General features: G+C 38.7%; 3 protein-coding genes across 4 annotated transcripts; 1 reads left to right on the top strand and 2 right to left on the bottom strand.

Annotated features, from left to right (window-relative positions):
* Nucleotides 1-29,311: 29,311 nt before the first annotated feature.
* Nucleotides 29,312-84,735, top strand: ITGA2 (integrin subunit alpha 2). The gene is made up of 30 exons (XM_070934558.1): nt 29,312-29,375; nt 30,114-30,237; nt 35,373-35,473; nt 36,317-36,408; nt 42,014-42,128; nt 46,647-46,774; nt 48,264-48,412; nt 48,988-49,138; nt 50,916-51,081; nt 53,438-53,511; nt 54,669-54,804; nt 55,553-55,698; nt 55,915-56,058; nt 56,802-57,005; nt 57,422-57,558; nt 59,346-59,485; nt 61,333-61,484; nt 63,667-63,777; nt 65,570-65,649; nt 66,383-66,530; nt 67,536-67,628; nt 69,281-69,357; nt 69,907-69,990; nt 71,494-71,596; nt 71,958-72,068; nt 73,779-73,883; nt 74,833-74,946; nt 77,570-77,659; nt 82,159-82,275; nt 84,578-84,735. The coding sequence occupies exons 1-30, from the start codon at nt 29,312-29,314 to the stop codon at nt 84,665-84,667; spliced, it is 3,546 nt and encodes a 1,181-aa protein (XP_070790659.1). The 3' UTR covers nt 84,668-84,735.
* A 2,754-nt stretch (nt 84,736-87,489) lies between these two features.
* LOC139313323 (molybdopterin synthase catalytic subunit-like) lies at nt 87,490-96,735 on the bottom strand. The gene is made up of 5 exons (XM_070938884.1): nt 96,651-96,735; nt 95,257-95,384; nt 93,781-93,934; nt 91,818-91,941; nt 87,490-89,676 (listed from the first exon to the last, which is right to left on the bottom strand). The coding sequence occupies exons 2-5, from the start codon at nt 95,375-95,377 to the stop codon at nt 89,608-89,610; spliced, it is 468 nt and encodes a 155-aa protein (XP_070794985.1). The 5' UTR covers nt 95,378-95,384; nt 96,651-96,735; the 3' UTR covers nt 87,490-89,607.
* MOCS2 (molybdenum cofactor synthesis 2) lies at nt 96,673-102,000 on the bottom strand. Of its 2 annotated transcripts, none has more exons than XM_070938886.1 (3): nt 101,777-102,000; nt 98,160-98,281; nt 96,673-96,799 (listed from the first exon to the last, which is right to left on the bottom strand). In XM_070938886.1, the coding sequence occupies exons 1-3, from the start codon at nt 101,786-101,788 to the stop codon at nt 96,673-96,675; spliced, it is 261 nt and encodes an 86-aa protein (XP_070794987.1). In that variant the 5' UTR covers nt 101,789-102,000. The 2 variants fall into 2 exon arrangements, with proteins under 2 accessions (XP_070794987.1, XP_070794986.1); XM_070938885.1 differs by lacking the exon at nt 101,777-102,000 and adding an exon at nt 100,159-100,256.
* Between the last annotated feature and the right edge of the window lie 42,179 nt (nt 102,001-144,179).

The raw sequence follows: 144,179 nt of genomic DNA, 5'->3' as shown, positions 1-144,179 counted from the left end.
CCCCACTTGTGTCACTTTTTGTGTTCTATAAACTGTTTTGTCATGCACTTGTCATTTCAAGAGCAGCATGTTGATAAATGCATATTTTTAAAATAGAAGTTTATTATTCATTTCACTATCTAATTTTCTTTTCATGTGGAATGTTTCACCAATGTCTCTATAGGTATTCTCCCCACACACATCAAGGATCTCTGGGGATACAATATTTAGTTTTGAACTGGGATTCTAAATTTTCTTCTGATGTATTAAGAACTAATTTGCAGTGGCAAATGATGGGAATCCATTTTGGCCCATTACCGACAGTCAAACCGGGAAACTCTGTTGGACATAGAAGTATCTACAAGGCATAGCTTTAAAAAATCAAGATGGTGGATATAATACAACCAAAGCTCCATTATTATTATTTTTTGCATATAAACAGATGGACTTTCCTTGCAGCTGCCAACTTGACTTTTAACCATAGTCTGTCTACACCCTTGATCTGCTTTGATTCCAAGAAATTTCACCAAAATCATCATCTTCTTGTGTATTTAAAAAAAGGAGTCCTCATCAAATAGTTTGAAAAAAAAAAGGTGAAATACCATTTTATATGGAGCTTTAAAAAATTCTGTCCATTATATCATGTTGAGGTAAAGGCCTGACTCATGCCTTGCAGCATCTATTGAAGTAACATGTCATATATTCATTTCTATTTTTTCTGTAAAGATTATTTGTGTGTGGGAGATTATGTAAAAGTTTATGTGTATATGTGTGTATAATTACACAATCTTGTCTGAAATTGTGAATAAAGCTCTTTGCTTAGTCATTATGATTTAGCAGACACTACATTAAAATTTACAACTTGAGATCTATGAATAATTATGATTGTAGGTGACCAATATTTGAAAAAGTCCCTCAGGATAGGCTGATTAAACACTTACTACTTTCTGTTAATTCTGTCCATGTATGGATAGAATCACGAAAAAGCCTTAATCTCCTTCCTTTACAGTTTGAAATCTTATATTAGACTGAGATTTGTATGTTTATGAGAGTTATTCATCTTCTTCTATGCTAAATAAAGAATAAATGAACTGTGATTTAACTTTACTGACAAATTAGCAAGGCTCTCGTGGAATGGCAAGCTATAATGTGGTTTGTTTTTTGCTGGTGAGCCCACAAACAGATATCACTCTATGTCATGGTATCGCAGTTTGTTAAAAGGGACTGCAACAAGCCGGACTAAGTTTTGCAGGAAAAGTAATCACAGCTTGTTGCCTAATTCATGGTTTGTTTCCTTTCTGTACTTATTATCTGCTTCTTCCTTGCACATAGTTGGCTAGAGCAATGATCACCAACCTTTTGGACCTCAGGGACCACTAAATTCATAATTTTAAATCCCACGGACCACTAATATGATCTGCCTAATAACCTGCTGGGTGGGCGTGGCTAGGTGGTCATGTGACTGGGTGGGTGTGGTCAATTCAATGTCACTCACCTCAAGGGATGCCTCGCCGGCCTCTACTTGCCCCTCCCCACTCAGTCACTTCTCGCTTCCCCACCCGGGCTCCTTAGGGAAGCGCGGAGTGACTGGGTGGGGAGCAGTTGTTGGAACTAAGCAGTTGTTGGAATTAAATAGCCACCACGAGAAAGAGTTGACAAAACAGCTCAGTTCAAATTGGATCTGACTGAGAAGGAGGCTCAGCAGAAGCACCTCATTGAGAACTTTTGAGAACGAAGGGGCAGACACTCTGCAGCAACACAAACATTCATTGCATGTATTCAGCTCAGGGGCCGTAGTTTGAGGACCCCAATTTAGTACAATATAAAAAATGCAAATAATTTTTCTGTGGACCATCAAAATTTTCTCGCAGACCACCAGTGGTCCACGGACTACCAGTTAGTGATTGCTGATCTAGTCCAACCCCCTGCTCAAGCTAGAGGCCCTATACCAGTGATGGCTAACCTTTTTGTCATTGCATGCCAAAAGTGGATGAGTACGGGGGGGTTGCGCAGGTGCCCACACCCATAATACTATGTGCCCCCGCCCCCCACGCATGCACACACGATGCCCCTGCGCTCCCCCCGCTTTTGGCACATGATGGCACAGTGGGCCCGGTTTTTGCCCTGTTTGGCCTGTTTGCAGAATTCCAGTCCACCTGGAAGTCGGCAAATGGACCTTTTCCGGCCTCCGGAAGGGGGCAGGCTGTTTTTGCCCTCTCCAGGCTCCTAGAAAGACTCTGGAGCCTGGGGAGAGCAAAAAACAGGCCTTTGGGTCCCACCGGAAGTCGGCGAATGGGCTATTTCCAGCCTCCCTAGGGCCTCTGGGGTGGGTGGGGAAGGCCGTTTTCGCCCTCCCCAGGCTTCTAGAAAGCCTCTGGAACATGAAAAATGGGCCTTGCCCACCCCCCCAAGGCCCTACGGAGGCTGGAAACAGACTATTTCCCTACTTCTGGTGGGCCCAGAAGGCCTGAAAGTCAGCACGCGCCGGAGCTGAGCTCGCGTGCCCACTGATATGGCTCCGTGTGCCACCTGTGGCACATGTGTCATAGGTTCGCCATAAGAGCCCTATACCATTTCAGACAAATGGTTGTCCTATCTTTTCTTAAAAACCTCCATTGATGGAGCATCCATAACCTTTTAAGGCAAAGTATTTCACAGATTAATTGTTCTAATTGACAGAACATGTCTCTTTATTTCTAGCTTCGTAAGTATAAGAACTGTTATCCACTATCTGTAAAAACAAAGAGAAATAAATACTAAGCTATAACGTTGGTATTCATATAAGATATCTCTTTAAAAGAGAGAGAGAGAGAGACTAGCAAGGAAAAGAACATATTTCTGTATACTTGTAGTTTGATTTGATTTGCCTGTACACAGTTCTTACTATTTTACTATTAAACACACCGTATATGTGCATCTCTTTAAAAAGATTTGCAGCAGATTTCACACATTGTGGTAAAAGACGGGGTTTTAAAATTATGGCTTTTTGAAAAAGCCATGGAGGTCTAGCTTGCACACAACATTAATCTGTAAGCCACAATTGTACCCACACAGTGGCTGGGTTTATATTGTGCTAAGCTAAAACCAAACAAATGATATGATGCCTTAGCATAATGTTAAACTTGGCAAGTGTTTACCTACCACAGCCATACATGATGTTTTCCCCTTACTGTTTAGAAAAGCAGAAAAAAAACTGCTGCTTCTCAAGGAGGAAATCTTCCAACAATAACTACATTGTTGAAATGTCATCACCTCTCCGGTGAATCCTAAGAACCATAGAATGAATTTGGCTCATTTATTTCTAATTTCCACAACTCCAACTTCTGTCTCCCCTGTAGCTCTTCTAAATGACTCAGAGGTTTCTCCCACGCTGCTAACAACCATTCTGAGGAATGCAGGAAATACAACATCTTGTGTAAATGCAATATAGCGCACAAATAGATTAGCAATCTGACATATACACAGGGGTTGGCTTTATCAGATGAGAAATTATGACCGGCACATCCTGTCCCTTCAGGATACACAATTCTCTAATCATTAATTAGTAAGCAGGAGCATTCTTCAAAGTTTATATAAACTATTGAGTGGTCATAATAACAAATACAACTTTTTCAGAAACTTCATGATGTCAGCGAGAAAATAAATGTATGCCCACAAACTTATTCCAATGTGGTAACACAAACAATGCAGAATTCTCAAACAAGAACCACCATATAAAGAAATTGCTTTCATTATATTTTAGACTTCCTTTCCACCCAACACTCCACCCCACAGTTCATGAATAGGTAGCAAGAAATACTCTCAGTCATCATATGAACAAGCACTTTCAATGTTTATTTAAGGAAATGTCACATATCACTTTAACTTGACATGCCTTATTTATTTTTGTACTGCCTACAAATTAGACTAAATTTAATACAATTTATATAAAGAAGGCTTGGAGGAGCACCTAGCCAATCTCAGCTGGTCCTTTAAAATTAATAGTCTAATTCCTGTTTAAGATCAAATAATTAAAACTTACTTTTTGTCCTATGGTCCCATTGAGTTTTGTCCCAATTCTGCCTATTTTTTTTTAAAGAATGTCACTCCAGTGTATTATTTTAAAAAAAAAAAAATTCCGTTCTCAGTCTTGAAAAAACTGCATGGCTCTGGTATAGATAGTAGGCATGCCTGGAGTTTTGTATGCGTTTTATGGTAAAGAATTGAAAGCTGATAAAAATGTAGTAAAATGCAGTAAAAATGACCTGGAAACATGCAATAATCAAGAACCTAAGGTGAATGTGGAAATATATGGGGAATTATAAAGCTTGACTTCATAAAGCATTTTACAAAGCCATAAATAAGATTTTAAAAAATCTCAGTAGAAACAAGTAGAAATGAGCCAAGAGCCTCAATAGAAATAAGCAAAAAAATACCAGAAGGAAATTTATATAATAAAGACTATGTAGGCATAATACTCTATGGAGATGACCTTGCAGAAGCTATTCAGAAACATTACAAAACCAAAATGTACAGACACGTGCACTTACAGTAGCCCAAGGAAGTGGGAAAGTACTAAGAGACTCAGACTATTAGCCCAAGGAAGTGGAAAAGTATTAAAAACAGACTCAGACAATTTCCTGGAATATAAGAGAACTAGGTCTAAGACAGGGGTTTACAACCTTAAACACTCAGAGCCATTTGGACCCGTTTCCCACAGAAAATAAAACATGGGGAGCCAATAATTTAACAACCAGTGTGACTGGGTGGCCATGGCCAACTTGATATCACCCACCCAGTCACATGATCCCCCCAGCCACACCTACCCTGCTGGTCATTAGGGCAGAGAACCGATTGTTAAATTATTTGCCACACCCGGCCCTGCCTCAACCCTCTCCTCCCAGCCACCTCTTGCCACACCCAGCCTTGGGTGTGTTTTTCACCTTTCTCTCTCTCCCCTCTCCCTCTGTGTCTGTGTCTCTCTCTCTCCATGTCTCTTCTCTCTCTCCCTCTCTCTCTGATTTTGATTCTCTGGTGCTTCATCTCTAGCTGGGTCTTGCTGCCCAATAGACAGCAGCAGGAAATGGCAGGAGGCTACTTCTGGCCTTTGTTGGTGCTGGACATGCCTCGGTTGCTCAGGGAGATGCATAACTTGCTCTCTGCCCCGAGACACTGGCCTCACGCCACGGCTAACACTGCTGCTGTTGCCAGGGACGAATGGGACAGGGTCGCATTGTGGCTCCGTGTCGTAATGGGCTCTAGGAGGAGGAGGGGACTTTGTCTCCCCCATTGTGAAGTGCACTAAATTTCACTGTGCTGTGCAAGGCGCTGTGAGAGCAGCGGGCAGGCTATGGAGGCAACAGCCGCGGCATTGCCCGCGGCTGGGTTGGGCCAGTGTCTCAGGGTGGAGAGCAGGTCACAAATCTCCCTGAGCAACCGAGGCATGCCCAGCATTAACAAGGGCTGGAAGAAGCACCCACAAAACCCAGCAAGAGATGAGGCGCCAGAGAACCAGCCCTGGCTGCTTCTCTCCGCAGCAGAGGGATGAAAGGAGGGAACTACAGCAGAGGGATAAAAGAACCACATGCAGTCCCGGAGCCACGGGTTGCCGACCCCTGGTCTAAGAGAACTGGGAATTTTACCTTGAGAAAGAAAGATTCATAGAGTGCTTCTTTGAGAGCTTCTTCGAGCTTGGAATTGGAGCTATTGAATCCAGGTTGCAGAATTCCATAAGCCCATTAGAAGGCAGCAAAGAGACCATTTACAACAGGGGTGTCAAACTCAAGGCCAGGGCCAGGTGCGGCCCAGAGGGAGCTTAGATCTGGCCCACAGGGCCACCCTAGAAACAGCAAAGGACCGGTCCGTGGTGCCTCTGCCAGCAAAAACGGAGCTCGGGAGGGCCACATGCAGCCCCCCCTGAGCTCCGTTTTCTCTGGCAGAGGGTGGCAGGCCGTTGTAGCTGAAAATGGAGCTCTGTAGCCAGTTTTCACTGGCAGAGTTCTTTGGCAACCCCCGACACAAGTGACGTCAAGCTGGCAACGTCCACCCCGGCCCCCGACATCAAACACAATCCTGATGTGGCCCTCAATGAAATTGAATTTGACACCTCTGATTTACAAGGTAATTTTTATGCCAGATAGTGTAAAATAGTTCTATTGAATAGCTGTCACACAGAATAATATCAATGTATGTTCTCTATAGTTTCAAAATGAAGGGACAGAATAAGAATCTCAAGTATAAGAAGGGAGGCCTCTAATAGTATGAACTGTCTGAAGGGAAACAACTTACCTCCCTGGAGCTCCCTAATGAATGAGCTTCACTTCAAAGCCTATTATTAAGAATATCTTGAAGCAGAGATGGGGTGCTTTGATTTGGATTATTCATCTGAACACTTCATTGGCCAAAATTCTTCCCAATTCTAGAGTTGTATGAAATCTTTGTACACATAACTGACGTAAGGAGGATAGTTCTAGGAAAGGAAGAAACAGTGATGCAACATTCAGGGGTTTTTTTTCTTCTTTTTTTGCAGTTGGGAGTGTTTTTCTTCCCTTCTAGCTCTAGACAGGATGTAATCACAGTGTAGTGAGAAGTCTATGTACCTTAGATATTTTAAAACTCAAAGAAAGGGACATTTCCTACTTATTAATCCATTTATTATATCTATTTCCTGCCTTGATCAAGAGATCAAGATGTCCTTCTTTCTTTGTCTTCTCAAGAATTGTGAAATAACCAAGGCTACTCAGACTTGGTCAGAGGAAAATTAGGTAGTATCAGCATAGATATAAAAGAATACATAAGTTAATGAGTTACTTCTGGGAAGTGTTTGAGTAAAGCAAGTCATACATGTCAGAGTAGTCACAAATCTATGAGTTATGAAAGGACAAGTCTCCACTTATTGTTTATGACATTTAACAATGTTTTCTTGGTAACTAAGGAAGAGATGGGGAAAAATAAATTTTATTGGAAAACTTACTTTATTGTGCCTCCAAAGATCAACAAATAAAATATAGAGTTGGTCTGGTGTCTGCATACATACATACATACATATACATACATACATACACACACATACACATATACAGTATTTGAGTGGGATATATAGCCTGACTTAGTTTTTTGAGTCAGATAATATCAGCTAGGTTCTGTCAACAGCTGAGAAAAAAACCCCCACACGTTTGTTATATAGTATATATGCCAAATATCCAGAAAATTGGGGGGGGGGGAATGGGAAATGACATTAGGAAAAAGTGAACTCCCATTTTTTGAGCTGAGTTGCCAGTGGGACACATCCACACAATCATTTCAACCACAGCTCAGAAATGATTTGATACTGCCTTTTTTCAGGGTGCTTTTGACTTCCAAATCTAGGGAGGATTTCATGGTGGTCTTCTTTCCCAGCACAAAGGGGAATCAGCAGTGGCTTCTGATCCAGAAAAAGACCAACAAGCGCCTTCATACATGCTCATACGTGCTTGAGTCACTCTGTCTGGATGAATGGTGACTCCTACTAATTAAACCGCTAAAATACTTCTCTTCCAAATATTCTTAAATCACAACATGTAACTTGCCTTAGGTGCCAGTGCCACATAGTGGCAACAAAAACCACCACCAAACCTTTCTCTCCCCTTTCGGAGCGAGTCTTTATACATCACACACCCGTCCCTTCCCCTCTTAAAAGAGCCCTTGATAGACCCACGGAGGATGAGAAGAGACAGAGCATCTCTGAAGGGGGAAGTTGTGTTCCGTTCCCCGCATCTCTTGTACTTCTCTCTTCTTATTTTGGCCCTCATCCGAAATTAGCAGGAAGCGGGCAAGAGGCCAGAAAGCTCCTTTTGTTGCACGTAGCGTCTTAAACACAGGAGCGGAAGAGTTTTTAATTTGTGGAGGCGGCAAGGGAGGAAAGAGGAGGTGGGGTTTAACTTCGGCGAGCGGGGAGGAGGAGGAGGAGGAGGGCCGGAGCAGCTCGCCGGTTCCGAGGGGACCCTCGGGGGCGCTTGCAAGAGCGCGCCAGGTGGGCGGAGCTGCTCTCCAAGGACTTGAGCGCTTTTTGCCCGGCGCCCGCCGTCTCTGATTCAGTCACGGCTCCTTCTTGGAAACAATGGGTGATGCGAGGCGACTACTGGGCTGCCTGGCTTTGCTGAGCCTCCTCGGTTTAAGTAAGTTGCGGCGTTCTTTCATTCGGGAGGCGGGAGGGGGAAGGTGGGCAGAGAAAGGCACCGCGTCCCTGTTTCGGCTGCGGGGGGATTCCAGAATGGGAATCTCCTTCTCCATCCAATCGCACGCAGACTTGAGGGTCTCTCTTCTTCTGAAAAGTTTGCCCCCCCCCCCCACTCCCAGCCCTCCTGGGGGAAGCGGCGTTTCCGAATTACCGCTTTTAATTGTCACACGCTCCCTTCCCTTTTGGAGCAGGCTGGAACAGGTGCCGTCTAAACCCGGTGGAAGTTTTAGCGGGCTTGGATTCCTCCCTCGTTAAGTTAAAGCGTGGTTGAACGCCCTTGGATCTTTCTGAGGACAAGGAGGGTGCGTTCTAGGTTGAAATCAATGGGACGGAGCTTTTTTTTTCTTTTCTTTTTTTTTTTGAGGGAGGGGGAACCACCTCCGAGCTGGGTGACTCTCTTTTTATGTTTGCGTATTATTGGCCGCGTTTCCAAAGACTTCGGTTGGAGAAAAGTGCTCTACTACACTGTTGAACATAATAGTCCCTGGTAGGCGGCAGGATGAGTAGTCGCGATGAACGAGAGCTTCCTCGACTACTTTAGTGCTTGCTGTGTTGGATTCCAGGAGTAGGGCACTCAAGCTCCGGAAAACGAGGTGGAAACTTGTGATGAGTTGATGCTGAGCTGATGCTGATCAGGCAGAATTTAGGTTTATTTATAACAGGATTATAACAGTAACTGAGTTGGAAGAGACCTTGAAGGTCATCTAGTCCAACTGCCGGGATTCGAACCGCTGAACTGTGGACATTTCTGATCGACAAGCTCAGCATCTTAGCCACTGAGCCACCTAGCCAGGCTTGAGCCACCTTCACAGGGTTGTTGTGAAAATAAATTATAAATGCTGCTTTTATGCTTTTACTATATTATATTGTACGCAGTCCAGAGGTCCTCTAAGAGGGAGATAGGAGATTATTATCAAATTATTGATAATAATTTTCTTATTATCAATAGCAATAACATTTAGACTAGGGGTGGGTTCTAAAATGTTTTACTACCTAACGGTTCTGTGGGCATGGCTTATTTTCTGGGCACGGCTTGATGGTCATGTGACAATTCTTTAGGATTTAGCAGAGGTACTGGTCTACCAGGCTTTTAACTGCAGAGCTGTACCCGGCTACTCATTTGTTTTTGGAGGCAGTGGTCTACCCATTTATTTTTGCAGGCATCGGTCTACTCATTTGTTTTCTTTTAACACTGATCAGCTGTAGGGTGGCCCTTTGAAGCCCCACCGCAAGCGTCTAAACAGTTTTTTCCCCTCTAACCGATCAGCTGGGACTCAGGAGGCAGCAATAGATTGGGGGTGGGGCCAAATAAAAGGTAAGAATAATGCAGGGGGCCGGGGGGGGGCAGAACCGGTTCGGTGATGTCATATCGTCACCACTACCGGCTCGGCGGAACCGGGAGGAACCCACCACTGATTTAGACTTATATACCGCTTTTACAGCCCTCTCTAAGCGGTTTACAGAGTCAGCATATTGCCCCCAACAATCTGGATCCTCATTTTTCCGACCTCGGAAGGATGGAAGGCTGAGTCAATCTTGAGCCTGGTGAGATTCGAATGTCAAACTGCAGGCAGCCGGCAGCCAGCAGAAGTAGCCTGCAGTACTGCGTTCTAACCACTGCACCACCGCGGCTCTTAAGCAGTAATAATAAGTAAATAAACAAATGTAAGGCGAAGGCCTGCAGGTCCCCTTAAGCATTTAGGAAGCATATATGTAAATAAATATCACATAGGACTAATAGGGGTAGTCCTTGAGTTATGACCTCAATTAAGCCCAAAATTTATGTTACTGAAATATTTGTTAAGTGAATGTTGCCCCATTTTACAACCTTTCTTGCCACAGTTGTTAAGTGAATGATTGCAGTTGTTAGTCACACCTTTAAGTTAAGTGACTATGGCTTCCCCATTGACTTTGCTTGTCTAAAGGTCGCAAAAGCTGATCACATGACCTCAGGACATGCAACTGTCATATATATGAATCAGTTGCCAAACATGGACTTTGATCATGTGACCATGGGGATGCTGCAACAGTTGTGTGAAAAAAGATCATAAGTCACTTTTTTCCGTGCCGTTATAACTTTGAATGGTCACTAAATGAACTGTTGTAAGTTGAGGACTACCTGTATTTCTCTTTTCAGATCACTTTAGCTATAAATCTTTTTGGTGTATGGTTTCAAGTCAACATTGACTTTTAGAGACTGTCTGGACTAGTCCCTGTAGTTTTTGTGGCAAGAATTCAGAAGTGATTTGCCATTGCCATTTTCCTAGGGTTGACAGAATGACTGGCTCGAGATCATCCAGCTGGCTTTGTGCCTAAGGCAGGATCAGAACTCATTGTCTCCCAGTTTCTCGCTTGATGCCACTACCCCAAATTGTATCTGTGTAATCCAGACTTAGAATATTTTATTTCAGTAATTCTTATACCCCTACTTTAAAATAAATTAATATTATCCTCCTGATATCACCAATCTATATGAGTTGTTTCACATATCATGCTTGGTTTTAATTTCCTTAATAATGATTTATTATATGAACTAATAAATGCTTGCATACTGTGACATCATCCATTCTTTACAAATGCAATGCAGGGTTCATATAACATAATAAACCACATTATGGCTTATTGTGTTGGATGAACCCAGACACTGTGATTTTTGAGAAGTAAGATTGCTTGAATTCAGTGTACTAGCTTCCAAATAAATGAATACAGGATAGTAATCGTTGCTGAGTTATACCTAAATAGAGTACTGCAGTTCAAAACTGAGATGAGATGTTATCTGAAGACTTCGGGGTGAGGCTGAATCTGCTCTTACTTCCAGATTGCAGAAATCATTTTCTTTAGTCTAATTTACATTTATAGTTTATACATTAAATCCATGCCAGAATCTATAGAACAGAGCATCTTTTCTTCACCAGAGTTGGTTACTTGATTTTGGAAATTAGATGGTGCTCAACAAGAAGCAATGGGTGGAAACTAATCAAGGAGAGAAGCAACTTAGAACTAAGGAGAAATTTCCTGACAGTTAGAACAATTAATAAGTGGAACAACTTGCCTGCAGAAGTTGTGAATGCTCCAACACTGGAAATTTTTAAGAAGATGTTGGATAACCATTTGTCTGAAGTAGTGTAGGGTTTCCTGCCTGGGCAGGGGGTTGGACTAGAAGACCTCCAAGGTCCCTTCCAACTCTGTTATTCTATTTCTCTTTCTTTTATTAGCAAAAGCCAGTAGAGATGAAATACATTCATATTAAGTGAATGTGAACTGTGGATATATGAACTCTGTTGAATACTTGGATGGGTTAAGACTCTTTGCAGCCATTTTTTGTCATAATATTTTCACCCTAACATTCCAGAGTGTAAAAATCAGCCTGTTATTTCATCTGAGCTGGTTATTAAGCTGGACGGCATACAAAAACATTTATACCTGTGAGAAGTTTCAACTTGTTCCTAACTAAGGGAAACATTGCAGAATGTTAACAGCGCTCGAGGGACGAAACCAGATACAGAGACAATAACCTTTTGCAAGAATTGTGCATGCAAAGTGTCCTGTATTCTGTGCTCTCTTCTGAAAGAACGAATTTTCAGAGCGTGGAACATTCTCTCTGCATTTTTATTTAATCTGTCTTTTATCCTGCTGGTGAAAGTGACTGGGGTTTAAACAAAGGCCCTGGGTTCTAAAAGGCACTTGGCTAGAGTGACAGGGTTATGCCAACGATGTTAAAACACATAATAGATGGAATTTAGAACGTGAAACTGAGTGCCTCGTTGGTGAAAGCCTGTAGCAAAATAAATGCTTGTACTCGTGATTTAATGACTTAAATTACTGATTATGTTGAATTTAAACTTTCTGAAATGGGAAAAATGCTTAAAGAATGGCTTAGGCATTAATGTTAAGCTATGTTTGCTTATGCCATGGTTTGTGGGATTGCGGGAAGTGGATTGCAGGAAGCCACTCCCTCCCAGAAGAATGAAATATTTTAGAAATATTAAAAAGTCAGAATATTATATTTCCCTAAAGGAGAAATAGAGAAACATGCTCTTGGAGACAGAAAGCAGTGCCCAAGTCTTTCTTAATAGCCCTCAGCAGATGTCAGCACTTAAGTCAGAGATCTTCAAACTTGGCAGCTTTAAAACTTGTGGACTTCAACTTTTAGGAGTTGAAGTCCACAAGTCTTAAAGCTGCCAAGTTTGAAGACCTCTGACTTAAGAGATAAAGAGATAGCTAGCTCTATTCATAGGCAGAAATTCCCTGCAGCAAGGTCTTAACAAAGATAGAATTAGCCCTCAGCCACAATAGCAATTACCCAACAAGCCCCTTCATTGCATCAACCAAACTTCAACCAAGCTTAGCTCAGACAGACTCCTAGGATTTGTACATGGCACCGTGGGAGTCTGACAACAGCCAATAGAATACATGTTCTTGCACAGGAACAGGAAGTTCAAGTGCAAAGAAGGTATAAAAATCCCTCACTTTCAACTCCATGTTTGGCCAGATTCAAGGAATGAATTTTGCTACTTCAAAAGCTAAGCACAGTGGACTGAAGATTTATTTGCAATTATTCTGAATGGTATCAGGGCTGCAAAAGAGATGTTGCTGTAATTTAACTTGGGGGATATGGTTTAAAGTTTTATCCATTAGTTGCAGTCCCTGCTATGAGTTTTCTCCTGTTCCAACAGCAAAAAAAAGGGTACACAGTTTGTTTTCCTCCAATAGCCCCACCTGCACCTGGTGTGAGTCAGCAGTTATATTCAAAACGTGTGTAGGCTAACTTTGAAGAGTGGGTGGGACTGCATAAATTTTCTTCTCTCTGAAATAATGCCAAAGCATTAAACGTATAAAAAATAATATGGGAAAAACAAGACCATTAAATCATTTTAAGAGCAAATCTTTGCTATTGAATTTTCAATTGTGTCAAGAAAGATGCAGTAATTTCTGGGAAGGAGAATGCCTTATTCATGACTTAAATTACTGATTATGTGAAATTTCAACTTTCTAAAAGTTGAATAGGAAAAGTTAGTCAAATTAGCGGCTCTAATAGCTAAATAGAGAGGTATTAACTATTTTTAAATACCTGTTATTTCAAAGGATTTCCCATTTCCTAATTCCAACTTCTTGAAATTTAAATGTATCAGGCATTAGAACATTTGTATGACACATAAAACTTGATTAAGTTTTTTGTGGCTCAGTTTAGTTTTTAACAACATCATAGTTAAGAATAAGTTAAGAGTACCGTCTTTTTGTATCTTCTTATAGTATGGTACAGTACTATAAACATGAGGAAAAAGGAAAACAAATCCCAAAATTAAGCCAGTTGTTTAAGCAGTAAACACTGCAGTTTAAAATCACCTTGAAGGTGATAGATTGAATGCAGAGCTTGTATTAACTATTGTTGATGTTAGATATACACTGTCTTCAAGGATAAAAGAACTTTGAAAATACTGTTTGTCTCTTGACTATCTCCTGTCATTGATAGCATACTTTGCATTGACCAAGAGTAGACAGAAAGGAACATTTAAATCTCTTCATCAGAAACAAATAGCATATAAAGAGTATATCAACAGTATTTCAGCCGCCAGAGCCCGAAGACATTGCAACTAGCAAATAACCCACCAATCACTGTAGGAAAATTTGAAGACCAACAGGATTTCTCATTCAGGATGCCCTCAGGAAACTTTCTTGTCCTCTGTTTTTCCCCTTCGTTTGAAAGTTTTTCCTCGCCTATTAATTGGGAGCAAAATACATGTGTTATCCACTAGAGAGCTTGTATTTGTCGTAAGTTTTGATATCAGGGCTCAAAAAAAGGACAAAGTAATGTCAGGGTATTTTACCTCCAAGACATTCAATTATAGACAGGGTGGATAAAAATCAATGATTTTTTTAAAAAAATAAAAAAAAATAGATTTTTTTGATTTAAATCGGATTTTTTTGATTTAAATCAGATTTTTATCAAATTTATTTTAATAAAAAACTTTTGGGGTAAAAATATATCGTAAGATAGTTTTCTATTTAAGATACATAAATAATTTATTTTATTCAGCATGAAATGGAGCTTAGTTATGTAGCATGAGGCTGTACATTCTGCAACACTGGAACTATCGGTGAGTCAACAGTGGGTCAAAGGAGTAGCAGAGATGACAGTTGCTCTTTAAAAATTATGATTTAAATCGAGTTGATTTAAATCAAGCCTTTTTCCTAGTGATTTAAATCATGATTTAAATTGTGATTTAAATCATGATTTAAATTGTGATTTAAATCAACTCGATTTAAATCAAATCCACCCTGATTATAGATGCTGTTGTTAATCAGCTTTATTAGAATAACAAAACTTTGCCAGCATTATCCATAGAAAGATTGCTGAATTCACATAGATCAAAAGTTTCAGGCTATCTCAGAAATTAACAAACACAATAGGGTTTTAAGCCGTTATAATTGCTAATTAATGAGATACTTGTGATCTGTTTCATATTTAAGTTGCACCTGCATAGCCACCCTTTCTCTCCCACCTCCCTATTTGTTTTCCAATCCATTAGTTTAATTACTCTGTGCATTTGAAAAGTGAACTACAATTCATAAAAACGTACGCTTTTTAATAAAATATGTTTAAAAAGGTGCTACTCAACTCTTCTTAAGTTTCCCCTGCCACCCTCTGGGTCAGGGTACTGCAAGGACTTTGGTTCCTGGTGATATAAAGCTGGGTGTTGCTTTTTGTTTTGTCTTCTCATGATGGTCCATCTGCCCCTTTTTTGTTTGATAGGTTCTCTGCTGATTGGGCAAGGGGATTTGAATCACTTCCTTTGAGATCCAAATGGCCATTGAATTATGAGTGAATATGGCACAATTAGTATTAGAAGTTGTATTTATAAAGGAGATTTATTTTACAGAGGTAATTGAATACTGTAGAAAGGAAAAGAACAATATATATATATATATATATATATATATATATATATATATATATATATATATATATATATATATATTGTATATTCACCATACAGCCCTCTACTTTCAAATTCCTAAAATAATTCACGTAGAACTCCCAACTTCTGCTAGATTAACAAAATGTTTAAGAACACTGTGAATATAATTCAGATTGGGGACACTGAAGTCAATGGATGTGTTTGTGAGTTTACATCATTTTTCAGGAAGACTTTGCTAAGCCATGCATTCTGCCAAAAGACTGGGGCATTCCTCATTCAGGGCAGTTATTTTCATCTACTCGTTCCAGGTGTTTTTGGGGAAAGCTTTGTGCAGACTTGCCACTATTTCCATGGTTACAATATTGAAAGGCATATGAGACACAAACTGCATGCCAATCAGAATAGTCTGTGAAGCTTTATACCCGAAGCAGAAGTTTGAAAGTTCCAGCAGTTCTTAAACAGAGGCTCTAAGGGGATCTTTTAATAAACTTATTTTATTCTTTATATCTATGCCAATTAAGTTTTAGTAATGTGTTTAAATTGAGTCTTTTCCATGTGGGGAAGAATTAATAATAATAATACTATTAAAGAAATCACAGATTCTGCATCAGAGGTTGATCAAAGCAACATCCACTGTTGCAATAATGAATTGAATGCAGAGGCAGATAATTACCATATTTTTCGGAGTATAAGACGCACTGGAGTATAAGACGCACCTTAGTTTTTGGGGAAGAAAATAAGAAAAAAGCTGATTGGCAGGCGGATCAGCCTCCCAGAATACCCCCAATCAGCTGTTGCCAGAGGTGAATTTTAGCAACAGGTTCCCTGGTTGTGAGCTCTGTGCCTTGCTTTTTTTTTTTGCTTTTTTTTCTGCCTCTGAAACTTCTGAAACAATGTTTCAGAAAAAACTTTTTCCTGCCTCTGAAAGCCTCCAAAACAGCTTCAGAAAAAAAGCCTCTGAAGCTTTGTTTGGGGGCTTCTTTTCTGAAGCTCTGTTTGGGGGCTTTTTTTCTAAGCTCTGTTTGGGGGCTTTGTTTCTGAAGCTTCATGTCTGATGCTTTTTTCAGCCTCTGAAACCTCCTTTTGAGAAGCTGGGCAGGGCTACATTCGGACTATAAGATGCACCCAGATTTTCACCCTCTTTTTTTGGGGGAAAAGGTGCGTCTCCAAAAAATACGGTATCTTCTTTAGTGTTTTGCAGTCTTTCCATAGGCAATCTGTCTGAAGAGACACCTGTGATTCTGGTGAGAGGGAGGGGGCGGGGGAAGTGAGTGAATGAGAGTGAGAGTTGTGGAATTAGGAATAGGGAGACCAGTGAACCGGTTGACTTTGGGCCAAACACTCATGACACTTGGCCTATTTGTTTGTTTATTTAAACCCCACATTTAATATTTTTACGAATAGCTTAAGGTGACGAACATATCCAACACATTTTTGTCCTCCTATTTTCCCCACAACAACAAGCCTTTGAAATGAGTTGGGCTGAGAAAGAGTGACTCGCCAAAAAATCCAGTTAGCTTTCATGGTCTCCTGCTTTCTAGCCTGGTTCTTATGTGCAGAAATTTAAAAACAATAACAACTGTCTACCAACCAACTTTGGACTTGGTAGATTTACAGTGAATAGGTCTTCATTCTGCAATAAATGGATTCAGTCTGATCATATGAATAAATAATGCATGTTATGGTCATGGATCCAGGATAAAAGGAGGTTACAAGTAGTTTTAAGTTTAGTTTAAATTAACTCCCACTCTAATTGTGCTGCAGAATTGGGCACAGAGAGGCAGCCATAGAATGGAAAATAGAGAGGAAATAGTAGGACAACACAGAGAGGAAATTGTACAGTTCTGCACTATTGGCCATGGTCCCATCCTCTGCCATTATGCAGCCTCAACAGCTGTACCCTGCGGAAATTTGACCCTTAATTGTAAGAAGGTCACCCTTCCTAGAAAGCATAATTAGGATTGTAGCATTGCCTTAATTTTTTAAGGCAAACACTTAAGAACAGTGTTCTGCCCATATTTCTGTTCTTGGCATTCACAAAGTTTTGTTTCTAAAAATGCAGCAAGAAGCATTCCAGATTTGGCGCTTGTTTCAGCACTCTTCCTGACCTACCAGTACAGAAGCCTCCTTTGTGAACAGAATAAATACAGATAATATGTTCAAAATACTCTTGGGTTTGGCAAGTACCATCAGAATGTGCACATTTAGAAAACAGTCATTTTTAGTACCCACGGTTAGTTAATGATTCCAGAGGTAGTATTGAGTGGCGTTTTACTTGCGTGGCCCCAGAGTGTCATCTGATCATCTGTGACATTGTGGCAAATAAATTTGCCCTTAATTGTTGTGGCAGTCAGATCAATTTAGAAGAAGAAATCCAATTTGAAAAAAAAAACAATACCGTGCTATATTTGTGGAAGGAATGGAACAAGGATTGTTCTTCATTGATCAGTTTGCTTGCTCCTCTTCACTGTTGCGGATATAAATAGGGGTGTGGAGAACAGGGGAAGCAGACTTAGAAATAGATGTTTCCTGTATTGGGTGACACCAGATAAGTGTTAAAACACTCTTCCCTTCTCCATCCCTTGCAAATTAATAATAAAGGAAACTTTAGCAAACTAGTCCATTAGATTTTTTTTGGCTCTTTTATTAGTTAGATTTATATCCTGCTTTCCTTCAGAGCTCACAGTTGCACACAGAGTACTTTTTCCCCACAACAACATTCCAACAACTCAGCTAAGAGAAAGTGGCTGACCCAAAATGAGCTTCCGTGGCTGAGGGTGGTCTAGAACCTTCTTACAGGAGAAGCACCCATTTCCTCCAGTTCTTAATCTTTTTATCCTTTCTTGTAAGCATAGTTTCTATTGAATACCGTAGAGTTTACTTCTGGGGTAAACATATATGGAATGTTGTTGTTAATAAGCAATGTTTGCTGAAATACAAATGCAAAAAAAACCCCATGTTATATCAACATTGTGCAGGTTTACTTGCATTTCCCTTCAAAAACAAAGGGAAGAGATCATAACAAAGAACAAGCTTCATAGGAACTTTTGTTTTTCTTTTATCTACAAAAAACACTTGGGGAGAAGGGCTGCTTTATTTTGTTTATTTATTTATTTTTGGAACCAGCAATAAATACAGTGTTACTGGAATACCATTCAGGCCTGTTTACTTTATGTTAGAGATGGAAACTTCTGGCTCTTGAGGCATTATTGAATTGCAATTCTCAACCGTCATCACCAATGGTGCAGAATGCTGAGACAAGTAGTTCAACATCTAGTGGTCCCCAGCCCTGCTCTGTATTTCTATAGAGGACTCAATACTGATCATTGGATTAAAAGCAAGGAAATACACAAGGACTTTCAAAAATCACCATTAAGTGTCAATTATTCAAGATAGTCCAGATCAGGAGTTTGTAATGCATGTCTCCCTTCCCTGTCTTTATGTTCAAGAAAGCTGCCCAATTAACTTTGGACCTGTTTCTATTGGTTCTTCCATAATAAATACCAGGGTGGATTTGATTTAAATCGAGTTGATTTAAATCACAATTTAAATCATGATTTAAATCACTAGTAAAAAGGCTTGATTTAAATCAACTTTTATCCATGTGAGGCTGTTTCCTCACATGGATAAAAGTTTACATAACTGATCGTGTTAGATACAGTTTCTTCACACAGATGCGTTATTGACAAGAAAAAAAATCATAATTTTTAAAGAGCAACTGTCATCTCTGCTACTCCTTTGACCCACTGTTGACTCACCGATAGTTCCAGTGTTGCAGAATATACAGCCTCATGCTACATAACTAAGGTCCATTTCATGCTGAATAAACTAAATTATTTATGTATCTTAAATAGAAAACTATCTTACGATAGATTTTTACCCCAAAAGTTTTTTATTAAAATAAATTCAATAAAAATCAAAAAAATCCGATTTAAATCAAAAAAATCTGATTTTTTTGATTTTTAAAAGAAAATCATTGATTTTTATCCACCCTGATAAATACTAAATCATCCGCAATGCTTGTAGTTTATATTCTTCTTTTTTAATTTTCATTCCTTTTATTTTTTTATCTTGTCTTATTTTTCTGTTTAAGATTTCTAGAGTCAAAATAAATAATAACAGAGATAGTGGACATCCTTGTCTGGTTCCTTTTCTAATGTCCACTTTTTCTGTCATTTCACCATTTACAATTACCTTTGCCAATTGGTCTTTATATATACACTGCTCAAAAAAATAAAGGGAACACAAGCAGAAGACATCCGAGATCTGAATGAATGAAATAGCCTTATTAAATACTTTGTTCGTTACATACAGGAGTTTTGTGTTCCCTTTAGTTGTTGGAGCAGTGTATAAACTACTGTATGTAAAGAACAAAGTAAGGCTATTTCATTCATTCAGATCTCGGATGTCTTCTGCTTCTGTTCCCTTTATTTTTTTGAGCAGTATAGTTTTAACCATAGAGAAGTAGAGGAATATGGAGTAGTAGTGGGACTGAAAATTAATAAAGATAAGACAAAAATTATAGTTAAAAACATGAGAGAAAAACAAAAGAAGCAACTAATGGAGAAGTTAGATATTCAAGTAGTGAAGAAAGTGAAATATTTGGGCATCTAATTAACTTCCAGGTGTATTACGGTAAAGGAAGATAATTATTATAAACTGAGAAATCAAATTGAGATAGATTTGGAAAAATTTGCAGTTATCACTAATGGGAAGAATAGTGTTAATTAAAATGAATATATTGCCAAGAATTTTGTTTCTCTTTCAAACGATTCCAATAAAGTTGGAGAAAAAATATTTTGAAAATTTGAATAAAATGATGTAGAAATACATATGGCAAGGAAAAAAAGCAAGAATTAACCTCACACTGCTCCAAGATTCTAGAACTAGAGGAGGGTTTGGCCTACCAAACTGGGAACTTTACCATCAAGCAGCGATGTTAACTTGGGTTAAAGAATGGATTTTATTGAGAAGTACAAGATTATTGTATTACTGGAAGGACATGATTTGCAATTAGGTTGGCATGCTTTTCTATGGTATGGGAAAAACGGGATACATGGATACTTCCAGAGACATTGTGTAAGGAATGGTTTGTTAACAGTAGGGGAGAAAGTGAAAGAAAAACATTATATGGAAATACCAATGTGGCTTTCAACAATAGAAGCGTTGACACGTCCAAATATGATTAACATGGAAAATATTGTGAAATATAAGGACATTTTAACAGAGAAGGGAGAATTAAAACAGAAACAAGAACTAGAAAAACAAGGGATTGAGACAGACTGGTATACGCGACTGCAAATACAATCAAGATACGACAAAGACCTGAAACAGTATGGTTTTAATTTGGGAAAATCAGAACTGGATGAAATAATGACTGGAACAAATGAAAAATGATTAAGAAATTGTATAATTACTTATTGCAAATTAGATTAGAAGACGAAGTAAAAGTGGCAATGATAACATGGGCAAAAATTTTTGGTTATACAATAGAATTAGAGAGATGGCAACAACTATGGGAAAGGAATTATAAATTAACAATGGCAACTGCATATAAAGAAAACTTACATAAAATGTTTTATAGATGGCATATGTCACCAGAAAGATTAGCAAAAATGTTTAAGGATAAATCAGCTAAATGTTGGAAATGTTTGCACTTGCCAGGATCATATTATCGTATGTGGTGGTCATGTACAGAAGCAAAAAACTATTGGATTAGAATACAGACATGGTTAGGGGAAATGATACACCAGCGTATAGAATTAAAACCAGAGATTTTTCTATTGGGCATTTTACCAGAGAGATATAGTAAAGAAGATACGTATTTAATTATACACATAATAACAGCAGCAAGAATTGTATTTGCACAAAATTGGAAGGTAGAAAAATTTGTAATAATTGGTTTTAAAGCCAATCAAAAGGTAATAAGTAATCATGTTTGATGGTAAAAATGTTTACTGTTTTGATTATATTCCATCAAGCTGATGTTGGCTCCTAGTGACAAGATAGATAGACTTCATCTAAGACAGGGGTCAGCAACTGACAACTCTGAAGCCGCATGTGGCTCTTTCATCCCTCTGTTGCGGCTCCCTGTCGCTGCCACAATTTTGAGAGGAGCTTCCCTGTTATGGAGAGGAAAAGCACGGTGCACCAGGAAGAGACTATGGCAAGGGGTGGGTTTTCCGGTTGGCTCCAAAATTGATAGGGCTTTTGGTTAAGACAGGTAGAGGAAAAAAGACTCTGTGGTGGGGGAACCAGTCTTCTGGACGGATCCAGAATTGAATACGGGGCTTCCGGTTAGGAACTTTGTGGGTCTTTGAGTGTTTAAGGTTGCCGACCCCTGATCTAAGATCACCTGCCCTGAACTTGCCCCTTCAGGTCTTCCAGTGATACATCCAACATTAATATTATTGAGTCCATCCACTTTGCTACTGTTCATCTTTTTCTCTTTCTTTCCACCTTTCCCATTATAGATTATAGATTTCTCAAGAGAGGTAGGTATTCATCTTGCTCATATGGAAGATGGAAAATGAAGCATTTCCTATCTTGTTATACCTAGTATTTCTACAGATGCTTTTTCTCCTCAGCCAGATCCCAAATAGTTAGAAGAAAGAAGTCCACCTTCTTCTACTTCTACAACAATTGTGTATTAGTGTCCCCCAGAAACATCCATAGAATTGGAGATTTTTTTTTTGTCAAAATGATTAAAGTAGCATTGTGGCAGCACAATACAGACTCTGCCCTTTTTGAACGTATATACAATTTATCAACATACATGCAAAAAAGGCAAAATGCTTTCATCATTGCCAGTTTTGAGCATATGATGGATGCCTCTAAATACCATTTCTTGTTATTTGTCAGTTTCCTTTATAAAAAATATTTAGGGCTTCTATATTTCATGGATAGTACATGTTTAAAAAACATGCAGTCACAACTCAAAATATGAACATAAAGATATGAGTATTTAGACCTGATTCCTGTCTGATGACAAGCATTTGTTTGGTCTTCAAAGAGACCTTAATCACAGGAGATCAAAAATATAACCTTCAATTTGGAAGACAAGAATTGAAGACTCTATGACTTCCACCTGAATAAAGAGTTGTTTGTGTGAGATTTCAATGTTGTAATCATGTAGCTGTTAAATCCTAAAAAGAGTTATATTTTTATAGCATTAAGTCTGAACATTTATGCCATTCCAAAAACTTAAAATAAGAAAACATTTTCTCTAAAGAAATTATGTTTTATAGCAATTTGTCGCAAATTTAGTTGTTCCACTTCTGCTATTACTTTTTATTTGTACCTATTGTTTATTTTATTAATATTTTATTTTTACTGTTTTATCCAAATGAGATATAGAGAATAGGAGAATAGAAAAGCAACATACAGCACAAAAACAAGAAATAAATTGAAAGGTCATTATAAGTTGTATACTTTAGGCAGTCTTTTTTTTTTAATTGGAATAGGTTTATATTCTCAATGGGAAAACTATTGTCACATCATTTTCTCTCTGGAGACTTAATCTCTCCAGATAATAAAGCATCCTGCCAAAAATGTTCATTTTCCCTGTTCAAGCTCAAATTCTTAATTACAGGTTCTGAAGGAAATGAGAGGCACTTTAGGCTTTTTGTAGTTATTTACATTAGAATAATTGATACTTCCACTACAGTATTACAACTGTCAAGTTGAAGTGTTTTCAAAATAAGCCATTGAGTTTTCTAAGAAATGTATTTCTACACCAGGATGCAATAGACATTGTACCATCTGGAAAGAGTTTGAAAAGCTGCAGATCAGTGGTAGGTTGCTAACGGATTGGACGAAGCGGTGGCGGCGGGAGGCTCCGCCTACCTGCCCGGACACTTCTGCGTATGTGCAGAAGCGTCACGTGCATGCGCACAAGTGAATTGGTAGCAACGAGTTTTGAAACCCGCTCCTGCTGCAGATATATCATCTTTTTTCTTTTCCAAACAGAACTCTCATTACCTACCCAAAATGACACTCACAAATATATCAAAATTGTGATCAGACATGTTATGTCCTCAATTTTTTTGAATGATTTTTCCCTAGAAGTCTTGTTGGGCTTTAAAGTTTGAGGAATTTTAAAGGATTTGGGAACTTTTTGGTTCCCCGGAGAACCCCTTGTTAAATAAGTCTAAGTCGTTTTTCACACAGATATCTACTAGTTTCTATACCTTTTCCCTAAAAAAATATGAGTTAATGGAAGAAATTCATACGAAGCAATTTGGCAACCAATTTCAAAAACTTCAATTATATATTGTCATGCTTCTAAATTTGTGAAAAACTGAACTATTTAACTGTTTATGTTACAGGCAAATCAAAAAATACAACTGGAATATGCCTGAAAATGTTGCTCTGTGAAATATTTCTTTTGTTCAACATTACAGCCTGTCAACCATCTTTCCTTTCCTTTCCTTTCCTTTCCTTTCCTTTCCTTTCCTTTCCTTTCCTTTCCTTTCCTTTCCTTTCCTTTCCTTTCCTTTCCTTTCCTTTCCTTTCCCTTTTCCTTTTCCTTTTCCTTTTCCCTTTCCCCCCTCTTTTCCTTTTCCTTGCCCTGCCCTGCTTATACTTCTTGCTTATGCTTGAATGGGTGTATTTGACTATTTATCAAATACAGCTGTAATTTATGAGGAGTGTGAGTCTTGCCACAGTGATTCACAAGAAACATAATTTAACAGCAAAATGTTGTAATTATTAGTTTTAATTTATTTTTATATGTAAATTTTTTTGAAATTCACAAATTTCTCATAACAGTGCTGTATAAATGTACACTTGATAAAGATAAGTCCTTATAGATTCACGGGTTAAAGATGTTATTTTTAGTCATGAAGTTGTGTCCAACCCATCACAACCCCATGGACAACATTCCTCCAAGCCTTCCTGTCCTCTACCATCCCCCAGAGTCCATTTAAGCTCACACCGACTGCTTCAGTGACTACATCCAGCCACCTCATTCTCTTGTCCCATTCTTCTTTTGCCCTCAATTGTTCCCAGCATTAGGCTCTTCGCCAGTGAGTCCTTCCTTCTCATTAGGTGGCCAAAGTATTTGAGTTCCATCTTCAGGATCTGGCCTTCTAAAGAGCAGTCAGGGTTGATCTCCTCTAGGATTGACCGGTTTGATCGCCTTGCAGTCCAAGGGACTCGCAGGAGTCTTCTCCAGCACCATAGTTCAAAGGCCTCAATTCTTTGGCTCTCAGCCTTCCTTATGGTCCAACTTTCACAGCCATACATTGCAACCGGGAAAACTATAGCCTTGACTATACACACTTGTTGGCAGGGTGATGTCTCTGCTTTTTTGTAAGCTATCTAGATTTGCCATAGCTTTCCTCCCCAGGAGCAAGCGTCTTTTAATTTCTTGGCTGCAGTCCCCATCTGCGGTGATCCTGGAGCCCAGGAAAATAAAATCTGTCACTACCTCCATTTCTTCACCATCTATTTGCCAGGAATTGAGAGGGCTGGGAGCCATGATCTTAGTTTTCTTCATGTTGAATTTCAAGCCAATTGCACTCTCCTCCTTTATCTGCATCAAGAGACTCTTTAGTTCCTTTTCACTTTCTGCCATTAGATTGGTATCATCTGCATATCTGAGGTTGTTGATATTTGTCCCAGAAATCTTAATTCCAACTTGTGATTCATCTAGCCCCGCCTTTCTCATGATGTGCTCTGCATAGGTTAAAGATAGACATATGTAATTATTTGCATATTTGAATACATTTTTTTACATGCTAGAGCTTAATTTAAAAGTATAAAGTAGAATATTCTTGTGGGCCTATGTATAGCAGACAGACTTTAGAAACAACTCTGTTTGCATCAGCAAGATGCAGCAATTGACAATAAAGGACCTTGACAAAACATTTTAGTTCACTCCTAGGGCCTACTCCAGCTTTCTCAATAGTGGCAAAGGAGACTCCAGAAATGACGTAGGATGAACATGGAATTGCTTTTTCAGAAAAAGGTTCATATTGATTCACAAAATAGTTTTGAATAGCCATCCAGTCAAAACTTCTTCATATAGTAGTGAAGCCCTCTTCAAAGTTTTACCCGGCCCTAAATCCTAGCTTGTCCATAAATGACAAAATAAATGTTGTATGTATTTTAATTGCCATTTCCATTAAACACATTTGAGAATTTACAAGGTACTTGTAGAAAATAGATATTTTGGGGATAACTTCCTATAAGAAATAATGCCAAAATGAATGAGAAAGGGGGAAGCCCTCAAACTTCAATTGGTTTAAAAGGATTACTTTACATATTGTAGTTTAGCTCACTTTCACATGTTCTTTATTTGAGGTGTTGTCCCAGATCCTATTGACATCATTTTAAATAACTTCAAGAAGTATAGAAGGGATCCTTCTCCATGCATTTATTTTCATACTATAATAATAAAGTTAATTTCTAATTTATGCATCTACAATAGCATCAGTCTTGGACTGGAACTTTTTGCGTGGCACATTGGATTATTTGGGGCCCGTTTCCATCATTTAGCTCAATTTATCCCACAAAGTGCTCTCCCTATGATGTTCAAAAGGAAATTGGACTTCCTTGTTTTTTTTCCCTTGTAACCGTTTCACTTCTCATCCAAGGAGTTTCTTCAGTTCTGGCTGAATGGTAGGGAATGGAAGGATTTATATTCTTTGCAATCATATGGTTGTTAGCACTCTGAAGGTCAGTGGTTAACTCTCTGAGAGTAGTTGAGGCCACTTGGAAGCTTATCTGTATCTTCAGGGTCACCTGAATCAGAGTGCAAATGAGTGTGGAACCTTCTTGATACTGCTGAAAGATCTGTGTAATAACTAGGGGATAGGTGGTATCCTATTCCTCCCCCTCTGATGGAGAGGGTTGTTCAATTTTAATATTGATAGCCTGTTTGAACCCTCTTTCAAAGTAGCAGCCCTGTCTATCCAGCATGTGGAGTTTGCTGTCTTCAAAAGAGTGACCTTTGTGTTTCAGATACAGATAAGACTACTGAATCTTGTCCTGATGGGTTTGTTCTCCTATGTTGTTCCATGTATTTGTGAAGTGATTGTTTTGTTTCCCCAGCATACATTGCATTGCACCACATATACCAAATTGCTCTGTTTATGCCTGGGTGTTTTATCTTTGAGATGGACAAGCTTCTGCCTTAATGTATTCTTGGGTTTAAAGTGTATACATTTGTTGTGTTGGTTGAAAATCCTCCTGAGCTTTTCAGATAGTCCTGCAACTTAAAACTACACCGCCTTCGGTCTGACCTAAGCGTAGTACATAAAATTATCTGCTACAATGTCCTACCTGTCAATGACTACTACAGCTTCAACCACAACAATACACAAGCAAACAATAGATACAAACTTAAGGTAAACCGCTCCAAACTCGATTGCAGAAAATATGAATTCAGCAACAGAGTAGTCAATGCCTGGAATTCACTACCTGACTCTGTGGTTTCTTCCCCAAACCCCCACAACTTTAACCTAAGACTGTCTACTGTTGACCTCACCCCATTCCTAAGAGGTTTCTAAGGGGTGTGCATAAGTGCACCAACGTGCCTATCATCCCTGTCCTAATGTGCCCATTTATTTGTATCCATTTCATGTATTCATAATCATGTTTATACTCTTATCTATTATCTTATATATGATAAATAAATAAATAAATAAATAAGAAAGAAAGAAAGAAAGAAAGAAAGAAAGAAAGAAAGAAAGAAAGAAAGAAAGAAAGGACAATGTTGCTTCGTTTATTGTTCTCTTCTTTGTCTGTTGTGGAGGAGCTCCTGCTGGATCTTTTCCTGGATTTGATGAAGGTTCAGTTGGGATAGCCACAGGTTCTGAGGGATTCCTTGATATATTTTAGTTCTTTTCCTTTTCCCTCTTTGCTGGTAGGCAGATCTTCAGCCCAGTGGTGCAGGATTTTAATCACTCCGGTTTTGTGCTCCAGTGGATGGTTAGAATCAAAATGTAAATACTGATCTATGTGGGTGGGTGTTTCTGAATACTTCTATGTTGAAGTTTCTGTCATCCTTAATCTGTACTGCACAGTCCAGGAACATCAGACTGTTTTCTTTAACATCTTCCCATGTGAACTTAATGTATCTGTCCACAGAGTTGATGTGTTTGGTGAAGGCTTCCACTTCCTGTGTTTTAAACTTGACCCAAGTATCATCCACATTCCTATACCACTGAGTGAGTGGACTTCTTGTGAAGGAGTTTAGGGCTTTGGTTTCTTCCATGTAGAGATTGGCCACACTGGAGTAAACCCCGTGACAGAACTGTGTTTTTGTCTTGTAGAAACTTTAATTGTATTTAAACTAGGAAGTGGTCAGGCAGAGGTCCAGCATTGCACATATGTGGTCTGGACTGATGTTGCTTCTTACAGCTTCAGTTACTGAAATACAGGTGAAGAATGAAGTGACATTGTCAGCGAAGAAATAACTGCTACAGGACAGCACAATTACAGCTGAAACAGAGACTGTAGTCAGTTATTTAAGTAATAATAATACCCTCTAGTGCAGGGATGTCAAACTCACATCATCACAGCATCGTCACATTACATATCACAACTTTTTCCCCTTTCGCTAAACTGGGTGTGGGCGTGGCCAGTGCATGACGCATCCAGCCCGTGGCTCGCGGGCCAGGAGTTTGACAGCCCTGCTCAAGTGTCAACAGTAAGTCTTCTGATGCTATTACATTATGGGAAAACGAATACACACACTATAAGAAACATCAGTATTATTTCAGTAACAGTAACAGAGTTGGAAGGGACCTTGGAGGTCATCTAGTCCAACCCCCTGCTCACGCAAGAGACCTGTACTAGGGATTCGAACCGCCGAACTGCCGACCTTTCTGATTGACAAGCTCAGTGTCTTAGCCACTGAGCCACCTATGTACTATCAAGAATTGGTCTGTAATTTACAATGAATGGTAAGCTGTGTCTCTTAAATGTTGCGTGTACAATAGTAGCAACACAAAACTTTCACAGTGTAATAAAATAATACCATTCTGGGACTACTCTCATTTGTAGTAGCAAACAAGCATTTGGACCTCAGACGATATCCATCTTTACCAGTCACAAAGAACTTGCATTTTCTGTTTAGACTACCATACAGATGCCATAACCTTGACATGCCTGGGAATGTCACACACAATTGTGTAGTTCCAGTAACTGTTATCTATAAACAGTCTGGGGGTTATGAAAAGGTTTCTGTTTTCTATGACAGATAGTGGCCTTTCATACTCAGAAATGCTCGATCATGCATTAGGTTTCCTGATTTTAATGAGGTCATTCTTGGTTGTTGAACATTTGTTTGTTTTTTAAAATATAAACTAGTTTTGCAATGTGCATGCCGTGCATGGTAATTACAGAGACACAACTTTAAAAAACTTAAATGGCTGTTTTTGAACAGCTGTCCTTACGATGCTGCGAGTAAGAAAGGGTTTCTGCCAATGTAGAGATCTGAAAGGTTAACAAAATATTGGTAAGTGGTTATAATTGTCACAAGGAGGTCTACTGGGAAAAGGGATAAATTGTTGTGTCTATTTGAATTTACTCCCACATATTTTTAGCCCAACTGTGAAGGATGTAAAGTTTTTCTTCACTGTTTTATCTTTGTACAGAATTCTAAATCTCTTTATTCATTAAATATCTGCAAGAGAAGATTTTAAATATATTTAATTTTATTCCTACGAGCTCTACAATGATAGCAAATTATATAAACAGTTATATTTTGTTGGATTTACCGCTAATGCGTAGTTGTTCTTGAACTTAAAAACAAAACAAAAACAAAACAAAAACAGGAAATATCAGTCTGCTTAAAAGATAGGCCACCTGGAAAAAGCCAGGACTTTAGCTAGATGGGAAATTAGAAAAAAAAATGTACTAGAAGAAGGCAGTATCAAAAACTTGGCTATCGTTTTCAAGAAAATTGCATGACTATGACCATGTAGGTTGCCATAGTTCAGTTCAATTCAAAGGTGACTTTATTTCATTACTTTTTTTTTACTGCTGAGTCAGTTCTTATTCTGAGATCCCTTCTTCAAATATTTACATTTAAATGGTCTGAACTTGTAAATGTTTCTGCTCCCTTGAGCAGGGCAGGGTTTAATTCTGTTGGTACCTATGTGATAGAAGCTGAGATCTTGGCTAGGTTCACAAAACATACTAAGGTACTGTTGGAAGAAATGCCCATCTGGGTTCAGTTCCAAGTGGGGAGAAAGACACTGGAAACATGGAGGCTCCTTGGAAAGATGGTTTAATGGTGAAGAAGAACCACCAAGCACCTGTGATTCTGGGTAGCTGAACACATGGAGAGGAGAGAGATTTATACTCTCTCTTGGGCCTTGCCTTTGAGCTTCCTGTTCCTGTGGCAAGGAATGTATTCTATTGGTTGCAGTCAGAGTCCCATGTGGAGTCATATTTGTCTGAATCAAGTTTGGTGGAACCTTGCTGGGTGATGTAATGAAGGGGCTTGGTTGTGCCATGTGATGAGCTCTGCTGATAGATAATCCTATTATGTTTTGGAAGGTGAAGGTCTTTTGTTTTGTGGATAGGCTGTTTTGTGGACAGTCTTTTGTCTTGTAGATAAGCTGGCACCAAAATATCTGCTGGGGGCAGGGAGCTGGAGCTGATTTTCTGTTTCCTTTTAAGATTTTTATTTCTCTTTTAGGGGAAATATTCTGCCTTTTTAATATTTCCTAGAATATTTCATTCTTCTAGGAGAGGGGTGGGTGCTAACTTTCTTCAGTACAGAGTGGCTTGTTTGGGTTTTAGTTTTGCTTGCAGGTACTACGTAAATTAACCATGCATAACCAAACCTTGGCTTATGTATAGATGGGGAATTCTTTCTACAAATCCTGGTCTATCAAGTGTTATGCCTAGTGACATATACAATATATTAATGGGAACATTGAATATACCTAGAATAGATAATGTGATAAAAAATATCATGAATGAGTGTAACTAATATTAAGACAAGAAGTGCACCGCTGCCTTGATTTTTTTAATGATAATATTTCTGTTCTTCTTACTAGACATACTTGAAAATTGCTGTGAAGCATATAATATTGGCCTTGAAGGAGCTAAAGTGTTTTCTGGTTCCCGAAATGAACAATTTGGATATTTAGTTCAACAGATTGCAAACCAAGAAGGCAAATGGTAAGCATTACTGTACTTTCTGCACAATAAAAGAGAAGATGAAAGGATCAACTTTGTTATACTGTGTAGGATTCTTTTTTTATTTTTTAAGGAAATGATAATTTGGTTTCTATTTTATTTTTCTCCTTGTTTTTCAAAGAGCTGTAGATAAAATTAGTATATATACATTTACATCTTACTATTTCCTTTTGGAGTAACCAACCTTATGCAAAATATTGAAAAGAAGTAAGTAATCCAAAGAAATTACGGCAGAAGGTTAAAATAAGGAAATAAGCCAACCCTCTAGTTTACAAGGTTACTCCTCAATATACACCTTCCTATTTTTATACCTTTACAAGACGTTCTTGCTTTTACCACATCCATTTAAAGATACATATATTCTTTCTTCTTTAAAATTCTCACTTTTCTATATCTGAGGATCCACCTATGGCTTTTTCAGTCTCTCTCTTCTTCTTCCTTCTGTCTTTGATTTGTGATTCAGTTCTTATTCATTCTTTCTGTACAAATCCTCTCCAAATGGATCTTCCATACTGGTCACTCTCCTTTGTATTGAACCCACACACAGGTAATCCTCGACTTATGACCACAATTGAGACCAAAGTTTCTGTTGCTAAGCAAGACTGTTGCAAGTTTTGCCCCATGTTACAACCTTTCTTGCCACAGTTGTTAAGTGAATCACTGCGATTGTTAAGTTAGTAACATGGCTGTTAAATGAATCTGGTTCCCCCATTGACTTTGGTTGTCAGAAGGTCGCAAAATGTGATCACATGACCTTGGGACATTGAAACCATCATTAATACATGCCAATTGCTAAGTGTCCGATTTTTGATTATGTGACCATGGGGATGCTACAACCATCCTAAGTGTGAAAAATGGTCATAAGTCACTTTTTTCAGTTCCATTGTAACTTTGAATGGTCACTAAATGAATGGTTGTAAGTCGACCGCTACCTGTATTTGCTGTGAGACAATAGAAAAATGGTAAAGTCGCAACTATAGATAATATAAGTCTATAAATGTTAAAATGTGGAATGTGGTTCCTTGATGGAGTTGCTTAGTTTGATAAGTATGCCTAAGATACTTAACAAAAGTTGACATTAAGTCAAGTTTGGGAAGGGCAATGTGGCTTTATGCCAGGCACATGTGCCAATCAGATTTGTCCTTTTCAAGAAGTCATATGTAAGAAATAAAGATTGGTGTATCTTTGTTGATTTACAGGAACCATAATGAGTGATAGGCATGAATTATAGAACTTACGTACAAATGTAGAAAAAGGATTGTTGAACAGTATATGGAGGAAATAAAAATATGCATGAGAACAAATAGAATATTTAGTGAATAATTTAACATTGAGCAGGGAATAAGATAAGGATACATGATGTTTTAATATATTCATCCACAAAATGAATATTTTATGAATGAAAAGTATTAGGAACACGTGGTAAAAAAACTACAACAAGCAGATAAATTTTGTTTACCTTGGTAGTTTGTTCACTAAAGATAGGAAAATGGATGGAGAAACTGGTAAGAAGGTTCTGGACAGTCTTCAATCATTAGCAAGAAGTAAAAGAGTGTTAGGAAAAATGGGACAATGCAAACCACCTTATGTTTCTGCCAATATAATATATGGAAATAAGAGTTGAGTATGACAGAAGAGGGACACAGTGGCTCAATGGCTAAGACACTGAGCTTGTCAGTCAAAAGGTTGGCAGTTCAGTGGTTCGAATCCCTAGCGCTGCGTAACGGGGTGAGCTCCCGTTACTTGTCCAAGCTTCTGCCAACCTAGCAATTTGAAAGCACGTAACAAATGCAAGTAGAAAAATAGAGACCACCTTTGGTGACAAGGTAACAGCGTTCTGTGCGCCTTTGGCTTTTAGTCATGCCAGCCACGTGACTACGGAGATGTCTTCGGACAGTGCTGGCTCTTCGGCTTTGAAACGGAGATGAGCACCACCCCCTAGAGTCGGGAACGACTAGCACATATGTGCGAGGGGAACCTTTATCTTTACCTATGACAGAAGGAACAAAAAAAAAAAAAAAAAAACCTTGAATGAAGTGGAAAGAAGAAAAATGTGGATTGAATTAAAATATGACCGACTAAATATAAAAGATGTCCCTTCACATGGTTTGGACATATTGACATATTGAGAGAACACTAAAGAATTGATTGGTTTCAAAACAATCTGTTCCACTGTGAGGAGGGTGGGCAGGCTGGGAAAAGAAAAGATAGCTGTGCATCAATACATTGGGAACTCAACCCAGGTGGGAGCAAATCTGGGAAAAGAGCTTCAAAGTACTTAAGTAGGAATTAACTCATTAGCAATGAGACATTTCCATGGCAGTTTCCAAGGTTCTGTATTTATGCCAGCAGAGCATGAAATATACTTTTCTAAAATCCATGTATCTTTGGTTATGTAGAACTTGATACGCACTCCTAGGCATTTATTGGTACTTGGTGCTGCACCCATATGTATTCTTGAAGAATAGGTCATAGGCTGACTTACCCATTTTGTATTTAGATTTGTTTCCACCCGCAGTCTGTAATCTTTAAACAGTTCTTGATGTCACAGAATTTCAATCACGGCAAGAACATCCATGAGGAAGACATTCAATAGGCTGACTAATTGTTCCCCACAATAGCTTAGTCACAGTATTGTGCAAAGGAGCGAAACAATTCACAAAACTGCAAAAAGTTGATGTATAAAGTAAGAATGTCTGAAGACTAAATCATACAATGAACGTCTAAGAAAAACTAGACACTAGAACTATGCTATGTTTAGTCTAATGAACAGAAAGCTCAGGGGAGACGTGATAATCATCTTCCAATGCTTGAAAGGCTGTCACAGAGAAGAGGGGGTCAATTTATTCTCCATAGCACCTGATGGCAGGACAAGAAAAAAATGGGTGGAAGTTCATCAGAGGGAGATCCAACCTGGGAATAAGGGAAGAATTTTTCAACAGTGAAAATGATTAATCAATAGAATGATTTGCCTACCTGAGTTGTGGTTGCTCCATTGCTGGACATTTTCAAGAAAAGTTTGGACATACCATTTGTCTGGCATGATATTGTTCTGCCCCAGCTTCGGATTCCCAGAGAATGTGACACATACCAAGCTTTCGCAAACACTGTTTAATTCCAAACAAACCTCTTTCAAGAATGCAGGCTTCCCGTGCAAAAGGTCCTTATCAAAGTTATTAGGAACAAAGTCCGACAAAGGTTGGCAATCAGCCCAGAAAACCAGATATGAGAAGTCGCTCGCTCTCTAAGATGCTCTGTAATAATGAGAAGTTGTTTCTTGCAAGAAAGCACTAGCTGCCTGTGACTTAAATAGACTAAGGGAGTGGCCAATTATCATCAAGCCCTACTCTCGAGTAGACCTGCTCCTCCTGAGTAGCCACTCCTGCCTTTTGGCAGCCCTGCGTGCCCGAGCATTGAGGAGAGGCTCCTCCACTTCGCTCTCTCCACTCGAAGGAGCCTCTGGAGGTTCTGAAGGCCCTGGCTGAGTCTCTGCCTCTGGCATCACATCCTGTTCGGCTTCCTCGCTGTCCGATGCGAGCGCCGGCTGCGCAAGCTGCTGGCGCGACACCACACCAGCCTCCTCGTCGTCAGAATCAGTCACGATCCGCGCAGGCCACTGGCGGGCCACAACAGGTATAAGAACTCCTGCCTTGGACAGAGGGTTGGATTAAAAGACCCCCAAGCTCCCTTCTAGCTCTACGATTCTATGTATGTGTATGTCTATATCTCAAATGTTAATAAAAGAAGAGGGAAAGATAAGCAATACACATTTAACAAGAATTAAAATGCCATTAAAAAAAAAAGAGTGGGAAAAGGGATAGGGGGAAGAGCTATTAGGTTTTTAACTCTCCCTCAGAGAGTCTGGCCAGCGAGCAGATATAAAAACATCAACCAAACTATAAAGTAAAGGTAAAGGTTCCCCCGCGCATGCGTGCTAGTCGTTTCTGGCTCTAGGGGGTGGTACTCATTTCCATTTCTAAGCCGAAGAGCCAGCATTGTCCGAAGACGTCTCCGTGGTCATGTGGCCGGCATGACTAAACAGCAAAGACACATGGAGCACTGTTACCTTCCCACCAAAGGTGGTCCCTATTTTTCTACTTGTACTTTTTACGTGCTTTTGATCTGCTAGGTTGGCAGAAGCTGGGACAAGTAACGGGAGCTCGCTCCGTTACGCAGCGCTAGGGATTCGAACCACTGAACTGCCGACCTTCAGATCAACAAGCTCAGTGCCTTAGCCACTGAGCCACCACATCCCTAAACCAAACTATAGAAATCCATTAAAAAGAAATGGGGCTGAGGTCCTTAAAAAATCACAATATCAACACATCAAAAAACCCCATTCCCCCATGCCAGAATTCCATGATCATCTGAGTCCCAATACTTTTGGAAAGAGACATATCTTTATGGCCTTCTGGAAAATCAGTAGTGAAGGTTGTCCTTATGTTGGGGTAGAAGCTGTTCCACAAGAAAGACACCATGATGGAGAAGATATGCTTTCTAGGAACAAGTTACAAATGGGGAGTAACTCACCCTATAATTAAATATATTTCTTTGGCAAATGCATGTGACAACCTCCCCCAATACCTCCTCTGTAATATTGGAAATGTCTCAGAATTTGCTCTTAAAATGCATCAATGACAAATGTTTTTTTAAAAGAGAAGTTTGATAGAATTTGATATCTACTTCTAGCACATTGCATACTAATTGTAATTTACTCCCAAACAGACTTTATAGAAATGTTCTAGCAGGGGTGTCCACAGGAAGAATATCTGTATGTGTGTGAGACAAATAAAAATTAAATGAGTCTTTGATTGCATCATTGAACTTCTTGAGTTATTTGAACATCAGTTACAGGTACCCCTGCCCTACATACTGCCTTTCTGACTCTTCTAATATAATTGTCATCAGTATTCAAAGTGGCTATTAGTGATAAATGATAGAGATGCAAGCTACCTGTTTGAAGAGCATCATGTAAGGAAAGGCTTCTGGCAGACCCAAAAATGTGATTTTAAAGGCTAGTATCACATTAACAAAATAGCTCTTTTCAGTTTTTCATTTAAATTGAATCTTCTATCAATTATGTCAGGACGTTTAATAAGAGTTTGTCATTTTTTCAGGTTGCTTGTTTCTTCACCCTGGAGTGAAAATAGAATGGGAGATATCTATAAATGTGCTGTTCGTCAACAGGGATCCAAATGTTCCAAGATGGGCCTACAGAGTAAGTTCTGTTATTAGTTTGTTGTGATAGGCATTCTTTGGTGGCCACTTTGTAAAATAGCAACCATTTAGTTTCAGCGTCCACGTCTTGATTTCTAATGAGTGACCCAGAATCTGAGAAGCCCAGCTGTTGGTCACAATCCCATTGGTGCTGCACCAAACAACAGTCAGAAGTAGACCAGTTCTGATAAATTTGGGAATAAAACCATTGTGCATTGGATTGGAAAAACTGCATTTTCTTCCTCCTCACAATCCATGCACAACCTTGGAGAGATCAAAAGCTGGAGGTCTTTTGTTTGGCTTCTCCTTTAGCAAAGGAGATTGTATCCAATGACTGTTTGACCAGATAACAGTAAGCTATGGTGTACCAAATATATTTAAGATGCCATAGCTGGCAAGGGAATTCTAGGATTTGAAGTCCACTCAAGTTGCCAAGATTGAGAAATACCACACTATGTTTGCTCCACAGTTTAACTCATAGACCAGGGGTGTCAAACTCAAGGCCCACAGTCTGGATCCGACCCATGGGATTTTTAAATCTGGCCCATGGAGCCATCTTGGAAATAGAAAGGACCGGCCCACAGTGCCTCTGGCAGCCAAAATGGGGCACTGGGGGGGTGGCCCCTTCCACCCCCTATTTTCAGCCTGGACTGCCTCCTGCAGTACTCTGCGGGCCAAAATGTTCATCCCATCTCTCTCCCGCTCCCAGCTGGCTCACGGAGGAGAACTACAATGCTGATCCGGCCCTCAAAGAAATCCAGTTTGACACCGTTGTAAATAGACTAAGTTTCATGTTATACTTTTTAATGTATTGCTTAGATTTACATTCATTTATTTTTTTTAGCTGTTACAAGCATACCAAATGTTAATGAGGTAAAGAAGGACATGAATCTAGGGTTAACTCTAGTAAGAAATCCAAGAACTGGAGGCTTTTTGGTAAGTATAAAGATGTGAGCACTACAAATATAGGTTCTTTCCATCAGTGACAAATTATAGTAGTTTTTGCTTGTCTCTGTGCAGATATTGAGCAGATATCATTCCTGAACAGTAAATCTATTTTCTAAATGGGATACATGACTGAAAATATCAATCTGTTTGATATTATACAGGTAGTCCTCAACGAACGACCATCATTGAGCCCCAAATTTATGTTGTTAAGTGAAAAATTTGTTAAGTGAGTTTTGCCCCATTTTGCAACTTTTCTTGCCATGCCTGTTAAGTGAATCATTGCAGTTGTTAAATTAGTAACACGGTTGTTAAGAGAATCTGGTTTCTACATTGACTTTGCTTGTCAGAAGATCATAAAAGGGGGATCACATGATCCTGAGACACAGCAACGGTCATAAATAGGAACCAGTTGCCAAGCATCTGAATTTTGATCACACGATTATAGAGATGCTGCAAAGTTTATAACTGAAAAATGGTTGAGTCACTTTTTTCAGTGCCATTGTAACTTTGAAGAGCGGCTAAATGAACTGTTGTAAATTGAGGATTACTTGTATTTAAAGTTGCTTTATCTGTATCATATATAATAGGGAATCTTTCCTTGGATCTTCTTTGGAATTGACAATTTTCTATTCACCCACAAAGCCTAGAAACTACCTGCAATTATTCTCCAGCCAAACATAACTTGATATTTTGCTTAAATAATCAATTTTTATTTCGGTCATTAGCCAGCATATAACTAAGATCATCACAGTCACACTAAAATATAAATAAAAATAAAATTCATATTGATGGAATAAAATGAGGTAAAGATAAAATTAAGGATAAATTTCAGATATTAAAACTCAAAACAGTCTTATAAACTTACAATTACGTTTTACAATGAGTAATCTAAATGCTATAACTAAGACCTATAGGTAGAAAATACATAAGAAATACTAGAATTTATAAAACAGTATGAGAATGTAAGACTATTTGTTCTGATCCAGCTCCCCAAACATGACAAACCCTCTGAAGTGAACTCTAAATTCCTTTAATTAGGAGTGCCGGCAGCAAAAAGTTTCTCTCTCACCATAGGCCAGGGATCTCCAGTCTTGGTAACTTTAAGACTTGTGGACTTCAACTCCCAGAATTCCTTTGCTTGCTGAGACCCCTGACGTAGGCTAACAAGTCCACCCGGAAGATGAATAGTTGTCTGCCACATCTATTCATATACACCCCCTGCCTTTTATCCCCAGAGCTAGGGTAGGACTTCACTAGCAGTGGTGGCACTTCCTTCCCAAGGATCGGCCCATGGATTTCCACTGTTCTTCTCTCCTCTGCCTTTGCGCATTTGCACATCAGGCACTGGATTCAGCTGTTCCTCTTCTTCCTCATCAGCCATCTCCAGATGTGGGGGCTGTTGACTCTCCATCTGAGGGCTGACAGATGCCCCAGGCTCGGCCTGTGTCTCTTTCTCTGCCAGCTCCACTCCCTCTTCTCCCTTGGAGCTCCCAGGTTGCCTTGATGCTGACACTGACTCACACGCTGCCTCCTCCTCTGATTTGGCTACTGGAGGGGCAGGAGCTGACAGGCCACAACACTATCCTAATTTAAGTCTGATAATTGCTGAAGCCCTGCTAGTGTTTGTTGGAATTAAAGCCATTATGTTCCAGACAACTACAACACCAAAATAGCAAAATAAAAGTAGTATGCATAAATTTGAAAGGAAAAGAGAAAGAAAGGAGGGTTGTCTTGATATATAAGAACCAGTGGCCTATTTTTTTTTTCTTTAGCTTTATTGCAACTTTAGTTATTTCTAGGCTACATTACAGTTGTGATGATTTTCTGGACTGTCGACAAAATAACAACCACAGTTTATCATTACAAATTAAAAGAAAGGGTTGAATGTTAAGGCAGTAGCCATCCACAGCTGGATAGAAAAACAATAAACAAACTAAATGTGAGTTTTGCATTTCATTTAACTTGCCCACCACATTCAAGAATATTTCAAGATGAGATTTTTGAATCTTACTTAGTACTTTTGCCTTCTGTCTAGAGCAGTGATGGCTAATCTTTTCCAGACCGAGTGCCCAAAGCATGTGCCCGAACCCCCAAAATGCAGTGCATGTGCTGCCCTCGCGCATGTGCCCTGCCCCCTGTACATGTGCACGCAGCCCCTGTGTGTGCCCCCCTGCATGTGCCCCAACCCCCTGCATGCGTGGCAGAGACCCAAAGACCAGCTGGCCAGTGGGAGGCGTGCACCCATGTGTGGCGGAGCTGAGCTGGGGCAACGGCTCACATGCCCACAGAGAGGGCACTGTGTGCCACCTCTGGCACACATGCCTTAGGTTCACCATCACGGGTCTAGAGTATTTGTTTATATATAGAGAGAGCTACCTTTGAAGTTCCTGTATTATAAAATTAGATACATTATTAAATATTACATCATTCAGAATTAGCTCTAAGAAATCTGAAACAGAGCAAGGTTGCTTTTAAACCAGGAATTTTCACGTTAGAAAGGTTCTGTTTCTAATTTATTTATTCATTCATTCATTCATTCATTCATATTTCTATGCCGCCCACTCTCTGAGGACTCTGGGCGGCTTACACCAAAGACAGTATACTAAATAGCATATTGGCCCCAACAATCTGGGTCCTCATTTTACCCACCCTGGAAGGATGGAAGGCTGAGTCAACCTTGAGTTGGTGAGATTTGATCTGCTGATCTGCTGAACTAGCAGTCAGCTGAAGTAGCTGCAGTACTGCACTCTAACCACTGCGCCATCTCGGCTCTTCTTTTCTGCTCTATTTAAAGACAAGTCCATTAGATAAGCTCTAAACAAGGAGACAATATAACAAATACCTTTTACAAAATCTTGTCCTAACGTAATTCTTGTTTTGCTGTCACAAATACTTACCAGTTAAAAAGTGCCATATTGGATAGGACTCAGTAGTCCAAAATCTGATACAGGTTTTTGAGTTTTTTCCTATAAACTTTTAATTTCTTGTTATCTAATGAATTTCATGAGTGGATGGGGATTTGAAGATGCAAATTCTTGATCCCCATCCAAGATCTTAATCATTACACTATGTTTTCTCTGATAACAAATAAGTAATTTATGTACCACATTTTTAAATGCAATTTACTGATAATAATTGTCAACTCACGATCAATTGCTTAGCAACCATTCAAAGTTATGATGGTGCCTGCCCCCAATGGAACCTACAACCAGGTTCTAAGACCCAACTCTCCCCTGAGTCACATGTCCACATGTTGGGTGCTCATCAACCAGCCGTTTGCAGCAACTCAGTCACATGTCTGCATTTTGTGATGTTTTTGCTGAAAACTGGCATTTACTTCCAATATTTATGGCAAAAATAGCCCATAGCAAAAAATGAGTTCACTTTATGACTACATGTTTGCTTAATGACCAGCACAAAAGTAATGCAAAAGTAAACGTCACACGGAGACCCACTTTACAATCGTCATGACTTATGGCCATAATGGGCAGGCTCCATTGTATTTGTGATGACCCGGGGCGTGGCACGAAAGCAACACAGCTAAAGAACAAGTCTAATTCCCCTTTATTGATCCAACTTTAGCCCCAAACATCCCCATGTTTGCGAGTAATTCAGTAAGCAAGATTAACCAAACAGTACCAGGGCCAGCTTTCCAGTTAGCCAGGTTAGCCAAACAGTAATCTCCAGGCGTCAGCAAGTGCACACAAGGCTCCACAGATTCAACGCTTGTTCCCAACAAATGCCTCTCCCACCAGCACCTCCTTACATCTCAGTCCACAGGTGTGCCTTATGAAAGGGAGGTGGGGTACTCTCCTCCCTTGTAGCCGACTCAGTCTGTGTTGTTCTCACCTTCTCTCTTCTCTGCATGCTCTAAGATCAGGAGGGAGTGGTCCTTGCTCTTCGCCTGAGCTCTGTCTCTCCTGCTTCTCCTTGTCTGCAAGCCTTTCTAATCCTGAAAAGCCTTGCCCGGACTGACTCTGCCCTTCCCCAGTTTCCTCCAAGGCCAACGTAGCCGCCCTCTCACTGTCTGTCGGCTCTTGTTCCAGATCATCTTACCCTGCAGATTCAGACTCTGACGGGGACATAACAATAATCATAAGTCAAGGACTGTACTGTACTTGGAGTTATTTCTATAGAATAGAATAGAATAGAATAGAATAGAATAGAATAGAATAGAAGAATAGAATAGAATAGAATAGAATAGAATAGAATAGAATAGAATAGAATAGAATAGAATAGAATAGAATAGAATTCTTTATTGGCCAAGTGTGATTGGACACACAAGGAATTAGTCTTCGGTGTATATGCTCTCAGTGTTTATAAGGAGAATAAAATACATTCATCAAGAATAAAAAGATACAACACTTAGTAATAGTCAAGGTTACTAATAAGCTATCAAATCGTACTAGGAAACAAAAACAATATAAATTGAAAGTTACACGTGACATGGTTATAGTAATAAATCTAATCCTGAGAATTAAATTCTAAATTTAATTTAATGTAATTTGCATATGTATTTAATGCCAATGCATGAGATCTGAGGAAGCAAACTTAAAAGTAGAGTCCACTTTTGCAGTCGCAGCAACATTTTTTGTGCTTACTGATAATGCAATTGGAACTTATGTTTGGAGAAACCTTTTAGAGTACATTATTTACATAGTCTTGAAAAGTGCAGTTCAGTAGGTTTAGTTTATATATTGCAGACATACAAAATTAAGTCCCTTATGACTTCCTTGCATTGTGGATAATGTTTCCTATACTACAGAGACTATTCCAACATAGTGCAGCATTTATGGGAACTACTAAAAGCAGATGCATTGAAAAGTTATGCACACGGCAATATAGATATTTTCAGAAGTTCAACAACTTTGTTGGAGTTTAGCCAGATGTTGGCCATCCTTGGCCTGTGATGTAATTCAGTTTTTAGTCCTGTTAGAAGTGCTCAGGGTTCCCCAATCCTCCCCTAAACCAATCACCAAGATTTTTCTGATCCAATTCATCTGTATACATAGTTGATTAATGTTGTGTGTTCTTAATAAATAAATAATTTTAATAACAATTTAAAAACTGCCTTGAGTTCTGCTTTTTTCTGTTAATTTGTCACTGTCTTTCTTTTTTTCTTTTTTTGTTCGTTTTTGAAGAGAAGGAAAACTGAACATTGCAGGTTTAAACTAAGAAGACTGCACAAATAGTTCATATGGTATATTCCCCATTGTATGCCTGATCACTTTCTTGTAATCCTTTCCACTTCAATTTCTCTGCTCTGCAAGGTAGAGGAGGGGGAGAAAAAGAAAGAGTCAGGTACAGGAGAATGCAAAGGGAGAAAAAAGAAAAAAAAATTAGACAATCTCTCCAGTGCACGACCCATTTCCCATTCGCCTTGCAGAGTGGAGAAATTGGAGAGGAAGGGATTACAAGAGAATAAACAAACATACAATGGGGAATACCCATCAAAGGAAATGGGCTAATGCCAGCAGACCTGAAGGTGCTAGGCAAATAGATGGAAAAAGAGATCAAAGTTATGTCTGCTCTACTGTCGGATGCTATATTTTTGGTTTTGCCTTAGAATATTATTTCTCTTTTTGTTTTTAAGGCATGTGGTCCTTTGTGGGCTCAACAGTGTGGAAGCCAGTACTATGCAACAGGAATCTGTTCTGAATTCGGTCCCAGTTTTCAGATCCTGAGAAGTTTTTCACCTGCAGTGCAAAGTAAGGCAATAAGTATCAACACATTTATTATAAGAGATGTTTGAAAAAGGAGACATAATAAATGCATGAAACAGAGGATCGCCAGATTTGGATTGGAAAAATCCAGGTGACTACTAGGTGGCAGAAGCATTTAGAGCTATTTGAATCTCATTGTTGCCATCTAACAATCACCAAAATTTCTGCAACCCATATTTGACAGCTTAATATAGGATAAGTGGTGCAGCCTTTAAGTATGATGAATGTTTCATGTGCCCTTTGGACTAGAAATGTTAGTCTCTAGATCTCATGAGAGAGATATTTAACAATACTTATTTTTGCTAGAATTTTTTATATGTTTAGACCATTGTGATTGGTGGCTAATTGCTGTGATTATAGAAATGTTTAATAGTACCTTTGGCCTCTTGCCCATATTATTTGGGGAATTTAAAAATCTTTTATATTTTAAATTTAGGTGAGCAATTATACTGAACCACTTTTAAGTGGTAACTAACAAAATAATATAGAAAAAAGCAAGGCTTCATATTATGTTTTAGTATTTAGCATTTACATATTGAATGATCATAGCAAACATCCATATAAATGTAATTATCTTTCTTGTTATGTATTGAATGTATATAGTTGTGTTAAGCTCTGCTAAAGTGAAACTAACCTTTAGATGAACCTCACTGTTAGCTCCAACTGTTTTCGAGGGAAACTTTGAGCGTTCATATTTGGGCGGGCTTTTTCAAGGATTATGATTGGTTAAGGCCCTGTGGGCCTAGAGTATAAATTACAGGCATTTGCCTGCTGTTCCTCAGTTCAAGTTTTGAGTCAATAAATGCTATTGTAGCTACCCTGGTCTGGTTCTTGCCTACTGAAGCCCACTACACAATATTTCTCTTCCTAATCTTTTTTGATATCTTCTCTCTCTAGCTTTTTGGGTGGTCAAATAGCTTCCGGAAGGGAGCGGTGGCAGGAATAGGATTGAAATTTATTGCACTTAGGACGGAAAGAGTTAAATCTCTGTGCATTCCACTTCACAATGTCCTGTAATTCTGAAAAGAATACAGGTAGTCCTCATTTAGAGGTCTTATTTAGTGACCATTTGCAGTTAGGATGGTGATTCTGGCAAATCCTCGCATTTCCTACCTTCACAGATCTATTTTATTTATTTATTTATTTATTAATCAAATTTCTATACCGCCCTACTCCCGAAGGACTCAGGGCGGTGAACAGCCAAGATAAAATACAGACAATACAAATATTAAAAATCCCTTAAAATTATTAAATATTTCAGCCGAAACACAGATTAAAACACCCAATTTATAAAATCACGAATTAAAAAATTTAAAATTTAAGAATTTAAAAGAGGGGAGTTAGGCCAGGCCAGCTTGCTGAAATAGAAAAGTTTTGAGAGCACGGCGAAACGTGCGCAGGTCCGGGATCTTCCGTATCTCTGGGGGGAGCTCATTCCAGATGGTAGGTGCCCCCACAGAGAAGGCTCTCCCCCTGGGGGCCGCCAGTCGACACTGTTTGGCCGACGGCACCCTGAGGAGCCCCTCTCTATGGGAGCGTACTGGTCGGTGAGAGGCTATTGGTAGCAGAAGGCGGTCTCGTAGATACCCCGGTCCGATGCCATGGAGCGCTCTAAAGGTGGTAACCAAAACCTTGAAGCGCACCCGGAAGACCACCGGGAGCCAGTGCAGCTCGCGCAGGAGGGGGGTCACATGGGAGCGCCACGTCGCTCCTATAACCACCCGCGCGGCCGCATTCTGGACCAGCTGGAGCCTCCGGGTGCTCCTCAAGGGGAGCCCCATGTAGAGAGCATTGCAGTAGTCCAAGCGGGAAGTAACAAGAGCATGAGTGACCGTATTTAACGAGTCCCGATCCAGAAAGGGACGCAACTGGCGAATCAGGCGGACCTGATAAAAAGTCCCCCTGGCCACGGCCATCATATGCTCTTCTAAAGACAGCTGTGAGTCCAGGAGGACACCCAAGTTGCGAACCCTCTCCGTGGGGGCCAATGACTTGCCCCCAATAGTCAGTGATGGCGCCAACTGACTATATCGGGATGTCGGAAACCACAGCCACTCGGTCTTGGATGGGTTGAGCCTGAGTCTGTTTCTCCCCATCCAGATCCGCATGGCCTCCAGGCACCGGGACATCACTTCAAGGGCATCATTGGGGTGGTCCGGGGTGGAGATGTATAGCTGAGTATCGTCAGCGTACTGGTGGTACTTCACCCCGAAACCACGGATGATCTCACCCAGCGGCTTCACATAAATGTTGAACAGGAGGGGCGAGAGGACCGACCCTTGTGGCACCCCACATACAAGGGGCCTCGGGATCGACCTCTGCCCCCCTGTCAACACAGACTGCGACCGGTCAGAGAGAAAGGAGGAGAACCACCATAGGACGGTGCCCCCCACCCCTAACTCCAAGGGCTCAAGGTTGACTCAGCCTTCCATCCTTTCTAAGGTAGGTTAAATGAGGACCCAGTTTATGGGGGCAATAAGCTGACTTTGTATAAATATACAAAAGTATGAAGGCTATTGCTTAACGCACTGTAAGCCGCCCTGAGTCTCCGGAGAAGGGCGGCATATAAATCAAATTAAAAAAAAAAAAAAAAAAAAAAAAACTCCTCTAGCCGGTGCAGCATGATACCATGGTCGATGGTATCAAAAGCCGCTGAGAGGTCTAATAGGACCAGGACAGAGGAACAACCCCTGTCCCGAGCCCTCCAGAGATCATCAACCAACGCGACCAATGCCGTTTCCGTGCTGTACCCAGGCCTGAAGCCCGACTGGAACGGATCCAGATACGACGATTCATCCAGGTACTGGGGGAGCTGTCGCGCTACCACACTCTCAACAACCTTCGCAATGAAGCGAAGGTTGGAGACTGGACGATAATTAGCCAACACTGCCGGGTCCAGGGAAGGTTTCTTGAGGAGAGGCCTCACCACCGCCTCTTTCAAGGCGGCAGGGAAGACACCCTCACTCAAGGAAGCATTTATAATCCCCTGGAGCCAGCCTCGTGTAACCTCCCGAGAGGCCAGCACCAACCAGGAGGGACACGGGTCCAGTAAACATGTGGCTGCGCTCAGTCTGCCCAGTATCCTGTCCACGTCTTCGGGCGTCACAGAATCAAACTCTTCCCAGATAATACTCACAAGACCTGCCTCTGTCCTTCCCGCTGAATCTACCCAGTCAGAGTCCAGATGTTCCCGAATCTGAGCGATTTTGTCATACAGATACTGTACAAAATCCTCGGCTCTACCCTCCAAGGGGTCCTCCCGCGCTTCCTGGTGGAGCAGGGAGCGGGTCACCCTAAACAGGGCAGCTGGGCAATTATCTGATGACGCAATAAGAGTGGCAAAATAGTTATACTTCGCCACTTTTATCTGATGATAAAGCAAAGGAAAGATTTGATCACTAGCATAGTTGCAGTTTCAAACAGCACCTACTTCTGCTCAATGACCGAGTTGCTGCTCCCAATTGTGGTCACTAAACAAGATACTACCTGTATCTTTTCTTCTCTTAAAAATGGAGATAGTGGTTTCTCCTTACTTGAATAAGGCAGCTTTCCTTTCAATATATTAAGGATATTCTTCTTGTGCTATTGACACTACTACATTGTTAGAGTCAATGGAATTTAAATACAATTTTCAGGAGGCAACTACACTTTCTTATTTTTTTTTAAAGACATTTTGCTTCTCATCCAAAGAAGCTTCTTCAGCTCTGATTGGATGGTGGGGAATGGAAGGATTTATATTCCTTGCAGACAACTGGTCGGTTGCATCCTTTTAGAGGGTCATTGAGGCCACTTGGAGGTTTATCTGTGTCCTCAGGGTCACCTGAGTAGTGCAAATGGGTGTTTGGAGCCTTCTTGGCTGCAGGAAGTTTCCTGCTCTGTGTCCCTTCACTGTTGAAGAAAGATGCAGGCTGTTGGGGATGAGTCTGGGTTGTCTGCATCTCAAACTGAAGTGCAAATGGTTCCTGTAGCCTGCAGTTTTTCTGGAAATTCGTTGATATTCCCACATCATTCAAAAGGTGTTCATCCCAAAGTGCATAGCTAAATGTCTACGGAGATTCTCAGTCATCCAGGTCATGGTTGTCCCAAAGGTGCTTTTTCTGGAGTTTCTTGTTTTTCTTTGAAGACATTTCGCTTCTCTTTGCACTACTCAGATAAACCTCCAAATGGCCTCAAAGACTCTCTAAAAGAATGCAAATGACCAGCTGTCTGTAAGGAATATAAATCCTTCCATTCCCCATCATCCAGCCAGAGCCGAAGAAGCTTCTTGGATAAGAAGCGAAACGGCTTCAAAGAAAAACAAAAAAGTTGCCTCCTGAAAAAGCACCTTTGGAACAACCATGACCTGGATGACTGAGAATCTCCATAGAGAAATTCAAATGCAAGTAACAAAAATCGTTTCCATGCAGTTTTAATTTAACTCTGTAAATGTTTTAACACCAAGTGGCACAGGTTTCAAAGGAGGGAATTGTTAGAGAAACATGATTTCTACCCTCTTCTTTTCAGACTGTTCTTCAGCCGTTGATTTGGTGATCATATGTGATGAGTCAAACAGTATTTATCCATGGGATGCTGTGAAAGAATTTTTGAAAAAATTTGTTCAAGGTTTAGATATAGGGCCAACCAAAACACAGGTAAGCAAATTAAAACAATATAAATGCAGATGTAGATTTTGGCTCCTTGACCAATATTTATTTTCCTTAGCCCTGAAGACTTTTTTTTCCTGCAGTTTTAGCATGAGAAGCAGAAAAAACAAAATAACACAATACAAGAATTAAAGCTGAAGAGCCTTGGTGGAGCAGTGATTATAATGCAATATTGCAGACAAACTCTGCTGTCTGCCTCCAGGAGTTTGATCCTAACGGGGTTCAAGCTTGATTTAGCTTCCCATTCTTCTGAGGTCAGTAAAATGAGGACCCAGATTATTGGGGGCAATATGCTTACATTTGTAACTGCTCAGAAAGTGCTATAAAGCACTATGGGATGATATATAAGTCTAAGGGCTATTGCTATCATCAAATTACTACTAGGTCTTCAATTTCTCCCAAGATAAATAGAGGGGGCCTCATAATATTAGTACTAGTTTTTCCTTTCCGTATTTTTATGCATTTTTGTTCCAGCTGAGACAAATGCATGTTTGTTGTTTTTGACTGCATCTTAGAAAATAAGGGACAAGTGCATTAACACATCTTTACTTCTGCTCTAATGCATTATTTCATTGATAATGGTATCAGATTGGCCTGCAAATCATTGACCTTGCCTGATGAAATACCTCTGAAGAGAAGAAATGGGCCAATATTATCATTCCTATAAAGACATCCAATTTTTATGGAGACTTTGAATTCATTCCCCCCCCCCCCCTGAAGTTTATTAGTAGAGTACCCTCTGGTTCATATCACCCACTAAGTTATACTATGATTGATCTTGTTTTGCTTTAAGAAATTGTATGAACCCAACCAATTATGGCTATTCAGGGTAGCATAATTAAACGGTAAGTTAGCATTATGTATGGTGATAAAAAATATTTGCAAGAAATATGTAAAGCTTCAACTTTGTGTCCATAGTGCTACCATGTTTTCTTGGAATCAATATTCAGAAATAATTTTAATCCAGTTTTGAATGGAAGTTACTTTCTTGGTTATAAAAGCAAGTGTTCCCTTCTCAGTCATTGGTTTGTGTATATTGGCAGCCTTTGTACTAATAAAAAACACTTTTGCTGCATGAAATGTAACGCTGAACTTTGGATGGTGCAATCCATCTACAATGTCCTTTGATATCACATTCCAGATGTTGCCAGATCAGAGCAGAAAATTGATTGATATGGAAAATCTTCTAAAACTGTTTCTACCAAAATAGTTTTTATTCTAGAAGTTCCGTTTACCTGGTTTATTACTGAATTCCATAGTCCTCAGAAACTGTTCTTGGAAGCAGGAGTTGGCCTGCAGTGTATTGAAAAGATTAAATGTTAACGTTTTGCATCCATAAGATACAGCCATAGTAAGAAAGTTTCAGTTTATGCACAAATTGAAAAAATAAACCTACATTTCATATAATGCAGAGAAACAGATTAATGAAGCTAGTTGATTATACTCTTCTTTTTATTTCTTTTAACAATTATTTCAGGTAGGCTTAATTCAGTATGGCACTTACCCAAGAGTTGTTTTCGACCTTAATACCTACATTGACAAAAAAGAAGTTGAACATGCAATGTCAAAAACCTTTCAAGATGGAGGGATTCAAACTAATACATTCGGAGCCATTGAGTATGCAAGGTAAACCTTAAAGTAATGGCCAGTTCTGGTAAATGGGTATTCTTTTTAATACTAAAGAAATCTGAGGGCTGTTAATGCCAACAGATCTATATACGAGACCATGTTTAAAATATGGGGACTAATCATTTGGCATGAAAAAGCCTTTTTTAAAATCAAGAAAGATGGCCAGTTTTGGATAGGACTTTTAGGGTTTTTACTTGCTTGGATGGACTGGGATCTATGCATTTTTTAGGTGTATTAAGCCAGTCCAACACCTTACACATCTTCTGACTTTGATTTTCTTCTGATAATCATGAGGAACAAGCATCTTTACAATTTGATGGTTTCCTGTTGAATTTCAACAGCCTGATCCTAGGGACTTGAGAAGATCCAAAATGAATTCCTGTGGCCCCATGTGTTCCATTGGTTACTGATCCCAGATTAAAGTGATATTGGAATAATTATTTTTGTACCAAAAGGTTACTGTCTCCCCCCTGCCCTCGAACTTTATTTTGTTGCTAGGGAAAACGGGTAATGAAATCATGTATAAAAAGCAAGATTCGTGTCATGTGAATTGCATCTGTGGTTTATTGCAGGGAGCATGCTTTCTCAAAAGAAGCAGGTGGGAGACCAACAGCCTCCAAAGTCATGGTGGTTGTTACAGATGGTGAATCGCACGATGGCTCAAAGTTGCAAGAAGTAATAGCAAAATGCAATGCGGATAATATCACAAGGTTTGGCATAGCTGTAAGTAAAGATTTCATTCTTGCCACTTTAGTTTCTGTTAGTCTTGTATAAATAAAACATTTTTTAAAAAAAGTTTTAAAATGTTTATAGCACACTCAAATCAAAAGACTCTGGTTGCATTTTAATACTTATGAAGCAACAATAGTAATAAATCAAATTATAAATCAATTTTTCCCCAAGACATATGCTAATAAATCTTTCTAAGAATCAAGGCCCAGAAAAATAAAATTGCCTTTAATTATCTTCCGTCTTTTAAGATCTTGACTGAAGATCTACTCACCTCTTGATAAATCCAGAGCCATGTCCTCAAAGAAGTCAGTTCTTCTTTTGGTAAACATGGCCATACCACCCAGGAGCCAGCCTGCATCTTAGTTGTGCATTTGAGAGTTGTGCATTTGAAACCTGTTGCATCAGGTTTCCTCTGCATAAAGCTCCTTAAATAGGTTTATTGACATATGCCTTGAGGGAAAATTGAATAAAAACTATGTTGCTCTGATACTCTAGATCAGGGATGTCAAACTCGCCGCATCACATTGCTGTCACATGGCATTTTCCCCTTTGCGGAGCTGGGGTGGGGGTGGCCTGCATGTAACGCATCTGGCCCACATGCCGCCAGTTTGACACCCTTGCTGTAGATCAGTGTTTCTCAACCTCAAGAATATTAAGATGTGTGAGATTCTGGGAGTTGAGGTTCATACACTTAAGTTCCTGAGATTGAGAAACACTGCTCTAGGTGAATGTATAGTCAGTAAAGAATAATCATGTAGCATTTTGAAATCAAAGGCAAAAAAGGGCTTCAGAAAGCATAAAGCTCCTTACCGAACACCATCTGTAACTCTTTAAATAGCTACATCTTTTCTCAGGATTGCATGGTTGCCCCCAAAAGTGTAGTATGATCCTGAGAAAAGAGGCATTTGGTTGAAGGAGTTGTACCAGTGGTGGGTTGCTCCCGGTTTGCACTGGTTCGCAAGAACCGGTAGTAAAAATTTGTAGTAGTTCAGAGAACCGGTAATAACATTGGCTGGCCACGCCCCGAACCTGTTCCCGGCCTGGTGGCCACACGCTTACCCCACCCACCTCACCTCATCAGAGGCTTTTTTTTTTATTTTATTTTTAAAAGCATTTTTTCTACAACCTCTTTGGCCGAAAAAATGCTTTTAAAAGTAAAAAAAAAAGCCTCTGACAATCGCGCGGCTCAGCTGGGATCGTCAGAAGCTTTTAAAAGTATTTTTTTACAAACTTCGTCAGCCGAAGAGGTTGTAGGGGAAAAAAATGCCTTTAAAAGCCTCTGGCAATCCCAGCTGAGTTGCCTGATCGTCAGAGGCTTCTAAAAGCATTTTTTCTGCAACCTCTTAAGGTTGTAGAAAAAATGCTTTTAAAAGTAAAAAACAAAAAAAACAAAAAAAAACTTGGTCACGCCCACCCAGTCACATTACCTCCCCACCAAGCCACGCCCACAAAATAAGCCATGCCCACAGAACTGGTAGTAAAAAATTTTAGAACCCACCCCTGAGTTGTACCTCTCATTTAAAAATTTTTCTTCACACATCTTTAATTCTCATTACTGTGTGCTTAGTGAAGGGAGAAAATAACTTTATTTAAAAGAAAACAAATAACTGTTTCATTGATCTCTCATTGCCAACAATTTTAAAACACTGAATTGGTTAAAGGAATAAAAGAAGAAAGCACATAACAAATGCACAATATTTCAGATTCCTTATATAGTCTCTTTTTGCATTTCTTTACATATGTTTTTTTCATTCTTATATTTTCCTAGGTATTAGGATATTTAATTAGAAATGACAAGGATACTAAAAATCTGATCGAAGAAATCAAAGCAATTGCTAGCCAGCCTACATCAAATTTTTTTTTTAATGTGTCCTCTGAGCAAGCGCTTTTAGAAAAAGCAGGAACACTGGGGGAACGAATTTTCAGCTTAGAAGGTAACAAATATACTGTTTTTAAACTACATGTAAAAATGCAAAATATATGATGACCAGACTCTGTATATTTGCATGATGAGTTGTTGAGTTATTAAAGGCAAATGCTATTTATAGGAGAAAGGATAGACAATTTATAGTAAACAGAGAACAAAAATAGGATTTAGTATTTTTAAAAAAATCAGCAAACATGTAAATGTTCCTAAAAATATTTATCAATATCTCCCAACTATTATTTTTTTAAAACAATAACACAGATTTTCTGTTGCATTGCATAGTATCATATTTACCTGAAATAACAAGGTCTGGTAATTCCTCCCCACCCAAAGAAAAATCAAGCTTATAAGCCCCCTGAAACTCCTACACATTGCCCTGTCAATTACCGTATTTTTCGACTATACGACACACTTTTTCCCTCCTAAAAGAGGCTGAAAATTTGGGTGCATCTTATACTCTGAATGTAACCCCACGCGGTGCCCAAAATGGCTATCTGGAACAGCTGCTGCCTTCTCTTACCCCTTCCACGCTTTGCCTTCTTCAGTCACTGGAGCTCCCTCCAAGGATCAGCTGTGCTTTTGAAGCTGTTTTTCAGCCCCAACGCAAGCAAAGCAATCTTCCGTGCTTTGGCTGCTTTTCTAATTGCTGCTCCCTCCAACAATCAGCTGTGCTTTAGAAGCACAGCCCCAACCAGCCCCAACCTCAAAACCAGTGAGTGAACTAATGTGCTGGGACCAGATGAATACCTGGTAGGCAGAATTTTTTCCCCCTATTTTCCTCCCAAAAAACTTATACTCTGATGCGTTTTATACTCTGAAAAATACAGTAGGATTTGCAGCTCTCTCTTTAAAATTATTTTGGGAATGGTTCTCTGCTTACAGATGTAATACATTTGTATATCTGGGTGCATATGAGCAGGCCCAAAATTGTATTTTAACAAAGAATACCAATGGCAAAAATAATAAATTAAACCTACTGGTTAAAATTAATTACCTTTCAAATAAAGTATCTCAGTTCTAAATGCAGTTGATCCCTAACTCATTTTTATATACAGGATATACCATTTCTCTTTTGCACATACATACATACACACTGTTGTGGCCCCGCCCTCTGAGCCTGTCCCATTGGAGGAAGAAAGCTCCGAGCATGAGGAAGAGGAGTCAGCCAGGCCTCCCTCTCCAGGCCCCTCCCCTCTGGCATTGTCTCAAGTGCCGGTCGAGGGAGAGGAGACAGCTGATTCGAATCAAAGTGATAATGAAACATCATTCCTGGACGCACGCCTCCGAAGGCGTGATAAACGTTTGCAGCAGCTTGGGAGGCGTGCTAGGGATTAGAACTGAGTCACTGGACCACACCCCAGAGACTATATAATAGAGGGTGGTGGTCAAGGATCTTTTGTGACGAACAAAGTAAACCTTGGATAGTCACTAAAGCCTCGTTCGGAACTGCTGGGAGGAATATTATTTCTGTTTGGACTTTCTTGAACGTTCGTATCTTATCTGTCTGTTTGTGAAAATAAAGTCCCTTGGCAGACGGTGTGTCTATCGCTGCCAAGAGGAGATAAGAACTGGGTGCGTTCCAAAGTGTTTCCTTAACCCTCGGCTGGCTGTGTTGTGTGTGTGTGGGGACGGGGACAGATCACACACACACATGTAAACCCTGTGTGTGCAAACCCTAAAACTGTGAAGGACTGAAGCAAAAAACATACCCAAGCCAGAAACAAATAGCGCACAATCCATTACATGCGAGTGTGAGAGAAAAGACATAAGATCAAAAATGTTGGGGGATAAAGCAGGCTAGATTGCTAGATTTGTCAGTAGATGGACAAGCGTATATCTTGGATGCTTTAATCTGGAGTCCTGCTTTGAGCAGAATGTGGGGCTCATTAGCATAAATGCCCCCTTTCCAACTCTGTTACTATGACTGGATACTTACGTAGATATTTAAAATATTCAAGTATGGATGAAAGCCTGTATCTAAGTCTGCAGTCCTTATTGTATCTCAATTAAAACTCTCCTTTTATGACCCTGAAGTCCATATTCAATGTAGAGTCAGAGTGACTGGGTGGAACTGAGCGTTTACTGGCCAGATACCCTTCCTGATGCCTCTGGAGAATTCGCAACAGATATTTTTTTTCTTTGCACCATAGGAGAAAAACAACTAGGCTGCTACCTAAGATTGAACTCTCAATCTTCCGAGTGGAAGGAGAGCGTCTTCACCACTAAACTACCATGCCATTTTTTAAAATTGGATCTCGATTGTTTCTTGAAAACCATGTCTTATTTCTATGTAATATCCTTGTTTGTTGTTTAGAACAGTGGTGTTAAGTATATGAATTATATATTTTTTTCCTTCTCATTAGGTACTGATCAAGGTGATTTATTCCAGATGGAAATGTCACAAGTGGGTTTCAGTGCTGCTTATTCACATCAAAAGGTAACGGAGATACTATAACAAAATGTATTGGAATGCGACCAACACTGAACATCAAAATTGTCTTGGGAATGTCAATTTAAATTCGAACATTTTCACCCCCTCCAAAAGGGTTTAACTTGGATTAAGACTGGATCAGTTTATTTGTTTGACTTAGTTTTATATTCCATTCCAGAGAAGACTTTGAATAGCTTTTAATCTGCTTATAATAATAAGATTAAAACCAATGCGAAGAATAAAGAACAGCAAACCTCCAAGACCTTTTTCTATGTTCAGGAAATCTGAAGTTGTGGCACTGCCACCATTCTAGAATCTTACTCAAAACAGATATGAGACTGGCTAGTAATTACCTAGAAGATTAGAAGCCAATAATGACTTGGTATTATCACTGCTTCCCTTAGGGCAGGGCTGTCAAACTCCCTGCCCATAGGCCGGATGTGTTACACGTTGGCCACACCCACGCTCATCTTAGCGAAGGGGAAAAAAGTCCCAATATGCCATGTGACGCCTCCGTGACAACGTGAATTTGACACCCCTGCCTTAGACAGACCAAAGATATGATTAAGACATAATGGTCTCCTCTTATGACATCAGTAACAGATTAATGTTGAATCAGTTCCCATAAATCAGTGTATCTCAAGCTTGGTAGCTTGAAGATGGGTGGACTTCAACTCCCAGAATCCCCCAGCCAGCGCTGCTGGCTGGGGGATTCTGAGAGTTAAAGTCCACCCATCTTCAAGCTTCCAAGGTTGAGAAACACTGCCATAGATGGTAATATGTACATGGGATTTTCAGGCAGGTACAAATAACATGAATTAATAATATACCTGTAAAAATAGTCAGGTAAGCCATGTAATTCAGTCTGCCCATGTGATTTATCCTTTTCAATGTTGCATGGGATTAAATTTCCAAGGTGGTGGGAGAAAAATGTGTTTAGCCTATGACACCTGCACCTCCCATTCCAAGAACATGGAAAGTAATTCCAAGAACAGTGGTAAGTATTGCTACTTAGAATAAAGAATGGAGTAAACTGCACAGGATACATTAGAAGTCTCTGACTTAGACAAAGAGAGCACTACTCACGATATTTTAATTGCATCACTAGAAGCTTTTAAATGAAGCACATTTAATTATTTACCTTGATTTGGTTTCCTCTTAAGGACGTGCTGATGTTGGGTGCTGTTGGGGCCTATGAGTGGACTGGAACAGTGGTCCAGAAGAGAGGACAAAAAGACACTATATATCCCAATACAACATTTCAAAATGTTTTGCAAAACAGTCGGAACTCCTACTTAGGTGAGAGCACTAATTCAAAAAGCTTCAGTGGAATATTTGTCCAATGTAGCTGAACATTAGTTTAGTTCTTTTAAAAGGCAATGAATTAAGGACTGAATTCAGTTAAAAATCACTGTCTTAGACAAGATTTCTCCATCCCTATTTCCCAGGGAATTCTGGGAGTTATAGTCCAGAAATATCTGGACGTTGGCACCAGTTTTAGAAGATAGATCTAGAACAATGATGGCTGACCTTTTCCGGACCAAGCGCCCAAAGCGTGCATGCGCAAATACGTGCGTGCACCCCTGAATCCCCAGAATGCAATGTGTGCATGGCCCCAGTCATGCGCCCCACCCCTGTGCATGCACGTGCTCCCTGCATGCGTCCCACACCCCTGTGCATGCACATGAGTTCCCCCACATGTGCCCAATGTGGATGCACACACACACACACCCCGCGCATATGTAGACAGAGACCCTGTGCATGTGCAGAGGAGGGCAACAGCTCACATGCCCACAGAGAGGGTGCTGCATGCCATCTCTGGCACATGTGCCATAGGTTCACCATCACTGATCTAGAAGAATTAGGCTGGGGAAAATTTCCTAAGAGTTCAATACTGAAACTTCTAAGCAGCATTTAAGCATTAGGTAACTAAATAAAGTTTTAAAATAAATTTACAAATTTAAACTAATCAGTATAGGTTTAACATCTTGATCTATCCCATTTATAAATATTTCTAAGCCCTTATAACTATAATTTGGACTTTCAGGTTATTCTCTTGCTGTTCTTTCCATGGGAAACTCAGTCTATTATGTTGCTGGTGCTCCCCGTTCTAATTACACTGGCAGAGTTGTGGTTTATCAGGTTGATGACTCTGGCAAGATAATCGTCATTGACTCTCAAAGAGGAGAGCAGGCAAGTGCTGCATTTTAATGCTAAGTTTGCACAATGGTGTGTTTATTCTCTTTGTACTGAAAAAAGAATTTGCTTTTAAAGTAGACTTTATAACAATTTTTTATTTTCGTAATGATAGTTTCACATGTTTTCAATGTTGTGCATTGTTCACATAAATTTCTTACAAAGTAATGGCTTCCATGCCCTGTTTGATAGCAATTGATTGTGTCATTTCAGATTGGCTCTTATTTTGGCAGTGTGGTGTGCTCTGTTGATATCAATGGAGACTCCATAACAGATGTGTTGTTGGTTGGGGCACCCATGTTTATGAATAATTTTAAAAAAGAAGAAGGAAGAGTCTACATGTTCACGGTCACAAAGGTACCTGTAAAATGTATAAGATATCATCACAATAATTACAATATATTTATCTAATGAACATTTAATGTTTTGTTCTGGATTTTTTCTTTTTTCTGATTTTTTCTTTTTTAAAAGCAATTGTATGCATTTTTTATTTGGGATTGTATGTATTTATTGTCAACTTGCAAAGCTTTCAAGTTGCCATGAGCAGGAGGGAGGGAGAACTGAAGTGAATTCCATACATTTTTCTGACCGCAATCAGAAGGAGGGTGTTAGGTTTCACAGCCAGCCAAAGTGGTTAATTGGAGAATGTGATTTATGACATGGCCAGGGGGGAGGGGAGAGTCAGGGTCATAGGGGAACGTAAATCTACGTGGGATCAGTCCTGACTGCATCCAGTATTGCCGGAATGTTGCTCCTAATAAATCACTATATTTCTTTTGAAGTTTGGATCATGGCTCATGAATTAATTAGGGCATCTTTTGGAAACTTGACATTTATATTATAATTATCTTTGTGTTTTGTTTCTTTTTCTGTTACTATTTTAAAAGCAAAAACATTTAAAAACACACAAAGGATTCTGTAAAATGGCTAACTTCCATACCACAATACCAGGTTTTCCCACAAGTTTTTTCCAATGTTCCTTATACTTATTTAAAAAAAAAATCTATTTCAGTATCAGAATCTTAAGTTAATAAATTAATAGAACACTAACATAAATTTCCTTGTGTTTCACTTCCATTCATTTTGATCTTTTATCAAAGGGAATTTTGGACAAACGAGAAGTCCTGGAAGGTCCTGAAGGACTGGAAAATGCTCAGTATGGATCTGCTATCACTGCTGTTTCTGATATTGATTTGGATGGCTTTAATGATGTGGTAGTTGGAGCACCATTAGAAAACGAGAATACTGGTGCTATATACGTTTACAATGGTAAACAAAAGACGTTGCACACTAAGTATTCCCAGGTAAGGAGTATGATGCTCTATTGTGCAGAATAGTTTTGATTTAGGATATGTTATTTTTTTGTTCTTTGCCTAAACACTTTTTTCCAAATTTGCAGAAATTTTATTTTGTTATATATTTACATTGGCAGGTAAGTACCGTAGTTAATATTTCAGCTGGCTTCATTTTTATCATTCCAGTGTGTTCGCTGATGAATTGCCAATCATGGAATTTCTCATATGGATGGCCTTATAGTCTAAGATCAATTGAAAGGCAATAATTTCATTTATATTGTGTTTAAAAGCCAGATGGGTTTTTTTTTAAACTATGTACTTTTGTATACTTTTTCAATGCCATCTGATATTGTTACTTTGATTGTGACATTGCTTAATATCTGTTCAACATTGTCAACATTCCTGTTTTGCTTTTAACTCTTCAGAAAATTTCTGGATCGAACCCTGCATTTGCTCAGAAACTCCAGTATTTTGGAAGATCAATAGATGGCCATATTGATTTAAATGATGATGGAATTACTGATGTATCTGTGGGTGCCAATGGAAATGTAATTCAGCTCTGGTGAGTAGAAGATTTTTAAGGAAATAAAGAACACCTTAAAGGAAGAACCTCCTTACTTGAGTTAGCTTTCCTCCAGACTGTATTCTGATTGACACACTGCATATAAAATGAATTTATCTATTCATACAGCTAGACTCAGATTTAATTTGGATCATCAGAAGATTTGGTCCACCACAATGGTCAGATGTTATCCTTCAAATATGTATTTCATCACAATCCAATTGGCATTTAGAAAAAGATCCAGAAAAGATGTATTAGCATAGTTAAAATGTAATCAGTAGCATTTTGAACATTCAACCATAAATCTCTTTTATTTCCTGCTTTTGCTTCTCATAACAAGATTCAGTCATCAATGCTACAGATCTGAATCTTTTATCCAACAGCTGGACTGGCCACTTTGAGTGAGACAATACAGGGCTTGAGCAAATGTAAAGTGCAAAGAAATATGTCTGCAAGTCAGTGATAGCAATACGATCAAAAGTTGTTCTTAAAACCAGGCTTAAACCATTAAAAGAAAAAACATTGGGGTTTTGAACAATATAGTATAAGGAGCAAAAAGGATAAGTTAAGGCAATGTCTAATTTACTCAAGACTCATTTGATAGTTTTAACTTAGAGAGCCTGTTTGGCATAGTGGTTAAAACACGGGTGTCAAACTCGTGGCGTCACATTGCTGTCACGTGACATATTTTGACTTTTTTCCCTCCACAGAGCTGGGGTGGGTGTGGCCTGTGTGTGACGCATCCAGCCTGCAGGCTGCCATTTTGACACCCCTGAGTTAAAGCATCAAGCTAGAAACTGTGAAACTACAAATTCAAATCCAGCCTTGGACATGAAACCACCTGAGCGGGCTTGGGCCAATTGCTTTTTGTCAGCCCTAGGAAGTTGCCAATGGCAAACCACTTCTGCAGGGACTTCCGCGCAGTCTCTGAAAATTGGACATGATTGAATGGAAGAAAAAAAATTAACATACCTTCTCAAGAAAGATTAGCACTTAGTACTTAGTGCTGCTATACAGCCCTCTCTAAGTGGTTTACAGAGTCAGAATATTGCCCCCAACGATCTGGGTCCTCATTTTACTAACCTCCGAAGGATGGAAGGCTGAATCAACCTTGAGCCTATTGAGATTTGAACTGCCAAATTGCAGGCAGTCAGCAAAAGTAACCTGCAGTACTGCACTTTAACTACTGCGCCACTGTGGCTCAGATTAGATACAATTGTGGTTGTGTTTCAGTTTCAGAGGCAAAAGAATTTTCAGAGGAGATAGGAATAGACTCATAAACCTTTCTATATGCCAAATCTTTATAAACATATCCCACATATTCTGGGATCATGTGACAACTGTAGAGGAAAACATGCTACAGCAGGGCCTCAAGGCACCTTTTGGCTTTTCAGTTTGAAGTGCTGCATGTCCCTGATACATATGGACAGGAAGTTGATATTTACAGTTAGCGAAATATTTAGTTTTTGCTGTTCTCCAACATGCATTAGCGCATGTATGAAAGCCTTTTAATTTTTGCCATTCTTTTAGAATTAGATTCTTTTAGGGTCTATTCAAGATACTGGACATTTAAAAGAATTGTTGTGTTTAGTGTATACGTAATTAATCATGAATTTTGAAATCAGATACTCAGGGAAGTTTATTCCCTAATACTAGGATTGCAGCTATTTTTTGTTTAAAATTAATTCTGTAAATTCTAGATATAAAGTCGGAACACCTCTCCCTCCCTCCTCCCTTTTTTTTTATGACTTCTCAGTCTCACAGAACTCTGCCTGCCTCTCTTTCAGGTCACAGAGTATAGCCAATGTGACTGTACATGTTTTATCTACTCCTATGAAGATTAGTCTGCAGTACAAGAACACAGAAATAGATTTAAATGTATGTTTTGGTGTAACTTTTAGACCTATCCATACGAGTGATAAAGTGGGTGAGTATTTCCCTTAGTTAATTTCCTTTCATTAGAGACATTTGCAATTGTCAGCTAAGTAACATTCTATCTCTGTCATACACACAAACTAATCTGGATGCAATGCAAAATTCGTAATAAATGTATAACTTTTATTTTAATGTAAATGGCTTTATTGCTGCAAAGTCTACCAAAAATATAATATATCACACTGGTTAACTGCTACTGTCATAATTATATTATTTTAATTGCTATTATTTCTGAATATACAGTACTACAGTATACTGTATATTATACAGAATATACAGACCGGGATGCCCTCGCCACGGTCACTCACGCCCTTGTTACCTCTAGGTTGGACTACTGTAACACCCTCTACATGGGGCTGCCCTTGGGATGTGTCCGGAGGCTTCAGCTAGTCCAAAATGCAGCCGCGCGGGTAGTTACGGGGGCGTCTAGATACTCCCGTGTAACACCTCTCCTGCGTGAGCTGCACTGGCTACCGGTGGCACTCCGGATACGTTTCAAGGTGCTGGTGCTCACCTATAAAGCCCTTCATGGCTTAGGCCTGGGGTACTTGCAGGACCATCTCCAGCCGTTCTCCCATCGTCCTGTGCGCTCTCACAGAGTCGGCCTCCTCAGGGTGCCGTCGGCCAAACAATGTCAGCTGATGACCCCCAGGGGGAGGGCGTTCTCTGTGGGAGCCCCGACCCTCTGGAATGGATTGCCCACTGAGCTCAGGACAGCCCCCGACCTTCTTTCCTTCCGTCGCGAGCTGAAGACGTGGCTCTTCCGCCAATTAAACTGATCCGTTTGGGGGTACACTGGTATAATTTTAAATCGTTTTTAATTGGGTTACTGATTTTAATTTGATATTGTATTGTGATTTGTATTGAAGTTGTCATTTTGTAAGCCGCCTTGAGTCCCTAGGGAGAAAGGCGGCATATAAATCGCAATAAATAAATAAATAAATAAATAAATAAATAAATAAATACTTAACGTGTTTCCCTGAAAATAAGACCCTGTCTTATATTTTTTTTTTGAACCCTGAAATAAGCGCTTGGCCTTATTGTCATGTGCTCAAAAACCCAATTGGGCTTATTATCAGGGAATGTCTTATTTTGGGGAAAACAGGTAGTAATAACAGCAATTAAATAATAGCAATTAAAATAATAGCTTTTGAATATTTTAGTTGTCAAATCCAGAGGTGAAATCCGGCCGGATCTATCCGGCTCGCATGAACTGGTAGCACCGGCGGCAGGAGGCTCCGTCCACCCGCCGGGACGTCATTATGTCTCGTTTTTGACCATCTGCACATGCGCAGAAGGTTCTGCGCATGCGCAGAACAGGTGCAGCATTTCACCACTGGTCAAATCCCAATAATAATAATGTCATTATGGATTGATGAATATTTCCCCATTATTTTATCTTCTTGTTTTCAAACTAGACTGCACATGAAAATAAATTTGAAACATTTCAAGTGTTTCACAGTATTTTGCCCATAACAATTTCATTATTTTGTCACTGTGTTAGTTCATGACGATATTCCCAAAGCAGCTCCATCCTATTGTGCACTGGTGTTGTGACATATAGGATTTGTAATCCAATACATTTAGTGCTACCTGGATAGTCCAGGTTAGAGGGCTTTTTTTATAAAATACCATGTTAATTCTTGTTGCTATCATGACTGAGAATCTCTCTCTCTCTCTCTTTTTTTTTTTTTACATTCATGGGATGTTTTTTTGATTCTTTGTTTGCATAGAAATATATATAAAAGTGAATAGAGGGCCTTACCCTCAGTTAAACAATAGGTCGGTTTGCACCTTGAGGCTGTATCTTGACACTTATATCATTTTTTTCACCTTTAGATATTAGGTACAATCTAACATTGGATGCGGATCTCTTATCTTCACGCATTACCTCTAGAGGATTATTTAAAGAAAACAATGAGAGGTCTCTGCAGGGTAGCATCGTAGTCCACTCTCTGAAGACGTGTGTGAATCACATTTTTAATGTGCAGGTAAAAACTAGCCCAGAATTACCCAAACGAAGTATCAGAACTAGGCAGCTACTTTTCGATTCTTGTCCTTAACTCAGTTTCCTGAGTTGAATAGTCTGTCAAAACATTTCCTATAATGTGATGCCATTAGAAGATGAAGATCAGACATTTTAGCCCATTTTTCACTCAGGTTTCGATTTGGGCAACAGTGTAAAGATGGCAGTGAGTGTCAGGATTCCAAGTAATACCCCCAACGAAAGAAAACTCCAAGGCTTGAGATTCCTCAAAGTTACATTTTGTTACAGATGTCATATTGGCACATCTGGGAAAACGCAAATCTGAAAGCTTCCAGGTTTTCCCCACCCAAAGGAAAGTTCAAGTCCCTGCCCAACACCCACCAGTCCATCACATGGACCAATCAAAGCACTGTCACAAACTGGAGATGCCTCCTAGTTCCAGCCATCCAGGTGCAGGCCAAAATGTCCTTGAACCTCTGAGAAAGGAATGTTATTATGACTATATATCACCCTGCTCCATACAATCCCCCCTCCCAATTTCCCACAGTAGTAAATGTGGCAGGTCTGAAGGCCCAATACAAAAGATGGCTTCCAGGCCTGACAGAGAGAGCATTTTGCCTCATGGGGGGCTCGCACTCCAATCCCATCCTTAAATTCTCCCCAGTAAACAATGGATTATTTTGCCACTAAATTACAGCACAATGATCTTGGGGTGTTCTGCAGATCACAGATGAGGTGCTGAGAAGCATATGTAGCCCATTGGCCATAATTTCATTCACCGATATTTTACATGTGTAAAAATGAATTTAGGTTATTTCAAATTAAAGACACAGTATTAAGTGTTTGATCGGATTTGTTCTTTCTGAAATGGTGGAGTAAAATCTGCTGATATGCAGAATGGACATTTTTGTCCAGAAAAGTAGAAATTAGCTTTCATACAATGTATTAGCATTACATGATATATGTTTAGTCATTTGTAAAATCTTGTGATTAGTATTAATAATAAAAGCAGAGGTACAGTAGTGGCCAAAATTGTGGAAACATTTGGGGAAAAGTGTATTTTTGAGGTTTGATGGCTAATAACACCACCCTTTTTTGGAGTTTCAAAATAATCATATTCCACTGCTGGAATGGCCTGGGAATAGCCCATAAATTAACCCAATTGAAAATCTATGGAGCCGACCAAAGAAACTTGTTAGTCAGAAGCAACTCAGCAATAAAACCCAGCTAATAGAAGCAATCATTCAATCTTGGTTTCACATAATAACAGCTGCAGAACTAAAAGACTTGATTCATTCCATGGGAAGACGTTGCAAGGCCGTAATTCATGCTAAAGGTTACCCAACTATTAATTGACATGGTGATAATTTTTGTATATCTTGTTTTTTCTATGTGTTTCACTTTTCTTCTTTATACTGTAACTGCTATTCTAATAGCAAATCCTTCGTAAAAGTTATTGCATTACATTCTTGATTAAATTATCTTTCCATTGATATATATAATTTTATGGTACTACTAAAAAAAAAGTGGTGTTATTAGCTAGTTTTAGAAAATACACTTTTCCCAAAAGGTTTCCACAATTTTGGCCACTACTGTAAATGGAACAAGAATACATTAACATAATAATAAACTCAGCTATCCATGAAATTCTCCTCAGAATAAATGTGCTTTCACCTGGGGCTTAAAAGTAAAGGTGGCCAGAAGCATTTGGGAAAACGAGTGAACGGTGTTATCACTGGGATGTGTGAAAACACCACCAGCAAAGGGTGTCCAGTTGCCAACAGCCTGAAACCTGAAGGTGATATTACCTCTATAAGGGCACAATGCCAATTTCAACTAGGCCAGGTTCATATGAGAGCAAATATTGCTTTGAACCTCCCTCTTGCACTCTGGCACTGAGCTAACCTGTTAGGGGAGCAATTTCATCTTATTGGCTAGCTTGGCAGTTTTCCTTCCCAAAGTATTGGAGATCAATTGAATAAATGCAAGCGAAGAAAGAGTTGCATCTTTAAAAAGAACTTTCTTTGTAAACTTGTCCCATTGAAATGTTCAGAAGTGCCTTTGCTAAGCAATATTTTAATGTTAATCGGCCATTAGTTACATAAACTTAAAATAAGAAAGATCAAGCAAGCAAATCAAAGGTTTGTGTGGATATTTATGCTTTGTGTACATATTTACGTTTATAGGCCCCTTCCGATGCTATTGACTCCCTTAACGTGCTCATTGATATTGGGCTCAAGAACCCCAACTCAAGCCCTGTTCTTGATAAAACATCTCCTACCCGTCTTGTTTACAGCGTAAGTAAATTAATATGCTTTCTTTTTATATGTTTTTAATAAAGTTGCTACCTGGACAGGATGAATATTTCCATGGTTTCAGAAAACTAAGTGCGGTTGTAATATTACAATGTTATTGGTTTAATGATGTGGTCTGCCTGAGTATCATCTCCATAATTAGAACAAACAAAAATAAAACGTGTTGATAGTGGTAGTACTAATAATGTTGATTATTCAGATGATTTATATTCCACCTTTTATACAGAAGTTACCCATGCATCTTCCTCTAAGCCTTGTAGCAAATATTTGCCTCCAAAGAGGAGTGAAAACTACAAACTTGAGATTCTTCCAGACCCACATAAAAATGCTGAGCCAAAAAATATACATAGCTACCAATATCCCTACAACTAGCCTCTAAATTCTGGTAGGGGGCATAGAGTAACTAGTTACTGAAGACTCTACTTGCATTTATCAGTAATTTAATTTAATTTCCAGATCAAACTAAAGGCCCATGTAATACAACTTTTCCCACAATACCCAATAAGATATTCATGGGAAAAAAAACAGTAAGTGGGGCATAATACTACTACAGGCAGTCCTCAGCTTATGATCCCAATTGGGACCAGAACCTGTGCCATTAAGTGAGGCAGTTGTTAAATGAGTCTCACCTGATTTATGACCTTGTTTCTTATGGTTAATAAGTGATCTTGGTGTTATACAAAACTGGGGGGGGAAACCCTTTTCCATTAATTAATTGATGTAAGAACATTTTGAAGTGGCATAATGTATTCCCTATAAAGGGAATAGTGCAAGGCTTTAAAATGCAACACATAAAATAAGATGTGGGAAGAATATTTGTAACATACCATATTTTTCAGAGTATAAGACGCACCAGAGTATAAGATGCACCTTAGTTTTTTGGGAGGAAAATAAGAAAAAAGCTGATTGGTGGGTGGATTGACCTCTCAGAATATCCCCAATCAGCTGTTCCCAGAGATGAATTTTAGCAATAGGTTCCTTGGTTGTGAGCTATGTGCCTTGCTTTTTTTTTTTTTTTTTTGCTATTTTTTCTGCCTCTGAAACTCTGTTTCAGAAAAAACTTTCTTTCCTGCCTCAGAGCCTCTGAAGCTCTGTTTGGGGGCTTCTTTTCTGAAGCTTCCTTTCTGATGCTTTTTTCAGCCTCAGAAACCTCTGTTTGAGAAGCTGGGTGGGGCTACATTCGGAGTAGAAGACACACCCAGATTTTCACTTTTGGGGGGGGGAGGTGTGTCTTATACTCTGAAAAATATGGTAATATTAATCCATAGAATATTTGGATGAAGAGAGAAGGTTTGAAGAGCTCCTGAAACATGGGTGGTGCATATTCTGTAGAGTGAATAGAGTTTTCAAAGCATCCTCTTGCATTACTGTGTCTGCAAGTTATGACTTAGTCGACAAAATCTATTTATCAAGGTCTGATTCTGTCTTCTCTGTTGTGTATCATGTTCCTTCTTCTCATTTTATTAGTACAAAAAAAAAAATCCAAGATCTTTCCCCCAGGAAGTTGCTCCAGTTTCAGATCTTCATCATTGTTCTTTTTTCTATACCTAGATATTCTGTAAGCAGATTCCTTTTCCATAGAATTTTCCTATTTGTGCAGAAGTTGAATTTTGGAGATGCCTTAGTTATTTGCTTAATCCAGATTTATACCCAGAAATATACTTCTTCCAATCATAAAAAACCAAACCAGCAGTTTAAATGCTGTAATAAGAGAGATGTAAACATAGATCCTTTACTTTGAACAAAGAAGATGAAAAACTTTATATTTTTCTAGATACCATTTGTCAAAGATTGCGGTGAAGATGAAGTTTGCAAGACAGATCTCATTCTGGAAGTTGAACAGAAAAATATTGGGTAAGAAATGCTTGTATTGCTATCTCTTAATTCTGTTCCATAATAGAAAATGACCTGTCTGATTTGAAAATAAACGAAGCAGATGTTTAGAAAGGAGAAGAATTAAGCTTTAAAAGAAGCATGAGATAACTATAATTCGTAGTATTTTCTAGATGAGAATAAGTCTCCATTTCTGGAGGGATCAATGAACATATTTGTCATTTGTAGATGTTAAAGCAAATTGATACATGGAGCACACCTAGGAGTGAAATCCAGCAGGTTCTGACATGTTCTTGAGAACCGGTAGCAGAAATTTTGAGTTCGGAGAATCAGCAAATGCCACCTGTAGCTGGTCCCAGAGTGGGGTGGGAACGGAGATTTTGCAATATCCTTCCCCCAGGAGTCGGGAGGGAATGGGGATTTTGCAGTACCCTTCCTCTGGAGTGGGGTGGGAATGGAGATTTTGCAATAGCCTTCCCCAGGAGTTGGGAGGGAATGGGGATTTTGCAGTATCCGTCCCCTGCCACACCCACCAAGCCACACCCATAGAACTGGTAGTAAAAAAATTTGAATTTCACCACTGAGCACACCTACTTTACAACATGGTAGCTTTTTAAAATTAAGTTGAAATTTAAAATAAACTTTAAGAAGTAAAATAGGATGAAGGAAGTAAAGAGCAGCAGCAGGGAAGGTGTCTACAGAAATAGAACCTCTGAGGAACCCAGGATTCATTTTCATTTTTTTCCTTCTTCAGGAACAACAAACAGTATTTTCTTGTCACCAGTAAAAACAAAAGACTGACATTTGGTGTGAAGTTGAAAAACATGAATGAAAATTCATACAACACCAGAATTCAAGTGGATTTTTCTGAAAACTTATTTTTTGCTTCATCTGTTTCAGCGGTATCTATAATCTCTATTCTTACTGCTCTGCTCGGTGCAAATAACACCAATTATTGTGTTAAAGAATAATATCTTTTTTTGGATGTGTGCTGGCATACTGTGTGTAAATAGGGAACAAATTCCACACTCGGTAGCAGTGATGATGTTACCTAGTTGAGAAATGAAATGTCTGCAAGTAAAAAACCAGTCTCGGGGAACGCCAAAGATTTCATAATTATATTTTATCTCTTTTTCTTATAAGTTAGTGAATTGGAAAAAAAATGTTCATTTGAGCTATTCCTGGATGTTAGTCTGAACTTAAAATATGTTTATCCTTTTTTGCCTTGGCAACAAAGTTTGCATGCCCCAATCAATATCATCATTCTTACTCTACACTTTCTAAAAGAGGAAGACTGCTTAGTATGTCTATAGATGAAAAAAACTGCAATCCTATCAAATTTAAACCTTGGCATGTTTATTCTGAAATCAGCACTATTGAATTACCTATATTTGTCCATAGCATTGAGAGTTGTGATTCAGTACCAAGATAAAGTCAAAACTAAATCTGCTAACCCTACATTCAGGAAATAGAAAAATAAACTGACTCTGTAGTTTTGGGAGATGGGCATGCTCGATATATGAATAGCTTAACGTTCATATTTGGAACGTTGTTATTGAATGCTAATAGATTGTTGGGCGCAATATGCTGACTCTATAAACATCTTAGAGAGGGAGCTGAAAGCACTGTGAAGCAATATATAAGTCTAAGTGCTATTGCCATTATTATTATATGACACAGTTGCACATGTGAGAATTAACTCTCATCACTTACCTTGTTCCTCTATTGAGGAATCTCTGTTGGCTCTCATTTCTTCCACAAACAAAAGAAACCTCCTATTAGCAGAAGACCAATTTCTTAATCTCATCTATTATCTACATCGTTATCCCTCAAAATATCATATGAAAGTTTCATTGCACAATAAACATGAATTTCATTCTAATAAAATATCTGCTTTTTATTGTTAGGTGGATGAAAGCGAAGTTTTATGTCAGATGGCAGTTGTCCATCATCTTGTTGTCTGCCAAATCAGCTATCCTGTTTTTAAAGCAAGGCAAGAGGTATCTAAATAAGACATGCTACAGGGGTTCAACATCAGATCAAAATATTTTAAATATGCAAAATAAAAACAAAAGCATTATGTTCAGCAATGCAAAATACATAGGCTAAAAAAAATTGAATTCTCAAGAACTATTCGTCAAACAAGGAAGGGAAAGTGGGGAATGGGGATTTGTGGGTTAAATTGTTTGTAATCCATATTCTTACCATGTTATAGTTTTAATTGATCTATTAAATTAGCATTCGCAGATACAGATTGGGTGCATTGGTCTCTTGGAAGACAAGCATTAATTCGCGAAGACATGGCCTTTCAGAAGATTGATATTCCCATGTGAAAAGCATCAATAACAGAAAGGTGTAGGCAGGTGTCCCGTCTCTCACAGCTCAAGTAAAACTGGTGATAGTAGGCAGTGCCCCGCAATAGGACTGCAAGCGGAAGGATGCTTACTCTTGACCATGTCATCACCAGCTTTATCATTCATTGGTCATATAGCTAGATTTATTTGAAGGCAAGGCATCACTTTAGCAGCAAAACGATTTTAGGCTGCCTTTTCAGTGGGTTAAGGATGAGACAGAGGCAACCTGATATGGCTATATCTCTTAAAAATGGTTATCAAGGGTACTTTTATGCTGCTATAAGCAGAACATGACAATGAATTCTTAGCAATCAGGCTGATGTTAATATAGAATAGAGGTATATTGTATTTGCAGCTCAATTCTGAATTGGTGCTTTGGAGTATCCAGAGCAGCTGTGCAATCCTGGGAAAATGTGCAGTTGCTTTAATTAGTTCCAAACATGCTATATTCATGTCCCTAGCGGTTAAGAGGCTGGTCTTGTTGACCAGAAAGTTGGCAGTTCAAGACCAAGTACCACATGACAAGTTGAGCTCCCATTCTTGCCCCAGCTCATGCCAAACTAGCAGTTTGAAAGCGAACTGGAAATGCAAGTAGATAAATAGGTACTGCTTCAGTGGGAAGGTAACAGCGTTCCGTACATCTTGGGGTTCGATAATGCTGGCCATCTAAAGGGACGCAGCTCAGTGGCTAAGACGCTGAGCTTGTCAATCGAAAGGTCAGCAGTTCAAATCCCTAGCGCCACATAACGGGGTAAGCTCCCGTTACTTGTCCCAGCTTCTGCAAACCTAGCAGTTCAAAAGCACGTAAAAAATGCAAGTAGAAAAATAGGGACCAAAAATAGGGAAGGTACTGTAACAGCGTTCCATGCGCCTTTGGCTTATAGTCATGCTGGCCACATGACCATGGAGATGTCTTCGAACAGCACTAGCTCTTCAGCTTTGAAACGGAGATGAGCACTGTCCCCTAGAATCGGGAACGACTAGCACATATAGCAAAGGTAAATAGCATTTACCTTTAATGCTAGCCATATGACCACAGAAGCATCTTCGGACAATACTGACTCCCTCAACTAGGAAATGAAGATTAGATTATCCAGTCTAGAGTTGGACATGACTGCACAGAGAAACTTTTGCCTTTTTTATGCTTATCAAATATTTGTTTAAAATAAAATTGGAAGTGCTATACAGTAACACCCTTTTATGGAATATCTGATCTTATTCTTTAAAGCAAATTGGGTAACTAGTGATAATGACTTTCCCAATTTTAATGTTATTTTCCATCTTTATTTTCTTCATAGGTATCCTTTGATATTAATTTTGACTTCAGTTTGAAAAAACTTCAGAATGTGGCAATATTACATTTTCAAGCCTTGAGGTACACTGTAAATTTCCTGCTACACTTCAAAACAATATTTGCAGCCAAACCCATACTTCCTTAGTCTGAAATGCTGTGTTCTTCAAGATATCCGTTTTCACAAACAAAGAAGTTATTAATCAAATAATAGTAACTTCATAATAATGTTAATATAATCCAGAAGTTTTCAAAAAGCTAATTAATTGCTAGGCCATCTTTAAAAGCTCATGTAAGCGTTCAAGCCAGAAGTTTTGCTTATTCCAAAAAGAACTTGTTTTATTATAACTTGCTATCGGAAGGTACACAATAGAACATACCCACCAGAGCTGGAGGAAAACTATTCCTTAGACTGGAAGAGTTTACGGTGAATAGTATAAAAGCCATCCAGATACATTGCACCCACTATATGTCACATGTACAGATAAATTTTTAATTTGTGACTTCCTTCCTTCCTTGTGACTGAACTGTTCTTAGTCAAATTTCCTTTGAGCCTCCTGATAGAACTTATAAATTTAGAGATTATAACTTTGTAAATGTTTTCAAATATATTTTATTTTTTTTACTGAACAGTGCAAGTAATGAAGAAGATTATACAAACAATCAGGTGAACCTAACACTTCCACTTCGTTATGATGCAGAACTTCACTTAATGAGGTAATTCTAAATTGGCCTTCTGCTAATTCTATTGGTGTTAATAGACCCTAGCTCAGTGGTTCTCAACCTGTGGGTCGGGACCCCTTTGGGGGTCGAACGACCCTTTCACAGGGGTCGCCTAAGACCATCGGAAAATACATATTTTCAATGGTCTTAGGAACAATTTTATGGTTGGGGGTCACCACACCATGAGGAACTGTATTAAAGGGTTGCGGCCTTAGGAAGGTTGAGAACCACTGCCCTAGCTAGTCTGTGATGTATTATGTTCTGTGCTAGCTGCGAAGTCCACACAGCTTAAAGTTGCCATGGTTGAGATACATTGTCCTAGAGATTTTGTTGTAGTGGTTAAGGCATCAGGATAAAAAACAGATCATGAGTTCTAGTCAGGGGTGAAATGCTCCCGGTTTGGACCGGATCACCAGATCTGGTAGCGATGGCGGCGGGTGGTTCGGAGAACCGGTAGCAAAAATCCCTACAGCCCCCCCCCCCGCCATGCCCAGCTGAGCTGCATGATCATCAGAGGCTGTTTATTTAAATTAATTTTTTTAAAAAATGCTTTTAAAAGCCTCTGACGATGCCAGCTGAGTTGCCTTATCGTCAGAGGCTTTTAAAAGTATTTTTTTCTGCAACCTCTTTGGCCGAAAGAGGTTGTAGAAAAAATGCTTTTAAAAGTTAAAAAAAAAAAGTTGGCCACGTCCACCCAGTCACATTATCCCCCACCAAGCCACGCCCACAGAACCGGTAATAACAAATTTCACCACTGGTTCTAGTCCCATCTTAGGTAAAAAGCCAGCTACGTTACCTTGGGCCAGTAACTTTCTTTCATCCCTAAGAAGGAATCAATAGCCAACCACTTCAAAAATCTTGCCAAGAAAACTGGAAGGACTTGTCCAGGCAGTCCCCAAGAATCGAGCACAATCAGGGGGGAAAAAAATAGATTCTAATCCTAGATGAATTTATGGGGCATAACATTGTGGCTCATCCTCCAAAGCAAAAAATACCCAGTATGCAGTGGAGGGATTCAGCCAGTTTGCACCACTTCGGGAGAACCAGTTGTTAATTTTCTGAGCAGTTTGGTGAAGTGGTTGTTGGAAGAAATCATTAGGGCAGAGAACCGTTTGTTAAATTATTTGAATCCCACCACTGCCTGTATGTGTAAAGACACAGATGTTTTTCTAGCATTCAAAGGATCCAGGAAAAAGATGAATAGGGATGCAGAGAAGGGGGAAGAACAATTTCAGATAAGCTGCCGGAACAGACAATGTCTGTCAGCTGTTGACATTCTCACAGAGACACAAGTTATTTCAAATCTTCTTTGTAAATGTCGAGACATTCACAATAACACAGGCATAGCTATTGCTATAACACTACTTTTTAAAAGTAAACAAAAATATACCTGGATTAAAACAATCTCTTCCACATCTATTTCCAAATTTAAGAGTTTCTTAATATTTTAAAGAAAACTTTTATCCTAAATACCTATTCTGATTTATTTCTCCCCAGGTTTACCAGTATGGACTTCTATGAAGTGTATTCTAATCATAGTGTTTACACCGTGGTGAATAATTTTGATGAGATTGGACCTGCATTTAATTTTTCAGTTAAGGTCAGTAAACATTTTCAAGTATCTTTTAAATATATAAAGACCATCATCTGTTCACAAATCATGGTAGACTAAAACACGCCTTGCTTTCAGTTTAGCGTGGTGATGAAACTTACCTCTGGTGGTTTAGAGATAAAAATCATATGAAATTAGCTACCACAGGAAGCTTCGGTTCTCCAAACCGCTTTGCTTCTAGATAGGGTGCCCTACAATCTAAATAACTCAAAGTGTACATCTATTTCATGGTTGTAAATGTGCCAGCCTGTCTTCCTTTCTAGCATTAATTAAGAGAAAATGATACTTACAATGTAGGCCATTTACTATTGGAATTAAGCCCGGTATTAATCCCTCTCTTGCTTTCCAGGTCACAAGAGGAAGTAATCCAATCAATATGGCAACTTTAAAAATTCATATCCCTAATCAAACTAAGGAAAATAACCCTTTGATGTATGTGACTGCAGTGCAAACCAGTCAGGTGAAACAATGGTTTATTTTAAGTATAAAACAGTAACGAAGATGATGCAAAGCTAAATGTTAATGGAGGTCATAACTGTCCCAAAGGTGCTTTTTCAAAAGGCAACTGGACTTTCTTGTTTTTCTTTGAAGATGTTTCGCTTCTCATCCAAGAAGCTTCTTTAGTTCTGACTGGATGCTGGGAAATGGAAGGATTTATATTCCTTGCAGACAGCTGGTCATTTGTATTCTTTTAGACAGTCATTGAGGTCAGCTGTCTGCAAGGAATATAAATCCTTCCATTCCCCACCGTTCAGTCAGAGCTGAAGAAGCTTCTTGGATGAGAAGCGAAACGTCTTCAAAGAAAAATAAGGAGGTCCAGTTGCTTCTTGAAAAGGCACCTTTGGGATACAAAGCTACCATGTTCCCCCGAAAATAAGACCCTGTCTTATATTTTTTTGCACCTCGAAATAAGCGCTAGTCCTTATTTTCGGGGAGGCCTTATTATTTTGGGGCGCGTGGAGCAAGATGGGGCTCCTCTTGCCGTCTTACCTGATTTCCAACTCTGTCTCCCTAACCAGAGGAAATGGTGGGGACTGGCTGCACATGCATTTAAATATTTTGGGGAGGTCTTATTTTCGGGGAAACACGGTAACAAATACAAAAACTTCACTGATAATGATGAGACAAATTTAAGCCTGTCAAAAGCTGTCAAAAGATACATACCTGATTAATGTTGCAATCTTATATATACTCAGTAGGGCAGGGGTCTCCAGCCTTGGCAACTTTAAGACCTGTGGATTTCAACTCCCAGAATTCCTCAGCCAGCGCTGCTGGCTGAGGAATTCTGGGAATTGAAGTCCACAGGTCTTAAAGTTGCCAAGGTTGGAGACCCCTGCAGTAGGGCATAAAATGTATAAGATTGCACTGTATGAGAGTTCTTATAATGGATTATTCCTTCTCTCCTGCTTTTGTGAGCATCTACAGATGCTCTTGAATCAATATTAGTATGAATGACAAAAGTAGTTTTAGGATCCAAAGTGGGTCGGTCAATGGGAACAGAGGTTTAGCCTTGTGAGATTTTGGATGGAATTTTTCTGGTCCGAAAGCTCAGAAGACTAAACCTCTGGTCCTAGTGACCAGCCCAGATTGGATCCTGCAGCATTAGGATGCTAATATATTCACCATTATTCATGACAAAAGTAGTTTTTTAACACTATGGTGGGCAGTTCAGTTCTTCTTCAAATAAATTTCAGAATAAATGTACTAATCTTTTATCTTCAGATCCCGGATTCTAATTTGGTGCTTAACTGGACCATGTTGACTTTATATATAAAATTGCATTGATTTTGCAGTTGTGCACTTGCTGTAATCTGAAACCAAATGCAAAAGTATACTTGTAGAGCCAAAAACATTTTAAAAAGGGGAGCAAGGGAATAACGAAGCAGAATAGCCCCTCATTTTAAAGAACAAAATCAGAATCTATAGGAAAGTTTGGCTATAATAAACTCTAGTCCTGCTTCTTGAAGTTGTAGAAATCTTCTCTGTTCTGGAGTGCTTGTTCTTCCCATCTTTTTTCAGAATACCAAAATGTAATATATCCCCAGTGTTTGTCTAACTCGTGCTATATTTATTACATATACTAAGGCTATTCCACTGAGCAATACAGTGGACATTAAAGAACCAACTGCATATTTCATGTGTATTTTATATTATTACATTCTCTTTATAGGGCAGCGACATCAACTGCCACGGACTCATCAATCCACATAAAATTGGGTTACAAAGCTATGCTGCATCATTTCAGAAAGAAAACTTCAAAGATTTGAAAGAATTGGTGAGTTAAAGGCATAGCTCCAATATCAAGACTTAATGTCAGATCTGGAAGCCATTCTTTCTACTTTTGTGCCCTCAGGCTTCAGGCCTACTACAAATTCTACTGTGGGAAAATGGGAAGGGGGGATTGTATAGAGTGAAAAAGATATGTAGTCAAAATAGAATTCTTTTAGAAAGTCAAGGCCAATGTGCCCTGCAGCTGTGTTGAGAAGAATGAGGAGGTATCTTCTGTTCCGAAGGGTACCTGATTGGTTTGTGTGATGGACAGTGGATGAGGGGCAAGGACTTGAACTTTCTCTTGGGTGAGGAAAACTTGGAAGCTCTCAGATTCGGGTTTTCCCAGATATGCCAATATGATATCTCTAATAAAAATTAGCTTTGAGGATACTCAAGCCTCGGAGTTTGATTTTGTTGGGGGTGTTACTTGGAACCCTGACACCTAAATTCTTATGAATTGCTCCGGAATAGTGATGGACAATCACAATTGACAAAATAAAAGTTATTCCCTTGTTATGGTTCCCAGCTAAGTCTTCCCTGTATGAGCAGGCTCTAATGGGACTTGCTACAATTGTCCAATGGTCTACTTCAACAGGAATATGGATTACCTGAATTTCAGGGTCTTGGGATTTAAGCCATAAAATGGAAAAAACCTGATGGCAGCAGTCTAAATGCAGCTACACACATAAGAAAAAGAAGGTTCTAAATCAATGTTTCTCAACCTTGGAAGTTTGAAGATGGGTGGACTTCAACTCCCAGAATCTCCCAGCCAACGCTGCTGGCTGGGGCATTCTGGGAGTTGAAGTCCACCCATCTTCAAGCTACCAAGGTTGAGAAACACTGCTCTAAATGGAAGCTGAGATCGGGTGAAGAGAAATGTGAAGTACATTATTTTTATATCATCATATTTTAAAATAATAAACAACAATTTTTGATGTTTTCTTATCTGAAAGAACTGCAAGAACGTTCGATGTAATACAATCACATGCATGTTAAAAGATATATCCCTGAAACCTGAAAATTACGTTAATATTTCGACTAGAATCTGGAATGGGACATTTGCAGCTGTAAGTAATGTATGAGTTTTATTCTATTACCAGCCTCTGGATATTTAAGAAATTGGGGGTGGGGGGGAGGAGCCCCACTCTTTCCTTTTATTTTACAAAATATAGGAAAGGTGCATTATAAGCTATTGAAATAAAATGCAAGACATATCAACTTTATAGGAAAAATGCAGAGCTGCAATTTCACTGTGTATTTTTTCGTTTTCCTAAGTAAATATGAAACTTAAAAAACTGAAAGTGCAAAAAAAGGGGGCAATTAACTTTTCTTCCTACTTCTTTTTTTACTATAATCCCTATAGTAAAATTTTTATAAAGGGAAAAAAACAATTCTATTGATACCAAATTCGTCTTAAAAAAACGAACATGTCTACGTGAGGGTGAGTTCAGAGGTGAGTAGATAAGAGGATTTGAACCTCCCAGGCTTATCTGTGGCAGTTGCAACCCTATTTGATTACTTGTAGAAAAGCATCGGTGTGTTACATTTACAGATAGATTTATTTGGCTTGTGCAATCCTTCCAAAGAAATGCTTAAGTACACTAGGGAGTGGCTATGGAGCATTTCATTAGGAATGATTAAAGCAGCCATGCTCTTCTCTGGCACAGAATAATCTCCTAGCCATCTTTGCATGGGGGTGCATGATGCCACATCTCTTAAAAGAACTGCCTCTGCAGATGCTCATATTCAAAAAATAGCTAAAGCAGTTTCCGGGCAGCTGAATCAGTCTGGAAAAAGACACAGCTGCTTTAATTGTTCAAAAGTAATTTCCCAACAAACTCTCAAACATTCCAAAGGACACCTTTCAAAAGATTTGCACAATCCTAATACTGAAGAAGTATGGCACTTAGTCACACATGAAGCAGGATGGGACCCTAGAGTGTAGCCTTGGTTTCCTGGTTTTATTACAGACTAAAGGTTGCTTTCACTTTGTAAAGGAACCTGCCAACAGGCACTCTAGGAATACAAAGTTAACAATTTAGAGATAAGGATTCTGGCCCAGCTCCCAAGTAGATATTTATTTAAATGTAATAAAATAATTGCAATTCATTTCAAACTGGCCAGATTACAATGAAACAGCGGCCCTACAAGCTCGATCTTTGTCCAGTTGCTGAAGTTCTTTCTTTCATAGCTTTTAAAAGTTTTAAAAGGTAAAGGTTCCTTTCGCACATATGTGCTAGTTGTTCCCGACTCTAGGGGGTGGTGCTCATCTCCGTTTCAAAGCCGAAGAGCCAGTGCTGTCCGAAGACGTTTCCGTGGTCATGTGGCCAGCATGACTAAATGCCAAAAGTGCACGGAACGCTGTTACCTTCCCACTAAAGGTGGTCCCTATTTTTTTACTTGCATTTTTTACGTGCTTTCGAACTGCTAGGTTGGCAGCAGCTGGGACAAGTAACAGGAGCTCACTCCGTTACATGGCACTAGGGATTCGAACTGCTGACCTTTCAATCGACAAGCTCAGCATCTTAGCCACTGAGCCATTGCATCCCTTTTAACCACCCTAAGCGCACTCTATTTCCCTTTCTACTATATATCGCAGCGAGGCAAAGAAAAAAGTTAACAGTTTTTCCTTAAGCTTACTGAGACACAATTTTGGGGTTGGTGGTTATAAAACAAGAAGGACGAGGATTTTAAATGCAACTGTATGCATATCTGTCCAAACATATTGAAATTAATGGTGTTGCAGTTTTAAATACATGAAGAATATGATAAAGAACATGAATGAGTTTCCTATTGATTTAGTCCTGTGCACATTTATTCAGCAGGAATTTAATTGGGAGGATGCTGAAAATTTCATCTTAACACAAAAAGTTAGATCAACAATCTTTCATTAAAACTATGGAAGATAGTTGTGAGCAAGAAGATGTTCTAAATGACAAACTGTTTCAAATGCACTTGAAACCTTAAATCAGGGGTGTCCAACCTTGGCAACTTTAAGACTTTTGGACTTCTTTCTACTCCAGTGGTGGGTTTCAAAAATTTTTACTACCGGTTCTGTGGCATGGCTTAGTGGGCGTGGCAGGGAAAGGATACTGTAAAATCCCCATTTCCTCCCCTCAGCTGGGACTTGGGAGACAGAGAATAGATGGGGGCGGGGCCAGTCAGAATTTTTACTACCGGTTCTCCTAACTACTCAAAATTTCCACTACCGGTTCTCCAGAACTGCTCAGAACCTGCTGAAACCCACCTCTCTTCTACTCCCAGAATTCCCCAGCCTGGGAATTATTTTTTTAAAAGATTTTTATTAATAATACAAAATTAAAAAATATTGAACATAGATATGACATCATTGGTTCCAAACATCTTCCGTCACTTTACAATAATATTAGTAGTCATATAAACATATAGTTCTTAAGCTTTGTTCACTATTTAAGCATAATATGAAATGATATTAATACTTTTTCCCTTATTTCTGTATATTTATTTATCTCTTAAATATACATTTATCTATAATAACATCTATATTTTTGTTCTAACACTATACATTACACTATACAAGTCCACAAGTCTTAAGTTGTCTAGGTTGGACAGCTCTGCCTTAAATACTTTATATATTTTAACAAATGTAATTTTTTTAAAAAAATGTAAAATGTAAAGTACTGTATATAAAAATACATTTTTCTGTTGCAGTCAGCCTTCCAGAAAATAGAATTATCTGCAAGCGCCGAAATTGACACCCAAGATTCCGAGTTGTTTATAACAGGAGAAAGCACTTTATCTGTGAGTGTGGCTTTATGTTTCTAGGGTTACTCTGCTAAATTTCTTTTTGAAGTTTTAATGCTAAAAGGCTGCAGCCAAGAATCATCCGGTTAGACAACTTAATCCCAGGCTACCCTTAGGTGAAACTAATTCGTGCTGGAACAGAGAGGGTTTCATTGAACTGCTTTTCTGTGTTGTATGAATCTGTCCTTTTAACCCTATACTTTGCAATCCATGGTTTTGAAATTGCTCAGATTATTTTCTTTCTTTTTATAGTAATTTTATTAAAAGTTACAATTAAAAAGATAAAACCTATGCAAACTAAAAGAATAAAAAAGGAAGTCCTTAAAAAGGTATTAAAGAAAACAGAAAAAAAATGAATATAGTAAAGAAAAAGAAAATAAATATTTAAGAAATAGCAATAGCACTTAGACTTATATACCACTTCACAGTGCTTTACAGCCCTCTCTAAGCAGTTTACAGAGTCAGCCTATTGCCCCCAACAATCTGGGTCCTCAAGGACTGGCCAAAAGCCTTTTGTACAGCACAGTTGTAACTTCAAATGTTTGCTGAAAAATGGTCACTAAGCGAGGACTGTGCATGGTTGTGTCCATGCAATCATATAAACTCAAAGGAGACATTCCCTAAACTTTTCCTGTTATCTTGCTGTTTGATATAAATTAGAAAAGGACACCTGGTGGATTCATTTATTACAGTGAAAACATTACCTAATTTGCTATCTGATTTGTCCATCATTCCTTCATAGGATTCAACAAAGAAGCTAGAATTTTTTTTCATTTTGGCTAGTTTCTATAAACTATTTACTGTCTTTTAAGTCAAGGTTTCCCTAAATGGCTTATGATAACTTGTAATGAAATCACAATGTGACATTTAAATTAAACTAAAAACAATGTGATATAGACACATAAACAACAATAAGCAGAAAATTAACTTAAAATACCCAGTTGAGCATTAGGGTTGAATACATATTACGTTAAATCTCCAGGAAGAATAAAAAAAACCATAAACAAATCCTAAAATAGGAGATTACTACACCTTACACCCTTTAGGAAAATACCACCTTTGCTTTTGGGACAGATCTGGCACAACAGGGAACTATAGGGGGAAAAAAAGGGAAAAAAATCATTTTCAACTTCCTATTTACCGTTAAAAGTCATTGTATGGAAGAGCAGAAGAAAATAACTGAAAAAAATAATCTTGTGTTAAAAACAAAGCTGTTTCACTGTTCCGAGTACCTTTGCTGACAAACAAAATTCACTTTATTTAATGAAATTTACTCCTATATCTTGTTTGGGAATCTGAGCCTGTATCTTTCCATAAAATATATTAACTGCTGCCCTCCTGTGGACATTAGTGATGTTACATGTGGCAGGTCATATAAAATATCCAATACAGTAGGTTTTTGCTACAGTGTATTTCCTTCATATTTCTCTATTAAGATTATTATTAATTGTTGCAGATAATGTACAGGAAGCCCTCTTTCACATAACACTGGAATGGATCCAGTGAGAAATAGCTAGCTTAATTGGTGCATTAATTCAGATTTCCTAATGGTAGATATTCACAGGACACTCATGGGAAATATCTGATTGATTTTGCTTTTGACTTGGCATTGTAGTTATTTTAATAGTCTGCTCCACAGTGAGATGTTTTTGGACTTTTCTTTAAAGCTTAGTCTTTCCATTAAACTATCTACAGTTTTCTTACTTGCTTTGGGGGACAGGATTCTTTTCAAGACGTCTCCTAATAAAACAGGATTAAAAATTCCACCAATACATGAAACTGTTGTTCCAAGGATTCCTTCCCTCCCCCCCCCCAAATTTTATTGATTTTTTTATTAATTACATCTCTTAGTTCTTAATAAACATCATATTGTGTCGGAATTTAATTTGCTTAATAATTCTGATTATATTCTTAATCTCCACCTCTTTTTTCCAATCACTGGTAAAATAGATTCCATGTTGGATAGTATTCTGTGTCTTCTTTCTGCTTAATTTTCAATGTCAATCTATCCATCTCTGCACTGTCTAGTATTTTTTTAATTATCATTTCATCTCGTGGTGTTTCTTCATTTTTCCAATATTATGCGAATATAATCCTCGCTACTGTTACAACATGTCATATTAAATACATACTTTTTTTATCTAATTTTTCTGATATTATATGTAATAAAACCAGTTCAGTTTTAAAATTAATATGATTCCCTATGTTTTTCCAAGGATCGCTATCACCAGTAGGATTTGTATTCAGACCCAGTTTCTTTGGGACAGTAATTTAAAGCAGGGATTTCTGGGAATTGAAGTCCATAAATCTTAAAGTTGCCAAGTTGGACATCCCTGATTTAAAGCAGACTTTAAATTAAGAACATAAACTATTCTGATTTGCAGAATAGTTGGGGTTGGGATTGCATCTGGTGCCTCCTTTCAAAGCTCTTTTTGAAGTTTCCTCAAGGAGGAAAAAAAATACTCCTTGAATATTGTGGCTTCGCTTACTTCAATGTTAAGATGTTATAAATTTGATGGAAGCATATTAATATACAGTAGATAGATGTACTATTGATGGAACTGTTCTCCATCTGACTAGGAAAAAATGTGCTCTGGGACATGGGGCATTGATTTCATCCTGGTAAGGAACTGGGCCATGGAGGTTAGCATTTCTCTGAACAAAAGAAGCTGCCTCATACTTGCTAGAACCACCAAAAGACTCAAGGAAGGCACTTGAGTGTGGCACTCTTGATGCACACCATTCCTGTTATCGGGTGTCAACTCTGAAGCGAACCTGGCTGAAGCTATCTTGTGCTACCTCATAGTTGCCACAAACTCTGAGAGGGGGAAGGGAGGGGGAATAGATAGGCTGGCCAAATAGTCAAAGCAAAATGTTTTCTTGTGGGAACCAAGGTCATCTCAACTGGTGCCAGTTGAAGGAGAGGAGTGACCAAGCAGCCTACCAGCTACTTTCATCGGACAATGTGACCGGTGACATCTGGGGAGGGAAATATTTGCTCTTTTAATTAGGAAAAAAGCCATAGGAACTTTTAGAGTTGGTTTTCACTAGCTGTGCCGATTTGATGCCTCCAATAAACATATTCTTTGAGGAATCTACCTGCCTCGGAGTTCTGCTTTTAGTGGATCCGTTACTCAGAATGCTGACATCAGGACTTTCAGCCATGCTTCCTCAGTTGACAAAGTCTTCTCAACTGGGAGCCCAATTCTACCCATCACCAAATTTCTATTCTCACTTGCTTTTGCTTCATTCAGTGATCAGTTTTCAGCTTTGTGTTCTTGTGTATCAGCAGTGGCAGCAATGCTTAAGGAAAAAAATCCATAATTGCTGTCTTAAATAGCTTGGTTTACGATCCACTTTCTGACAAAAATGGCATTGACTATGTTTATAAGCTCCTTGCTTTGTCATTGATTTTTATTTTCATCTGAAATTAATTTCTGTGAACATCTTCTAGGGCCTTTCTTCCCTTGTGGCGAATTGTTTCTTGTTCTCTACCATTTGCTCTCCTGTTGAAGGTTGTGACCTTTTTTTTTTTTTAAGCTTTCCTTATGCCTGTTTTCCCTGTTATTCTGGAAGTCTTTTGATGAGTTGGGGCGTTATAAATGCTTTTTGTCTTTGCCTTTTGCAGTTGGTAGCTTACTGGCAGATCTGACTTATTTCATCCAAACTTTCTTCTTTGACTTGACACTGGTCTGTTAGGTTGTATTTCTCTTTCTATAATGGTCTTTTCAAAATAGATCATTATAGTTGCAGTTGGCCCTGCTCAGAAGACTGCAGCATGTAGTGTGATCTCATGAAAACAGTTCTGCAAAAGCAAGTCATAGTACCCTAGAGACATACTACCCTAGAGAGCATTTCTGAAACCAATGTTGTTTTTAAACATGTATTTATAATCAGCTTCAATTATAGCAATAGCACTTAGACTTATATACCGCTTTCCAGTTCTTTGCAGCCCTCTCTAAGCAGTTTACAGAATCCGCATATTGCCCCCAATAATCTGGGTCCTCATTTTACCGACCATGGAAGGCTGAGTCAACCTTGAGCCTGGTGAGATTTGAACTGCCAAATTGCAGGCAGCCAGCAGAAGTAGTCTGCAGTACTGCATTCTAACCACTGCACCACCGTGGCTCATTTATGGAAAATTCTAGGTTTTGGAGAAGAAAGGAAATGAAAGAGGAGGACAAATTCTATTTCACAATGCCATGCTTATTTGCTTAGTTCAGCTATTTTGTCTTTTGGGAAGAATGACTATCTAAAAAATTGAACTGAGAGAGGGAATCCTACCGTTCTGAAATTCCTAACTCTAGAATGAAAATGTATCTGAACATTGAAACAAGAAATGAGTGGATTTGCTCATTCCTATGCAGTTTAATATGACCACAGTAATTAATGTGCTATTAGCTAATATTTAAAGAATACATGCAACATGAATATTATCGTTTTTTATGAAAACGACCACTTTCATCTTTGATATAACTGTTTTGTTTTGTTTTTAGATTCCAATTACAATAATCAAATCTGACGAGAAAGCAGAAATACCCATTGGAATTATAATAGCAAGTGTCCTTATCGGTCTTCTCTTGCTAATCATTCTTATTGCTGTTTTATGGAAAGTAAGTAAAGGTTTAGAAGTGTAAAAGTTAATTAAATGAAAGATTTCTTCTTATATAGTTGAAAGTATTACTTAAAGATTGGGCAACCTGAGTCCTCCGGTTAAATTTATATTTACCGAGAAAGAAATAAAGGGAGACTAGTATAGATCTATTTCAAGCTATTTAGCTCTCGTCAGATAGATCTATACTAGTCTCCCTCTATTCCTTTGTTGGTAAACTTAAATTTAACACAAAATAGTTTGTTGTGAAAGCAACTGCCTGTGAAGGATTGGGGCTGAAAGGTGAAAGTGGAAGCAGTATGCTCTGTCCCGTATTTGGGTGGACCAGGTTGCCCTGATAAAAAACACTTAATCCTCCCAGGTTATACATGGTTTTTCAGTCCCTAGCACTCTCACATCTTACAATTATTAATGTTGGTACACAATTTGATAGCACTTCTGAATGTAAGTGTAAGGATAAGTTTAAGGAAAATAAGAAAATGAAAGAATTGCCTTTCCAAATGCTGCCTTTAAGGGAAAAAAATCTGATAAAGGGAGGTTCTGCAATGAGAGTGATACACACACACACACACACACACACACACACACACACACACACACTTTCCATTACCCGCCCATCTATGTGGCCTACCACACCAAGTAATATTACCTTGTCCAACTTCACTAACAACCATGTAAAATTTTTGAATAGTGTCCTACTGAAACAAATATTTTGAGTTTTCAAAAATACCTTTAAGTGGTGAGAATTAATAATGTCAGAGAGATGTCTGTAGAGATTCTCAGTCATCCAGGTCATGGTTGTCCCAAAGGTGCTTTTTCAGGAGGCAACTGGATTTTCTTGTTTTTTGTTTGAAGATGTTTTGCTTGTCATCCAAGAAGCTTCTTCAGCTCTGACAGGACAGTGGGGAATGAAAGGATTTACACCCCTTGTAGACAGCTGGTCATTCTCATTCTTTTAGCGGGTTGTTAAGGTCACCTGGAGATTTATCTGTGTCATCAGGGTCACCTGAGTGGTACAAATTGGTGTGGAGCCTTCTTGGAATTATTGAAAGGATTGTGTTGTCCCTTGCATTCCCCACTGTCCTGTCAGAGCTGAAGAAGCTTCTTGGATGACAAGCGAAACGTCTTAAAAGAAAAAAACAAAGTCCAGAAAAAGCATCTTTGGACAATGATGTCAGAGAATGTTTGAATTTAAGATACAAACTCTTAAGCAATTCTGACTTATATTGACGTGCCCAATTAATGAAGCCATGTTCTTCATTAATTAAACACTTCATTTGATGTGTAATCACTGCCACAAGGCATATCATTTCTTAGTTCATGCTCAGAAGTAAATCAATTTGAATTAAAACTCCTCCCCCCCAAAAAAAATGCTTTGAAAGTCTGCTGATTATCTATTAAATGCACATACTGTACTATAATGTCTAATGCTCATTTCAGATATATTTAGGTTTTATGTTTAACTGAATTTAGGATTATGTGCATATATACTGCTTATTTGATGTAGTCCATCCAGTGGAGCACTTGCAGTAAATGCAGTAAGTTACATTCAGTCCTAGAACTCAGTTTTCATACTTATTTAGGGAAAGAAGATAAGCTCATCAAACATAGGGTAGATTTATCTGCTTGTGGGACCCTAGACTGTTGCTTCTTGACTTTCACAATTTGAAGATGTATGGACTTCAAGTCCCAGAATTCCACACCCAACACTGGCAGGAGATTTCTGGGAATTGAAATTCACAGATCTTAAAATTGCTGAAGTTATGAAACATTGCCTAGACTTTTAACAGATCTTAGTTTAGCAGCCCTCAGAGGTTGACCATCTACAGCAGGGGTGTCTAACTCAAGGCCCAGGCGTTGGATCTGGCCCACAGGACCACCCTGGAAACAGCAAAGGACTGGCTCGCGATGCCTCTGCCAATGAAAACAGAGCTCAGGAGGGCCGCACATGGTCCTCCCGAGCTCTGTTTTCACTGGCAGAAGGTTGCAGGAGGCCATCGCAGCTGAAAACGGAGTTTGGGAGCCTGTTTTCACTGGCGTTCAGCTGGCCACACCCATCCTGGCCACGCCCACCCCCAGCCACCTGAGGTCAAACACAAGCCTGATGCAGCCCTCAATGAAATAAGAGTTTGACACCCCTGGTCTACAGTTAAGATTTGTCAAATTTATATTAAAGGGCAGACAACACCCTATTATTAAAAATCAAAGTTGAAGAACAATAGAAACTGTGGATCCTATCCTTGATGCTACATTCTAGCATTAAATAATACCAAATATAAATCTTCTCAAAAAATTTCTTGCAGCTTGGTTTCTTCAAGAGAAAATACAAGAAAATGGGAACAGATTTGGAAGACATGGATGAGATTACGGGACTTACTAAAGACAGAGAATAAACAGAGCAGAAATATTCCTGAATGTACGAATCTTGAGCCACAAACAGTGTTTCCAATCCACACTGTTTAATTTCTACGAGTGCCTTATTAAAAGGTTTTATGTTTTTTATAAGTGAAAATATTATACATATAACTGCTGGTCGGTTTGGGCTTTTGTTTACAGTTGTATAAAGATTTTGTTTTTATATTTTGTACTGTTAATAATGGATCCTCTAAATTGGCAGGGCCAGAACTAATGCTGAAATCTATCAGGAATACTGCTTTGTATCCTTGATAAGGGTACATGTGGAATAGTTTGTCTTTATTTACCAGTATAACAGGACCTGTTATTTTCATCCTGTCCTTGAGCAGTGCTAGCTCCTCACAATCGGTATCTGGATTCAGATATTACATTAAACCATAAATTGGTTGGTTTACTTGTGACTAAATATGACATGTGAACAGGAACATTGTAGCTTAGCACAGAATTGCTCAAGAGTATACAACTATTTGTAGCTTATTGTGGCACCAAAGAAAGGATAGCACTTATTAGTTTAGGCATTGTCTAAAAAAGCTGGAGATGTGATTGCGAAGATTGCTGTGTTAGAGCAATATTGTATGTCATGTTAAGAGCATGACATAGCCTAGTACTGGTTGCGTACCCAAACTGTAACAATAAACTATACATTAAGAATAGACATTCTAAAATCATGTAGAAACATTCATGAATCATTCATTCTGATTGGTTTTTATTATACTGGTTAACCTTTGTTAATTATTGAATACTGATTTTAAGTGCTATGTTGATATAAGGACATCCACATGCAATACTAATCAAACGTCACTTTGAAATTTTTAATTCAGTTTTATACAACATGTAAAGCTCTTATGCCTTTTTAGCTCTTTTTTCTAGCTGGTGCTTTCACATAGCTCTTGAAATAAGCAAATAAACAATAAAAGGAAACTCGATTTCTTTTCAGGGTTTTAAGGAGCAGTCAGGTTTTCTGAAGCAGTAAATGTTATAATCTAGATACCAGCTTCCAGAACCCTCAATGTATACTAGCCAAAAAACAAAACAAAACCAGAGTTTATGTCTCCATCACAAAACTGTTAAAGATTTAATTAGATTTAAGGACATTTATGAACCAAATGAAATGGAGAGCAGATTGGCTGGCCTTATTTTACAATTCTTGGTGTAAAACAGTATTTGAAAAGGACTAAGGTACTAATTTCTGAACATTCTGTCTTCCAATAATTTGTGTTTTATTCCAGGAGACATGGATTAACCATTCCATAACACTAGTAGCAACTACAATTGCTACTACTGTACAATTTCTCCCTTAGCAACTACAATTGAGACTGGCAACTTGGTTGTTAAGCAGAGTGGTTACCAAGTTAAAAATTACATGACCATGACTGTGCTTTTGATTGAGAGAGAGTGAGTGTCACAAATGTGATGTTTGGTGTAAAGTTACGTTTCCAGCAAGGTCATAACTGCAAACAGTAGCTGCTTGAGGAAGTTGCTAAGCAAGGGCTACTAGTAATTTTCTAGATCTTTTCAGAATTAAAAAAAAATGTTTAATTTTTAAAAAAAACAATTCAGTATTAATTTATCACTTAATTTATCCCTTAATTAATTTGTTTCACCAATTGTTCTTTTCATTACACTTTTCAAGATGGCAAATCTGTGGGTTTTTTTTTAAAAAATGTGTTTTTTATAAGATTCCAAAGAGCATTACTTTAATGGGATTTGAAACATATTAAGCTTTCAGAACAGAAATAGCTGGATTTTTTTTATTAGATGTTGCAGAAGCAAGAGACAAGTATTCTTGAGAACAGGAGCAAATTGTATGTTTAATTTCCTCTTGCATATCTGGAGTGTTGTGCAAATTCTTTCACTCTTGTTTACAATGTTATTTATCCATTAAGTTTGTTCTTGACTATATTGTGTGTACTTAAAATCTTCGGAACCCATTGCATTATTCTTTAAAGGGAACATTTTAATTTTGGAATTGGAATGTTCCAATGGGGAATTAGGTTATTCTGCCTAGCTGCAGCCATTTATACCACTGTTTCTGCATTCTTGACTAATATCAGAAGCATATATGCTCCTATCACTTATACCCTTACAGCAGTGGTGGGATTCAAGTAATTTAACAACCAGTTCTCTGCCCTAAAGATTTCTTCCAACAACTAGTTTGCCAAACTGCCCAGAAAATTAACAACCGGTTCTCCCGAAGTGGTGCGAACTGGCTGAATCCCATCACTGCCTTACACAGCAGTAAACTCTTAATGACTAGAGTAAGGCATAACTTCTGAATGACTCAAGTCCGTAACACTGGAAGATACAGACTTTTACCTGTAATATATTACCTCTGTTGAAAATAACTAATAAATTATTATCTTTACTTTTGTTTAACACTGAAATACCAGGACTCTTTTTTAAAATTTCAGTTTATGTTTGCACGGGGGAAGAAAAACAGTTGAGTTCCCCTCCAGCCTAACATAATTAACTATAAGTCTGATTCATCATGTCTCTACACATCCCAACAGCATTAATATAAATGTTCCTGATGAATTTTAATTACCATTCTGTTCCAGTCAAGCGTTTTCATTGCTGTTGGATATGATGTAGAAAATACTGCTTTCTGTAAGATGGATATTCACACCAGGCACAAAAATGGTACACATTTTTACTCCTAGAATCAAGTTTCCTAGGACAAGGCAGGCAAAAATGTAAGCAGTTTATGTGAACCTAACTGCTGTGGTTAATTTAAAGTTCAAGCACATTGATTCAATAAATGTTTGTGCTCTTTTATAATATTGTAGAATATATGTAACAATTTTGTACTTTTCTGTATTTTTTTATTTTCATTAAAAAAAAATAGCAATTCAGTAAATAGGGGTATTGTACAGACAAAGCCTTTTATGTATATTTTGCACTTTGTACCAAAACAAATGAATATACTGAAGCTTCTGTTCTAAAGAGAGATGAATCCTGTGGAATAAATTTGAAACCATCCCACTGTAGACTTTCATTGCTGAATTATATTGTCTGGAAAGCTAGCTACTACAGACAGAAGTATATTGTTAGATCATCTACCTATCTGTACTTTGTTTCTCTTTGTTTTATTGGGCATGCATTTTAGGAGATACAGAACAGTCAGGGAACTTCAGGGCATTATTTGGTTCAAAAATTTGGATTACATTTGTTTGTATGGAAATAAGCAGCATTTGCAAAAATACACTTCATAAGTTTGTTGTTGCTGGTCTTTTATATTCTCCTAATGCAGTTTCCTGCTAAGAAAGCCAGATTGGTGTAGTGCAGCGCTGTCAAACTCCCAACCCGTGGGCCGGATGCATCATGCTCTGGCCACATGCACGCCCGTTTTAGCGAAGGGGGGGGAAAGTCCTGATGTGTCATGTGACGCCGCTATGACAATGTGACCTGTGGTGTAGTGGTTAAGGCATTAAGTTAGGAACTGGGAGACTTTTTTTTTTCTTTCAAATTGATTTATATGCCGCCCTTCTCCGGAGACTCAGGGCGGCTTACAATGCATTAAGCAATAGCCTTCATACTTTTTGTATATTTATACAAAGTCAGCTAATTGCCCCCACAAACTGGGTCCTCATTTCACCTACCTTAGAAAGGATGGAAGGCTGAGTCAACCTTGAGCCTTGGAGAGATTCGAACCAGCAGTAATTGCAGGCAGCTGTGTTAATAACAGGGTGCTTAGACCACTGTACTATCAAGGCTCTTGAATTCTAGTTCTGCCTTAGCACAAAGCCAGCAGGGTAACCTTGGGCCAGTCACTATCTCTCATCCCTAGGAAGGAGACAATAGCAAAACCACTTCTGAAATCTTAAATTCAGACCTACCCAGGCAGTCACTAGGAATCAACATGGACTCAAAGGTGCCAAAACAGCAACAAAGTTTACGTTTGTGTAGAATATACAATGCACATTCTCTTACCTAGGTTTGGTTCATGAGAGCACATGGATGTACAAGTCCTTGACTTACAATCACAACGGGGAATCTAAATTGCCATTGCTAAGCAATGTAGTTGTTAAGTTGTGCCCAATTTTATGACCTTTTTTGCCATGGTTGTTAAGCAAATCACTGCAGTTAAATGAATCGTGCAGTCATTAAGTGAATCCAAATTTTCCACTGACTTTGCTTGTCGGTAGTTGGCCAGGAACGTCACAAATGGTGAACAAATGACCCCGGGATATAGCAACTTCATAAATGCCTGCTGGTTGCCAAGAGCGGGGATTTGGGCCACATGACAATCATCAGAGACTCGTTGCAAATCACTTTTTTCAGTGCCACTGTAACCTCGAACAGTTGATAAATGAATGGTTTTAAGTCAAATGGTTATAAATTTTGAACTGTTTCCCATAACACTTTGCATACCTAAATACTTTAATTTTGTTTCCATATTTTTAATAGAATTAGAGAACACTCTGACCATCACCTCAATTTTATGATGACTGGGCAAATCACCTAAATTTATGATAGGGAGCAAAAGTAACACACATTTAACAAACATCACAATGCTTCAGCTACTACACAGAATTTGGAGATACTCAAAACATCAATTTGATCTGAAAGAATAAACAGACAATGATTACAAAGAAGCCCGTGAAAGCAATAATATTCCTAAATAACTGGGATAAATGATTTCATTATTTCATTCCATTTCAAAGTTGGAGAATCATAATTTGTACAAGTTCAATTTTGGAATACAATTCTATTTTTGAAATGTTCTGGCTTTAAGGATTAAGGCTTATTAACACAGAGAAAGAAATCTAAAGATTGTATATTTTAAACAGTTGGCCATGTTGCAAATACTTCCTGTATCTCTAAAAATGATCTACCAAAAGCTGAATTGAATTTCCCAGTTCAGTTTAACACCCTGAAGCAGCTTTTCTTCTGCTTTCTTTTTTGGCACATTAATATTTTATTTTTCTCCCTTGATCCAAAAGCACTCCTTATTTTCTTTCCAAGAAGAGTCCTCTTCATATACCTCCTGTAAGCAAAGAACATCATGGGTAAGAGAAATTGTGTTACAAAGCTGACCCTTTTATCTGAGGTGGCACGTGGTTAGAATGCAGTACTACAGGCTACTTCTGCTGACTGACTGCAATTTTGGCAGTTCGAATCTCACCAGGCTCAAGGTTTACTCAGCCTTCCATCCTTCCGAGGTGGGTAAAATGAGAACCCAGATTGTTGGAGGCAATAGGCTAACTCTGTAAACCACTTGGACAGGGCTGTAAAGCACTGTGAAGCGGTATGTAAGTCTAAGTGCGGTTGCTATCTACATTTTTTCCCCTAGCTTACTGTCAGGGCTGAATTAAAATATGAAAAAAAATGTAGATACAATTTAGGAATAAGCAAGATATTTTCCAAAAGAGCCTTGACATTTTAACATACTAGATGCACGTATGTTCTCTGTGCATAAAGCCCCCTGTTGTAGAAACAGCTTGAGTACCAGTCTGATGAGATAGGAAAAAGTTGGCATTTGTGTCCCATGCAGACTTTCTTTCCTGAGGCCCAAGCAACACGTTTTTGTTTGTTTTTAAGTGTATCAATTCTCTGGATCAAATATATAAACATCTATAGACTGCTCAACATCAATCCAGGGGGATATCTCCAAATGATCAGTAGAAAGTATGCACATTATAGAGGAACACAAATTCAAAATACTGACTTTGGCTGGCAAGGACGTTTGCACCTGCTCTCCTCTTAAATGGATGAAGGTTATTTAGACCAATATTTCTAACCTTAGCAACTATAAGATGTGTGGACTTCAACTCCCAGAATTTCCCAGCCAGCAAGCTGGCTGCAGAATTCTGAAACATAAAATCCACATGTAGTTGATATAGTTGAGAAACACTGGTTCAGACCAGCCACTGGTTAGACTTAAGTTGTGAGAGAGGGCTGTTTTAAATATTATTTTCTCTAAGATGAATGGATATTCACATCAGGCACAAAAATGGTACACATTTTTACTACTAGAATCAAGTTTCATAGAACAAGGCTGGCAAAACTGTAATGTAATGTAATGTAATGTAGTGTAATGTAATGGATAGGATAGGATAGGGTAGGGTAGGGTAGGAGTAGGAGTAGGAGTAGGAGTAGGAGTAGGAGTAGAATAGGAGAACAGAGACTAGAATAGAATAGAATAGAACAGGAGTAGGAGTAATAGGAGACTAGAGACTAGACTAGACTAGACTAGACAGAATAGAATAGAATAGAATAGAATAGAATAGAATAGAATAGAATAGAATAGAATAGAATAGAATAGAATAGAATAGAATAGAGTGGAGTAGGACTAGAATAGGAGACTAGAGACTAGAAGACTAAAACAGAATGGATTAGGAGTAGGAGTAATAGGAGACTAGAGACTAGACTAGACTAGACTAGACAGAATAGAATAGAATGGAATGGAATGGAGTAGGAGGAGTAGGAGTAGGAGTAGAAGTAGAATAGGAGACTAGAGACTAACTAGAATAAACTAAAATAGAATAGAATGGAGTAGGAGTAGGAGTAATAGAAGACTAGAGACTAGACTAGACTAGACTAGACTAGACTAGACTAGAATAGAATAGACTAGAATAGAATAGAATAGAATAGAATAGAATAGAATAGAATAGAATAGAATAGAATAGAATAGAATAGAATAGAATAGAATAGAATAGAATAATTCTTTATTGGCCAAATGTGATTGGACACACAAGAAATTTGTCTTTGATGCATAAAGCTCTAGTTAATTTAAAGTCCAAGTACATTGGTTCAATAAATAATAGTTTGTGCTCTTTTATAATATTGTAGAATATTACAAGAGTTCTTATAATATTATATTATAAGAATACTGTTTTAAATATCTGGTCCATTTTGAACCTCCATTTAGGAAATTAAAATTTTCCAATGTCAGAAAACAGCAGAGGAAGAAGAAGCATCTACCATAGTGGGAGCCTGCCTTCAAGTCTGCAGGGGGAAGCCACACCATGGCATAGGCATAAGCACAGGCACAGGTCTCAAGGTGAGATGGGTGACAAACATATTTGATAAGAAATAAACGGGTTCTGGGAAACTGACCTGTGAACAATGTGATGTTCAGCACTGCACTCTTTTTCAAAACAAAAGTCCTTTAAGTTACGCACATACCTTTTTCCATATGGGGACAGTAGCTTTTAAAGTATTGATGCAATATTGCAAGGCATTGAGAGACTCTGCTCGGTGAGGGGAGGAGATGGCTACAATCACGCTGGCTTCACTAATGGGAACCAAACTAAAGAGAATGTGAAAAGTAACATTAGCAGTGGCTTTTAGCCACATTAGTGTAATCTCTCAAGGACAAAAAAAAAAAGGTCTTGTTGACAACTACTTCACAGACATAGATAAACAAGAGGGGCTGTGTTCTAGGAAGATCAAATTAGAGAAGCTGAATGTCTCATGATTATGTGTTCCAAGGTAAGATTCAACAGGAAAACAAATTAAGAGGAACTAGAGAAGACAACATCTGCAGCAACAGTCTGATGCAATCATTTAGATCAGGGAGAGAAAAGCAGAGTTTTCTTTCCTAAGAGTTTCAAGGCAGAAATAATCCACCACCCCAAATAATTTTTTAGGGATATTCCAGAGGTCCTGTCAGTCATTATTCCATCCCTTATACAATAATCTTTGACTTAAAGCCACAATGGAGCTCAAAATTAAGGTCCAAGCATTATTAACACCAAAGAAAATCAACCTTTCCTAGATGGATGGCAACAGTGAGGCTAAGCATAAAAATCAGAAAACAGACTGGTCAGGAAAACAACTAAGTCAGGGAAGTGAGTGGCACAAGATCCAAAGGGGTGATGTATACATAAATATTTAACATCCCGTGTTAATAGGAGGAAAAAAACGTATCTCTTAGCCATCACTGCTGAACAAAATATTTGCCTCATCTGAGAAACCAACCAATTTTTTTTTTATCAAGTGGATGCACTTGAAAAGACAGAAGAGATGCCATTTAAAAAGTGAGCAGCTCTACTCTAAAATGGTTCTCAAATTTAGCTTACAATTCATCTATACGTGTGATGGCGAACTTATGACACATGTGCCAGAAGTGGGACACAAAGCCATCTCTCCGGGCACACCAGCCGTCACCTGTTGCTCTTCCTGGTTTTCACATGCACGGGAGCTTCTGGAAACTGGAAGACCAGGTGACCAGCACGCATTCACACGCTGGAAACCAGAAGCTCAGCTCCGTACCAGGGAACTGCTCTTCCAGTTTCTGGTGCTCCCCCGTGCACACACGTGCGCTCCCACTTTGGCACTCGGTGCCAAAAAGGTTTGGGAACACTGATCTATACTGTACATTCATTCCAGTTGGAATATTTTCCACCTCAACTTTTTTCTCCCTTGAACCACAACATAAGAAAGTCTAAATCTGAAGACAAGCTGCACCATTGCCAACGTTCAGAACAAACAAGGATCAGATCAGAGACTATACCTATCCTCAAACCCTTAATTTGAATGAGGAATTTGAATGAGGAATCAAGCATGACATGTCTGAGAGCTGCCGTAGGAGTAAGATAAAATTTAGTGCTATGAGGCCTCTTTCTTTTCTTTTTTCTTTTTCTTTTTCTTTTTGTTTTGGCTAGTCTAGTGAAGAGAAGGACCAGGGGAGACATAATAGCAGTGTTCCAATATTTGAGGGGCTGCCACAGAGAGGAGGGGGTCAAGCTGTTTTCCAAAGCACCTGAAGACCAGATAAGGAATAATGGATGGAAACTGACCAAGGAGAGATTCAGCCTAGAAATGAGGAGGAACTTTCTGACAGTGAGAAAAATCAACCAATGGGACAAAAGTTGCCTTCCGAAGTTGTGGGAGCTTCATCACTTGAGACTTTCAAGAAAAGACTGGACTGCCATTTGTCAGAAATGGTGTAGGGTATCCTGCTTGAGCTGGGGGTTGGACTAGATGACCTATAAGGTCCCTTCCAATTCTGTTAATCTAAATCCATATGGCCTTGTCCAGAAAGGAGGCTAAAATGCTTACCCATAAATCTGTCTCTATCAAATTCACAAGCACAAAATCTTAAATCAATTAAAGCAGGAAGAGCATATGCTTTGAGTGTATTTACCCAAGTCGATGATGTATTGCTATATGCTTCACGGAAGGCCATTTTACTCTAATATCTTTGCATATTTTCTTCGCTTCAGCTTCTGCCATTGTTGTGTAGGCTTCATATTCTAACTGTACGACTTTTTTCCCTTCAAAGTTATTCCTTGTGGTGCCTGAAACAAAAGGTCAACCCTTAAAAGACATTCTGGGCTGGTGAGAAGTTTAGCTTGACAGAAGCTTTAACAATAAGAAATTAAGAGTTTCTCTTTATGCTAAGCATGGTTTTGCCCATGCTCTGAATAAGCCCCAATAAGCTAGTTTCTGCCTAACATTTTGCTGTGGGCTACAGACCTGCAATGAGTTCAAACATCTCTCAATCACATTGTTTGGCCACAGATTCTCTAACAGTTACACATTCTCCAATAATGCCAGTTATTAATAGGGGCCAAGCTCAACAATGACATACTTGCTCTGTATATACAAAAAGGCTTAAATTTAATTTCTAGCATTGTATTTATTAATAAATGAAATACATACAATAAAAAAATATTTATTTATTAAAAAGGATAGATGGGGCACTACTAGGCTAAATGTGTTCCACTTCAATGTTTTCATGTGTTGTGTGAATTCTCAAGGACTTATCAGAAAACTGAGATTAGTACTAGCGCTTTTCAAACTAATCTTCCATATTTTTATTTTAGGGATGCAACACACTGCTGTAACTGTTGCAATCCTCCCCCTTAAAAAAAACCAACTCAGACCATTGAAGTTAGTTCAGGCATGCAAACTTGTTCTAACACAACTTTGCAGGCTGAACCCTACATTCTTTTCAAGATAAGATGCGCTACATGTCATCCGAGATCTCTCAAACCAACCATCATCATCATCTTTCTTTTAACAATCCCATAATTCCTTGCGGGGTGGAGTCTGGTCAACTGAATGGAGCTAGCAGAATGTTTTCATGACCGGATGCCCTTCCTGTCACCAATGCAGAGTTTTGTTCAGCAAATATACTCTCAGTGTGCCCAGAGAGAGAAATACCTGTTTCTACCTAGGATCGAACCCACAGCCTCCTGATTATGAGGCGAGAGCGCCACCTCTAGGCCACTGCACCACTTTTTCTCTCAAACCAAACATATGCATGTGTAATCAAGGTGCAGCCTTCAAAAGCACATAACTCATGTGCAGCATCAAGACTTGTTTTGGGTATATGGATGCCCCAAAGGCTCCAGGCTTTCCTGGCAGTGACAGTTCTCACAGCTGCCAGAACTATAAGTTCCATTTTATTTCTCTGTAAATGATTCCAATCCTCAAGGTTAAGAACTTTTTTTTTCTTTAAGTTTGGATGTTTTTTCCTTGTTCTAAGCTTGGTCTAAAACAGCCTTGTTCCATTGGCTCCTACAACTGCTTATCTAACCTTCAATCTCCAAGTTCTTTTTTTTTTTTTAAATATGTGGGTTCAGTTCTGATTAAGAGTTTCATGTGTCAGACCTACCTACAAAGAAAGATACAGCTCCACAGCAGGGAGAAATGACCAGGGCTGCTACTTCATCTAATGAGAGCTTCTCAAACTTCAATTGAATCACATCCTTGGGTTCATCCTCAATTTCATTCATGATTTCTCTAGAAGTAAACGGTGATACAATGATTAATTTGCAAGTTTCTCCTACCCTGGCTATGGAGATTAAATTACATCACAGGTTACAAGACGGATTACTGCCCTATTTGTTTATTCATTCATTTTTAATTCACCTTTGTTATTTTTATGAATAACTCAAGGTGGTGAGCATAACTGATATTAATTTCATCCTAAGGCAGGATTAGACCTCTCCTGGTTTCTAGCCTGAAGCCTTAGCCACTATTTTAATTAATTAATTAACTAAATTAAATTAAATTACTTAATTTCTATTCCTCAAAGAAATATTATAGCCTCTTAACCAATGGATCCTATGGATCCTTTCTGGTCTGAGTTCAGATCAGGATCCTAATAAAGGAGAATATTTGTATCAGGGTTGAAATGCTCTCTGAACTTGCTTGTTTTCTTTTTCTTTCTTTCTTTCTTTCTTTCTTTCTTTCTTTCTTTCTTTCTTTCTTTCTTTCTTTCTTTCTTTCTTTCTTTTCTTTTGCTTTAATTTATATGCCGCCCTTCTCCAGAGACTCAGGGAGGCTTACAATGCGTTAAGCAATAGCCTTCATACTTTTGTATATTTATACAAAGTCAGTTTATTGCCCCCACAATCTGGGTCCTCATTTCACCTACCTTAGAAAGGATGGAAGGCTGAGTCAACCTTGAGCCTGGTAAGGTTTGAACTTGCAGTAACTGCAAACAGCAGATGTTAATAACAGTGCTTTAGTCCACTGTACTACAGGCTCCTCTTTCTTGCTGGCATTTCATTACCCAAACTAGGTAACACCATCAGTGCTAGACACTGGGGTGGCATAAGGTCCAAAACGCTGTTTCCAAATTATTTTTTAAATGTACACTGTCATACTGTTCAATCTAGAGCCCTTCAGTTGTGTTTTCCCTCCCATCTTCTCTATATAATACAGCCAAAGATCATGTCTGGGAATTCTGGGAGTTATAGCCATGATCAGTTGGAGATTATGGTTTAAGTTATTCTTCATGAATGTATTTTCAATAAATGTCATTACAATGTTACTGCTTTATTTATGCAGCACGTTAGAACTGATATCCAAATGCTGCACCAGACCGTGCAGGAAAAGACATAGCTGCATGAAGCACATTTTGGAGACCAAACTCAAAGCTCTCTAGAGAAATAACAGCTTGATATTCTCCTTCTTCTCCTTGTCCATCATCATTATCATCTTCCTTCCCATCATCAAGTTTCCAGATTTGATATTTTAACAAAACAAAACACCAACACATACCTGTGAGTATCTTTTTCTAGAGCTAACCTCCACTAAGAGGTGGGATGATGGCAACTTCGTCCCCTGTGTGGAGGATGAATTGCTGATCCCCAAGGGGTACGTACTCCTGACAAATGGCAAAGATAACTTGATCTTCGATATCGGCAAGACTGAAGGAAACATACAGTGATAAAGATTAATCATTGATCTGCTTCTGCAACAGGCCCCGGACTTTTTCTGCTCAATGTATTTTGGATTCTGCTCAATGAATTTTGAGGGTCTCATAAAATGCACATGGGAGGGGTCTCCATCCCCAAAATGGCTACTGAGTCAATTAAAACCAGTCACAAAGCTCCGATTTTAAAAAAAGACTGCTGGGGGATTGGCAACATTCCAAATTCATTCATTCATTCATTCATTCATTCATTCATTCATTCATGATTGATCCAATTCTATGTAGAAAGTCAGTTGAATAAGAGACATGGGGGGGGGAGGTATGTCACCGGCCATTCAGGGGTTATGTGCCTTTGCACAGCTTCATCCAGGGTACCAGTTGTGCTATTTCCTGGATCAGGAGGCTCTTTGGACGGTGACCCATGCTCTTGTCATCTCAAACCTCTTTAAGCTTCAGTTGGCCCACAGCTGCACAAGGAAAGACATGTTTGCCCATACTGCAGCTTTGCTCAGCAAGGCTGCATTGTCTGCCAGTTTGCTTCTTATGCCTTCCAGGTTCTGTCATCATCTACGGAACCCTATGTGGCCCAGGACCTGGCTATCTCCCATTGGGTTTGCCTGGTCAGTCTAAGATGACAAGGCTTCGGGTCTCTTCAACTAGACCAGGGGTCAGCAACCTGCAGCTCTGGAGCCACACGTGGCTCTTTCACCCCTCTGCTGTGGCTCTCTGTCACTCAAAATATGCATCACAACCGCCAATGTACGACACCCGCCGGCACGCGATTTATTGAGCTTTTCAACCTCGGTAGGCCAACCAATCCAAGAAAAGAAAAGTTTCAAAAGAAAACAGAACATTTAATTCAACTACATATGTTAGTTTTGTGGCCGCTCAAGAAATAGTCAGGCACGGGAAGGGTTTTGTGGCTCCCGGTGTTTTCTTTTCTGTGGGAAACTGGTCCAAATGGCTCTTTGAGTGTTTAAGGTTGCAGATCCCTGAACTAGACAATGTCATCTTTCCGGATTGTGAGCCGGAAATGTGGCTTTCAACCCCTGAGGGCTGACTGTTCTTTTGAGGCCCTGGGCTAGGTTGGCTGGAGCTGCTTGTGGGTCTGTGTATTTTTTTTAAAAAAATGTCATTTTGTTCTTTCCTTTTTACTTGATTGCAGGGTGGGGGAGGGTGTGGCCCAAGGATGACTTGGTATGCTCTGCTTCTTGGTCACCATAGAAGATGACAATGGAGTGTCATGACATTAAAGTTGCAATTCTTTGTGTAAGAATTGCAAGAATTGCAAAACGCAAAGCCCTTTATTGTAAGAGCATGAGGAAAGCATCAATTACCGATATGCGTCACCGTACCTTGAATGTCTCTTGACAATTTCTTTCCACAGCTGCAGTGAGGTTATTCGTTGGGGTACAGAAATGTTCTCTGTACGCAGCCCTGCTAATTCAGCACTTCTGGCAAAATACAGCACTGTGACCTGTTTTCAAGAAGAAGGTAAAAACATTTAACATTTAGCCCACCTGATTTAAGCCCATATGGATCTCATTTGTATTCCATTTTAACTAAAATTAAATTGACACATTAAAGCTTCAGATTTGGAACAACAGGTAAATTAAAGTAATGGAAACATTCAAACCTACAAGGAACGGGTTTCTGAAATACAAGGAGAATAATATGCACCTGTATGTACCTTGTAAAAGGTATCCTGCCCCAATGAATTCAGAATAGAATAGAATAGAATAGAATAGAATAGAATAGAATAGAATAGAATAGAATAGAATAGAATAGAATAGAATAGAATAGAATAGAATAGAATAGAATAGAATTCTTTATTGGCCAAGTGTAATTGGACACACAAGGGATTTGTCTTTGGTTCATATGCTCTCAGTGTACATAAAAAGACAAGATACATTCGTCAAAAATCATAAGGTACAACACTTAATGATAGTCATAGGATACAAATAAGCAATTAAATCATACTAGGAAACAATCAACATAAATCATAAGGATACCAGCAACAAGGTTACATTCATACAGTCATAAGTGGGAGGAGATGTGTAATAGTAACGATGAGAAGACTAAAAGTAATGTAATGCAGCCTTAGTGAAAAGTTTGACAGTGTTGAGGGAATTATTTGTTTAGCAGAGCGATGGCGTTCGGGAAAAAGTGAATGTCCTCAAAAAAGGGTGCAATCACCGAAAAATGGAAACAAAAATTTCAAGGACTTTTTGGGCAGAGAGGTGACTATAATGTGAGAATGACTTTGGGAGAAGGACCTACAGTCTATCTAAAACAGCGGTTAGACAAGAATGGGAACAAAGAAAGCATCTCAAAAAGGTTCCTCCCTACTTCCGTAGAAAGTAAAGACAAGGGAGGGGAGAATTGCTTTCAGACCTGCAAGATTCTGTTAATGTCATCTTACAATAAAGGTTGTGTTAATATGCATGATTTTGGTGGTCTGGACTATTCTGATGCAGTAACGGTGACAGGAAGGAAGTGTTTAAAGCTCTGTTCCATATCTCCTAGAAGGCAAAGCATTTCAAAATTCGATTTGCAATTATTCTGTTTACATACAACTTAAGGTAGGGAGGTTAAAAAAGCCTAGTTGGCAATCATAATCATTTACCTTCTCTTGATGGATACCTTTGATTTAATGTATCATTGATATCCCACAGCTAGGGAGAGGGAACCTTCAAAATACTCCAGCTCCCATGAACTCCAACTAATCAAAGGCAAAGGAGCTGAAGTACACCTGAACTCCCTCTTTGCTATTACAACCCTGGCAAGAACTAAAATTACTCCAGAAAAAGAATGTAGTTCATCCTGGATGGGTACACAGGAGAGTTGTCAAACAAGTTTTAAACACTCTCTAGAGATTAGAAATGTAGAGATAAAATTACTTTCAAAAACTCCACACCGTTCTATTAGAATCAGAGTGAGACACCAAGGAGTATAATTAGCTGCATTCAAAACTAGAATAATGAGTCAAAAGAAAAGTGCTCAGAACTACAAGCGCTTATGAAATAAATCCATGGGTACTTCAACATTTCAAAATATAGGCAGACAATGCAGTCAGTGGCCTCCAAAGTGGGGATATACAAGAAATATTAGAAGCTCTGTTATTCGCCTAATTCCCCCTCCCCCCTAAATTGAATTAATTCAAGAAGCTACAGAATCCACAGAATATGTATCTCTATATGCATAGGTGGTAAAATGTACATATTAGTAAACTGGTACAGGCACATAATGTATAAGAAATCATACATAAAAATGCATGTTCAGCATTTTTACTAATAAGACAGACACAGACTTCAGAGGATAATTAGAACTGTAGAAAAAGCAATTGCTACCAACCTGCCTTCCACTGAGGACCTGTATACTGCACGAGTCAATATTGTGAAAATATTTACAGACCCCTCGCATCCTGGACATAAACTGTTTCAACTCCTACCCTCAAAACGACGCTATAGAGCACTGCACACCAGAACAACTAGACAATAGAACAGTTTTTTCCCAAATGCCATCACTCTGCTAAACAAATAATTCCCTCAACACTGTCAAACTATTCACTAAGTCTGCATTACTATTACTATTAATCTTCTCATCATTCCTATCACCCATCTCCTCCCACTTATGACTGTAATTTTGTTGCTTGTATCCTTACAATTTATATTTATATTGTTTCCTAGTATGATTTGATTGCTTATTGTACCCTATGACTATCACTAAGTGTAGTACCTTATGATTCTTAACGAATGTATCTTGTCCTTTTATGTACACTGAGAGCATATGTACCAAAGACAAATTCCTTGTGTGTCTAATCACACTTGGCCAATAAAGAATTCAATTCAATTCAATTCGAATCAAATTCTATTCTATTCTTTTTTTTTCAATTCAATTCAAACCTTTATTGTCAATGCACAATATGCGTACAATGAGATTGGATGAGCCTCCCTTAGTGCAGCCTCCCAAATACAAAATACATCTCAATAACTCATAAGTGAAAGAAAAGAAAAAAAACCCATAACTCAATAGATCTTACACACAATCCTATATACCTATATGTGCATAACATTACATTATATTATGTTGCACCACTGTAGACATGTTACATATTGTTCTGGCCCTGCAAGTCTATCATACTAAATGGTTATGCTGTGCTGTGCTGTGCTGTGCTGTGCTGTGCTGTGCTGTGCTGTGCTATTCTATTCTATTCTATTCTATTCTATCCATCCTTTCGAGGTAGGTAAAATGAGGATCCGGATTGTGGGGGCAATAAGCTGACTTTGTATAAAAAAGAACACCGCTTGGGGGGCCCCCGAAAGCCCTACTAAGCAGGTATATACAAAAGTATGAAGGCTATTGCTTAATGCATTGTAAGCCGCCCTGAGTCTCCAGAAAAGGGCGGCATATAAATTGAACCAATAATAAATTGAACTAATAAGTAATAATATTCTATTCTATTCTATTCTATTCTATTCTATTCTATTCTATTCTATTCTATTCTATTCTATTCTATTCTATTCTATTCTATTCTATTCTAGGCTAGGCTAGGCTAGGTTAGGCTAGGCTATTCTGTTAGGTGCATTATCAATAACGTTTGGAAACCACTGTATATTGGACTGCAGCGTCCACCATCCTGAAGTGGCCGGAGCTAAGGGGAGTCGAGGTTATTGCGAAATTACTGCGAGGTTATTGCTGAGCTTCATAGGCTCGATCCAAACCCATTTCAGGGAAAAGCCGGGACTCAACATTGCACACACGGCAACGTTTGAGCAAAATAAATAACTAAATAAATCAGGCGCAGGGGCCCCGGCCCTCAAGGGGGACTCAGTTCTTTTTCTCTCTCTCTCCCCCACAGAGGATTCGGCTTGCTTGAGGGACAAACTGAGGCTCCGAGAGCTTCTGCAGGTCTCCGTCTTTCGGAAAAAAGAGTCGCGCGCAGATTTCACTCCGGCTAAAGTTGGCGTACCTCGCAGCTCATCGATGCGCCGACCCTGGGGAGGCCCCGAAACAGATCGCCCTTTCTCCGCTAGCCACTATTTATTTTATTTTTTTTTGCCACGGGCCCAGGAGGAGTTGCGGCTCCAAAGGGCACAGCGCTCACCGCCGCCACTCGCTTTCTATAGCCCAATCGCTTCGCACATCACCACCACCCCCAAACAGCTCCACCTTTCCTGGGTTGGCTCTCCAGAGCGGGTGGGTGTGTGCAAGGCTTCCAACGGGAGTCGGTTCTAGTTTGAAAACAAGTCGGGTACCTTTAGAAAATTTAGATATTTAGAATTAATTAGAAATTAACTAAATGTTAGTTATTGGAAAATTTTATTAACTATTTTTTTGGGGGGGGGGGAGGGGCGGTTTGCAAAACTTAGCACCTTTAAAATGCATCTTTCGCACGCCCGCGGGCTTGCATTGAACTCAAGACTTCTGAACTTTTTTTTTTTTTCCCCTCTCGTAATTTGCCCTGTAAAATAATCTGGGAGAATCGGTTCTTGTAAAACGGATCGATCGATTCACAAGCATAAAGCGATTCATTAAAGCTGCTTTTTGGCCCAGGCCTGCGAGTTACAGCAATCCATGGGACTACAATTCCTACAATCCTTCGCGTACGCAAGGGCCCGTGTTTGCAAGGAAGCCTGGGAATTGTAGTTCCAGCGCACCTAGAGGCCGCTAAGCGTCGGAAGGCGGTTTTAGCTTCGCTGGGTGCCTTGAGCTACCGTACCCGTCGCCTCCCAGCAGTCACAACCAAATTGATGGGAAAGCTGGGCCAGGCATGCCTAGGGATTTACCCGATAGGGATTAATTAAATGAGCCATTCACTAAAATGCAACATAAAAAAAAAATAACCTCCATTCTCATTATTTCTCTCTGCAGAGAAATCACAAGACCTTAAAACAGCTGATATGTCAGTCCATTTTATGGAAGGAAAGATAAGCCCCGACCCAATTCAGAGTCACAAGGAAGGCGGAGTTTCGTCCCAAAATTGCTCAAGTACAGCAGCCTTTGGAAACTACGTTGCTCCTGATTCTCCTAATTCCTCTGAATTTTTCTACACACCTTAAATCGCTGTGTAGAAAAATCTCCCGTGATGGGGGAATTCTGGGAATTGAAATCCACACTGGTTAAAGTGGCTAAGGTTGAGAAACCTTAAACCTGGTTTAAGTTAAAGAGTGAAGGGAAAGGGAACACGCGTGAAAGTCTGCCAGCTAGCTAAAAGCATTTGGTTTCCTTCCTTCTTTCTTTCCTTCCTTCCTCCCTCCCTTCCTTCCTTCCTTCCTTCCTTCCTTCCTTCCTTCCTTCCTTCCTTCCTGGTAAGAGAAGCTAGAAAAGTCACAGCTGGTGGCAGTATCTGTCTGAATTTTTCTAGGGCCAAAACTAGCCAAGAATCTTAGTCTAGTCAACAGGTCCCAGAGAATCCAAATTTATAGCTAGATGAATTTTTTAAAAATATTTTTAATGAAGACAATGGCACACCTCTTCTGTATTGTTGCCAAAATGAAAACTTGTCTGGATATTGCCATATATTCTCCAGGAGAGCAGTTCAACTCAAAGCTATTTTTATCTTCAGTACTAAGAAAAGTTTTTTTTTTTATCTTGCACAACATCTTTTTTTTTTAGATTTGCAACTTTTCTGCAACAAAGAGCTCTTCTGAAACTAAAATGCAAATCTTAAACTTGTTTTGGAAGAAATATCCTCCTGGTTCAATTCCAAGTGGGGAGAAAGAAACATGAAGGCTGTTTGAAAAGAGGGTTTATTGATGAAGAGGACCACATGGGTTTGAGGTCCTGGTGCAACTGAACACCTGGAGTGGAAAGTGAGGGTTATTTATACCCTCGCCTAGGCCTTGCCCTTGAGCTTTCTGTTCCTGTGGCAAGAGCATGTATTCTATTGGTTGCTGTAGGCAGACTCCCATGTGGCCATGTGGAGTCATGTTTGTCTGAATCAAGTTTGGTTGAACCTTGGGCTGATGCAATGAACCCTCAGGAAATTTTGCAATGCAGTCAGCCCTGCTGCTAGATAATCCTATAATATCCTGGAGGGCCATGTCTTAATCCCATCACCCTGGAGCTGGAGATCGTTTGTCTTGTAGATAGGCTGGCCCAGTCTTTCTTAATGTGCACCAAAATATCTGCTGAGAGCAGGGAGCTGGGGTTCTGGGGTTCCGTTTCCTTTAAGATTTTTATTTCTCTTTTAGGGGAAATATTTTATCCTGCATTTTAAAATATTTCCTAAAATATTTCATTCTTCTAGGAGAAGGGTGGGTGCTAATTTTCTTCGCTTGGTAAAAAGAATATATCTACTCAATTCAAAACTCTTATCAAAACATATGTTAAATGATTTATAAACATGTACACCAAGGCACTATGAAAAATTGAATATTTTGTCATTTATTTCACAAAAGCATTAAGAAGGAGAACTGCATGTATAACCATTTATTAGCATAGTAGTGAATAGCAATATTTCAATGCAAATATCTGAAGTTCCATTTATCCAGAATTACACTGTTTGAAAAATGCAAATTGACATTTTACTCTCTGATATCAGAGCAAAATGTATACTCAGTTTAAAGGGAGGAAGATGAATGTATATTTTCTTATGACTATGCTTTTCCAGTCAGTTTTTTCATATGCCTTGGTTTTACTTTCAGGAAAGTGAAGATTGTTACAGTGAGACTAGGTTTACATCAGTGGTGGGTTTCAAAAATTTTTACTACCAGTTCTGTGGGTGTGGTTTGGTGGGCGTGGCGTGGCTTGGTGAGCATGGCAGGGGAAGGATACTGTAAAATCTCCATTCCCTCCCCAACCCAGGGGAAAGTTACTGCAAAATTCCCATTTCCTCCCAATCAGCTGGGATTCAGGAGGCAGAGAATAGATGGGGGTGGGGCCAGTCAGAGGTGGTATTTACCGGTTCTCCGAACTACTCAAAATTTCCGCTACCGGTTCTCCAGAACTGGTCAGAACCTGCTGAATACCATCTCTGGTTTACATGTTTCAAAATAAATTCAAATAAATACAGTGGAAACTTTTTTTCTGAATATGCCAAGGGTCAAGTTCCTGCTCTTTGGTTGAGAAATCAAATGGGAACATAGAGTTTGCTGGGGGGGGGGGTTAGTAAATCATCTCCTCATCCCAAGTCTTAGCCCTGAAATATATTGGGATTGCTTGCACAATTATTCTAGAAGATTTATTCATGTATAAAATTTATATGGTGCAAAAAGTGACTCTGTGCTGTGACTTAAAAAAAACAATAATAAATAAAAACAACATGATTAAAAATATTAAAAAGGACAAGGCACAAGAGAAGATAAATATTAGCCACAGTAAAGGAGCCACCTCAAAATCTACCTCAGAGGTCTTCAAACTTGGCAGCTTTAAGACTTGTGGACATCTTAGCCTATGCCAGCTGGAGAATTCTGGTAGTTGACGTCCACAAGTCTTAAAGCTGCCAAGTTTGAAGACCTCGGATCTCACTGGTCCCCTGTGATTTACCAGGCCTAATGACCTACCCAAGTCTTGAGAGATTTCGGGAACATTATCAGGGATGGAGTTGAACTCATGCCTGTAAGGAAAAGATTCCATAAGGCAGGCGCCATAGCGAAGAAAGCCTCCTGGAACCCAACTAGTTTCCTAACAGATGGGACCCAGCGCACCCTTCTTTGCCAAATTTGATGGGGCAGGCAATTGGGGAAAGCCAGTCCTCCCCATACCATGAAATGCTGTAAAGGTGAAAACCAGCACTTTGAATTGGACCCAGAAGCAAACTGACAAGCAATGCAGCTTGTGGATCTATAAGGTGTAACGTGTCAGTCTAGAGGTGCACATAACTGCCAGTACTGCTGCATTTGGCACCAAGTGAAGTTTCTGGATGCTATTCATGGGAGGCTTCGTATAGAGAACATTACAATAATCCACTTGGAAGGTGACTAGGGTATGAATGACAATGAGCAGAGCCCCCTGATCCAGGAACAGACACAACTGGCACACAATGCTAAACTCAGCAATATTGATGTTGGTTAAAGTAAAATTTAGACTGATAAGCCCTTCTTTCAAACAACACCTGCATGTTCTTTCATAAGCACCCTTTGGGCTGCTGAAATGAAGACTACTTAGAGTAATGAATACTGCTTGGAATTTAAAGTAAAGTCCAGGAGAAGTGTGAAAGGATTTTAACTCAGTTCTAGCACTGGGGGAAAAAATCCTAAATTCAGAACAGGATCAAATGCACATTCTTTAATTCTAAGTGTATCTCCGAGTTGAGAATTTTTTGTTGGTTCTGTGCTGAATCTAAAAATTTAAGACAAAGCAAACAAATTAGTTCCACTAACCAAGTCTGTTACCCCTATTGTAGCACAGAAATTAGTGCAACATAGAGAGACTTTGGATTTAAAAATTCCACTAATAACCATAGGCCTTATTTCCTGATGGTTCTGTCCTCACTCTTTTCACAGCTATCTCAAATATGTTGGTGCAAAAAAATGGGTTGAAAAGGATAGCACTGGTGAGAGGAAAGGAGGTGGAAACCAAAGAAAAAGGCAAAATGAATAGAATGTGGTAAAAAAAGATGACACACGTAAATGGATAGAGCTTCAACCACACTGTCATGGTTATCATCTTACCTTCTTCTACCATACCCTATGGGGTATCCAGGATGGCATTTGGGTGATGGAAGTATATGGCTTGACTGATCTATTACTGGCATGTGAACTCTGAAAGTTACTGAGATTAAAAAAAATCTCCATAATTTTAATTTATCAGTAACGCTAAAAGCACATATCACACTTTCATCTCAGTTTTACTCACTTTTCTTACTTATCCATAAGCCATGTAGTTTGTGATATATTTCATTGCTCTGAATCTTGAAAGTGAGACTACAGGAGACTGAAGTTGAAAGCACGACAAATATGTGAAATGTGTGTATGGATGGGGATGAGGACAATAAGTGCATTTTATTGACTAATGCCCAGTCTGGATCATTAAAATTGCTTTTGTTGCAGCTAGACTATAGTCCTGTCTGCTCCTGTTTATATGTCTGCCCCTTGCCCTGCTTTTGCCAATTCCCATCACTTTCACAATGCAGGGATTGTTAGGCTATTCATCCACTATGACATTTACTGAAATATTGATTTCTTACTAAAGCTCCGGTGTGATACACATTTTATGCACTGTCCAGATTTTGATTTGTTTATCTACAAGTCCACAGTAAAGTGATGAAACAGATCAAGTACCTGAAATTGTTTAGTGGGAATGGGGGAAATGCTGCCTCTTTAAAAGCCTGGATTAACGGGAGCTGACACTCTTTGCCAGAAGACAAAGATTTTTATCCTTTTTTTCAAAATGCTATCAGACTCTTGATATCCATTTGGGGTCTGGGGAAGGGCCCTGAAAAATGTTGTATGCACCAAACATAAGTCATGAAAGAGCCCCCTTCTGAAATCACACTCTTTTATCGTGCAAAGCTTATTTGTGTTGCTTTAACCTCCAGGTCAGAGGTTTTTAACCTGCGGACTTGGGTTCACTGGTGATTCACAACCATGCTACAAATAATCCCCTGACATAGACAAAAAGAAAATAAATAAAATAAAATGTCCCAATGGCCAAAATGTCCTAGATCACCAAATTTTGAAAGAGTTTGGCATTCTCAGCCAAGATCTCAATTTTTCTTTTAAAACAAATTCCATTGATTTTTGTTTAATTTTGGATACTACTGAGGGAGTCATGTGGGCTCTGATGCCCTTAAACACAATATTATCAATCTCTAGATTATGTAAAGGTAAAGGTTCCCCTCACACATATGTGCTAGTCATTCCTGACTCTAGGGGGTGGTGCTTATCTCGGTTTCAAAGCCGAAAAGCCAGCGCTTTCCAAACACGTCTCCATGGTCATGTGGCCAGCATGACTAAATGCCAAAGGCACACGGAACGCTGTTACCTTCCCACCTATTTTTCTACTTGCATTTTTTACATGCTTTCGAACAGCTAGGTTGGCAGAAGCCGGGACAAGTAACGGGAGCTCACCCCATTACGCAGCACTAGAGATTCGAACTGATGAACTGCCAACCTTTCGATCAACAAGCTTAGCCCCTGAGCCACTGCGTCCCTCATTACTAGCTGATGTAGTAATCCTCTAAAGCTATTAATAATAACACAGTGGTATGTATCAAGGAAATGTTTTAGAATCAGTGTTCTAGGATAGATATATGCAAGGTTCCCCCCCCTTCTTTGAATGATATGTTGGAGGCCCAAAGTCCAGACTAACCTTTGCTAGGATAGGACAAAGAAATGGATGGAGCCAAGGCAAACATTTGATTTAGTAATTAATTTTTAATTTAAAATAAATGCTATGTACATGAGTACTCTCCAAAGATTTCATTATTTTTCCCTCCTCTGTCAAATCAGAAATAAAGAGTTTAGAAGAAAGATCTTTGAAGGTTGTTAGGATAGATTCAAGACCTTGCAGCTATGGAGCTACATGCTTCCTTTACTGTATTGCCAGACAGTTCATAAATCACAAAACCCCATGTATAATGCTTAAATATTGTAGTCTTGTCATATTGTTCCCAAACAGCATATGACAATACTAGTTATCTTCAATTAAATGCTGTTTTAAGGTCCAATGTCAATCATGAGTGCAAATCCCACAATCCTTTACCACATTTCTTGCTGCCTGAGTCCTGTAAGAGTTGTAATAGCAATAGTATTTAGACTTATATACCGCTTCACAGTGCTTTATTGCTTTACAGCCCTCTCTAAGCGGTTTACAAAGTCAGCATAATGGCCCCAACTATCTGGGTCCTTATTTTACTGACTTCGGAAGGATGGAAGGACAGTTATAATTTAAAGTATATGGAAGGCATCAGATTGGGCAAAAAATCCATCATAATTATGTGATTGAAAATCAAGTCAATTTGAATTGCACCCTAAGATATTAAGTACATTTGCAGTTGTTAGCTCAAAATCTCATCTTATCATTTGTACACAACAATTCAAGAACATTCAGGTGGTCCCAATTCTACCAGCCTTTTGTAAAGTGCTAATTTATTGTTTTTAAATTGCTATTATCATTGGTTATTTTAGATTTGTTTTCTGGACCTAGAGTTGTGAGTTGAGTGGGCAGCCATACATAGTGCATTTAAATAATAAAGAATCTTTCAAAGAAACCTAGAGTAGATCAATGAGACAAGGTCTGTGAGTATTTATTGGAATGATGTGACAAGAGCAAGCATGGGTGTCTTAAGACATATCATCTCACATTAATCTTATTCCTTTTATTTAAGCCACATAAGCTGTACAGTCACTTTTATCTTTTTCAGATAATCTTTCAATAGTGTTTCTTCTAAGGCTGTTCTTGAAGTAGTCAAATATGGGCTAAATAATATTATTGATATGTTGTAAATATAATGTCAAGAGCCGTGGTGGTGCAGTGGTTAGAATGCAGTACTGCAGGCTACTTCTGCTGGCTGCCGGCTGCCTGCAATTTGGCAGTTCGAAACTCACCAGGCTCAAGGTTGACTCAGCCTTCCATCCTTCTGAGGTCAGTAAAATGAGGACCCAGATTGTTGGGGGCAATAGGCTGACTCTGTAAACCGCTTAGAGAGGGCTCTAAACCACTGTGAAGCTGTATATAAGCCTAAATGCTATTGCTATATACTGTATTTTCAAATGCCTATTGATGGTTCATTGCCATCTTGAAGTGATATGACAAAGATCCAATCCTGTGACCAAATATTTTCAAAGCCTGCACAAATTATTTGCATTAAGGATTCAGGGCAACTGTAACAAGGAGAAGAAGGGGATCAAAATTATTAAGGTGAATTTCAGCAGAAATTTGGATCTGCAGTTAAATACAGAATGGTTAGTGCTTGGCCTGAGAACAGAGCATTGAAAAGGAATTAAGATTTGTTAATAGTCCAGAACCTAAAAACAAAACATCATTGCTGTCTAGTTAGTTAAATGGCTAATGCGATTCCAGTTTGCACCTACTCAGTAATTATCTGCATGCAATCCTAAACCCAACTGCCTGTGAAAAAGACGAGTATGAAGTCCATTTCCATATTGCTGCCATGAAATCATCAGTAGGAATCTGACTTGAAGAACATTTTTTGAACAGAATAATATTTTTCTTTTGGATAATGTTGCTCAGTTAAACAACAATCCCATGTATATTTACATGTAAGTAAGCCCTTTTGAGGCCCAAGTAAACATCCAAAAGACTTCACTGCAAGGTTATAAATGAGAAAACATTTTGGCAAAAGCAAGATTGGGTTTTAGTGACACAAAACAGATCTTGAAAACATACACAGGGCTTCACTCACTTCGGGAAGATTTCTCAAAATGGTCACGGTCGCTTAAACCCCTGTGATCGCTGTCCAACTCCCTTAGGCTAGATTAAGTCTGAGAGGCCCTGGAATTAGAATTTTACTGTTTTATGTATTTGATCTCTTGTTCTGAGACTTTCAGAGGTTAATTTTATTGCAGTCAGGCATAAGTCCCCATTTGTAAAAGACATGGATGATTAACTGCTGTTGCAAATTGAACAATGTTCAAGACATCATGCGCTGATCAGGTAAATAACTGCATCCCCATACAACTATGCACAACTCTTTCATTGGATTCTTACGGAGGCTGCAAATGTTAAATGCCTGACATAAAATCCATCACTTTCATAGGAATTACAGAAGTGGGGCATGGATTAGCCTTCCTGCAAGAGTTGCCAACTGACCAAGTCTTAAAAAAGAAAAAGAAAAATAACTCATTCCTTTAAAAGTAGCTTCGTTCTCCCAAATCAGCAATTCAAGTTTTTTTAAGGCTGCAGAGCATAAAGAAAGCATCTCCATTTGCCAAAGATTGAATGCCTATGGGCTGTTAAAAGAAGAACCAACAATACACAGAGAGACTCAGAAAAAGTAAGAAGTAGCATTTATACTGAAAAACAAATGTCTAGTTTTCAATTTCAACATGAGATGTTTGAATTTGACCATTATAATTCAAAAACACTGGTTCATACCAATGGTGAAATGTAAAATTTGTTACTACTGGTTCTGTGGGCGTGGCTTGGTGAGGGGGTGTAATGTGACTGGGTGAGCATGGCCAACTCTTTTTTTTTTTTTTTACTTTTTTAAAGCATTTTTTTACAACCTATTCGGGCGAATGGGTATTGCATTGTAAAAAATGCTTTTGAAAGGTTAAAAAAAAGTCTCTGACAATCACAGCTATGGCGCATGATCGTCAGAGCCTTTTTTTAACCTTTTAAAAGCAGGAAGTAACGACATCTGGGAGGGTGGGCGGAGCCTCATGCCGCCAACGCTACCGGTTCTCCGAACCACCTGCCACAATCGCTACTGGATCGCCCGACCCGGTCCGAACCGGGAGCATTTCACCCCTGGTTCATACTTTAGTATTGTGTGAGTGCAGATATTGTGACTTGTTTAACAAATTATGATTAAGAAAGGACATAGTGTAATGTTTTTAGCCATGTCATCAGTTTACTATACTGAAAGGGTCCACATTTATAGGATCTCTCATTTTCAGGGAAAGACAGTTAAGCTTAAAAGTTAGACAAAATCTTTGTGTCAATTAACCTAGCTGATGTTCAGGATATTAAATTCTCCAGCATTCTTCCTCTGACTAGCTGTTTAAAAAGGGGGGTGGGTGAGGGACAATGGAATGAGGGGGGAAGCATAAAATTTCAAAGTTAGGCAAGCAGTTATCTCTAGGAAGAATGTTGCTAATTGGAATGAAGTTTAGTAGATGAAGTGCTTGGAAGGGCCAACAGCTCAATAAGGGAAAGAGTATTTTTCCCTTATTTTCCCTTATTATTGTTTCAAATATTGGTTTGTTTGTTTTTTTAATTTGATTTATATGCCGCCCTTCTCCGGAGACTCAGGGCAGCTTACAATGCGTTAAGCAATAGCTTTCATTCTTTTGTATATTTTATACAAAGTCAGCTTATTGCCCCCACAAACTGGGTCCTCATTTCACCTACCTTAGAAAGGATGGAAGGCTGAGTCAACCTTGAGCCTTGGAGAGATTCAAACCAGCAGAAATTGCAGGCAGCTGTGTTAATAACAGGGTACACTAAACCACTGTACTATCAAGGCTCTTGTTTCAAATACAATATTTAAAAATGGTGGGGTTTGTGATGGGTTGGGAAAGAGTGAAGTCCTACACTTGAAAAGTTTTTTTGGGGGGTGGCCCATAAAGGGACAGGCAAATCTGGCCTTAATATGAACAATTTTGTATGATAAATTCAACATCACTTTTATTTAATAGGATGATAACTGCATGCTTCCTGTAAAATGTGTGCAGATATATTCAGTAAGTACTCACAGATCATGTATTGATTGGAACTAGGGAAGCATAACCCCAAACTGTTGTCTTTTAAATGTTAAGACAATGTTACGTTCATATTGTATCCAGATGCCTTCTAAACTACAACAGCATTTAGATAAAAGCAAAGAAATGTTTTCCATTGAAAAGGACAGTTCTTCCTTCCTTCCTTCCTTCCTTCCTTCCTTCCTTCCTTCCTTCCTTCCTTCCTTCCTTCCCTCCCTCCCTCCCTCCCTCTCTCTCTCTCTCTCTTTCTCCAATTTATGGTCATGTTTTGTGCTAATTTTCTTTTTACAAGCAGTAATGGATATGGGCAAATAGGCAGCAATATAAATCTAATAAATAAATAGAATATATTGTTGGGGGCTGTAAATAAATACATTTTGCATAGAGCACTAGATAATGCAATATGAATTGAAATATATACTTGCAAATCTCAAAATGTCACATTCGTATCATGAACTTTGGCAGGTTTACAGTATTTTACTCCTTAAATTTTTGGAATTTTTAGAAGTATGCAAATATGCATTATTTAGTTTTTTACATAGAGGATTTTTAATGGATGGATACTCTATACCATTTATTTATAATTAGCAGAAATCAAAGATATAGGCTTGTTCCATCATTGGCTTTAAATGTTGTACCTGCAGAATTTTTTTCTGGCATACTGAGGTTAAAAAATAGGACTTCTGCAAGTGTGGTGCAGACAATAAATAAATCGATAAATAGACCTTCCTACTTTTATTGTTTCACAGATGTAATTGCTTCTCTTTTTATGGTTAACATTATTCTTCTTTTGAAAACTCAACTAAACTGTCTCTCAATTTCATCAGACAAAACGCAAGACAGATTTGAATCAAGAGTGAGAATTCATCCATTTCAGTACATTTCATCCAGAGTCTGATTTCACCCCATACTCTGCTGGGATGATAAAATAAAGCAGTTTTTCATCTGTTTGAAAAAGTAAAGAAAGTTCTTGTTCCCAGAAATTTCAGCAGCTGAAGCAATAGCAAGTAAAAGAAAAAAAAATAGAAGGATAAATAAAAATACAGACCAAGGTGCTGTGACCTCAGTGTTTTCATGTGTAAAAGAGACATCTCTAGTCTTTTGACCTGTATTTTTAACATTGTTTTGGCATGCTTTGATATTACCATTGCTTAACAGATGGTGTAATAATTACTTTCTGAAGAACTAATCTAGTATAATAACCACATCTGGAACTAATGTGTAATTCCCTAAACTAATAGATCATTCAGATTTAAATAGGCATTTGGTCTAGAAGATGCCCCAAAATACAAATAATCTAAATCTTGATGGCTACTTTGAATTTTATCTTGCATGCTACTGGCATTAAGAGGGAGGCAATATTGCAATATTGCAACACCTTGATGTTTTCTCTCCCTTGTCACAATGCATACAATGGAAGAGCAACAAACGAGGAGGTAACTGGGTTTGACTTGTTCTCTTTTTCTGGACTGCAAGTAAATAGCCAGGGCAAATACAGATGACCAACTGGATCAAAACAGTGGGCTAGTGGTGAGAATTACCAAGGACATTTCCCCCAAGAATAGAGTCTCATTCACTCTTTATGTTTGGTACCAGTGCACTGCTGTGTAGCCGATTCTTGAAAGTGAGACTAAGGGATCTGATTGATGATTAGAAAAACAGGATAAATCCAGAAAATTTTTAATTTTAACGTTCATATATAAATATAATAACCTAGCAGCACTGGGGATTCGTCGGAAACACGTGTCCAAACCACCATAGCTATTTTATACAACAAATGTGGCAAATCCTTTGCACTGCTTATTTCTTTATCTTTTAGTAATAAAGTGCGGGCATGATCTTCCAGTTTCTGGCATGTGCATGCGCACTGGCCAGTTAGTCTTCGCAGGCACATGTGCGCCAGAAATCAGAAGGTCAGGTGGCCAGTGTGCATGCAAGAGCTGGAAACCAGCGCACCGGGTGGCTGCTCTTCTGGTTTCCAGCACTCCCGCGTGTGAAGACCAACTGGCCAGCACGCTGGAACTCAGAAGAGCAACGGGCGACTGCTCGCGTGCCCGGAGAGATGGCTCTGCAGGCCATATACTTAGAGTATATTTGGCTGATGGGATATTGCTTGTGAACTGCACATGATTATGCTGCTTAAGATGAGCAGCTATACAAATGAACGAATGAATGAACAAATTATTTCCGATCACATCCGATGATTCAATGAAACTGTTTTATGGTATTTAAAAAGTGGGTTTTTTTAAAAAAATGTATTTTTGTAAGTATGTGTAAAGCACCCAGAATCATTCTGTAATCAGAAGGCCACTAAATCTAGATGACAATGATGGTAAATGTGAAAGTAAAAAAAAAAATTAGGGAGAAAACCCATCAATATACTTTCAAAATAGGTAAAGATAAAGGTTCCCCTTGTAAATATGTGCTAGTCATTCCCAACTCTAGGGGGCGGTGCTCATCTCCGTTTCAAAGCTGAAGAGCCAGCGCTGTCTGAAGACGTCTCCATGGTCATGTGGCCGGCATGACTAAATGCCAAAGATGCACGGAACATAGTTACCTTCCCACCAAAGGTGGTCCCTATTTTTCTACTTGCGTTTTTTACATGCTTTCGAACTGCTAGGTTGGCAGAAGCTGGGACAAGTAACAGGAGCTCACCCCATTATGTGGCACTAGGGATTCGAACCGCTGAACTGCTGACCTTTCGATCGACAAGCTCAGTGTCTTAGCCACTGAGCCACCGTGTCCCCTTATTTCAAAATACTTCTTCATAATTTTAAAAATACAACATGGCTATGTTTGGAATTCTTATATGTGGGCTAACTTGAATTTATTGTATGTTGTCAATATATGGGAGTTGTATATTTTGTAATTCTTACAAAAATGTTTTGTGGTCTATATACTTTTTACAGTGAAAATTGTATTTTCTTTTCCTGGATGTAATAGCAGTCATCTCCACTTGAGGGCACCAGTTGACATCCTCTTACCAGATTTAATGGCATCAACTAGCTCCTGAAATAAACACATCTCTCAGCAACTATTTTCCTCTGTGTACCAAGGCACTACCTTGTCACTCATCAGATACTGACTTCCAAACGTTCTCTTGTAAACACAATAATGTACATGACAATTCAGCATAAGTCTGGTAAGACCTACAAGCTTCATCCTCAGTTGATACAAAGTTCATACAACTTTCCAATTTGGCAGTACAGAAAACAGTCATAAACCAAAGGCAAACGTGGGGTTTGAATTGTTTTTCTCTAATAAGAAATAAATATACAGATAGCTTCAACATTCAACAATTGAGCCCAAAATTTCTGTTGCTAAGCGAAAGAGTTGTTAACTGAGTTTTGCTCCATTTTGCGACCTTTTTTGCCATAGTTGTTAAGTGAATCACTGCAGTTGTTACATTAATAACATGGTTGCTAAGTGAATCTGGCTTCTGCATTGACTTTGCTTGTGAAAAGTTTATTAAAGAGTGGGGTGGGTAGGGCCAGCCAGGGGTGGGATTTGGAGGTTCTCCAAACAAGCCATAACATTAGCTACAGGTTCTCCCAAACCCGGATGAACCCGTAGCAGCCTACCCCTATAGGTTGCCATTTGCACTATATATTATCAGCAGTAAACCAGTTGTCTTTATTGTCCTGAGAAATGATGATGAACTTCATAACACTAATATATTTCCACAGCTAGTAAAAGTCTGATGAAGCAATAAAGTGAATAAGAGAGCCAATTTACTGTAGTGGTTAAAATACTAGGTTAGAAAGCAGGAATCTGTCACTTCTAGTCCCTCCTTAGACATGAAAACCAGTTGGGTGACTTTTGACCAGTCCCTTTCTCTCAGCCGAATCCATGTTATAGGGTTGTTGTTTTGGGGAAAATAGGAGGAAGAAGGTGTGTTTACCTCAGCTTCTTGTGCCATTTCATTCAACTTCAGTGTAGATATTGGAAGCCGTATTGTCTTTTAGTTCAGACAATAAAGGGGCCAACATTATGTCTTCTTTAGTAAGATTATATATGTCTACAGATTAGTAAAAATGTATATTGCTTATAGAATTATACTTTGTCCAAGTTCTCAGTGTGAAGAAGAATTCATTGGAACATTTTGTGGTCAGTAATGGTTTAGCAAGGCAGGTATGGAGATGTTCTTCCCACGCAATATGTCTATTGGCTGTCCTCAGCAGGAGAAGCAATGCAAATCTCCTTTCCAAGCAAGAACTTTTTCTGGAGGAGAGTTCTTCTAATTGGCTCCAGCTTCTGATTTATTCTCTGGGTTCTAACTCCCAACCCAATGCCAATCCTGCTTGGCATGCCACCTCCTATTTTCCAGTCAATTAATGCCTACAACTCAGCTCTAATGCTGTTAATGAAGAATGAAAGGCCACAATTCCCATCTGGTTGCAAGAATGTTCAACGTTTGCAAGGCACAGGAAGAATGGAATTTAATCCTTTATTTTTACATTGTTCACATGAACAGAAAGATCATTGGAATATGTAATATTGGTTTTTAAGCCATTTTTTTTTTTGCCTGACTCTCTGGTGTATTCTGACATTAGATTTGATTTAATTAATTCAATTTATATGCCGCCCCTCTCCGAAGACTCAGGGCGGCTCACAATACATTTTTAAAAATCATTATAAAAAACATTTAAACATTAAAAACATTAAAAACTCATTCATGCCATTCATGGCTGGATCTCACCAGATCACAAGAGCGAGATCAACGGCCCTAGGCCTGCCGGAAAAGCCAGGTCTTCACCGCTTTTCAGAAGGCCAATAGGGTGGGGATAGTCCGGACCTCAGAAGGTAACTGGTTCCAGAGAGCTGGGGCCGCCACAGAGAAGGCCCTCCCCCACGGGCCCACCAGCCAGCATTGTTTAGCTGACAGGACCCAGAGGAGACCAACTCTGTGGGATCTTATCGGTCCCTGGGAGCTATGCGGCAGATGAAAAGATGAGAAAATGTTGACTGTAAAAATATGTCATTTGGGATCAATTGCTTTCTTTTACATATTGCATTCTACTTTTGTTTTGTTTTTTCAGTGGCTTCACTCAGAAAGATGATACAGAAATCTAATTTATGGATATATGCCTTGATATCTAAGAAAATATTCTTGCCCTTGTTTAAAATCTCCAAAGAAAGAGATTGATCATCCTCAACAGATTATTTTATATGTGAGTCTGTTTCAATTTTGAACTGAGCATATTGAATTGAAATGTACAGGAAGATTCAGATGGCAAAGTCAGGTCAATCACTGCTCCGGTTTTTAGATTTGGAAATGATCTGAGTTTAGTACATGATAAATCCTGTTGGATGTATTTTCCATATTTTTTCCAGTGAGTATTGACTCTGAAATCCTCTTTCACTATCTTGTGGTCAGATTACTTGTGTGATTTCCCAAATAAACTAACATAGTGTTCACTGTGATAAAAATGTTAAGTAAAACCATAGGAAATACTTTAAACTATTGCCATACCTTAAAAAATTGTTTGATGACAGAAGCTATTCAAAATGATGTTAATTCTAAAAGAATAATGAAATAGATATTGGGAGTTGCAAAAAATGAGTCAAAAGTTATAAAGCAAGTTTTTCTTCAATACCCAAGTTAAGATGTATCAAATACATTTTTAAAAACACAGAAATGATATGTTGTTGGTTTTTTTAAAAAAAATACCCAGTGAAGACAGTTTTACTCATAGAAGAAGAAGAAATCATATTTTGCACTGTTCCCATTGAAAGATCAAGTTACCGCTAACTACAGGGAAAACCTTAGAAGAAGTAAGATGTTGAATTCTTTCTTTGAAATTCAGACCTTCACCTTAGTGACTGCCTTGCAGAGTGGAATTAGGTAAGAAGCCCAAATGATCTGCTGTATTCATTACTGGTCTGTGGTGAAAGCAACACTTTGCAGAATGTCTAAAAGAAAGCCCAGTATTAAAAAGAAATCCATACACAATTCATGTACTTTGGCCACATTCTATGATTTCTTCTTTTCTGTGTACAGTGGCAGCTACCTGCTTGTGCTGTTCAATGTATGTGGTTTCTGCCTGTGTCTTACACCCTGCCCTATGTGTTGGACTGTCTCAGATGTCTCTGATGTCTCTCTACATAGTGTGCACCTTGGGTCCTGTCTAATGTGGTTGAACCAGGGATGGGATCCTACTGGTTTAACAACCAGTTCGCTAAGTATGCGCTCCAGACACACACTGCACGGCATGCACAGTTTGGAGAAAACTTGCCTACTGCATTGCTGCCGGCAAGGAAAACAATTGAGGCACAGCAATCCACTCTGCCACGCCTATCAGCTGGGCTTCAGAAATGGAAATATATGTGAGTATAACACAGAGGTGGGCAGATGGATCCACTTCAAAATCAGAGCAAACCGGTTCACTCACGGCTGATAGTTGGAGCTAAAGGTTCGCCCGAACTGGTCTGAACCAGTAGAATCCCACCACTGGGTTGAACCCTGCTTCTGTGGATCTGGTGTTTAGGGCCTGTCCTTGTGCTGTTACGATCAGTGCCTCAGTAATTGTGTTTTAACACAACCTTTTCTGGCCACTGTTATGATTTCTCCATTGTCTGCCACCTCAGCTGTCAATAGTAACTCCCATGCAAGGTCTTATCTTGCCATGGCATTTCCTTTTTTTGAACTTCCTCCCATGTCTGCTGCTGCTTCAGGCATTCTCTCAGAAGCTCATCTTTAGCAGTTTCAATGTCTTCCTTTGGCCAGCTCACTATACTGGCAGGATTTCTGATGAAAGGCAAGGTATACATGTGGATGGTATCTTCCCATTGAGCTGGCTGATACTTGGATGTTGCTGTCTTCCTTACCTCCTCATTGTGATTCACATATGATTGTAGGATACCAAGGTCCTTGTAACTGGTCTGTATGTCTACTGTGTGACCCATTGGTAGTTCCATTTCATCAGTCTTAATTACCTTCCCACTCTTGACTACTATCTAGCCACACTTCTCCAGTCTGAATGACTTCCCAATGTCCTCACTGTAGATCCATGTCAGATCAATATTTCATTCACTCTTAGGGTATAGCTTGATGTTATACATGAAGACGAGGTGACAGGTGGTAGTTCTAATCTTGAATCTGTACCCATATCCAGTCCTTGTGGTTATCTGGCTGAGGGGGTTCAATCCATTGCAGAACAGCAGTAGAATAGTGCATCACCTTTTATATGCCACATATGATGGCCACTTGTGTGGGCTGTCTTGAATTGACTTCTGGTGTTGTCTTCCACAGTCCCATTCAGTTCTTGTGGAAACATTAGTATTCTATTGACTTTGTATAATGCCAGGCATTTTTACATCCATGTGTGTAGCATTGAGTTGCAGGCTTTCCTGTACTCAATCCAGGGAATGCTCAGATTGGTCTGTCTAGATCTTGCATCTTGGCTAACTGCTCTATTTATGAGCAAATGACATTTTGAACTTCTATTATTGTTCCCAATGCCTTTCTAAACTGTGCTCATGTACTGGCCATAAGATGTATGAAGAAACTATGGATGGAGAATAAGTAGCTAATGAATGGGAAAGAGAAGGAAGGAAGGAAGGAAGGAAGGAAGGAAGGAAGGAAGGAAGGAAGGAAGGAAGGAAGGAAAGAAAGAAAGAAAGAAAGAAAGAAAGAAGGAAGGAAGGAAGGAAGGAAGGAAGGAAGGAAGGAAGGAAGGAAGGAAAGAAAGAAAGAAAGAAAGAAAGAAAGAAAGAAAGAAAGAAAGAAAGAAAGAAAGAAAGAAATATACAGAAACATACATACTTTGTATATCCTCTTTCATTCTGAACAATATCTTTGGAGGCACACCCTATTTATCTATCATGTATTATCTGTATCTATCTATCTATCTATCTATCTATCTATCTATCTATCTATCTATCATCTAATTTATATGTCAATCTTTCATTTTCATATTGGGATGTTCAGCATTTAATATAAGAACATACAGAATTTTATTTCCATTCTAATTTACTAAGCATCTTTACTCCTTTATTTCTGAAACTATTTTATAGTAATACAATAATAATTGCATCACAATTTTGGCATTGCTGCCTTCCTGAACTATCATATTTTTCTATATTTGTGTTTGTATGTGTGTGTTTTTTAATATTGGCCAATAATTCTCTACTTCTTGTCACAGGTCCATGGCGTTGCTATTATTAGATGCATAAGAGTAACAACAACAACAATACTTATAAGTTGACACTCAAGTAATTCCAAGCATTCTGGTATTGTGATTTTGGGACACATACTGTAAATATGCAAGCATTTCCAAGCTGCAAACTCAAAAATATGACGCTGCTGTTTGGTTGAATTTTTGGTTTCTCTAGTGGAAATTTCTCAAAGAGAAATTTTATTTGAATGAATGATGGATCAATTTAGATTCTGCAATGACATATAATTAAGTTAGTATTTTCAAATTCTAAGCCTGGATTCTCTTGACCAAAAACTTCTTGCAAATCTGAGGCTCACAAAATCTCCCAGACGTATCAATCTGACTTGCCTTTAAATTAGGAAATAGGAAATCAGCCTATTACTTGTGGAAATGTGCTAGTGGATATAAATTATACTCCTGAATACTGCTGTGCAGTATTTACTGTGGGTGTTATAATGTTGTACTGTGACAGTAAGTGAAGGGGCATAGCTCAATTGCAGGACACAATGTTTTGATGTTGAAAGCCCCTGTTCAATTCCTGTAATCTGAAAGGAAGATGAAAGGTTTAGAGAAGTTACTAGTTACTAGAATAGCCAATACTTAAGGAGATGGATGGATGGATGGATGGATGGATGGATGGATGGATGGCATTTCCTAGTATAAGTTTCCTATGTTCTCTTTAAAACAAAATTGTTGTGTGAGACAGCAGTAAATTTTGGTTCACTGGAAAATTTATACCCTTATCAGGAATTGGTTTATTAGGCAGAAAGTTCAAGGACTGAGCAAGATTAATCTCTTTATTGCAGGCAAAAATGAAGGCAGGTATACATTGTAGTACACAGAGAGTCTGAGCTCAAGAGTTAAATTATAGGAGGATGAATCTTTTCCTTCTTGTCTTTCTGAATTTTTGATCATCCTTTTGATTATCCTTTTGATGGTTTTGGAAGGGACCTGATCTATGTTGACATATTGCTTCTCTCTAGCATGAAAACTGTCCATTCTCACATTGCTAGCTATTTTTATCCATGGGTCAAGAAAATGGGTTTGAAAAGTACATTCCTTAATCAGATTTTTAAAATGAATATAAATATTGACATGGAAGGCTGTTTCATCTCTTAATTATCCAGTGAAAATACAATCTTCTTATTGTGTTCCACTCAGGATAGTCAATTGACACAATTCAAGCTAGATGAATCACAAGTAATTTCCCGTGTTTCTATGTGTGTGTAACAAGGTAACAACAAAAATATCAGGTCTACTATTTCAGCACTACGCAGGATGCCAATATTAATACTATGCTGGACTTAAATTCTCATAATCTTCAATATACTTGGTTTCATGAGATGCATTACTGGAGTGGATTGTATCCTATTTTAACAGGACATGGAGATTATGGGGTTGAAATCCAACAATGGAAGACAGCAGTCCAAGAAGGTTCAGCTAACAAACAGAATATTTAACCAGGAGGTGGATGTTGTCAACAGGAACTTTCTACAGATATGAGATGATGGCCACTGTTGACACTATTTAGGATCAGTTTTGTAGTCCAACAGCCAACAAGCATCATCACCAGCTATCATTAGGAAGCTATTCTTGATCATGTTTACAAGGATCTGAGGTCTTGAACCTGAAATCATTTTCACAATCATGTCTCTTTGCATGGGTAAAATCTACTGATAAAAATTGTGTTCAAGAGAATAGCTCTATTCAAAGGAACAAAACAAAATATCTTATTTGTACAGTTCATATGTAGGCAATGACTCTGAACCACTTATAGTTTCTGTTATTTGCGGGCAGCCCAAGGAGCTGTTGTTTATTTTTCTATGTCAACCATTGCCAGAAAGGAAATGGAAATCTTGCCTGCATAGGGTCTGCTTAAGCTGGGCAATATTAAAGCTTCTTTCCCCATTAAATAAACATGGAGCTATATTCTCACTTCTTTAAGTGATAATTAAAAGAAAATGGTTATGTGTTTATAGATTTGTTCAACCAGATTTGCAGCTCATTTTGATTGCCTGCTCTTGTACTAGATGTACAAAAGGCATTCATAAAGCTGTTTTTGTTTCTGATTAGTAGTAGTAATAGTAGTCATAGTAAACAAACAACAATTATAACAATCAGGCTTTCCAGTAGTTTTACAAGGTTGGCATAAGGAGCTCCCTGCATTTAGAGATAATTCTCCCCAATGCCAGGATCAATTTAAGCTGTCCTTGATAAGCAACTCATTTTATTTCAACCTGCCAGAGGTTATTAACTTGGTTGCATTTTTTCCCCCAAGACTTTGTTTGTTTTTCAGATGAAATGCTTTTTAACCTTGTAATGGAATGACTTGTATCCCAAATGGGGTTGTTGTGAATAAATGTTCCCAGAATTTCAACACAGCTCACGAGAATGACGTCTTTACTGGTTGTTTGTTTTCCTCTTCCCACCTCAAATACCTTGTTTAGAAGCACTTTGCAGACAGCAATCAATTTGTTAGTCTTCCTGTTAACAGAACAAGTCAGACAAACAAGCACTATATTTCAATGTCCCATTAGATATTTTCTGTTCCTTCCTTTAAAGATAGAACTATAGGAAAATCACCCCTGTTTGGTTTGTTCATTTCCCATTTAGTAATACCTATAATGATGAAAGAGGGATGTGGTGGCTCAGTGGCTAAGACGCTGAGCTTGTCGATCGAAAGGTTGGCAGTTCAACGGTTCGAATCCCTAGTGCCATGTAACGGGATGAGCTCCCGTTACTTTTCCCAGCTTCTGCCAACCTAGTAGTTTGAAAGCACGTAAAAAATGCAAGTAGAAAAATAGGGACCACCTTTGGTGGGAAGGAACAGCCTTCCATGCGCCTTTGACATTGAGTCATGGTGGCCACATGACCACGGAGATGTCTTCGGACAGTGCTGGCTTTTCGGCTTTGAAACGGAGATGAGCACCACCCCCTAGAGTCAGGAACGACTAGCACATATGTGCGAGGGGAACCTTTACCTTTACCTTTATAATGATGAAGCCACTACTTACACAAATCATCTCTCCTTCTATTACTCTCTTTATCTGGTTTGGGCTTCCTGTGGTTGCAATTTTTAAAAACTATATATTAGATATTGTAATATAATCTGGATCTTAGAATGTGTTAGTGTAATGTGGGAATGACCTTGGGAGACAGGAGGGAAAGCATTAGACTAGGCAAAAGAGGTGGATGAGTCTTCAGAAGGAACATAGCAAACATCTGAGAAGAACTGTTCCTAGTTTCTTAGACTATAAATGTGACAGGGCAGAAATTAGCAGTTGGGTAAAATCTTATCTTCATAGCCTCAATGGTTAATATTTTGTCTGGAAAACAACTAGTAACTCAGGAGGTTCTTTAAAGGTTGGAGATTATCTAGTTTCACTATGGTTGTGGAAGGAAAGTTTATTTAGCAGCTAACTTTTATTCAAAGAAACCTGAAAATGGAGCACCGGCTTAAATATAGGATGAGAGGCAGATTAAATATATTCAATTCTACATTTTTCAAAAGAAGAAAGAAGAAACAGAAGAGTTAAACTATGAATCATGTTCATTATTTTCGTTACATGATTTGGATAGCTTTTCTGCAATAAAGAAATAAAACTATTGGGTATATCTGATTATTTGATACTGTGGTTACTACCAAAGTCATTCTCGTTCAAAAAATGAAATGCAAAGTTGAGTTGACCAGAGTCTTCTTAAACAGGTCTAATTTTATAACAAAACAGACTGAAATACTATCAGAGAACATTTCTCATTTTTGAGAACCGCAGATGGTTGGGAGAAGTCTGATTTCATGCTGTTTGGTTTCCTCTAACAACAATTAATATCCACGATAAAATCAAATTGGCTAAAGAAAAATCAACAATGGAATTTTGGTACTGGATATTCACACAGTTGCATTCCTCAAAGATCTCAAGAAAATATTATGTTTGTATTAATAAACCGTATGGTTTCTTTCTGTTAAAAAGAACATTAAAGAAACATTGAATATATTTCTCTGATTTCTTCTTTTCCTCAAGCTTACATGAAAAGTACAGATAACAATTTATGGAACACCATAAATGAATCACTGTGCTTATTTCTATTAGTGTAGTTACCAATGTCTTTGGAACCATGTTAAGTAAATCCAGCTTCCCCAATTGACTTTGTTTGTTGGAGTCTTATAGGGGAAGGTTCCAAATGGCAGACACATAATCTAGGGATGCTCCAACTATCATAAATTCATACTGGTTGCCAAGCATCTGAATTTTGATCTTGAGATCATGAGGATGCTGCAAGTGTTGTAAGTATGAGGACCAGTTGTAAGTCACTGTTCTCAATGCCATTGTAACTTCAAATGCTCACTAAATGATTGGTTGTAAGTTGAGGACAAGTGTACAGAGATATTTAAATGCAGAGCCTTGTATACCAATATGTAATACTACAATCACTATATGTGCATGAATGCTTGCTTTCTCGGGAGAGAAATGGCTACAAGGCATTGACTTTATCCATTTTTACTGCTTTACTAAATTGGTCAAATTGCACAAGCTGAAGGACAACCAAATTTGGGCCCTCAATTCCAGCCAACCTGACTTTTTCTTTATATGGGTTTTAGTTTTCTTTCATTCCTACCAGCAGCTATGTTTAGACTCATTCTCTAGATTTTTTCTTTTTTTTTTCTTTTAAGTTTTATTTTTATTTTTAAATATACATCAATATCAATACATGAACATTAATAATATCATTGGCATTAAAATGGAACATTGAATTATCGAATAACTACTCTAAAACAATCATGTATATTAATACTAGGATTATATGTAAATTGATTAATGTAACAACTGTTATTATTATTATCATTGGTGTTGTATCAGAATGAATTATATCCAGAGGCCACACTGTTCATGTATATCTAAATTTCTTTTGTAGTGTGCTTCTACTATCAAATCTGACAGGGATAAACCTACTTCCTTGCTCTCAGGTGCAAGTTAGAGAATTCTCTCTCAGGGTAAGCCCTAAATTGGATAGATGGTTACTCATCTGAGCTGGTGGACAGTTTTTAAGACCCAAGTAAAAATCCCTGTGACAATATATTCTTTATTCATTGTTCCAGTATTATACTCAAGTGAAAGTGTCACAGCACCAAAAAGAGGAAAGATTTTAAAACTTTGGGTACCTTGATCCTGTCACAGAGAAAAGGGTTCAAGGAAGGGATTTTGACTATCATCTAGCCCTGGATCTGCAACCTTAAATACTCATAGAGCCATTTGGACCCGTTTCCCATAGAAACGAAAACACCGGGAGCCACAAAACCTGGGTGGGCGTGGCCAACTTGATGTCACTCACTTCCACCAGTCACATGACCCCCCCAGTCATCCAGGTCATGGTTATCCCAAAGGCAGTTTTTCAAGAGGCAACTGGAAGTCTTCAAAGAAAAACAAGAAAGTCCAATTGCCTCTTGAAAAAGCACCTTTAGGACACCTACCATATTTCTTAATGTTCTCTTTAAATCTTAGTTTAAATCTAATATTTTTCTGCCTTGCTTTCTGGAGCAACACTGACAGAATCAACAAGATTCATCCATCCTTTTCTTAGACTGAGCCTTGTTATCATGCCACCATCAGTTGCTCCAGTCATAGTCTTTTGCTCAGGTAGTCATTAGGTAGCACATGAGGGCAACCCAAAATGACTGATAGTAGGATGTGTGTGGGTCTTAGTCAAAACGTTCTCATGAAGGATTACTGGGAAATTTGGTTACACTGCAAAAATAGCCTAAGTGATCAGCTGCTAAGGTTAAAACACAAAAACTATAAAACAGAGAACAGCTTCTACCAAATTCAAACCAAAGATTGCTTGGGAGACAACAAGATCCCCATTGCCAGAATATCTGGCTGATGGAGGAATATCAAGATCTCCTCCATCTATTTCTTTGTCATTTCTGTACAATCAGAAACCTATCCTACCTTTCTCTAGAGCAAAGTTTCTCAATCTTGGCAATTTTAAGATGAGTGAACTACAGTTCCTAGAATTCCCTAGACAGCATGCCAGGTTGCCAAGGGAGAGAAACTTTGTTCTAGAGATTTGGGTGAAGGACTGCCTGGCTATGGGTAAAAAGCAATAGTGAAATGTAAAATTTGTTACTACCGGTTCTGTGGGCTTGGCTTGGTGGGGGGGGGGGCGGTAATGTGACTGAGTGGGCATGGCCAACTTTTTTTTTTTTTAACTTTTAAAACCATTTTTTTACAACCTCTTCGGCTGAAGAGGCTGTTAAAAATGCTTTTAAAAGCCTCTGATGATCCCAGCTGAGCTGCGTGATCATCAGAGACTTTTTTTTTTTTTTACTTTTAAAAGCATTTCTTTTGGCCGAAGAGGTGGTAGAAAAAATGCTTTTAAAAATAAAATAAAAAAGCCTCTGATGATCGCGTGGCTCAGCTGGGCATAGGGGAGGGCAGGGATTTTTGCTACCAGTTCTCCGAACCACCCGCTGCCATCGCTACCAGATCGGGCGATCCGGTCTGAACCGGGAGCATTTCACCCCTGGTAAAAAGTAATTTCTGCTGTGTGAAGCATAAGCCTCTTGCTTATTTAATGTTTTATTTTTTAGGTAGCTGATTTTATTCTGCTGTGATGCCAGTTTGAAACAAAGTCTTCAAATGGCTCAAAGTTCCCATCACTGTGTATGTTAATATAGACAAATGTTTGCACCAACATGGATTTCAAACTTGCATTGAGATTATTTGCTATTTTTTTTAATCAATCTGAGAGATATCTTTTAGGAACACCTGACTGTCGTCTGGGATTGGTACCACAAAATACAGACTTTTGGCATAGCGTTTAGCATGGATCCATACACTGTGGTTTAATAATCATGCTTTGTGGTTTATGTATATCCTCCATAGTGACTTGTCTGACAAACTATTGTTAAAACCAACCATATTTTAATGTGTTGTGGTCTTAAAACTAAATAAAGGTTTCAGTGTCAGAATACAGAATAACAGAGTCGGAAGGGAACTTGGACGTTTTCTAGCCCAACCTCTTAATCAAGGAGGAGACCCATTACCCGTGATGGCGAACCTAAGGCCAAGATGGATGTTAATAAGATTTGAATCTCTGGTTTTGTAAAAAGTGGAATAAATAGTTCTAATTCATTTCTTAAGAATAGAAATATCGTTTCATTTGAAAAGAAACAGACTGGTAAAAAGCTTAACAAACTGTTTCATAATTTGCCAAATAGATTCCATCTGTGTAAGCTAATATAACCCAAATGATGGCTTGTTTTATTCTGTAGAGTTTGACATATTAACATGTGTCATAATGTGACTGTTCTTCAGATCTTCCCCATGCAGGGCATTGGTAAGTTTATAGGTTTACATACAGTGTGAGTATTTATTAACGTATGCCTGTATTATGCATTAATGTTTTCCTTGTAGCTGCATGTCTTAACTGCAAGATCTGTATGTTAATATTAAATGGACTCTTGAACAAAGCAGCATCTGCTTTCTCAATTAAAGATATTACATTGCTATTAATTTTGGAGCATTCCGTTCCTTATATAAAAGAGAACGTGATTATTTGCCATCGTACCGCATCATTAATTCTAAGATCAAAACTTAGATTTAAGAATAGGAAGAGCTTCCAAATCCACATTACCAAACTGATCCAGTGTGGAAATATGTCCAAACCAAGTCTGGGGATAAATTGTCCCTCCTCTTATCCCCTATTAACATACATAGGTGAGAAGCCCGTATAGCTTTCAAAGTCTTCAACACTGTTCTATCAAGCAGCACACAACAATCAAACCCCACAGTTGGCACCAGCAGAATTTTTATTTGCTTGTTTTCTACACCTTTTTGTGTAAAAGGGAACAAAATGACTTAGAGGAGAAGCTTTCAGCCTTACTTTGGATGTCTGATTTTAAGGGCTTGCTTCAATACACAAGAGCCAGTTTGGTATAGTGGCTGAGACACCAGATTGAAGACCAGGAGACTGTGTTCTATTTCAGGCATAAAACCTTGGACCAGTCCCTATCTCTCTCTCAGCCATAGGAAGCAGGCAATAGCAAATCACTTCTGAAATCTTCCCAAGAAAATTGCAGGGACTTTCCTGGTACAAAGGCACATAACCACACACAGAGCCCTCATGCACAGTTAAATATTTTTTAAAAAATAAATAGAAAAGCAGCTAGATGACGTTGATTTAATCTTTATGTAGAAGATATTCCATAGAAGGTATTGGGTTTCACCTGTCCTATGTCAGCTTTGGAAGCCATATTAGCACTGGAAGCTTCCACGCTGCCACCTTCTTGTGTGTGGGAAAGTAGGAGGGGGGATTTAGTAGAGGGAATGTAGTTAGACAAAATAATATTCTTCTTTTTGGTCAAGGTCATGACAGTCCTGCATCTGGAGAAGGAGTGGTTGGAGTAATGTCTCGAGATAGGACGGGTGGTGATTGGACCATGTGATGGACTGATGGGTGTAGGGGATGGATTTGGGGTTTTTGGTTTACTGAGGAAAAACCAGATGTGCTAATATACCTACTCTAATAAATGAAACTTTGAAAACATGCTTGCCTTGGAGTTTTTAACTGGAGTTGGGGTTTTCTGGAACGCTGACATCCTGTCCATTGCTGGACAAAAAAAATGCATTGCCTATTGTTTTGATTTATTCTTTGGCAGAATAAACAGAAATAATTGTGAGTTGTGGTGGCACAGTGATTAAAATGCAGTACTGCAGGCTACTTCTGCTGACTGCCGGCTGACTGCAGTTTGGCAGTTTGAGTCTCACCAGGTTCAAGGTTGACTCATCCTTCCATCCTTCCGAGGTGGGTAAAATGAGAACCCAGATTGTTGGGGGGCAATAGGCTGACTCTGTCTGGAGAAATGCCCACATGTATAAATTTAAAGGAATAGCTGGTCCTCTGATCAGCTGTTTGGTGGCCACACAGCAGAACCAGTGATAGTGAGATTGGAGGCCCTCAGCAATGCATTTTTCAGGACGGTGGTGGTCATGGTAAATGTAATACTTTTTTAAAAAAATACCAGCAAACTAAACAAGATTGCTTGGTGGGCTGCATATTGATAACATGTATCTGATAACATATGATAGAGAGACGCGGTAGCTTAGTGGCTAAGACGCTGAGCTTGTCAATCAAAAGGTCGGCAGTTCAGCAGTTTGAATCCCTAGTGCCGCATAACGGGGTGAGCTCCCGTTACTTGTCCCAGCTTCTGCCAACCTAACAGTTCGAAAGCACATAAAAAATGCAAGTAGAAAAATAGGGACCACTTTGGTGGAAAGGTAACAGCATTCTGTGCACCTTTGCATTTAGTCATTTATTTATTTATTTTATTTTATTAGTCATATTTCTATGTCGCCCACTCTCCGAGGACTCTGGGCGGCTTACACCAAAGACAGTATACTAAATAGCATATTGCCCCCAACAATCCGGGTCCTCATTTTACCCACCTCGGAAGGATGGAAGGCTGAGTCAACCTTGAGCCGGTGAGATTTGATCCGCTGAACTAGCAGTCAGCTGGAGTAGCTGCAGTACTGCACTCTAACCACTGCGCCACCTCGGCTCATATACCGGCCGGCCACATGACCACGGAGACATTTTCGGACAGTGCTGGCTCTTCGGCTTTGAAATGGAGATGAGCACTGCCCCCTAGAGTTGGGAATGACTAGCACGTATGTGCGAGGGGAACTTTTACCTTTACCTTTTTATCTGATAACATTCATATGATGAAGAAGGATTAGGTTAGGTGGAAATCAATGAAATCAATGCAATATACTGTATATATAAAGAATATGCTGTGATGGTCTGTAAAAAAAATCTTAAACCTGAAATGGTTCAATATCCTTATTTTGAAAATGCAGAAATTTGTGGACAATCTTTAGAACTCTGGTTCTAAAGAACATTTAATTGAGCAAATTTTCATTATACAAAAAGCAAAAAACAAAAAAAAAAGCCCGAACAGAACAAAAGCCCGAACAACAGCAGTGTTGTTATTATTAAGGAAATCTGTTGATAGCTGGGTTCTACCAGATGAATATAAAACAATGAAACATACATGTTCTGAGTTCAAGAAATATTTTGGTTATAAATTTTAATTGTTCATGTTTATTGTTGCCTAAGTATTTTATATCCTGAAGCTCAAAGTGGCACACATAGAGCAATTTCCTTCTATTTCCTCTTCCACACACCCCTGAGAATAGATTGCGCTGAGAGATGTAAACTTCCATAGCTGAACATGGAACAGAATGTAGTCGAATACCTTAACTACTAAATCCATCTTGAATTTGGAAGAATTTGAAATTGATTAGAAGGCCATCTTGGTTCTTTTCACATGACCACCTCTGCTTGGACTGAATGGCAGAAACATTATATACAGAAATTATTATGTAAACAATCTTCAACTCTAGATTATATAGTAATAATAACATGCCAATTATTGTATTTCATTTCCTATCTACCAAAGCAGTCTCTTATCCTAGCGTTCTGCAGATGCTCCTATCTTTCATAACAATCCTTCTTCATCATCCTGGCAACTTAAAATGACCTTGAGTGTTTCCTGGATCAAACGTATTTGTTGAACAACTTGTAGTCAATAAAACAATATTGCAACATTCTTATTTGCTCTCTCATGTGAGTTTGTCTGCGTAGGTGTTTCAGAATATTTGTCTACAACCCTGGACCACGAGGTGAATTGGCAAGCCATTGCTGATTCTGTAGATGCTTTCATGCTGGGTTAATGAGTGCATCATGGATATCTAGTTCAAGTTCAAGACACTTGCTCTGGCATTAGCAATAATTATGTTTTATTCTATGAGAAGAGCTAAGTTTATGTATTGCAGAATTAAGGTAATGAAGGATGGAATACTACCACTAATGGATTCAGGCAGGGTTTGATTTATTTCTCACTTTGTTAGAATACTGGGTTGATGATTTTCAAGCCTGCGTTAGAAGCACGAGTGCTGCTGCATGACAGAGTGAGCTCCCAACATTTGCTCTAGCTCCTGCTGACCTAGAAGTTTGAAAGCATGCAAATGTGAGTAGATAAATAGGTACCACTTTGGTGGACTCATTAACAGGGACATGAAAGGAACCCCCAACTGGGCATCCCCTGGGCAACAGTGATGTCACCAAAAGTCTGTAGAGATTCTCAGTCATCCAGGTCATGGTTGTCCCAAAGGTGCTTTTTCAGGAGGCAACTGGACTTTCTTGGTTTTCTTTTTTGAAGACGTTTCGCTTCTCATCCAAGAAGCTTCTTCAGCTCTGACAGGATAGTGGGGAATGGAAGGATTTATATTCCTTGCAGACAGCTGGTAATCTACATCCTTTTAGAGAGTCGTTGAAGCACTTGGAGACTTATCTGTGTCGTCAGAGTCACCTAAGTGATGTCACCAGTTAATCCTTCTACCACAAAAGCGCTTTGGTGCATTTCACATGGAAGTATAGTATAGTATGAGGATGAAAATGTGTTGTTCACTGGCAAAGGACTTTTATTGTTGCTGTTGTAGCAGATACCAAGGATTGGGCCTCTCCTTGATCTTCTTCCCCACTGCCCCTGAGAATTTATTTATTTATTCGTATCCCGCCTTTACTATTTTTACAAATAACTCAAGGTGGAAAACATTTCCAACATACCTTCTTCCTCCTCTTTTCCCCACAACAGCCCTATGAGGTGGGTTGGCTGAGAGAGAGTGACTAGCCCAAAATCACCCAGATGGTGGAACTTGAACTCACAATCTCCTGCTTTGCATCCAGGTGCCTTAAACATTAGACTAATCTGGCTCTATTTCTGGTAACAACTAGTAACATTGAGAGTCCTGAAACTAGAAACACAATTTTTTGATGGTCTGTGAAAGTAAAAAAAATCTATATATATATAAGCGAAAACCACTCATGCATTAATCACGAAATCTCCAGAACCATAAAGCCTACAAACTTGAAGTTTGCCACATATGTTCCTCTTGGCTTCTAGGTGTTCACTAAGAAAGGATTTTTTCGAAATGACCATCAGAGCATTAGTATTTCCTATATTATTATTAACACACTCTGATGCTAATTAGTTAGACGTTCCACTCCCCCTCCCAACTTGAAAATAACTCTGGAGAGAATGGGGTAGCATAGGACAGGCTTCTGTGGGGCAAGCCTCATGGAGAGAAGGGGCTAGAAAGCCTGAGGGAGAGAAGGGGATAGGATAGGAGACGTTTCTCTGGGGCAAGGCTAAGGGAGAGAAGGGGAGAGGAGAAGCTTCTGTGGGGTAAGCCTGAGGGAGAGAAGGGGAGAGGAGAGGCCAATCGTAACTACTCATTAATTTTCAAACTCTAAGTGTCAATTTATCACATAGTTTCATGGCGGAGCACGGGTTAATATCCATGGACTTACTGGGTCAGACGTACCAAGCTCCAAGTATGCTGAAGCTGTTGCCCTCGTGGAGGCACATCTTTGTCCACGGTAATCAGTTACCAAACAAAAGTTGAATGCTTTTAAGAAAGGCCCAAAAGAATGCAGAAGAGATTATTATGATCAACCCTGGCATTTGACTATATTTTGTGACTTGAGAGAGGGCCTGCTTTGTGGTTGTTTTATTTGTGGATTAAAGAAGAAGCAGTCCAACACTGCCTGCTTCGTGAACCAGATCTGACTCTCACTGCAGCATAGGGAAAGGTTTTGGCAACAGAAGCTGCACCACAACACGTGAAAGAAATCTGTCATGCAGATTTTTCCATTGTGCTCAGACTTCAAGATGAGCAGGAATCAGAGGGTTTTTTTTTTCCAACCAGCTCATAGAAGCCAAATTATTCATGGACTTGCTAGGGTTATGGTGAATAACATAACCACAACGAGTGACAATTCAGGAATGCAGAATGTTACACTTGCAAGAAAAGGGGCCATATTTGTTGAAGACTTACTATTTCCAGTTTAGCTTGCATCCAGCACATTTCTGGTCAGTCCCAGCAGCCAGATCACAGCAAACACAAACCCCTTTCAGTTCAGCTAGCAAAACTACAGACTGCTAACTTCAACATCTGCTAGCTTTCAAATGTGCATGGCCAGGGAAGCTAGCAGTCCTTCATGCCTCAATGGAAACCCACCCTGTCTGCCATTAGATGCAGGAAAGACCAGCAATTTGAATAGATTTCTGGATGAGAAGAAAGACTACTGCCTCCAACCTACCATGACAAAACCTTTTGCTTCTCAATCTTAACTGCTGGAGTAAGCTCAGATATAGTCTTTTGTCCACCACTCCAACTCTGGATAAGAGTATTTTCAAGGCAGGCAGTGGTAAATTTAAAAAAAAGCTTTCTTAGCCTCTCTAATTACTTTAAGGTAAAGGTAAAGGTTCCCCTTGCACATATGTGCTAGTTGTTCCCGACTCTAGGGGGAGATGCTCATCTCCATTTCAAAGCCAAAGAGCCAGCACTGTCCGAAGAAGTCTCTGTGGTCATGTGGCCGGCATGACTAAATGCCAAAGGCGCATGGAATGCTGTTACCTTCCCACCAAAGGTGGTCCCTATTTTTTCTACTTGCACTTTTTACGTGCTTTCAAACTGATAGGTTGGCAGAAGCTGGGACAAGTAACAGGAGCTCACCCCGTTATGCGGCACTAGGGATTCGAACTGCTGAACTGCCGATCTTTCGATCAACAAGCTCAGTGTCTTAGCCACTGAGCTATATCGGAGCTAGTTGTGAAATAAACATTGACTCTCTTGAGTGCTACTTGTGTGGACTGGGACAGGATAGTTATCTGGCATTTTTGCCTAAAGCGTTTTCCATTGTAATTTGAGTTTACTGATAGTCTTTATATGGAGGAACATTTTATAAGCCTATACATACAGTAGAGTCATAGATTTAAATTTTGTTAACAAGAGCCTGCTAAAATGTTGAATTTTATCTCAGTATCTGGTGATGACAGGAAAGCTGAGTAATGAATGAATAAGAAGCTCTTACAAGAAGAACCATTTCAGACTAAAAATGACAAATTGAGGAATTTCTTCTGTTTCTTTTTAAGCTAGAAGCAAAACTGCATGTTCTTTTTCTGCAAATAGTTTTAAAGTCCTTACTTTTCCAATGGTACCATTGGGCACTGGAAAATATTTGTTCATTTATTTAAAGTCTGTTCAACAGTGTAGTTTAAAAAGTAGTCATTCCTTTTCATAGATGTCATTGTCATGAAACCAGTCCTGTGTGGCTTATGTTACAATGCAACTCATGGTTATAACAAGGACAAGAAAGTTAATTTAGAGCAAGAATACTAGACAGACAAAATACATAATCTTCATTATGGCCAAGGACTGTAATAAACAGACTGTAATTAGGACTATACAGAAGCCAATCAGTGTGTGAACTAAATGATGTAAAAACTCTGTTCCAAAAAGAAATATGAGATCAAGGGAAAATTCAGATAGGCTTAATGCAATTTTTGTCTTCTGTTACCCTTATTTATCTTATATGTGACCACATGCTTAAATGCTATTTATCTCTTGTTCTTTAAAATAGTAATTTTATTTTTTTTAAAAAAAATACAAAGATAAAATTAATATAATTAATTTAATGTACACTGCCCAGAGTCAAAATGATTTTGTCAGGTGTCCATATAAATGCATAAATAAATCAATATATCTTTCTCAAGTCTTAGATTAGGCCTAATATTTTAAGTATCTACTCTACTGGGAATGCCTTGATTGATTTTGACCCAGGATCACTTACAGTTTTAGTAAAGCCTGCAAACCAGAAAGTAATGTCTTTTTATATGTATGTCAAGATTGAAACGCTAATATCTTTTATAATTAAAAAAAATTAATTTTCCTTTATTGAGAAATAAATTTCATCCAAAAATTTTGGGGAAGAAATTGTGAACTAAAGATCGTTCCACTTTTACAAGTGCAGCGTGTACACTGAAATAATTACTCTCTGGACAAGAAGAGCATTTGAGATTGCCTACAAGTTTTCCATACGGTTGCTTCTCATGAGAAGACTGAAGTGTACAAAGGACAAAATCCAGAGATAATGAATATAAAAGCAATAAAATGGCAAGCAGAACTAAAAACTTCTATATAAGTCACCTATTAGGTGAGATGAGCAACTTTCTTTCCAATGGCAGCTATTTGGTGAGCAGAACTAAGAGAAGAGTAAACAATTTCAAGGAAAAAGAAGTAGCTTGAACGTCATAGATATTAGCACAGTAGGGTTTGCAAATTCTCTACCCAAAACTAGGTGAAGCCAGGCTACTTGGAAATAACCATCTTCTCTGGAATAGACCATCCATTTGAAAATTTCTTTTCAAATAAATGGGCTTTTCTGAAAACCTTTGACCTTCAATTGTAGAAAGCACCACTACAGCATTAATGCAACTGAGAACCAGTTTGGTATAGTGGTTAAGGCAATGGTGATGGCCAGGGAGACAAATCTTAATACTGCCAAGTTTGAGAAACACTGTGTTAAGGTGTTACAGTAGAAACCAAGAGACTATGAGTTCTAGTCCTTTTTTAAGGCATAGAAGCCAAATGACTGACTTTGGGCCATCATTGTCCTTCAGCCCAACCCACTTCACAGCATTGTTATTGTAGGGAAAACAATAGGAGGGATCATTATGTTCACTGCCTTCAGTGGTAAAAATACAGGTAGCTTATACCAGGGGTGAAATGCTACCGGTTCGGACTGGTTTGGTTGAACCGGTAGCAATGGCAGCGGGTGGTTCGGAGAACCAGTAGCAATGGCAGTGTGAAGCTCCGCCCACCCATCTGGTTGTCGTTACCTCCTGGTTTTAATCAGGAAGTAACCTGTTTTGCACCCTCTGCGCATGCGCAGAAAGGTTTGTGCATGCACAGATAGTCCGCACACGGGCGGTGCATGCACTTCCGAACCAGTAGGGAAGGTAAGTACATTTCACCCCTGTCTTATACATTTCAATAAACATTTTGTGGGCCGCTCAACCAGACTTTGGATCAGGTTAACCTATGCAGAATCAGGACCAGGGAGCATGATTCTGCTTCATTTCTGATGTTAAATCCTAATTGGTTCTTCATTCTGCTCTTCCTTTTTAAAGACTATTCATATGACAAGCACATGACAGTTAACAGGTAATTCAACAATTGTTATTTTTAAGCACAAACTGTATATAAATATGTACTTAAAGCCTCAACCTGTCTGGAAGAACTGAGTTGCTTCCTTAATTTCCTTTCTCTTGGGTGTCTTATCTTTTCAGTCTGCAACCCATAGAATTGGACCTGCCTCTTTCTTTTAACTGGTATGAAATCTCAACGGAAAAACAGGAGAAAAGTAAAGTGAACAAATAAAATAACTTGTTGGTAATGATTAGGGAACACAGAATTGTGGATCCTTTCCCCCAGTTAGAAAGTATTTTTGTCCTGTTCTCCCAAAGGCCATGTGGTGGCAGTCCATGTCAGCCCACAGTGTTCAATGGATGGACTTTCCTTTCCCTAAAAAATAAAAATCTAACTCGGCATTCTTCACGACAAACACATCTGCTTTGAGTGCCAAATTATTGCTAAGCTTCTCAAGATTGTTCTGAGAAGGTCATAGTAGACCTCTTCTAAATCTAATGTGGTATAATAAATGTAATCTATGGGAACACAAGATTCAAAATAATAAATTGTTTCTGAATACGCTCACACATGCTCACATGTGCTGCTGGTATTTTTATTTCCAAAACTGATCATACAATGTTTATTTCTTCTGATTCTACTCCATTGAGATTAAATATATTCTTCCAAATATCAGAACTATCCTCCTTGAATATCAGTTTTTGTTTGTAAATTATCTTATTTGAGGATCTATTGTACTGTATTCATCCTAAATCTAAAAAGAACATTTTCACTAAGTTAAACACTAAGTTTAATAAGATTTTAATGTTTTTAATAAACAGCAATATAGTGATTAAAATTATAATTTTAGAAAGTTACAAATGCAGATAAATTTGAAATAAAATTTGAGAAATAAGAATCCTTCCCATGGGAAAATTTAGTTTTGAATTGGACAGTAGACGTTTGTGAGTCAAGATTAAAAAAACAACCTGTAGCAATTTTTAAAATAGAAATAATTATTGTTGGATTTCCCTCAGTATTTGATTTAGTATTTTTCTATTGTTAATTTTGTTTTTTTATATTGTCTTTTGTGTCATTTTTACTGTGTTTTATTTGATTTTTTTTTCTTCCTGTAGTTGTATTAAACCACAATAATAATAATCTCCCAGGGAGGCACTACCTTGATATGGTTGTGGGGTTTGTATGCTCTGAGGAAGATGAGAACTATATTAGAGGTTCAACCATACTGTACAGGTCACATCAGAGGAGCCAGATGACGAGGATAAATCTGATAAACAACATGGTGAGATGTGATTTGCAGAAACCCATATTGGAGCCATTAATGCCCAGGTCAACAAAGACCACATTAGGTGTTGGAGTTTCTGGACACCTGGTGACAAATGGACTACAGGAATCAGGATCATTGGATGAACCCCTAGGACCAGCAGCTGTAGGATTGCTAGAAGAAAAAGTGTTCACCGGAGGTGGTATTTAGCCGGTTCGGATCAGTTTGCCCGAACTGGTAGTGGAAATCGCGGGTGGGCCCACCGGGTGGGCCCACCCATGGGCCCACACATGTGTGGAAGGCGCGTGTGTGAAATGAGTGGGCATGCGGCAAACTGGTAGGAACAAAATATGAAACTCACCGCTGGTGTTCACCCATTGTAAATATAAAAAGATTGAAAACAAAAAAATAACAGCCCATTATTACAAACCAAGTCCAAAAAGAAGAGGATATTTGAAAATAATGCATCACCTAGCTAGGTGGTTCAGTGGCTAAGACACTGAGCTTGTCGATCAGAAAGGTCGGCAGTTCATATATAATGTCTTTGAAAGTACGTGTGTATCTTACTTCTACCATACCATAAAAAAGCATGCCAACCCAATTGTAAATCATGTCCTTCCAGTGTTAATAGTCTTATATTTCTTAATTCAATCCATTCTTTCAACCATGTCAATTCTGCTGCTTGGTAATATAATTCCCAATTCAGGAGTCCAAATCCTCCTCCTAATCTTGTATCCTGAAGCATTTTTAAACTTATTCTTGCTTTTTTGGCTTGCCATATAATTTTCCTTATTATCTTATTTAGATATTGAAAATAAGTCTTTTCAATTTTTATCGGTATTGTCTGAAATAGAAATAATAATCTTGGTAATATATTCATCTTTATAATTGCTATAAAGCTTCCCATAAGTGACAATTGAAGATTCTTCCATTTCTCCAAGTCTTTCTCAATTTGTTCTTTAAGTCTATAATAATTGTGTTCTTTGATCGTTTCACATCTTGAAGTCAAATATTTAACTTTTTTCACCACTTGTATGTCTAATGTCTCTTCTATCTCTCTTTTTTGTTTTTCTGTAATATTTTTCACCAAAATTTTTGTTTTTTCTTTATTTATTTTCAGTCCAGACACTTTTCCATAGTTCTTTATTTGAGCTAATAATTTTGCACAAAATTGGAAAGCAGAAAATATACCTTTGGAGGGAGAAGTAATTAAAAAAAATTAGATTGTGCATAAATGAATAGATTAATTATGATGATAAAGGAAAGAGAAGATTCAGAATATTTTAAGATATGGAATAAATTTTACTATTGGTTAGAAAAGAGATACAAATAAGTTTTTAAAAGAGACTGAAAAAAAATTGGTTGTAATTAGAATATTATATTAGTGGAAAATCTTTGTAATGGATTTGGTGAGATTGAAGACAGAAGAGGTAGAGAAGAGAAGAAACTTTTGAAGATAACACCGAAATGTCACATGGAAGAAATGAATGATGTACTAAATGTTTGCTTGTTTTAAAAAATAAAAAAAACTTTTTTAAAAAAGAAAGTTCGGCGGTTCGAAACCCTAGTACAGGTCTCCTGCATGAGCAGGGGGTTGGACTAAATGACCTCCAAGGTCCCTTACAACTCTGTTACTGTTACATGTTACAGTTCTGGAAAGAACATCCAGAATAAGAAATAACAGAAAAGAGGTTAGCAGAGCAACTTCAATTTATAAGACAAAATCAGGTATCCACAGAAGCAGAATTGGAAGAACTGTAAAGGTCTACTCAAGGCAAATATGTATGATCTATGATTTTCTTGATGGCTGACTCCCTCTGCTTTGTCACTACAGTCTGAGCTATTTTCTGGCAAGGCTTTGATTTCTTTGTCTTGAGTAGACCTTTGCAGTTCTTCCAATTCTGCTTCTGTGAATACTTTATTCTGTTTTATAAATTGATGTTGCTCTGCTAGCCTCTCTCTCTCTCTCTCTCTCTCTCTCTCTCTCTCTCTCTCTCTCTCTCTCTCTCTCTCTCTCTCCCCCCAAACCAAAGAGAGAGAGACAGAGAGAGAAACACACCAAAAGTCAAGCCCCATAGAAAAAGTTGAGTTCCAGTAATAATTTATTATATAAATTATATTAAAAGTTTGAATTGACTGCCATTTTCTTCTAAATGCATCCTTATTCATTTCACATAGGAACACCGAATATTCCTAAGTACAGTAGCAAATTGCCTGAAAAAGTATTAAATAATAAATTGTATTGTGATTGGCCCTATGGGCCTATCTATGTGTTTATGAATTTAAAAAGAAGGAAAATTAGCTCAATTATTACAGCACTCGTTATTTCCCCTTTTTTGTTTGCTTTTTAGTACCTGCATCCTTATTTTCCTAAATTGGGGATTTTACAGTATCTTTCCCCAGGAGTGGGATGGGAATGGAGATTTTGCAGCATCCTTCCCGTGCCATGGCCACCAAGTCACGCCCACCAAGCCACACCACTCCCACCAAGCCACACCACGCCCACCAAGCCACGCCCACAGAACCGGTAGTAAAAAAAATTGATTTCACCACTGATTTGAAGTGGTCACATAGGTTGAAGCCCCATGAATTCAGATATGCACTCTGTTTTCAATTGCTTTCCCCCACAACATTTACAATATAAAGTAGATTAAACGATTAAAACCAAATTTAGAAGGGAGAAAAGGAGTCTGTTGTAAAGCTTTGAGAATCTTCTTTTTAAAATCTTGGTTAATCTTTGTCTTTGATTCAACTAATTTTTCAGTTGATTGTTTGTTTGCACTGAGCTGCTTTTTGAAATAGTTTACTGAACTATTGTACATTTTGGCTGTGGACAAATACCATCTGTATCAAGGTAAACATGTATATGTGTGTTTGTGTATGTATGTGTGTTTGGCTATGCGCACATGTGTTTGTATGTGCATGCTACTACAAAGGAAAAATGGGGAGGGAAAAATAATAAAATGAATAAGTAATTCCACAATGAAAAGAAGGAAAGTTAGGAGGCTTTGCTTAAAAACAAAAAAGACTTTTAATAAATTAATGGGATTATATTAACGCAAGAGTTTAAATTGAATACTGGCAAAGAACCTGTGGAATGTCCTTATAGAAAGAAGCCAACAAGAAAGGAACCACTCCCTTTCCCTTCTCTTAGATTACCACTGGATAGTAAATTCTACTGACTGTCATGTGATAATCAGATGAACCTGTCACATTTTATGTTTCCATTGTTGATTGAAATATATGGGCTGGAAAAATTCCACAAGAAGAATCATATTTAGAAGAAAGATGCTCTCTAGAGGAATTGCATTGACTAAAAGATTTGAAACAGAGCAAGGCAACTAACAATCTGTCTTATTTAGGATGTTCTCAATTATGCTTACACAGCATTATGTGCCATCGAGTCAGAGACAATTCTTAGCAACCATATAGATTGAGTTTATCCTTGATGATCTGACTCTAATCTGATCTTTCAGATCTTCCAAAAGTGCACCCACTGTAACAAACTCCATCCACCTTGCTGCTGATTGTCCTCTATTTATATTTCCTTCCACGTTTCCCAGCATTAAAGAACTTTGTCCTTGCATAATGTGTCTGAAGTAGGATAAATTGAGAGGTCATTTGTGCCTCGAGTGAGAAGTTTGAGTTAATGTGTTTGATGATCCGTTGTTTTATTTCCTTGGCTATCCACAGTATTTTCAAGAGTCTTTTTCAATACCAAACTTCAAAAACATCAGTACTATTCCTATCCTATTTCTTCAGAGTCTAAATTTTATTTCCATAGATTGTGTCAGTGAATACTGTTACTTGCATCTTTCTGTTCCTCAGTTGCCAGGACTATTTTGATCTTTAAAGGTACAGACCGGTGGTGAAATGTAAAATTTGTTACTACTGATTCTGTGGGCATGGCTTGGTGGGGGGTAATGTGACTGGGTGGGCGTGGCCAATTTTTTTTTTTTACTTTTAAAACATTTTTTCTACAACTTCTTTGGCGAAGAGGTTGTAAAAAAATTCTTTCAAAGGCTCTGACGATCCCAGCAGAGTTGCCTGATCGGCAGAGGCTTTTTTTCTTTTAAATGCCTCTGATGATCCAAGCTGAGTTGCCTGATCGTCAGAGGCATTTAAAAGAAAAAAAGCCTCTGCAGATCAGGCAACTCAGCTGGGATCATCAGAGCCTTTTGAAAGCATTTTTTCTACAACCTCTAAAGAGGTTGTAGAAACAATGCTTTTAAAAGCCTTTGACGATCCCAGCTGAGCCGCGCGATCATCAGAGGCCTTTTTTTTTTACTTTAAAAAGCATTTTTTCGGCCGAAGAGGTTGTAGAAAAAATGCTTTTAAAAGTAAAAAAAAAAAAAAAGCCTTTGATGATTGTGCGGCTCAGCTGGGCATGGGGGGGGGACAGGGATATTTGCTACCGGTTCTCCGAACCACCTGCCTCCATCGCTACCGGATCGGGCGATCCGGTCCAAACCAGGAACATTTCACCCCGGGTACAGACCAGGGGTGTCAAACTCAATTTCACTGAGGGCCGCATCAGGGTTGTGTTTGACCTTATGGTGGGGTGAGGGGGTGGCCAGAATGGGCATGGCCAGCTTGATGTCACTCGTGTCAGAGGCATCTGTTGGTGCCCAAAAACTCTTCCAAAGAAAACGGAGTTTGGGAGGGCCGTGTGTGGCCCTCCTGAGCTCTGTTTTTGCTGGCAGAGGCACCATGGGCCGGTCCTTCGCTGTTTCCAGGGCAGCCCCGTGGGCCAGATTGAAGCACCCTGTAGGCCAGATCCAGTTCACAGGACTTGAGTTTGACACCCCTGGTATAGACACATCACAGCATTTTTAATAATGTTTTTCCTTGTGAATATAGAAGCAGAATAGTATACAGGAGAAGTAGGATCTCTCCTTATGGAACTGTTCATTTATTGAAAACATTTATTTGGGAAAGTTTTGAAACAGAGTATGCTTAAGTAGTAGTATGGCTACAAGCTTCTCCTCCCCGCAACATTATCAATATTGGGTTGGATCTAGACTTGGTCATTATAGAGTAGAGTAGATCTACTCAAATTAGCATCACTTCTATATATAACTCATTGCACAATGATAGAGTTAGACAGACAGACAGATTTGGAAACTCATGCAAAAATTCAGAGAGAAAAAAGAAATTCAGCTGAAAAATGTGACTGTGGAACACATTCATTCCTGCACATAATGAGTATTTCATTATGATTTATTATGATACTTCTGTGTGAGTTAGGAAGATACTTAGGAAGATTGAATTCTAAACACTGTTTTAGCAAAATCCTCCAATTAATTTTTTGAAATGTAAATGTTACATTTTAGTCAACATAGCAAACAAGGAAATAGAGATTTTGAGTATATAGAATGACACTATCATACCACAAGCTAATTGTTGGGGTAGATTTAGACTATTGTCTCTCTTAATTGTTTATCAAATACTACAATCCTAAGGCAAAATAAAACCCACAAAAATCCAACAATCAAAATCTCACAAGAAGGCAGTAGCAAACTGCAAATTTATTATTGCCAAGAAATCTATATGTGTAGGTCAATGAAGGTCATCTACATTTGACCTTTTCTTAAAGTAAGGTTTATTTTTTTTATCATACAGGGAGCTTTAAAACTGATTAGGGGAAAAATTATTTTTCTCTCAGGTTCTTATGTACCTGGGAACAGGAAAGAAAATAAAATAAAATAAAATAAAACTTTTTTGCAGGGGTGGGATTCAAAAATGTTAGCATCTGGTTCTCTGCCTGGTTGCTGGGTGGGCGTGGCCATGGCCTACTCATCTTCCTGCACCACAGCGGGGGGGGGGGGTGTTTTTGCCCTCCCCAGGCTCCAGAGGCTTTTGTTGAGCCTCTGGGAGGGCGAAAATGGCCTCACCTGGGCTCCGGAGGCCCTCTGCAGGCCGGAAACAGGCCTGTTTCCAGATTTCCGGTACTTCCGGTAGGCCCGTTTTTCATCCTCCCAGATGCACTTACCTGGCATCAAAAATGGGCTGCGTGGAGACTCCTGGGAGGGGAGGGGAGGGGTGGGCGGGGCCAGCCAGTCCTTGCAACTATCGGTTTGGCAAACCAGATTAGCATCCAGTTTGCCCAAACCAGTCCTAACCTGCTGAATCCCACCCCTGCTTTTTTGCTATATTCACTCATACTGGTAAAGAAACCATTCGTTCATTCAATAATCCATCAGTCTAAGGCAGGGATGTCCAACATTGGCAACTTTAAGACTTGTGGACTTCAACTCCCAAAAGTCCCCAGCCAGCATGAGTGGCTGGGAAATTCTGGGATTTGAAGTCCACAAGTCTTAAAGTTGCCAAGGTTAGACACCCCTTGATCTAAGGCATCAAAAACTGAAGTACTTGAGAATTCTAATTATATTTATAAGCAGTTTGAAGCAAGAATAACATTCCTTCTAAATCTATGGTTGTATTACATTCAATATTCTGTGAATATTTGTTAAACTAATTGCCAGAATGTGATAATATCTGTGTTTCAGTGGTGGGTTCCAACCGGCGTTACCACCGGTTCTTTTCGTGTATGTGCTTTGTGCGT

Source organism: Pituophis catenifer, unplaced genomic scaffold (genome assembly GCF_029215685.1).
Source record: "Pituophis catenifer annectens isolate HBS135680 unplaced genomic scaffold, rPitCat1.0.hap2 SCAF_2, whole genome shotgun sequence".
Classification (NCBI taxonomy): Eukaryota; Metazoa; Chordata; class Lepidosauria; order Squamata; family Colubridae; genus Pituophis; species Pituophis catenifer.
This window is presented reverse-complemented; position numbering and strand designations above follow the sequence as displayed.

Bases quoted from the DNA above. Each gene is read 5' to 3' on its own strand.
- LOC139313323 (XM_070938884.1), bottom strand. From the start codon at position 95,377: ATGAATGAAATTGAGGATGAACCCAAGGATGTGATTCAATTGAAGTTT. The intron at 93,935-95,256 runs GTAGGTCTGACA...CTTTTGTTTCAG, and splicing joins AGCTGTATCTTTCTTTGTAG to GCACCACAAGGAATAACTTT. The intron at 89,677-91,817 runs GTATGTGCGTAA...CTTTGCTTACAG, and splicing joins CTGTCCCCATATGGAAAAAG to GAGGTATATGAAGAGGACTC.
- MOCS2 (XM_070938885.1), bottom strand. From the start codon at position 100,236: ATGTCCAGGATGCGAGGGGTCTGTAAATATTTTCACAATATTGACTCG. The intron at 98,282-100,158 runs GTTGGTAGCAAT...TCTTGAAAACAG, and splicing joins AGGTCCTCAGTGGAAGGCAG to GTCACAGTGCTGTATTTTGC. The intron at 96,800-98,159 runs GTACGGTGACGC...TGTTTCCTTCAG, and splicing joins ATTGTCAAGAGACATTCAAG to TCTTGCCGATATCGAAGATC.
- ITGA2 (XM_070934558.1), top strand. From the start codon at position 29,312: ATGGAGGCTCCTTGGAAAGATGGTTTAATGGTGAAGAAGAACCACCAA. The intron at 49,139-50,915 runs GTAAGTAAAGAT...ATATTTTCCTAG, and splicing joins TCACAAGGTTTGGCATAGCT to GTATTAGGATATTTAATTAG. The intron at 53,512-54,668 runs GTAACGGAGATA...TTTCCTCTTAAG, and splicing joins CTGCTTATTCACATCAAAAG to GACGTGCTGATGTTGGGTGC.